This window comes from Oncorhynchus tshawytscha, linkage group LG31, assembly GCF_018296145.1.
Source record: "Oncorhynchus tshawytscha isolate Ot180627B linkage group LG31, Otsh_v2.0, whole genome shotgun sequence".
Classification (NCBI taxonomy): domain Eukaryota; kingdom Metazoa; phylum Chordata; class Actinopteri; order Salmoniformes; family Salmonidae; genus Oncorhynchus; species Oncorhynchus tshawytscha.
Window position 1 is genome coordinate 13,353,237 of NC_056459.1, and position 116,449 is coordinate 13,469,685.

The 116,449-nt window shown below is 43.2% G+C and overlaps 8 protein-coding genes across 18 annotated transcripts; 7 read left to right on the forward strand and 1 right to left on the reverse strand.

The window, feature by feature from the left end:
• The first annotated feature begins 2,834 nt into the window (after nucleotides 1–2,834).
• LOC112229677 (partitioning defective 6 homolog gamma) lies at nucleotides 2,835–39,554 on the forward strand. The gene is made up of 3 exons (XM_024395633.2): nucleotides 2,835–3,257; nucleotides 7,364–7,586; nucleotides 36,598–39,554. Exons 1-3 carry the CDS (start codon nucleotides 3,183–3,185, stop codon nucleotides 37,623–37,625), a joined length of 1,326 nt encoding a protein of 441 aa, XP_024251401.1. The 5' UTR covers nucleotides 2,835–3,182; the 3' UTR covers nucleotides 37,626–39,554.
• Nucleotides 39,555–39,752: 198 nt separating this feature from the next.
• LOC112229678 (biogenesis of lysosome-related organelles complex 1 subunit 4) lies at nucleotides 39,753–49,315 on the forward strand. Its single transcript, XM_024395634.2, has 5 exons — nucleotides 39,753–40,131; nucleotides 40,287–40,358; nucleotides 41,187–41,288; nucleotides 41,441–41,575; nucleotides 48,399–49,315. Exons 1-5 carry the CDS (start codon nucleotides 39,838–39,840, stop codon nucleotides 48,492–48,494), a joined length of 699 nt encoding a protein of 232 aa, XP_024251402.1. The 5' UTR covers nucleotides 39,753–39,837; the 3' UTR covers nucleotides 48,495–49,315.
• Nucleotides 49,316–49,709: 394 nt separating this feature from the next.
• Nucleotides 49,710–52,883, forward strand: LOC112229675 (nuclear transport factor 2). Its single transcript, XM_024395631.2, has 5 exons — nucleotides 49,710–49,820; nucleotides 50,382–50,502; nucleotides 51,536–51,607; nucleotides 51,717–51,815; nucleotides 52,541–52,883. The coding sequence occupies exons 2-5, from the start codon at nucleotides 50,404–50,406 to the stop codon at nucleotides 52,655–52,657; spliced, it is 387 nt and encodes a 128-aa protein (XP_024251399.1). The 5' UTR covers nucleotides 49,710–49,820; nucleotides 50,382–50,403; the 3' UTR covers nucleotides 52,658–52,883.
• Nucleotides 52,884–55,238: 2,355 nt separating this feature from the next.
• On the forward strand, nucleotides 55,239–69,423 carry LOC112229670 (activity-dependent neuroprotector homeobox protein 2). Of its 3 annotated transcripts, none has more exons than XM_042310440.1 (4): nucleotides 55,239–55,546; nucleotides 64,769–64,890; nucleotides 65,219–65,332; nucleotides 65,628–69,423. In XM_042310440.1, exons 2-4 carry the CDS (start codon nucleotides 64,783–64,785, stop codon nucleotides 68,298–68,300), a joined length of 2,895 nt encoding a protein of 964 aa, XP_042166374.1. In that variant the 5' UTR covers nucleotides 55,239–55,546; nucleotides 64,769–64,782; the 3' UTR covers nucleotides 68,301–69,423. The 3 variants fall into 3 exon arrangements, with proteins under 3 accessions (XP_042166374.1, XP_042166376.1, XP_024251393.1); XM_042310442.1 differs by having other exon boundaries at nucleotides 55,239–55,472; XM_024395625.2 differs by lacking the exon at nucleotides 55,239–55,546 and adding an exon at nucleotides 61,794–61,855.
• A 171-nt stretch (nucleotides 69,424–69,594) lies between these two features.
• Nucleotides 69,595–75,879, forward strand: LOC112229671 (thioredoxin-like protein 4A). The gene is made up of 4 exons (XM_024395626.2): nucleotides 69,595–69,743; nucleotides 69,951–70,129; nucleotides 72,346–72,449; nucleotides 75,211–75,879. Exons 2-4 carry the CDS (start codon nucleotides 69,977–69,979, stop codon nucleotides 75,380–75,382), a joined length of 429 nt encoding a protein of 142 aa, XP_024251394.1. The 5' UTR covers nucleotides 69,595–69,743; nucleotides 69,951–69,976; the 3' UTR covers nucleotides 75,383–75,879.
• Nucleotides 75,880–79,145: 3,266 nt separating this feature from the next.
• LOC112229672 (thioredoxin-like protein 4A) lies at nucleotides 79,146–81,981 on the forward strand. Of its 8 annotated transcripts, none has more exons than XM_042310444.1 (3): nucleotides 79,146–79,345; nucleotides 81,218–81,390; nucleotides 81,716–81,981. In XM_042310444.1, exons 2-3 carry the CDS (start codon nucleotides 81,245–81,247, stop codon nucleotides 81,885–81,887), a joined length of 318 nt encoding a protein of 105 aa, XP_042166378.1. In that variant the 5' UTR covers nucleotides 79,146–79,345; nucleotides 81,218–81,244; the 3' UTR covers nucleotides 81,888–81,981. The 8 variants fall into 8 exon arrangements, with proteins under 8 accessions (XP_042166378.1, XP_042166382.1, XP_042166377.1 ...); XM_042310448.1 differs by having other exon boundaries at nucleotides 79,157–79,345; nucleotides 81,218–81,330; XM_042310443.1 differs by lacking the exon at nucleotides 79,146–79,345 and adding an exon at nucleotides 80,257–80,587.
• A 368-nt stretch (nucleotides 81,982–82,349) lies between these two features.
• On the reverse strand, nucleotides 82,350–83,719 carry LOC112229674 (heat shock factor-binding protein 1). Its single transcript, XM_024395630.1, has 4 exons — nucleotides 83,589–83,719; nucleotides 83,176–83,311; nucleotides 83,021–83,087; nucleotides 82,350–82,706 (listed from the first exon to the last, which is right to left on the reverse strand). The coding sequence occupies exons 2-4, from the start codon at nucleotides 83,218–83,220 to the stop codon at nucleotides 82,612–82,614; spliced, it is 207 nt and encodes a 68-aa protein (XP_024251398.1). The 5' UTR covers nucleotides 83,221–83,311; nucleotides 83,589–83,719; the 3' UTR covers nucleotides 82,350–82,611.
• Nucleotides 83,720–84,097: 378 nt separating this feature from the next.
• slc66a2 (solute carrier family 66 member 2) lies at nucleotides 84,098–107,123 on the forward strand. Of its 2 annotated transcripts, XM_024395623.2 has the most exons (5): nucleotides 84,098–85,140; nucleotides 85,431–85,564; nucleotides 87,491–87,541; nucleotides 93,080–93,296; nucleotides 104,378–107,123. In XM_024395623.2, exons 1-5 carry the CDS (start codon nucleotides 84,938–84,940, stop codon nucleotides 104,586–104,588), a joined length of 816 nt encoding a protein of 271 aa, XP_024251391.1. In that variant the 5' UTR covers nucleotides 84,098–84,937; the 3' UTR covers nucleotides 104,589–107,123. The 2 variants fall into 2 exon arrangements, with proteins under 2 accessions (XP_024251391.1, XP_024251392.1); XM_024395624.2 differs by lacking the exon at nucleotides 87,491–87,541 and having other exon boundaries at nucleotides 84,102–85,140.
• The last annotated feature ends 9,326 nt before the right edge of the window (nucleotides 107,124–116,449 follow it).

A 116,449-nucleotide genomic window follows, 5' to 3' on the forward strand; every position in this document is an offset into this window, starting at 1 on the left:
GAGAGAGGCTGGACTGAGGGCTTGTAGGCCTGTTGTAAAGGCAGGTCCTCACCAGACATCACAGACAACAACGTCACCTATGGACTGTCGCTGGACCAGACAGGACTGGCAAAAAGTGCTCTTCACTAACGAGTCGCGGTTTTTCTCACCGGGGGTGATGGTCGGATTTGCATTTATCGTCGAAGGAATGAGTGTTACACCGAGGCCTGTACTCTGGAGCGGGATCGATTTGGAGGTGGAGGGTCCGTCATGGTCTGGGGTGGTGTGTCACAGCATCACAGACTGAGCTTGTTGTCATTGCAGGCAATCTCAACGCTGTGCGTTACAGGGAAGACATCCTCCTCCCTCATGTGGTACCCTTCCTGCAGGCTCATCCTGACATGACCCTCCAGCATGACAATGCCACCAGCCATACTGCTCGTTCTGTGTGTGATTTCCTGCAAAACAGGAATGTCAGTGTTCTGCCATGGCCAGCGAAGAGCCTGGATCTCAACCCCATTGAGCACATCTGGGACCTGTTGGATTGGAGGGAGAGGGCTAGGGCCATTCCCCCCAGAAATGTCCAGGAACTTGCAGGTGCCTTGGTGGAAGAGTGGGGTAACATCTCATATCAAGAACTGGCTAATCTGGTGCAGTCCACGAGGAGGAGATGCACTGCAGTACTTAATGCAGCTGGTGGCCACACCAGATACTGACTGTCATTTTTGATTTTGACCCCTCCTTTGTTCAGGGACACATTATTCAATTTCTGTTAGTCACATGTCTGTGGAACTTGTTCAGTTTATGTCTCAGTTGTTGAATCTTGTTATGTTCATACAAATATTTACACATGTTAGGTTTGCTGAAAATAAATGCAGTTGACAGTGAGAGGACGTTTCTTTTTTTGCTGAGTTTATATAGAATATCATACTGATACCGTCTGTAGTGTATAGGTTATTTTATCAATATCTATGTGCGTCCTCATGCCAACAGTGCCAACGTAAAAAAAACTCTATGGGCACATGTGCAATGACATCCACAGGCCACTGGAGGACAGTCTAAGCTGGGTACACGTAGTTCTTGATTACATCGTCGAGTAGTAATGTAAATTGGTTCAATACGAGACAGATATGAACTACATTACATAATATCTGATTTATTTATTTCTGATCAGTCCATAATACTGCATTTATTTATTTTTAAAACAGTTATGATCTCAAATAATAAAATAGTATAGATTCTACATAACATAGCAATATAAAAGTTATGTTTTCAGATGTAACTTCAGGCCTAACTTTCACATTCTGTTGAGGCCTCAATCAAATAAGTGATATTCACTTTTGGTCTAGAGTAGGCCTAGAGTAGGTCTAGAGTAGGCCTAGAGTAGGTCTATAGTAGGCCTAGAATAGATCTAGAGTAGGCCTAGAGTAGGTCTATAGTAGGCCTAGAATAGATCTAGAGTAGGCCTAGAGTAGGTCTATAGTAGGCCTAGAATAGATCTAGAGTAGGCCTAGAGTAGACAAATATTGTGTTTAGAGTAATGTTAACAGTGTGAGGGGAGGAGGTAGTGTCATACGCAGAGAGTCAACAGAGACCCAGCAGGTCAAGAGATGCACCCGTTGCCTCGCAGCTTGGACCAGAGGGCTGGGCTGCAGCTGTTTTGTTCTGCAGGCGCCTCCATGCCGCTAGAATGCAGACAGTAAACCTGCAGACACAACTACACACACACACACACACACACACACACAGCTACACACACACGCACACACACACACACACATACACACACCAGTGTGGCGCAGTGATCTAGGGCACAGCATCTTAGTGCTAGAGATGTCACTACAGACCCTGATTCGATTCCAGGCTGTATCACAACCGCCTGTGTTTGGGAGTCCCATAGGGTGGTGCACAATTGTCCCAGTGTCGTTAGGGTTTGACCGGGGTAGGCCATCATTTTAAATAAGAATTTGTTTTTAACGGACTTGCCTAGTTAAATAAATAAAATAAAATGAACCCACAAACCCCATGACCATATTGCTTCTCAATCCTCATGGCCCTGAACAACTTGGTGTCTTTCTTGGCTTATTGTATGGATCTCTACTAACTTTACATCTATAAATAATTTCTACTGAGGAAACGGAACAAAGGGATGTAAACCAGCTTGTATTATTCAGTGAGTGAATGCTGCATGATTTATAAACTAGGTTATTGTCAGAGATTGCTCTCAGTCAAATTGAATCGTTTCAAAATACTAGGCCTGACGCAAAAGTGCCTCTACACAGCCCTTAGTCATGATATATTGTCCATATACCACAAACCCACAATGCGCCTTATTGCTATTATAAACTGATTACCAACATAAATGGAACAGTAAAACTAGCATTTTTACATTATAGCCCTGGTATATTTAAGCTATAAGGCCTGGGGGGTATATGGCCATTGTATGAAGGCTGAGAGGTGTTCTTAGGGATGATGCAACTCGTCCCTGAATGCTGATTGGCTGAAAGCCATGGAATATCAGTCCATGTACCATGGGTATGACAAACCATTACTTTTTACTGTTCTTGCTGTTCTAATTACGTTGGTAACCAGTTTATATTAGCAATATGGTACCTCAAGGGTTTGCGGTATATGGCCAATATTCCACTGCTAATGGCGCACTCCACATTGCATCCTGCTAAGAACAGCCCTTAGCTAAGCTATATTGGCCATTTACCACAAACACCTGAGGTGCCTTATTGCTATTATAAAGTGGTTTCTAACGTTTGCCACACCTCCTCGGGCATTATTGCATTATAATAATGAGATGTTTTTTTTCCTCATTGACAGTATTTTTATGGATTTCTATACACTGTGATGGCCTCGCGTCCCTGGCGTCTCGGAGGGTTGGTGTTTTGGGAGGGTTGAACGCTGAAAACATTCACGGAGGAGCTCGATGATGTCATCTGAAAACTCACTCCCCCAAGTCAAAGGCGCCGATTTGTTCTCTTCTTTTTTATTTTCACCCTAGAGTTTCTCCAATGCGTCGCGGACCACAGCACAAAAGGTAGTCAAATAACGAGGTAGTCAAGTAACTCAAGTAAACTGTAGATAAGCTTTGCTGTCTAAACGACGCGGGACTAAGGGGGTTTGGCGACTGGACATAGAACCAAACAGCCCCTTTTCTGTGGGCGAGCGGGTCAACTTTTATTCGAACCCCAAAAATGAATCGGAGTTTCATTAAATCCCAATCTTCCCTGCAATACTTGGACTGCATCGCGGTTGAAGTGAAAAGCAAGGTAAGCAGACTACCCTATCGATGGCACCCATTTAGGCATTACATATATTTTTTTAGGCTAAATCAGCCTAAACTACCTCACATACTCTGGGGTGGTGGAGACTGCAGACCATACAACTACTGGTCTAGATTTGACCTGGCACATGCTATGGGAAAACTTGCACTCTCAACAATTAAGCCAGTTGTCTAAATGAAGTATTGGTTGTAAACTGTTTTCACAAGGCAACTTCTAGGGAAAACCCGCTGAAGACTAATCATGTAAATCCTTATGCCATGGCAGCATGTTTTTTCACTACTGGCACGATTTTCTAGAAAAACTGGTTTTGCAATGAGGAAAGTCATTTTTAAACGTGTTAATTATTAGAACGAAAGACTTGTTAATTTGCAAGAGAGTAAGTAGAGTCAAGACATGGATACTTTTTGAAACTACACTTTTTGTTGTTGTTGCTGCTACTAAGTAACCTAGTTGACACTGACAGCGTGTGGATTTCAATAGCACCACGGCAATACACAGACCGACCTTACAATATATATCATAGCTGTGCTTTCTCAAACAAATAACATTCCAATACAAGTCCTAACATCAATTAATTCAGTTATTTTAACAAATCTGTTCTCATTGTTACAAAACAACAATCTAGTCATCTATCGATTTGGGCCAGAAACACGTATGTGAAGAATTCACAAAGGTAGTGTAATGGGCTTTAATAGTCTTGTATTAGTGGACCGACTATAGCCATCTGCAGCTCCAGCCCCAAACTACTTCCTTCAGCAATGTCAGAAATCCCAGACATTGAGTGTTTTTAGTTATTAGGACAAGCATCTCTTGACCTGCTGGGGATCTGACTCTGTGTGAAGCTACCTCTACCCCACACACTGTAAACATCACTCTAAGTCTAGAGTATGTGCCAGCTGCCTGCCTGCCTGCCTACCTACCTACCTACCTACCTACCTACCTACCTACCTACCTACCAACCAACCAACCAACCAACCAACCAACCAACCAACAGACAGACAGACAGACTGGTGATAAGATGAAAAGGTGCTGTTGAAAATGTTTGAGTATAATAGATAAGTTCAGATACCTGATCTCTAAACTACTGGCCCATGTCTTGCCTTTCCTCCATCCTGACATGTCAAGATATTCTACTGATAGTGTGTTCTTTTAACATACTATGGTATGTTGCTCCGGTTCCGCCATCATTCCTCTCTGTCCTCCTCTCGTATAAAGCAAGGTTTAAAATGGAACTGGAGTCTAGTGCATTTGCAGGTGTCTTTCACAGCTTGTCCACTTAGACAGGTTGTATCATTTTTGTTGTGCGGTATTGGAATTTGTGGCTGGCTGTGTTTTGATGAAGGCTCAAGGCTCTTGTTGGTGAAGTGCATCATGGCACCATGCCCGCTGCAGAGCCAAGCCCCTCCATTGTCTCAGAGGGCTGAGTGAGTATTCAGCCTAATTCAGAGTTAGTATTCAGCCTCACTCTAATTCATACCAGGGCTGGAATGCTGCTGACCCACTGTCTCTCTGTCTGTGGTGAAAGGAGGCCCTGTTTCAGGAGCCCTGGGAGAGACTTATCCCCCCCCCTCCCCTCCCCTCCCTTCTGGGCTCTCTCTCCTGGGAACCCCTTCAGGATCAAGCAGTTTAAAGTTTTGTTTTTGGGTGTTGTGTGTTTTAAAACACAACCTCGGACAGGTTGAGGGGGAAACTTTAGGAGAAATGTGTCATCGAGAGCCATAGTGGGATGGGCTAGGTTGGGCAGGACTAAACGTGTCATCACAGAACTGTCTGTCGTAGTGATAGTGAGTCAACCAGTGTCCTATAGTGACACAACATCCATGCTCACCGTCACCACTCTATTCAGGCCTGTTGGAGTGTTACATCAGCCAGGCACCATCTCTCACCACTATCTGATGGAGTGAGTCTGTATCAGTCTCCTGGTGATGTCACAAAGGGTTTTAGTTCCTGCTTCTCACTGACCCAGGATGAGAACCTGTTCTCAGGGGAATTGTTCTGTGTCTGATAAACCCGGACTACAACAGAACAGACTAGAACAACAGGGCTTCTCAAAGGCGAGCTGTGTTGCAGCGGGCTGGTTTGTCTCTGCAGCAGGTGTTATCTGTAGAGGTGTAAGATGATACTGTTAGCATGTCTTTTCTCACCTGACAGTATCTACCTCACCCTCTTCCCTCCCTCACCCATCATGGTTCATCTCTCAACCACTGGCGTTTTCATCTCCATGCAAAACTGTCCATAGGTCAGCCGAGCAGTTTAGACTGACTGTCACACGGGAGAAACGTGATAAGACCGAAGCCATTTGGCGAGCTTAGTCTAGCCTCCATGTCAGTCAGTTTGCCTAATGGCTGAGCAGTCTGTACCTGTCTGTACTGGCTGAGCAGTCTGTACCTGTCTGAACCCGTTGACATTCTCCTGTGTGTGTGGGAGGGGGGGGTGCTTTGTCAGTGTGTTGTATTACTTTCAGGTTTTGATTCAAATTTAGCTCATGGCCTTGTCTAGACTTGTCTAGGCTGATACCCTTTAGGGCCTGTTCTGCTTTAATACACATGCTGTTCCAACAGCTCAGTTACCTGGATGACACAGTAACCTACAACAATACCGTTGACCACCTACTTTTCAACGACTAACACATTCTAACACTTCTAGATTTCTGATTTACATTTTTCATAACCGTTGAGTCATGTGAGTCCCCCCCCCCCCCCACAAGACCTCCATTCGCCCAGAAGCTGAGAGAGAACAGTCACAAACTCATCACTTATTACTTAATGGAAAGATCCATTTCTGATTTATTGTAGTGTGTGCTCATGTGTGTGTGTTTATCTGCGTTTGGCATCGGGTATGAGTTGGATGGCACGCCTGGCATTGCACTGCCTCACCAACATGCTCCGATATTTCACATAGTAATGGCAGCCTTCATGACAGGCCCAGTCTAACAAAGGTCTCCCAGCAGTCTAACCCAGGCCTCCCTCTAGGACAAATTGCCATTCAGACCTTCGTCTCTGAGCAAATAATTACCGGGCCACAGCAGAGTGCAGCACATCGCGCCACCATTCACAAATGACTGAGGTTGTAATGGGACAGTGCTATGTTGTAACGTGACAGTGCTATTGTCAGAGACAAAGCCTAGCTTGTGTTATGCAGGCCCAGTGCCCACGCATACAGTGCTAGAGTTTCTACTGGCCGTGTCAGTCACATGACCACAGCTGTGACCCCTAGGTCAACCCAGCTGCTCTTCGGGGTGGTCCAGTCACACACACACAATGACAGGCCAGTGTAGACAATCACGCCTCTAGGCATCCTGTCTGAGCAAACATTGTGTGTGTGTGTGTGTGTGTGTGTGCAGTCAGTTTGTCCATATAATATTGCCCAGACAGAAGACGGTGTAAACGTCAGAACAAAATTGAACTGTGTTTGCGTCTTCTCATCCAGATTGAGTCAGCAGTAAACCGGCCTTTCACCTGCATTGTTCCTTTGTCGAAGTCTGTTCCCTGCTCCCCTATATAGTGCAAGTGCACTACATTTGACCTGGGACCTTGGTCAACAGTAGTGGACTATATAGGGGAAAGGGTGCATTTGGGACAAGCCTAAACCTCCACTTCCCTCTGATTCAGTGGGATAAATCAAAGACCTGGGCGTCGCAGTCACATTGTAACAATCTGGCTCTGGTTTTTACCCGTGTCATCACTTGTGTTACAATGTGTAGACAGTTTTATATTGGTTAGATTGTCTGTGAAGGTCAGAATCATCATGTTGTTTAGACGTCCTGAATGAATATTGTGTCTGTCTGACAAAACAGAATTGGCAGTCTGCCAGTTCAATTCTGAACGTCATAACCTTGGTGGTAGTAGATTGTTCTCCAACGTGAATCTGTTGTAAATCACTTCTCTTCATATCCGCAGTATGTTGTGTGCCCCGAAAATCTTTTCCACCCAGGTTTATTTATGTCTTACTGTAAGTTTATAGGCCAGATCGATGAGATTGAGCCGACCTTATACTTGAGTCTCAAACGGGGTTCAGTGCTGTGCTCTGTCACCCATAGCAACTCTTGCTAAGTCATCCCTATGTGTTGTCCCTGTGTGTTGTCCCTGCAGTATGGAGCAGAGTTCCGGCGGTTCTCCGTGGACCGTTTCAAACCGGGGAAGTTCGAGGACTTCTATAAGCTCATCATGCATGTTCACCGCATCTCCAACATGGAGGTCATGATTGGCTACGCTGACATCCACGGAGACCTGCTGCCAATCAACAATGACGACAACTTCTGCAAGGCGGTGTCTACGGCCCACCCACTGCTCCGGGTCTTCATACAGAGACAAGGTGAGGAGCAGCTCCACTAGACCTGTATGGTGTTGCACTTTTCTCTATCAGCAACAATCCTTTTACGTCGTCAGTGGTTATGTAATGAATTGGGTCTGTTTTCTCACCACTAGCTGTCGGAATCCTTTTGTTTGCCTCACACTGGAGGGGTGGCTGTCCTGTACTGCTGGCCCTCTGTGTGTGTGGGGTGGTTTAGTCCTGTGTGTGTGTGTGTGTGTGGGGTGGGGGTTCAGTCCTGTGTGCTATCTTAAAGGGAAATTCTTGCAGGCGAATGCAGCCAATAGAAAGAAGTCGATGGGAGCCAGTGTGCTGACATACCAGACATTACTGAGAACAAAAGCCCCGCTTGAATGAGAGGTTTCTCACTGTGTAGGGCTGAGCGGAGCCAAATGCAACACTCCTAAACACTGAATGGGAGCCCACCCCCCGTATACACAAGGCATGTGGAGGCCGCTTCCCCCTGTATACCAGGCATGGGGAGCCCACTGCAGCGGGCCCCAGCATACAAGTGACTCCATCATTCATGTTTCATGTGAAATCCTCAGTGGAATGTTCACGTCATTGGCTGTGTTGTGTTTCCTGGTGTGCTGTCTCACGACATACTGCTACAGTCCGTGTTATGACAATACTCCCACCGATTGTAATACAAGAGGCTGAACAAAGCGGGGTGTTCTCATAGCACATTGCTGACACAAAGGATTTGTCTGTTGAAATGATGCCTCTCCAGTAGTCTATCATTTTATACAGAATGAAGAGACTACAGGAAGGTTATACACAGCCTCTCCTAATAAAGAATGAAGGTTAAATCAGGTGGTTTGAAGAGTTAAGGAAAGCTGGTAAAGTGTTCGTAATGTGTGCGGCAGGGTAAGGTGAACTTATTGCATTAGAACTCATGGTGTAAGCATGAGTAGTATTTAGGGGATTTTGCTCTGTAGTTTCTTCGGGGATGAGTTAACATTCAGGAACTATGTATTGAGGCCATTGTTCTACTAACTTCTAGTCATACTGAGGTGTATTCCTGCCTGTGTATCTGTGAGTAAATGGTCCCTGTGGTGACTAGCGCTGGGTCGTACCAGCAGTGCAACAGGGGGCACCGTGTTAACCAGCACCACAGGTTTCCCGTCAGTCACGCTGTCCAAGCGTCTCCGGACCACCGGAGAACAATCCAGGCCTCTGTCAGAGACTGTCAGTAGTTAGAACAGGCCTCTCTCAGGGCCTCTCACAGAGACATGACTCCGTCACTCTGATCCTATTCTAATGCAGTATGGGTCATCTGGACCCGCACACTGACTGAACAAACATTTAACTTTACCGTAACCTCTGAGACAACAATGCTGCTCGCAACAGTCTTAAGCATTCTTCTTCACTCGGTTTTGCGTGACCTCACACTTGGAGAAAGCTGGAAAGGAAATTATTTATGCAAAACACCCCTCCTGAGTGGAACTCTGGAATCGGTTTATAAGACTGAACAGAGCAGGTTAATGTCCCTGACAATGGAGTTCCACAGCCCAGAACCCTTCACTGCCTGTCAGTTTATAGAGACTTCTCTCTCACCACATGAAATCTGACCCAGCCAATCAGAGTAGACAAAGTCAGACAAGGCCCCAAGGGCCAGGTTAGGGGGATGGGGGGGGGATCGCCTCCATGGTCCACTGCCATGAGAAGGACCCATTGATGTGCTACAGGTGCACATCACCCCTCCTCCTGGGATCCACGAAGACCCCCAGATCTCTGGGTAGTGACTAGAGGGGAACTGAACCTGGAAGAGTCCACTTCCACTTCCTCTTGGTTGACATTAGATTTAAAAAATAAAAAAACTTTTACCCCTTTTTCTCCCCAATTTCGTGGTATTTAATTGGTAGTTAGTCTTGTCCCATCGCTGAAACTCCCGTGCGGACTCGGAAGAGGCGAAGGTCGAGAGCCTTGCATCCTCCGAAACACAACCCTCCCAAGCCGCACTGCTTCTTGACACACTGCTCGCTTAACCCGGAAGCCGGCCCCACTAATGTGTCGGATGAAACAGTGCAACTTGCGACCGGCCCGCCGCTAGAGTGCGATGGGACAAGGACATCCCGGTCGGCAAAACCCTCACCTTACCCGGACGACGCTGGACCAATTGTGCGCCACCTCATGGGTTTTTCAGTCCCAGCCGGCTGTGTGAGAGCCTGGGATCAAACCCGGGTCTGTAGTGATGCTGCACCACTCGGGAGGCCCCTCCTGGTTTAATTTGAACTCTCCCCCAACTACCTTTCCCAACCCCCCTCCCTGTGTGAGTGTGGGGAACTTGCTGCTTTTACAAGGGTGTCTCTCTCTCTGACCGGTAACAAGGCCTGTTGTTGGTGTAGAGGGATCAGTCAGTAGCCACATGCATCGGTGCAGCTGGCTTTCACCCATCCTGCCTGTGCTGTCCATTGTTCAGTGAGTTATGAGGCTGTAGGATGATCAACTCAGACTGAGGGGGAGAGGCTTAAGGATCTTTCTGCACCTGCTGTTATACAATATTTTCCTGTAAAATGGGGAGATCCAGGAAGTTGGAATAATTCCCTAATGTCATTTCCTAGCTCATGTTGTTACTGGAGCCACGTCTGTTTTGCAAACTAATGATCAATAAACTGCCGAGATGCTGAAGCTGTGGCCCCGACTGGTCACGGAGCTGGTCAAGGAGGAACAACCGTATTAGGACTGTCCTGTAGACGTATAGAGCAGAGACCGTGGGGAACTCTGGAACACTCTATTCTAGTGTATGACTGTTACAGTTCGGGAGCTGGGAAAGATACAAGCAGAGTATAAGGACAGAGGAAAAAGAGTTTGTGCAAAAGAGTAGTTGAAAGCAGGCCTGTATTCAGGCTCCCTGCCTGAGACAATGTGTAGCTGTCCAGTCATGGGGCCCTGCTGGTCACTCACATTAGCTGTGGGTCAAAGAGCTGTAGTGGGTGAGCTTTGTGTGGCCTCCATGGCACTGCAGTGGTGGAGCTTTAGTTTGGGTCTGAAATGTCACCCTTTTCACTATATAGTGCACTGCTTTTGAAGAGGGTCATATAGAGTCACAGGCTTTAGTCTTTGGACCAGCTCTGGCCTGACAACTTCTAATGTAAACCAAACTGATGGTAATGGCTGCATAGGGTTAAGGTTCAACTTGTGAATTGTAACTTTTCATTGAAATTGATTCTAATTGCATTATAAATAAAGAATGAAATAGCTGGCACACATGGTTTTCGTCAGGGGTAGGCAATAGATTCAGCCGCAGGCCGATTTTTATTTATTTATTATTTTTTAAACATTTATTTATTTAATTTTTTCAGGGGGAGTTGTCTGGGGGCCAGAACATAATTAGAATAATTTGTACACTGCGAATTGACCAGATCTAAGGCCAAAATCAAATGTTACTTGAAAATAACAATTTCATACAGTTCCTTCAGAAAATATTCACACTCCTTGACCTTTTCCACATTTTGTCGTGTTGGAAAGTGGGATTAAAATGGATTTAATTGTCACTTTTTGTCAATGATCTACACAAAATACTCTTAATGTCCAAGTGGAAGAGACATTGAAACAGAACACTAGCTTCATTAGATAAGTATTCAACCTCCTCAGTCAATACATGTTAGAATATTTTTTGACGGTGATTACAGCTGTGAGTCTTTCTGGGTAAGTCTAAGAACGTTTAACACCTACATTGTGCAACATTTGCCCATTTTATTCTTTTCAAAATTTGTCAAGTGTTGTCAATTTGGTTGATCATTGCTAGATAACCATTTTCAGGTTTTGCCATAGATTTTCAAGCAGATTCTCAAACGGATTTGTAACTCGGCCACTCAAGAACATTCACTGTCTTCTTGGTAAGCTCCAGTGTAGATTTAGCCTTGTGTTTTAGATACTTGTCCTGCTGAAAATTGAATTCATCTCCCGGTGTCTGGTGGAAAGCAGACTGAACCAGGTTTTCCTCTAGGATTTTGCCTGTGCTTAGCTCCATTCTGTTTTATCCTGAAAAACTCCCCAGTCATTAACGATTACAAGCATACCCATAACATGAAGTCACCACAGTTGATGAAAATATGGAGAGTGGTACTCAGTAATGTGTTGTATTGAATTTGACCCAAACATAACATGATGTATGCAGGACACAACCTTAATTGCTTTGCCATATTTTTTTGCAGCATTACTTTTTGGTGCCTTGTTGCAAACAGAATGCATGTTTCGTAGTATTTATATTCAGTACAGGCTTCCTTTTCAATGCCATTTAGTATTGTGAAGTAACTACAATGTTGTTGATCCATCCTCTTATCACAGCCATTAAACTATGTAACTGTTTTAAAGTCACCATTGGCCTCATGAGTTAGGATGGACGCCTGTATCTTTAATGACGGGGTGTATTGATACACCATCCAAAGTGTAATTAATAACTTCACCTTGCTCAAAGGGATATTCAATGTCTGTTTTTACATTTTTACCCATCTACCAATAGATGCCCTTCTTTCTTTGCGAGCCATTGGAAAAGCTCCCTAGTCTTTGTGGTTGAATCTCTGTTTGAAGTTCACTACTCAACTGAGGGACCTTACACTTCTCTGTGAAGTACAGAGATGAGTCATACAAAATTCATGTTAAATCACTATTGTTGCACACTGTCCATGCAACTTATGTGGCTTGTTATGGAAATGTTTAATCCTGAACTTATTTCAGCTTGCCATAACAAAGGGTTTAGTACAGTTATATTCAAGATATTTCAGATTTTCATTTTCTATTCATTAGTAAAATTTTGGATAAACATAATTCCTCTTTGACATTATGGGGTATTGTGTGTGTGTGTGTGTGTGTGTGTGTGTGTGTATAGGCCAGTGACATGATCTCAATCCATTTTTATATTCAAACAAAATGATGAAAAAGACCAGGGATATGAATACTTTCTGAAGGCACTTTACCTTGATTACATATAGACACGATCACGTCTAGTTTTTTTTAATTTATGTGAATACTTGAACAGATTTCCTGAATTTAAACTGTTGATATTTTTGGGGGACCAAAATAAAAATAACTTGTGGGGGCCGTTTTTGGCACATGGGCCACCTGTTGCCAACCACTGGTATACAAACAAAGCATAGATTGGTTTTTATTGTTTTGTGTTGGGACAATTCCACGGTGACGGAATTAAACATGGACTCAGTTCTTTCACTTAAATGTATGCCAAACAAAAACCCTTGATTTCAAGGTTTAACAAACCATACAACTCTATGCACAAGGACCACTTGTTACAATCATTTATACACAATCATTTATACACAATCATTTATACAAACACATTTATACAAACACATTTTAATGGAAGAACTGTGCAGATAACTTTGGTCACAGATTTACGGTAAAGTCTCCCTCAGGTTTTTGTTTGGCATAGTCTCGGCCCAAGTCTGTAACCGTGGAATTACCTTTTTACAAGACTTTATTTTTTCTGGTATATGTTTTCTAAGAGCCCTTGTGCATCTGATCCAGGAATCAAAGCCTTTACTAATGCCACATTTTTTTAAGATGGAAAATGCTTGAAAAGTGTATTTGTGCCTTAATTTCCCCAAACTATAGACTTTGCTTCTATGAACTTCTCATGTTGGTGCTCATGGGTCCTTTCCGATGGAAATGCCCATAGGCAGAAATTGGGAACACATTTCACGTAAGATGTTACTGGGGTGCCACACAGTCAACATAAGTTTACCTTAGGGGACTCGTTAACCTCAATTTTCAGGTACAGCCAAATGTTTTTTTTCTGGTTGAAAGCACTGCTTGTTTGTTTTACCTGAATCCCCCCCCCCAGTGCACATAATTAATTAAAACAGTCATATAGAGTTAAAAAATGTTGAATGTGCCCCATCAGAATCCTTCCTTCAACTACACTGTAGCAGACTTCCTGCCTTTTAACCAAGCAAAATACATTACTTATTCTTTTTTCACGTTTTGGGAGGAAATTTTGTTTTTGAAGACAATGCCAGCGCCGAACACCGACTAAACTTTAAACAGACGACAGCCCCTCTTTCGCAAAACCCCCAGTTGAAGTAAATACTGGGAAGTTGGGAACGAGGAGGTGGGTGATTTAGGCCAAGGTCGTCGCAGTGTGGCCCGTTTTTAACGTGGTGTTGTGTACATAACCTCAATAACCTTCTGTACACTCACCTGTGACAACTAGAGACAGGTAACGGCGTCAGCCAAAACAGTGGCTCTGATACTTAGTACAAACCCACAGGACCGGCTGTCAGAAGGAAACGGCTTTGTCCAAGTTTGTCTCTTAGTTTATCACTTAATTTGGCAAGGACCATAGTGAACAAATTGGTATTATTGTTTTTACTCCTTTGACTTGGAATCGAGTTTTCACAACAGACGTTCAGGGGAAGTGTTATTGTAATTGTAGACTCTATTTGAAGTATACATCTGTTGAGGAATAAAACTTGGCATGGTCTGAATAGAGGAATGTCATTCACACTGTAACAGAACCCTGCTGTGGGGCACTGTCTGGACTGGACTGATTATATAGTGAACCGGCTGCTTTGTTATATTTCTGTCGTTACTAAACAAAGTGGGGTGGTGCTTTTACTAAGCATTGAAACAAACAACCCTCTCCAGTAAGTATAAGTTAATTCCCCAGAGAGGATGTGACTCCAGACCAGAGTATTGAAGAGAGCCAGTCAGTCAATTCTGAAGTCCCTACAGAAAGCTGAGCCCAGACTGTGGACTGTGTAGAGACGTAGAGAAGGCCCAGGCTGACTCGGTTAGATCTCATCTGAAAGACTGAGTCGAAGTCATAACGAGCTGGAACTTTCATCAGTATTGCCATTTTAGATTGGAGTTGTATCCAAAGTTAATCTTCTGCGAAATGTTTCTTAGATCCATAACGTTCTCCCTCTCATCATGCTGATGGGTTGTTGGAGGAGAGACCATTTAGCATGTCTGTTAACAAGCGTCTCTTTTGGCAACATGCACCTCCTCCCCCCCCACCCCCAAGTATGTGACTAATGGTCATTGGCTGCAACTTATAAAACATCCCAACCAACTCCTTAAGACTTGCCTGTAGCTTCTCTGCACTATTAGTCGATCATTGCATCCCTCCTGTGTATGCTGGGTGTTTGTGTTTGTCTACCACAGCAGCATGAGGTACTGAGCCACAGGGTACTGTCTGAACCTCTGGTCCACCCAGACCCCTCATTACCACAGGGCTTCTGAGAACTCCCCCCTGGAACAGGAACACGTTGTGTTACCACTCATTGCACCGCAGACTCCTCCTGAAGAGAGGCCCACATGACAGATGTTTCACCTCTCCACCAGTGTTGTGTAAAAAGCTGTGTCCCCTGAGCATTTTAAACCGGGGTGTAGAGTAATTTTAGCGTCAGCCCTTTATCCCCCCCAGTCAGAACAGTGACAGCAGAGCAGGCTTAGGGATGTCACTCTCGTGCTGAGATCGGATTAGATGTCTGATTTTTAGTTTAATGTAATATTTATTCATGCGACAATTTGGCCTTTCTCCTCCTGGCCTTATGTAAGTATACAAACCTTGCTTGGTCAGAGGAGAGGACTGCAGCATCCCTTGTATTATCGGCCATGGGAATGCATTAACTGTGCATTTGACTTGTCTTATTGTCCATCTCTTGCTCAGATTTCGGGGGTAAACGCCTGGTTCTGTTTGGGATAGTGGTTATGAAACGGGAGATGTATTTGCTGGTCCACATGTTGCTCTGGACAAACAGACAGGCTCTTGAAATGGGAGGAAGAGAACCAGCTGTCAGTAACCCCTCTGCCCCTCTACTTCCACCCAGTCCAACGGAAGGTTGCAAGTTCAAACCCCCGAGCTGACAAGGTACAAATTTGTCGTTCTTCCCCTGAACAGGCAGTTAACCCACTGTTCCTAGGCCGTCATTGAAAATAGGAATTTGTTATTAACTGACTTGCCTAGTTAAAGGTAAAATTTAAAAAATGATGAAGTCTGAAAGAGGGAGAACCGAAAGGGAGAGAAAGGCGTCTGCAGGTTTAGGCTAGTCCAGTCTGCTGTGGTTCTGTTATTCAGACATCAGACAGCCCTGTCTGGGTCATTGGTAATCCCAGTCATATCAAGAGGGGAGACAGTGCTGTGCTGCTCAGGCTATGCTGGACCATTACCTCCCAGAGAGGGGGGACACTGGCGGGCTGTTCATAGAAATAGCTTCTGCCTTCCTGTAAGTTGTTATAGCAGTTGTTTTGAAGGGCCTGGCTGGCTGGCTGGTCTGTGTTTGGCTTCCCTCTGCAGTTTATTTGGTTATCCTGCCTGCTTCCCGTAGTAGGCTGTCCTGTGTGTGTTCTTGGACCATGCCAAGTGTATCTACACTACGGTGGTATGCTGGCCTGACCAGAGCAGTTAAAAGTGGTGTGTGTGTGTGGTCATTTCCTCCTTTGGTCCTCAGAGTGCAGTAGTTGGAGTGTGATGGAGCTGTGGCTGCCTGCTAGGAGCAGCATGAAAGGTTAGCACCATGCCTGATTGAGGCTGGCCCTCTGTCTGCCTCAGGCTGCCTGTTCTCTTAAAGCAGGACTATTATGAACAGTTTTTAGATGGGCCCTAAATGAAGCCACTTGTTTGGGTGTCAGTAATGCCACACCACCCCCTCCTCCACCCACGCTCTTCCCATTAACAGGGCCAGATACAGTAGTTTAGTTTACCCAAGCAAGCTTTTTCCATGACTTCCCCTGTTTGTGTCTTGGTGTTTGGTGGTGCTTTTAATTTCGTGGTTGTTTGTGGAGTCAGTATACGGTCATGGCAATAACACAGCAGCTTGTTGTTTAGGAGCTTCACAGGAGCAGAGGATGGTTGGGAGGAGAGCAGAGCATGGTTGGAGGAGAGTAATCTGCACTCTTTCCTTTTATTAATCTCCCCCTCCTTGGATCCCTCCTTCCTGGTCTCCTCTGTCTGCTCTAGAGATCACACACACCTCTTTCCATCCTCTCTCTAAACTAGAGTGGAGGAGTCGTCTGTTCCCTTTAATTAAACTCTAAACGTCAGTTGTTTTTTTTCTCCCTCGCCTTGCTTCATTTTGCTTTACGACCTGCTTTGAAAAGGCCTCGGCTGAGTCGGCCCCCACAACCAAAGTTTCCAGACACACTGCCATGATTCCTGTGTGAGTTTCTCTCCGACATGATCTGAGACTGTGTCTGTACCACTGCATGTTAGCTTACATGACCTGTTGTGATTCTGATAGCTGTAGTTCTCCAGAGACTTAACCAGCTCCTCACAAAAACAACTTGCAAGTACATCTGTTTGCCCAGCCCATTCCTGCAGCAGCCTGAACCTTGAGTGTGTTTTTAGACCAGGTAAAGGAGGGGAGGTTTAGCCTAGTGCAAGGCTATCGTTATTTATAGTCCCAGCCAGGCAGTGTTTTAGTGAATTTTGGACCCAACCCAGTCACATGTGGTTTTGGAGAGAACTATCCCTGTGCTGGGCGGGAGCCTGGAAGAGGTTAATTGTGGGTGCTGGTCGGGGAGGGAAGCATTTAGCCTACTTTATGTCCGCAGGCTGTTTGAGGAGAGGTTAGGGTTGGGAGCAGGCAATGTCTCTATGCAAACCAGAAACCATCTCTCTCCAGTTCCTCTAAATACTGATCCAATGTAGGACAAGGCCAGACATGTGGGGTGTGTGTGTGTCACAGCGGTGAACACCAGTGCATGTTTGTGTTGGGAATTATGATGCCCTTTGAGAAGGAAATAGGTTACCTTGTTTTAAAGCCTCGCTGCTTGCTACATTCACTGTAAATTGGGCGGGACATGCCTCGTCTCCTGTCGAGTGCTGAAACGGCATCCTTTATTCTACACTGAACAAAAATATAAATGCAACATTTTACTGAGTTACAGTTCATATAAGGAAATCAGTCAATTGAAATAAATAAATTAGGCCCTAATCTGGATTTCACATGACTGGGACTACAGATATGCATCTGTTGGTCAGAGGCCTTTAAAAAATTAGGGATGTGGATCAGAAAACCAGTCAGTATCTGGTGTGACCACCATTTGCCTCATGCAGCGCAAGACATCTCCTTTAGAGTTGATCAGGGTGTTGATTGGCCTATGGAATGTTGTCCCACTCCTCTTCAATGGCTGTGTGAAGTTGCTGGATATTGGCGTGAACTGGAACATGTTGTCGTACACATCCATCCAGACTAGAGGTCTACCGATTAATCGGAATGGCCAATTAATTAGGGCCGATTTCAAATTTTCATAACAATCGGAAATCTGTATTTTTGGACACCAATTTTTTTTTTACACCTTTATTTAACTAGGCAAGTCAGTTAAGAACACATTCTTATTTTCAATGACGGCCTAGGAACAGTGGGTTGCCTTGTTCAGGGGCAGAAAGACAGATCTTTACCTTGTCAGCTCGGGGACTCAATCTTGCAACCTTACGGTTAACTAGTTCAATGCTCTAACCACCTGCTTTACATTGCACTCCAAGAGGAGCCTGCCTGTTACACGAATGCAGTAAGAAGCCAAGGTAAGTTGCTAGCTTGCATTAAACTTATCTTATAAAAAAAACAATCAATCAATCATAATCACTAGTTAACTACACATGGTTGATGATATTACTAGTTTATCTAGCGTGTCCTGTGTTGCATATAATCGATGCGGTGCGGATTTGTGAAAAAGGACTGTCGTTGCTCCAACGTGTACCTAACCATAAACATCAATGCCTTTCCTAAAATCAGTACACAGAAGTATATATTTTTAAACCTGCATATTTAGCTAAAAGAAATCCAGGTTAGAAGGCAATATTAACCAAGTGAAATTGTGTCACTTCTCTTGCGTTCATTGCACGCAGAGTCAGGATATATGCAACAGTTTGGGCCGCCTGGCTCGTTGCGAACTAATTTGCCAGACATATGTAATTATGACATAACATTGAAGGTTGTGCAATGTAACAGGAATATTTAGACTTATGGATGTCACCCGTTAAAATACGGAACGGTTCTGTATTTCACTGAAAGAATAAACGTTTTGTTTTTGAGATGATAGTTTCCGGATTCGACCATATTAATGACCTAAGGCTCGTATTTCTGTGTATTATTATGTTATAATTAAGTCTATGATTTGATAGAGCAGTCTGACTGAGTGATGATAGGCACCAGCAGGCTCGTAAGCATTAATTCAAACAGCACTTTCGTGCGTTTTGCCAGCAACTCTTCGCTGTATATAACTTCAAGCCTATCAACTCCCGAGATTAAGCTGGTGTAACCTATGTGAAATGGCTAGCTAGTTAGCGGGGTGCGCTCTGAGACTTGGAGTAGTTGTTCCCCGTGGATTTTGTGGAGCGATGGGTAACTTCGAGGGTGGCTGTTGTCGATGTGTTCCTGGTTCGAGCCCAGGTAGGAGCAAGGAGAGGGACGGAAGCTATACTGTTACACTGGCAATACTAAAGTGCCTATAAGAACATCCAATAGTCAAAGGTATATGAAATACAAATCGTATAGAGAGAAATAGTCCAATAATTCCTATAATATCTACAACTTAAAACTTCTTACCTGGGAATATTGAAGACTCATGTTAAAAGGAACCACCGGCTTTCTCATGTTCTGAGCAAGGAACTTAAACGTTAGCTTTTTTACATGGCACATATTGCACTTTTACTTTCTTCTCCAACACTTTGTTTTTGCATTATTTAAACCAAATTGAACATGTTTCATTATCTATTTGAGGCTAAATTGATTTTATTGATGTATTATATTAAGTGAAAATAAGTGTTCATTCACTATTGTTGCAATTGTCATTATTACAAATAAATGTAAAAAATCGTCCAATTAATCGGTATCTGCTTTTTTTTTGGTCCTCCAATAATCGGTATCGGCGTTGAAAAATCATAATCGCTCGACCTCCAATCCAGAGCATCCCAAACGTGCTCAACGGGTGAGTATGTAGGCCGTAGAAGAACATTTTCAGCTTCCAGGAATTGTGTACAGATCCTTGCTACATGGGGCCGTGCATTATCATGCTGAAACATGAGGTGATGGCGGCGGGGATATGGCACAACAATGGACCTCAGGATCTTGTCACAGTATCTGTGTATTCAAATTGCCATCGATAAAATGCAGGTGTGTTCGTTGTCTGTAGCCTATGCCTACCCATACCATAACCCCACTGCCACCATGGGGCACTCTGTTCACAACGTTGACATCAGCAAAACGCTCGCCCACACTAGGGCATATATCTTAGTCTGCAGTTGTTAGGCCGGGGGACGTACTGACAAATTCTCTAAAAAGACGGAGGCGGCTTATGGTAGAGAAATGAACAGTCAATTCTCTGGTAACAGCTCTGGTGGACATTCCTGCAGTCAGAATGCCAATTGCATGAGCCCTGAACTTAAGACATGTGGCATTGTGTTGTGGGACAACTGCACATTTTAATGGCCTTTTTATTGTCCCCAGCATAAGGTGCGTGCACCTGTGTAATGAGCATGCTCTTTAATCAGCTTCTTGATATGTCACATCTGCCAGGTATATGGATTGTCGTGGCAAAGGAGAATTGCTCACTAACAGGGATGTAAACAAATTTGTGCACAACATTTGAGAGAAATAAGCTTTGTGTGTATGGAACATTTTCTAGAGTCTTATTTCAGCTCATGAAACATGGGATCAACCAACACATGTTGTGTGTTTATTTTTTGATCTATTTTTGCTCTGTGTAGTTCACTCACATAAAAATAATTGTTTATTTATTTGAGAGTTTTACTCTCATACATTGTGGTAAGGTTAACTTTTTACTTTTAGCAGTTTCTTGTCTTTCACACAATTTTTTTGTATCTCTAAACAATTCTGGAACGCCATAAACATTCAAAACTCTGTCCCCTGTAGAATCCTGTAGAGTTGTGGTGGTTGATGACCAGGGATCAGAGAATAGAGTTTCTGTAGCAGTCATAATCAGCCCCATCTCTCCCTCTCAGGCAACGCGGCTACATGTGCCACACTATCTGGGCCCTTTAATAGTCCCGGCCGCTTGTGAGCACATGGGGTTGAGCCGCGAGGAAAGAGCAGTGAGAGAGTGAATGGAGCGGTGCAGGGAACGATGTGTTCTGAACATCTCCACTGCCGCCTCTGCCAGCGTTTTATTTCTGGACTCCATAATTACTGAGGAGGGCCTCTCCTCCTCAGCTACTCACCACCTTTACACACTGGTCTATCTGGGAAGCCATGTTACAAACAGGTCCAAAGCATAAATGTCTTTGTCCACGTAGTCCTAACTGTAAACACCCCCGATGAAGTACGGACCGTGACGCAAGTATTTAGAAGAACCATAATTGCTCTAGGAACGTTTTTGTTTTTGTTTTTTTTGTACTTGGTTCTCTCCTATTTAGGGATATCCACATGTATTGGTTGCAGTATTGCCCACTACCTAGCATGTAGGGATCCACAAATCCTGTCGCCTGAAGGCCATCAGATCTTAATCCACGAGATCAGCCACCCTGCAGAAATGTTGGCGGCAGTCATTATCTAGTCCATGACCTTTTGACCTCTGTCATAAGTTCATCATCATTGAAGCAAAAAACTCTCTCTGCATGGTCCCAAATTCACTTTGCCTGATAAAGCCCTGCCAGCTGGTGTGTCTGTCTGTCTCTTGTGGAAGCCAACCAAGAGACAGGCTCTCTGCTCTGGCCAAACTCTCGCTACCCCCCTCAGTGAACTAACACAATTAGCCCCGATGCAGCGGTTCGGTGGGCACACAAGGGCATCACTCAATGTCTGTGTTTTTATACTTGCACATCATGTAAACGTTGACATGTTTTTCCTAGAAAGGCTCAGTTGTGACTCGTGTTCTGCAGGGTGTTTCACTATTGTTTAAGTACTCTGTCAATCCCCCTGTGAAAGAACAGCACTGAATGTGACATTATTTTGTGGCTTTTATGTTTAGGGTGGGAATGTTCATCTGCTTTATTCACATCACCATGGCGACAGCATGTTAAATTCTGATTCTCTGATCTCCAAATGGTTCTTTGTGTAGATAAAATATGAACAGACTAAAACACAACACTCTTCTGACTGTAGTAGGACTTCCAGTCCACAGTTGGTGTTTGGGGGTGGTGGTTGGGGTGTGCTGAATCTGCTGAAGGGGATTAAAGGAACAATTCATCTGAGTTGAGAATGTGTTCAGAGAAGAGGCAGATATAGGTCATCATGTAAAACAGTGAGGCAGCCTGCTGTGCCCCACCTCTTAAATCTAACATCCTCTACCCCACTAGGACCAGGGAAGCGCTTGGTCAATGTTAACTGACAGTGGAGTGTTTGATTGGCTGCAGAGGATCAGGAGAGCTGTCAATCACAAAATTATATTGGCTGAGCTGGGACATGCAGGCAGGCTACAGACCTGAGCATGAACTTATTATTTTAACTATGATGCCCCACCTCATTGCAGAAAATGTTTTATTTTTTATTTTTAGGAAAGCAATTTCAATAGGTTAGGCCTAATCCCGTCTCTTGTTTACCTAATATAAGCATCCCCCATGCCTCTCTGTGGTCCTTTGCTCGTAGAGGGTATGTGGTCTGATTTTAGTTTTCTCTTATTGGCTTTGTAACTGCAGTGCAATAACTGACAGCAGACAGACACAGGGAGGGAGAAAGAGATGATGGAGGAGACAGGCCCCTCAACAAACATGTGGGCTGTCAGCCAATCAGGCCAGCTCAGCAGTTCAACAGTTCAGGGCGGTGGGATGGGAGGAGGAGCAAAGGAGTTCCAACTCTTCTCAGATGACTAGTGGAGACTAGACTATAAATAGTTTAGTTTTGTAGACTATAGATACGGACAGCTAGAGTGGAAGCACTTCAGTTCACCAGACACAAGTTTGGCTCAGCGGTCAATCTATAGTATAATACTGCAATTTATTGAAAACGGTTTGTGTTCCTACCTTATCACTGTTGTAAGCAGTCCTGACTTTAAAGTATTTGTGCATTATCTCAGGGGGCCCATTGTAATGAAGTAGTTTTATTTGACTTTGATTTTTTGCTTTGTTTGAGAAATTGAGTTGTGGGCAGGGTATGAGCTACTCGTTATGTGTCACCGTCTGAAAACGGAGTCCGTGGAGAACCTGACACGCATGTCAGCAACACACAGGAAGCAGTTTGGTTGTGTGGATGGTTCAGGTGTAGCAGCAGAGCTTCAGACCAGGCCTTTTATTGTTTCAGGTGTAGTTCCAGCCCGGGCCTGTCCCAGCCTGCCTAACAGTTACCCAACAACACCAAAGGACAGAGGTTCTACTTGGGGAGGAGAGGGGCTGACACTGCCCCGTGTGGACAGAACCAGCCTCTCGCTGGCTCTTACACAATGTGAAAAAAGAATTTCACAATGTGAAATAATATTATGGCTAAGGCACATTATAAAATATGTGCCCTGCACATTGATGTAACATGTGCAGGATATTATCAAATTATCTCACATTGTTATGTAGATCTGCTTTATGTACAGTAAGCAAAAATTCACATTATTCTTGCCAACCACAAAATAAGATATGTCTCTCTCTGAGAGGGAACCACAGTGAAGACAGTTTTTACTGTGGTTGAGTGAAACCCTCCAAAGCATTAGCTTACTGTGAGACTCTCTCGGCCTCTCTCTCTGTTTTGTCTTTCTCTAATGGTGGATGAAACCATGACGCTTTGTCCCCATTAGTCTGCAGTTACCTGTCCTAATCCCTTCTTTCCCATTCCACCTCCCCAACCATCATTTAATGATGTGTAGCTTGCACACTTCTCCCTGTGCCTGACAGGAAAACCTCAAGGCTGCAATCCCAACTCCACTTGGCCACTGGTGTAATTCTCACTAGTACGGGAGTTTGTGTGTGTGTGTGTGTGTGTGTGTGTGTGTAAGTTGTGAGGGCTGGTGTGTGAATGTCAACCTGGACTGTTGTGATTGGACAGGCTGGGTATTAGGGGTAACTGGGCTCCTGGGACAAGACCTGAGAAATTAGAAACATTTTCCCCAATGTCGCACTAATGAAATTCCACACAAATAAACAACATGTGTAGCAGCAGACTTGCAAAAAATAAAATGGCACATTATCCAAACAGGTTGTAGCATAGAAGCCACAACGTAGCATATTTGCCATAAATTCAAAGCACAATGGACACTGCCGTAGGACACACGTATACAGTTAATAAACCCTACCGGAAACCCCTACAGTATAGCCTATAAAATAACACGTGTCTCTTCAAGCGCTCACAATTTTGATGCCCATGTAGTGAATTGTGCATATGGCTATCTGTCAGACCATGAAGTCTGTTAACAATTCAGAGGCATGATAGAATTGTCCATCTTCTCCTATCTTAGAGCCTAGGCTATTTTCATATCCAGTCCCAATCCCACTGACACCCAAAATTCTGACTCCTGTCTCGCATGAAAGTTCCTACCTTTTATTCTGTACTCCATAGGTAGCATTATCAAAGTACGTCTCTCGTTTATGCATGTCAAAATACCGCTACAAACAATAGTACGCAAGTATAAACACCATGGGACGATGCACCACGCGCCCGATATGGATATACAGCTTGTCACCGTTAAGATGCCTTGAGATTTGTACTAATTCCACTCATCTCCCCGTTATTCATGAGCTGATCTGCTATCTGTATAATCATCAACTCAATTTTGCCAAATTATAGGAGATATTCTGTCATTCATTGAAGGAGGTTATCTAGCAAGCTTAACAACTTAGGTCACTTGAATTTTGTTTGGCTGCTATTACAAAGTGTGTGTGTGATTTAAAAATAAATTCAAATAAAGAATTGTGGAGAACTCTGGCATAGTGACCATATCTTGGTTTTAAATGCTTTAAATGAGCACTTCTGATTTTTGTGGTATTTCCTGGGACTCTCGGGATAAATATGAATTATTTGCGGTATTAAACCCCCACTGGGTATAGAGCGCCATGTGATCTGGTTGTCAGACTCCCCGGATCCTCTCTAATGAGAAGAAGTGAGGTCAGGAGATGTGGGATGGGGATAAAGAGATATGGAGTGTCTGTCGGTGAAGGTACAGTCCTTATCCTTCTCTCAGGGCCTGTTAGTTGTCACCCAGAACCTGGGGAGATTAGAGCGAGGGTTAGGAGGAGGAGGTTATGTTTAGGAGGTCTGGCTCTGCTCACTGACAGGCAGGCTGGTGAGGGGGTGGAGAGATACCCGGCTAGACCAGACCAGGCCAGGGAGAGGCTGTATCTAGTGTCCAGGCAGGGATGGGTACACTCTCATTCACCACGACACAGTTTATCAGCAAACCCCCCTCTGCTGCCAATGTAGATGTCTTGTCTATATTGGTCTCACTGGGACAGTGGTGGATAGTCCTCTCTCTGGAGTTCAGAAACTCTTGGGCTTTAATCAAATGTCACCCTCTCACCACCACCACCACCCCCCTGCACTAATAAAGCCTTCTGATATTTCACCATTACTGGAACATCCAATGATGCACTTGGTTTACAGCCTGAGACTGTCTATGACTCATATAGCTCTGACTCGTCCAGTCTTTGTGAGTGTAATGTATTAGGCCAGGGGTTCCCAAACATTTTCACTCGGGGACCCCCCGTCCAGCGCACGTCACGTCTATTTCTATGTGCACAAGAACTGCTCATGAGACAAACTGTTCACCTCTTGGTGGTGGAGAGAATTTCAGGTTTAAAGCATATTTCCTGCAATTCTACACATTTTGTCATATCTAAATCGAATCTAATTTTATTGGTCTCACACACACACTACCGGTCAAAAGTTTTAGAACACCTACTCATTCAAGGATTTTTCTTTATTTTGACTATTTTCTACATTGTAGAATAATAGTTAAGACATCTAAACTATGAAATGGCACACATGGAATTATGGAGTAACCTAAAAGTGTTAAACAAAACAAAATCTACTTGAGATTCTTCAAATACCCACCATTTGTCTTTATGACAGCTTTGCACAATCTTGGCAAAAATAAAGAAAAACCCTTGAATGAGTAGGTGCTCTAAAACTTTTGACCCGGGAGTGTACATATGTTTAGCAAATATTATTGCTAGTGTAGCGAAATGCTTGTGCTTCTTGTTCCGACAGTGCAGCAATATCTAACAAGTAATATCTAAAAATGTCACACCTAATACACACACATCTAAGTAAAGGAATTGAATAAGAATATAAAAATATATGGATGAGCAATTTCAGAGCGGTATAGGCTAAGATGCAATGTATGAAATACGATTTGTATTTCATATACCTTTTGACTATTAGTTCTTATAGGCACTTTAGTATTGCCAGTGTAACGGTATAGCTTCCGTCCCTCTCCTCGCCCCTAACTGGGCTCGAACCAGGAACACGTCGACAACAGCCTCCCTCGAAGCAGCAGAGCAAGAGCAAGGGGAACAACTACTCCAAGTCTCCGAGCGAGTGACGTTTAAAACGCTATTAGCGCGCACCCCGCTAGCCATTTCACATCGGTTACACCAGGCTAATCTCAGGAGTTGATAGGCTTGAAGTCATAAACAGCTCAATGCTTGAAGCATTGAGAAGAGCTGCTATCAAAATGCACAAAAGTGCTGTTTGAATTAATGCTTACGAGCCTGCTGGTGCCTATCATCACTCAGTCAGACTGCTCTATCAAATCATAGACTTAATTATAACATAATAATACACAGAAATACGAGCCTTAGGTCATTAATATGGTCGAATCCGGAAACCATCATCTCAAAAACAAAATGTTTATTCTTTCAGTGGAATACGGAACCGTTCCGTATTTTACCTAACGGGTGACATCCATAAGTCTAAATATTCCTGTTACAATGCACAACCATCAATGTTATGTCATAATTACATAAAATTCTGTCATATTTGTTCGCAAAGAGCCAGGCGGCCCAAACTGTGTATTGATTTTAAGAAAGGCATTGGTGTTTATGGTTAGGTGCACGTTGGAGCAACGACAGGCCTTTTTCGCGAATGCGCACCGCATGGATTATATGCAACGCAGGACACGCTAGATAAACTAGTAATATCATCAACCATGTGTAGTTAACTAGTGATTATGATTGATTGTTTTTTTATAAGATAAGTTTAATGCTAGCTAGCAACTTGACTTCTAACATTCGCGTAACAGGCAGGTTCCTCGTGAAGGCAGGTGGTTAGAGCATTGGACTAGTTAACCGTAAGGTTGCAAGATTGAATCCCCGAGCTGACAAGGTAAAAATCTGTCTTTCTGCCCCTGAACAAGGCAGTTAACCCACAGTTCCTAGGCCGTCATTGAAAATAAGAATGTGTTCTTAACTGACTTGCCTAGTTAAATAAAGGTGTAAAAAAAAATTGGTGTCCAAAAATACCAATTTCCGATTGTTATGAAAACTTGAAATCGGCCCTAATTAATCGGCCATTCCGATGAATCGGTCGACCTCTAGTCTCCACACATCAGATAGTGCCCGTGACATTTTCCTGTAAAGATTTGGGGGACGAAATCGACTCCTTTTTGTAAGATAAATGTTTTAAAATGAAACGTGTATGGAAACCGGTGCAAGAAGCAAAAACTAACCAGCAGAAATTAACAAGTTAGAAATTATTTATTTAAACACAAAAAAATCTGTATATCATATATATATATATTCACCCCACCAAGTATTGTCATCAAAACTTACCAGAAAGTATGTAGTCCTTGGCTCAGACAGTCTAGTAGTGTGGGCTCAATAGGATCTCATTACTGTGCAAGATCTTGAGAATCAGCTGTACATGTGATGGAAGAATGCACTGTGCATGCAGAGGGTTGCAATTCCATTGAATTGGGGATAGTTTAACCAGAATATGCCACAAGAATTGCCTTGTGTATCCCCCAAAAAAGGTTCACTGTTAAAAGCTAACTTTTTAAAAATGAATTTAAGCAAAATTCCCGGGCTTAACTTCCCATGGAAAATTTCCCGGAAAAATTCCAGTAATTTCCCGGAAAGTTCCCGACCCTTTGCAACCCTAATGACAAGAGAAACTGATGATGCACTACCCGATTTCGAAATTGCACCTTGTGCATTCTACTAACACAACATTCAAGAGTAAGTTGAAAGCTGGACTGAACCACTTGTATTCAGCTACTCCTCCTGTAAATGAATTCTAATGTATCCACTAAGGACTCCTACTGTACATTTTCTCTCCAAATGAACAGTGTACCAGATCCAGTCTTTCAACCTGGAGCTGGTTAAACGTTCTTTGAAAAACTAAAGAGTCTGAAGCTCTTTCACCTCTAACTGTCCTCTGTCATTGTGCTATGTCTGTGTCCTCCTACTCTGTAGTGCAGTCTTGTCTCTTCCTAAAGCTAAAAGCTGTATTGTCGCAGGCGGTATCAGGCTAAAAACGGCAGCAGTCTCCTGCTGTTGTGGTTGAAATAACATCTGTCCCTAATCCACCATGTCTCCCCTAACTCCTACTCTCTAGTGGACTACAATGGCAATGGGCTCTAAATAAGGCTGCTTTTTTTTCAGACTATTTGGGCCACGCTTTTTGGACGCTATTAAAAATCACTTTTCTCCCATTTTGGAAAGTAGGGGGTCTGTTGAGTGAGCCATTTGACATGAAGTGGCCTTCAGATAAATTCCCTCCCTGGAGAGGTTCAGATTCTGAGGGATGTCTATTAGGAGAGATGTATTCCTGTGTTTTCTCTGTGTCCCCCTCTCTTCTCTCTCTCCTTCTAGTCTCTCACTCCCTATCCCTCTTTCCTATTTCTCTTTCTCTCTCTCTCTCTCTCTCTCCATCCTCTTCCTCTTGTTTGTTAAGACAGGTGGCCTGTGGCCCTGACTCCCCAGCATACCGCTGTGATTTACGCCACTCAGCTCCGATACGCTGCCACAATCCCCTCTGTTTCTAAAAATCTGCTGTGTCTGGCTGCTGCTGTAAATGTGAGGTGGACAAAACAGGAAAGCTCTGGCCTCTATTCACGGAGCGCCTCAGATCTAGGATCCGCCCCCCCAAATTGAGAACCTTTATGAATATGGGGCCCTGAACCTCCAATTTACTGCTGAAAGACTTTCCTTCCGTACTTTTGGGACATATGGATGTCGGTGTTCTGAGGGTGACCATTTATCAGAGCGGTTGGAAGATGGCTGAATTACAAACAGTAGTAGTATGTAGTACTCAGTCTACTCATCTCTCTCTCTTGTGATGTGTCTGAAGAGGAGGAGAAAAGGCTAATCCTCTGTCGTAGTGTTCCTGTTCTCCACCCCGATCTCTTCAGCAGCAGCCCCCTAACTGGTCCCAGATGTCTGGTGGTAACAGGCAGGGGGGAGGAGGTCCGTGCTGCTGAGTGTGCACTCTCAGGGAGCTAGAGCTCCTCCTCTCTTCCTTGCCCCGTCTCAGTTTTATGAGAGTATTTGAATATAGTCACCTCTCCAGAGGCTTTCCTCTGTCTTCCCCTGCCTCTAGCTCTGCTCCCTGTTATAGAGGAGCAGTGGTTGTAAGGGCTCAGACTAATAGTTCTCGGGCACTTTTTTTGTGTGAGGAGACGGGATATTTGTGTGTGTTTATTGGGGTTGGGGGGGGTGAAACTTAAAGGGTTTCTTTCCCCCACCAGCCCTTGACTATGTATGTTCTTAGGCCCCTAAACATTCCTCCCTGACCCTGCTACCCTGGCAAGAATGACAACTGTTTTAAAAAAACAACTTAAATGCTCCTTTTATTCTAGGTGTCTCCCTTTTTCCATGTTGGTGTTAGAGGAATCAAACATGTCCTCTGCTGCAACTCAGACCTTCCTGATGTGGTACGGGACAGATGTGATCACACAGGTTTTAAAACCTCTAACTGGCCCTCTCACTGCAGGTGATGCACAACCTATGGTGGCTGGTGTTGAGCTTTCTGGAGATGTGGATGGGGGATTTCTCCAGTAATCTCTGACCAGGGCCAGGCTAACCACAGCAGCCAGGGCCAGGCTAACCACAGCAGCCAGGGCCAGGCTGACCACAGCAGCCAGGGCCAGGCTGACCACAGCAGCCAGGGCCAGGCTGACCACAGCAGCCAGGGCCAGGCTGACCACAGCAGCCAGGGCCAGGCTGACCACAGCAGCCAGGGCCAGGCTGACCACAGCAGCCAGGGCCAGGCTGACCACAGCAGCCAGGGCCAGGCTGACCACAGCAGCCAGGGCCAGGCTGACCACAGCAGCCAGGGCCAGGCTGACCACAGCAGCCAGGGCCAGGCTGACCACAGCAGCCAGGGCCAGGCTGACCACAGCAGCCAGGGCCAGGCTGACCACAGCAGCCAGGGCCAGGCTGACCACAGCAGCCAGGGCCAGGCTGACCACAGCAGCCAGGGCCAGGCTGACCACAGCAGCCAGGGCCAGGCTGACCACAGCAGCCAGGGCCAGGCTGACCACAGCAGCCAGGGCCAGGCTGACCACAGCAGCCAGGGCCAGGCTGACCACAGCAGCCAGGGCCAGGCTGACCACAGCAGCCAGGGCCAGGCTGACCACAGCAGCCAGGGCCAGGCTGACCACAGCAGCCAGGGCCAGGCTGACCACAGCAGCCAGGGCCAGGCTGACCACAGCAGCCAGGGCCAGGGACATAACGGGAAAGGCAGCTGTGTGCCGTGCCCTCTATACCCTCTATACATGCTCTGTGGTGTTTCTGGTCTGTACTGGCAGTAAGTGCAGTTAGTCACTGTGTAGTCACTTTGTTCCTGTGGTGTTGGAAGAAAGACCCCTTGTATTGTCTCTCTGGCGGATCGATAGCCTAGCTGTGTTTTGCGTGAGCAGTCTTTGCAGTAGCCGGAGTACAGCCGGAGTAGTGGTTACCCATGCTGTTTTTAGAGGAGGCTCTTGATCTTTGGGGTCATATGTTCCTCAGTGAGCTGGCTGTTCAGGCCTAGCAGGGGTCTGTAGCAAGGTCTCATCTAAATACTAACATTTCTTCCAGGGATCACACCCAGTTGCCAACCCTAACCCAAGCCTGGCCTGGAGGAAGGATGTTCTCACCCTCTCTCCGTGAACTCTAACCTCCGATCTCCCACACCAGCCTGACAGAAACCTGATGTTCTGTTCTTGTGTGGCTGCTGCTGGCTGACCAACATGGTTCTGACAAGTCTCTGTTAAGTATTTAACTCAAACTGAAGGAACATTCAGGTTCTGGATCCCGTAGGCTACACATGGTGAACAGAAGAGATCCTAGAAGACTGCATTACACATGGCGAACAGAAGAGATCCTAGAGGACTACAGTATACCTGGGGAACAGAGGACATCCTAGAGGACTACAGTATACCTGGGGAACAGAGGAGATCCTAGAGGACTACAGTATACCTGGGGAACAGAGGAGATCCTAGAGGACTACAGTATACCTGGGGAACAGAGGAGATCCTAGAGGACTACAGTATACCTGGGGAACAGAGGAGATCCTAGAGGACTACAGTATACCTGGGGAACAGAGGAGATCCTAGAAGACTACAGTATACCTGGGGAACAGAGGAGATCCTAGAGGACTACAGTATACCTGGGGAACAGAGGAGATCCTAGAGGACTACAGTATACCTGGGGAACAGAGGAGATCCTAGAGGACTACAGTATACCTGGCGAACAGAAGAGATCCTAGAAGACTACAGTATACCTGGGGAACAGAGGAGATCCTAGAGGACTACAGTATACCTGGTGAGCAGAGGACATCCTAGAGGACTACAGTATACCTGGTGAACAGAGGAGATCCTAGAGGACTACAGTATACCTGGTGAACAGAGGAGATCCTAGAGGACTACAGTATACCTGGTGAGCAGAGGAGATCCTAGAGGACTACAGTATACCTGGTGAGCAGAGGACATCCTAGAGGACTACAGTATACCTGGTGAGCAGAGGACATCCTAGAGGACTACAGTATACCTGGTGAGCAGAGGACATCCTAGAGGACTACAGTATACCTGGTGAGCAGAGGACATCCTAGAGGACTACAGTATACCTGGTGAGCAGAGGACATCCTAGAGGACTACAGTATACCTGGTGAGCAGAGGACATCCTAGAGGACTACAGTATACCTGGTGAGCAGAGGACATCCTAGAGGACTACAGTATACCTGGTGAACCGAGGTGCTGAATCCCAAAAATCTCTGCATCATAACTTTTGCATAATGTAGGTGTGACATGCCACATGTTGTTGTCTATCACAAATACCAACTAACCCCCAGCTCAGATCATTAGTCTTACGTCAGACTAATTACTAAACAGATTACGCAACAGAACTAGTCAACATGTGATTTATGTTGCAGCAAAGGTGTTTCTTATTAAGGTTCTATAAAGCAAGTATTTGGTGTTTATTAATTTTCTGTAAAGCTAGTGTTTGGTGTTTATTAATGCTCTGTAAAGCTAGTGTTTGGTGTTAATGCTCTGTAAAGCTAGTGTTTGGTGTTTATTAATGCTCTGTAAAGCCAGGCTAATGATTGGTTTGTCAGAGGTGTAGAATGTTCCCATTTATAAACCAGTCTTTGTGTCATCTGTACTAGTCTGTACCAGTCTTTGTTATCACATGTCAACAACACTGCATCACACAGTAAGCACTGTTCCTAGATTCAAACTGAGAAAAAAAAATAGTGGCTCAAATGGAGACTGTTTTCTACTTTGTGTTTTTAATTGTGCTCTGTGCTGCCCAGTAGGCTACATTCACCTTGCTGGTGAAAACATACATTTAGTACTAAACTTACTACAAGATGTTTGAGATCAAAGCACATGGGGAGGCCTAATGACTGATCATAAAACTCTTTAGATTCCTGCTTTTATTGGACTTAGTAAAAACCCAGTAGGACTTGAAAGGAGGCTCTTTTTCACAGGTCCAGTTAACAAGAGAGAAATGTAGGGAATAGGGTGCCATTTGGGATTCAGCCCACCCTATAGAGAGGATGGAGGATTAGGACTAGCTGACAGACAGTCAAGGCTAAAGTAGCTAGAGTAGCTACAGACACTGAGTTAAGTTAAACCTGTCCAGAGATATCTCCATATCCATCAGGCGCCACATTCCTGACTGGTGAAACTCCACAGAGCCAGCCTGCAGTCTGACCGGACCGTGGGTGGAGGGCCTTCTCGGCCCTCTTACACACGGAAGAATGTAGGCACTTTACTTTTCACCCCTAACCCCTGACCTGTACTGGGATGGGAGAGCCACGTCAGGTGACTGGCCAGCATCGCACGGCTTCGTTGAGGCTGTTATTTGTTTTGTACCTTAGCACTTCATTCACTGTGACTCCATCTGAAATGGCACCCTATTCCCTACATAGTTCACTACTTTTGACCAGAGCCTATGGGGATGCCAATTCAGATGCCTCCCAGTTTGGTTTCAGACTAGTTCTCATGAGGAAGATGTTCAAGTTTATTGGGTTCATGTCATTGTTTTCAGTTCCATGCCCAACTATTCAGCTGTGTTCTCTTCACTCAGCATTAATACCATTATTACATGTTTTGTGGTGCATCAGTCAACATCGAGCTGAAGTTAATTGACTCTAGAAGCATTCAGACTTTTTCTAAATTCCTTTTACCCCGACGCTCTAGAAGCCACATCATCATGCTCTGATCATTCGATTTCATCCAACAGGGCTGCAGCTCTCACATTACTGGGCTAATTCTCCTTCCATCTTACCCTCCCAAGTATTTGGGTTTGAATGAATTGTCTTTCCATTCTAGTCAGCAGTCTGTTCATCCGTCCTGGAACTTGGTGAGACGCCACCCTTTTCTTTTCTCGCTCTCTCTTGTGTGTTTCTTAGAATGTTCATAAACTCTTTCTTGACCCTCAACGTTCTGTTAGTTGGGAAAGGACATTGGGAGTCAGTTAGTTCTGATGTCTGGTAACGACCGGCGAGCCTTTGATCAATGAGTTCACATTTGCTTTCCCATCATGCCTCGGTGCAGCGGGATTATTCTTGTCAGGAGTTGTTACGGCAGCCTGCGTGACTGGGCATGTTGGGCAGATGAAACACCGACTGAGACCACAAGCCCAGCATCCTCCGCCTGTCTCTCTCCATGCCAGTCAGACAGTACTGGGCCTAGTCAAGGGGAAAGAATTCTGTTTTGATCCACTCTTGGCACAACAGGCAGTCCCTGGTCTGGTCAGGTGTTGTCTGGTCCAAACTGGCCTCTACCACGGCATGCAGTCCTGGGATTGAAACTCCAGCCGGCTGGTTGTGGGGCCAGCCAGCCAACCAGGAGGCAAGCTGACAGAATAACGTCCTCCGATAAATCCTGGTTCTAGTGCCAGGACTCGGATCCCAATAGATCTGCTGCCAACTTCTCTTGTTATTAGGAATAGGTCTCTCTTTTTAGGAATATTGGATCCTGGGGCGGTCTGGGTCAAGGGGTTTCCTTACCGGGGGAATGTAGTTCCATCAGAGCGTGTCGCATGAGGTATGCCTGGGACACAGGCCTGCCCAGGGGCGAGGTGTGCCAATAATTTTGGGACGGAAGGGACATGTTGGTAGACCAGTCCACCATGGTAATGAGATGGCTCAGTGCAGCCTCAATGTGTTTCCCATCAGCAGACTTGCACTTGTGGCATACATTCCTCCCCATAATAAAATCCTGTCTGGCTTCAATCTAAATGATCAAGCTCCCTGCTACCTCCATCCACAACTAAGAATAACCTCTGCCCCATACTTGGATATTCAGAAGCTTTGGGAAGCATTCATAAATACAACCGTTGAAAGCAGCAGTGAAACAGGAACCGGTGTCTACAGGTATTTGTCAGCCTCTCTCTGACTGGTTGTGCAGGGCTGGGGCTGGCAGTGTGGGTTCTATGTGAAAATCAACATTAGAGCTGGCCAGACTAGCTTCTGTGGTTCCGTACCTTCGATAGCTGTGGCCATCTGTATCTGTAGCAAGGAGTGCAGCAGTTTGCTTTCAGAACAGCCTTATTAAAACGGTGTGTTGTGTCCTGTCATTAGATTCCTTCATTAGTGGGGAAAGTCATTAGTCAACAGTCTGCATGGGAGTTATGGTTCAGTACAGTAGTGCATAAAACACTCTCACTGCGGTGCTGCTACACATTCCCACTGAAACTATTAGCACAGAGAGAATTGGCCCCCAAAAAATACTTTAGCAAAGGAAGTGGCACACTTTTCCAGCAGATGGAACACATCCATACCATGTGACTATATGGTTATCCCACATCCATATGCTATATTGTTACACGCACACGCTCACACACCCATACACCGAGTTCCCAGGCAGGTGTCCACCCCAGTAGGAACTATGACTCGTGGCCCATTGTGCCATGGAAGTGGCAAGTGTGTGTGTTGTCCCATTCCCCCTAGTAGGACCTCTTGTTCCTGTAGCATGGTGCTTCTCACTGTACAGACAAACTTCATCCCTGGCTGTGGCTCAACACACAACAGACATGTCCTGAGAGGAAGGTCGCAGGATGAGTTTATTATGCCTGAGCAGTCCTCTCACTATCATACTGTATCCATCTCTCTCTCTTTGTCTCTTCCTGTCTTTGTGAATGCATGGTCTGAGAAAGTGGTGACCTATTTCGGCTTGGGCGGTATCCAGATTTTCATACAGTCATACAGTTTTTCTGCCATACTGGGATTTCTGGTATTACCGTTTAACCCACAAGGGGCGCTAAAACGCAACAGCAAACATTGGCCCTATATTACCAGAATGCTAACAAAATGTAGTGCAAGTAAATAGCGAAATTACATTATTAGCTATATGCTAACGAGCGAAAACGAACAAACTAAATGGAAATCCAGCTCGTTAAGTTATTGAAGCATAGCTTCTAACTAACCAAATGTAATTTTCGGTGGGTGTGGACATTTTAAAAGCTAAAGTGAATGAGAGATTGTGCAAATGAACAAAGTTGTGATGCATGCTTTTCTGAAGGAAGGAGCAGAGGGGAGAACGGAGGAAGGGGAAAAAATGCTAGTAGGAAGTACAAGGAAAATATGGCAGCTGTACAGAACTCATCCAGAGCTCTTTGACTGCTCCAACATGTCAGAAGGTCATTTATAAGATGTCTCATACCAAACCTTAAGTAGTGAATTGCTTACAAGTGTAAATTCATCACCTGGTGCGCTGCGCAAACAGCGCACACTTTCTCCCGTTGTGCTATTTACAAACAAACACGTGACTGGCGCAACTGTTCTTGAACTACTGTAAACTTCCTAATGTAAGACAATGTGACGGGTGAAATGAGCTCTGAATGTATTGCACAAGTTGACTGCAGGTATTAACTTAAAAAGCATCTATAAATATTCACATGTATTGAAAAACTTCAAATAGTTTCGACGGTATTGAAAAACCAAATACCCCGGTATACAGCCTTGACATATTGGGTTGGTTTAAATACAGGTTTATTTAAAAATTAATTTTGCATTATCACACTTGCTTGCAGACTGTGTTGTGTACAACTGAAGCTCAGAATGATTTGGTATTCCAGCTGTAATCACATCCTGGTGTTTGGTTTGTTTACAATTGTTCCTCCTATGGCTCTGTGTTCCACCCCACTGACTACAGAGCCACACCAGACCAGCACCAATCAGGCTTTCTCTATTGCGCAGAGTGCAACAGGTTCAGCTACAAGTTCAGCCTAGTTAAATCTTTGTTCAGGAGTGGTAGGAAAGGATTTCACCTTAAACAAACTGAAGGGTTTTAATGAGAAACTTCCCATTGTACTCAACTCCTTGTGTGGGTGTTTCTTTAGAGTGGGACTGGTAAACTTGTTTTACCCAGGGGTAGAGTTAGAGTTTGAACTAAGGCCTGTTTATGTGTATGGTAATGAGAGCTGCATAAATGTCTTGCTGCAAATAAAATCTTATGTATGATGTGTTCTTTCAAAGGCAACATCTGCTCACCATTTGAGGCTCATATGCTTCCAGTTAAATGTAGTGTTCCTGAGAGCTAAGCAGTTCTGTTCAGTGTTCCAGACAAGGTTCTGAGCAGTTTTCTCCTGTCTTCCAGGGGAGGTCTTAATGGGTTCTATATTTTCTGTGTTTTTAGAGGAGATTCTAAGCAGTTCTGTTTCTCCTGTTCTGTGTTTCAGTTTTTAGCAGTTCTGTGTTTCAGAAAAGGTTCTAACCAGTTCTATTTCTCATGTTATGTGTTCCAGAGGAGGTCGACTACAGCAGCTATGGGACCCACTCTCTGACCCGGAAGAAGAAGGCTGTGGTGGCGCTGAGGAACGACGTCAACAGGAAGCGACCTCACATCCGCATCGGAATGCCGCAGGACTTCCGGCCAGTCTCCTCCATCATCGATGTGGACATCTTGCCGGAGTCCCACCGCCGCGTTCGTCTCTACCGTCACGGCTCCGACAAACCCCTGGGGTTCTACATCCGGGACGGGACCAGCGTACGGGTGACGCCCCATGGCCTGGAGAAGGTTCCTGGGATCTTCATCTCCCGCATGGTGCCTGGCGGCCTGGCTGAGAGCACAGGCCTGCTAGCTGTTAACGACGAGGTCCTGGAGGTCAACGGCATCGAGGTTACTGGGAAGACACTGGACCAGGTGACTGACATGATGATTGCCAACAGCCACAACCTGATTGTCACAGTGAAGCCGTTGAACCAGCGGAACAACGTGGTGCGAGCCAGCCGGATCTCCGGCAGCTCCGGTCAGTCATCAGACAGCAGCGGTTCCACTGGCTACCCCAGCCTGTCCACCACAGCCATGGTGACCGGTGCCCATGGCTATGCCGACGAGCTGGAGAGCGACGAGGAGTCAGACATCGTCATCGAGAGCAGCCTGAAGCGGCCGTCGCGGCGCTCCAACACATCAGTGGTGTCTGTGGCATCAACATCACGCTCCCACACCCAAGCCCCTCCCCCGGCACCCGTGGAACACCCCAGCCCCCCTACCCGACCTCTCTCTGTGGTTTCCACCGCCTCCTTCCACTCCCAGCCCAGCCTCAATGGCCTCTCCCACCAGCTGCACAGGGACCTGAACCTCCAGCACTCCCAGTACCAGCCCCACACCCTCCAGCACCACCATTCCCAGCACCACAGCAGCAACCCAGCCCTCCGGGAGAGCAACGGCAGCCTGCACAAAATCCTCAGCACCATGAGGACGGACCCTCGACACAGCCTGGCCCTGCCCCGGGGAGGGGTGGAAGAGGACGGCACCGTCATCACCCTATAATACACACACCTTCACTTTTATAACGCAGACACACACACTTGGATGTGAGCTGGAGCATCCCCTGTCCAGTATATCCACCATGAGAATGAACGTTGTTCCTCAAACCTTCTACTAATTTTGTTAGTTTTTTTAAGACAAATAATCCAGGAAACAAGGAGAGTTTATTCTGTATTGTTTGTTTGAACGTTTTCTATGTCTTGTAAATGTCTCGATGGGATTCACCTGCTATTCTTTAGTGACCACTTTTAATCTGAACCGCCATCATTTTGGGACCAACCCTGAACTTTTATTTTTAAGAACAATTATATGTCTGTAAAATGCTGCCTGTCTGTACTGATTCTCTCTCTGTATTTTAACTGGAGATTCTCATCAATCATCTGTATCTATTCCAATAAATTATTCTAAGCTTTAATGAGAAGTGTTGGATCATCACATGTACTAAAACTCTTACTTCCATTACCAGCAGTCATTTATACCTGGTACGTTTTTAAACCGCTATCAATGAATACTTCCTACACTGAATATGGGCCTAGTCTATATCCTGTTTCCTCTTCTCCACCAGTTCTGTTTGTGAAGCTCCTAAAATGGACTCCAGGAATGCAACATGCTCTTTGGAAAAAATACTCTTATCTTTACTGTTTACTCAAAACACCTCTGCTCAGCTGTGAGCCATGTTAGTTACAGCAGGCAGGGGGATGTGAACCCTGTTACAACAGGGGGGGGATGTGAACCCTGTTACACCAGGCAGGACTGCTGGAGTGTGAAGATGATAACACCTGAATTTGCGTCTGCTTAACCTCACTCATTCACTTTCCTACACTATTGGGCACACACATTGAGATCCATATTAGGATCCTGTGGTACTTTTGTTTACAAGCACAATCTATCCATCCATCCATGATATGGTACATTTTGAAGTATATGGATTATGTGGGACACTAAACCATCCATCTGTGGTTTGATATTTGTATGGGAATCTTCTCACCATTATTCACATTGTAGTTCAAAGCTTTTAAGCTGTCAAGGTTTGCACATTTTTTGTTGTTAAACAGTCTTGTTGTTTCAACTCTTTAAATCGCCATGTTAGTACTCCCAGGTTTAACATAGGATTATAACCCTATTTTGGTTCACAAACATGTCATTTTTGTTGCTCTTTCCTTTTCCTCTCACCAAAGGCTGCTCCGGTTACCTTGACAATGTGGTGTTCTTACCATATTAAGGTTATTCCCTGCATTTCTTCACTGTGGACAGTCAGTTTAACCCTGTTGAGTAGTGCTATAATGTATTGGTCACTGCCCCCTCTTGGTAGTACCATCGACTCAGTGTGGGCCCACATATTCACACCTAAGAAATATTACAGGTTTTTATATTTATTACAGAAACGTCTAGATTTTTTCTGGAATAATGTCTATCTTTTTAATGTACATAAGGATTTTATAATAGATTTTTACAAGGGAAAACAATGACCTATGAACAAATGATTCCATTAGGTATAATGGTACGAGGATAATTATGATTGGGAATATTTCTGCATATCATGTCAACTGGACTGTTTTTATTCTATGTGATGATGTACAGATAATTGAATACATTCTCCACACATACATTGGAGAAAAGGTTTGTAGAACACTCTGTGCCTTTTTTAAAATTCATTTTAGCCCAGATATGTACTGAGCACTCAAATGTAAACAATAGTTGAATGGATGTTAGGGCTTGATCTGTAATTGCTCAATCATTATTTAGTAGGACCTAGTTGCTCTTTCAATGTAGTAAACTGTAAGTATAACTTCAACTAATTCCCACAATTGAAATTCAAACCCTTTATGCAATTAATTTGAAATGTATTGTGAATATTGTGTTCATATTATTTTCTTACTGTTTTTACATTTTTTTGGGAGAGAATTTTTGGAAATAAAGGTTTTAACTGCACTTGCTTTCCTGTTATTCATATTGTAGAACAGAGCAGTTGACTGATATAGAAAGAAAATGAATGTTTCCTGTGTGATTAAATGTTTCTAATGGAGATTTTGAGTTATCAGACTGAGTTCAGCGTTCAATTTGAGGGAGAAACGGCCCTGATTTTAAAATTGCGCCTTTTCGCGTAGTTCTACTTGACCCTTGTAAGCCGCCATCCACAGTTTCAACTACGTGATTTAATCATCTGACTATCATAACACTGTAGCAGAAAGCGGCATCAGGAAACTGGGCAGAGATGGAGCCTAGGATGGAAAATAGGGTAGGTTTTCTCTCCCCGCTGGAGGAGTCCAGTGCCGAGGTGAGTCGGGACAGTGGCTTCGTGTCGCAGAGTGCGAGCAGTTTATCCATGTTGAGCGAGGCCCTAAGCAGTGGCACCGTGTCGCAAAGCCCCAGCTTCGGCGCAGCAGTCTCGCAGAGTGCGAGCTTCAACTCCGCGGAGCCCGACCCAGACCACAACCAGGAGGATGAGATCCTGAGACACACTGCACACAGTTACTCCTCTTACATCAGAGCTACTGCTGGAGATGAGGTTAGAATTGATCAACCTTTCCGATCGCGGTGAAATACAGCATCCTATCTATGCTGAGGTGCAATATAGCAACATGCTAGCTATAACTGGATACGCGTGAACCAAGTTAAATGTCACTTGACTGTGGTTATAACCATGTCCTTTCCATACCCCAGATCCTGTGTTTGGAGAAAAGTCTGGAGGAAATGCTGACTAGGGTGGATGAATTTGTAGGAATGCTTGACATGGTACGTGTTAAGAGATGTGCAGTATTTCTGTTAAATGTATTTGAAATATGCATTTCAATTAATTCTGTGCATTTTGTAATTTGTATTACACTGGGCTGAACTACATGCCAATGGATTTTTTTAAGAAGATACTTTCGAGAGCTGTAATTTGTATTTTCAAAATACAATAATACTTTTCTAGGTATCCATTTTTTTTTATAGCGGTTCACAATTGTGTGGCTCCTTCTCACCCTGCATTGGTGTCTGACGGCACTATGGTGTGATAAGAGCATCTGCTAAATTAACGAAATATAATTGTAAAAATGTACAATTGCAAAGCATGCTGATTATTATTCTAATGAGCCGATAGTATCCGGTGTGCTTTGCAGTTCATTTTGGTATGTTCATTTTCATATTTACATTTATAATTTAGCAGACACTCTTATCCAGAGTGACTTAGTCAGTGCGTTCAACTAAGGGAGATAAATAACATCATATCACAGTTATAGCAAGTAAAAAGTTACAGGCATTTCGCTACACTTGCAATAACATCTAACCATGTGTATGTGACCAATTAAAATTGATTGAATGTTTCTGTAACCATTACTGGGAATGTTGTTGCTGTTCGGGCCAGCTACTTGCAAATGTATTTCTGTATTTTAAAATACAAAATATATGCATTTGAATTAAATACATTTCAAATTACAAGTATTTTGTCGTTTATTTTGACACATTGATCTTTATGTTATTTCGTAATTGTATTTGGTCATTTTTGCCTAACCCTGTATGTGCTGTTCATGTCTGTGAAAGTGGGTGAGAAATTAATAACTTTTCTTCCTCTGGTTATAGATCCGCAACGACACATCACAGATTGTCAACGAGAACTTACCTCAAATACATCGAAAATCAGAAGAGATGAGACAAATATACAGAAAGATTGACAAGTTGGATGTAAGTGTGATTTAATTCATGTAATTGATAATGACCAGGATGTTTTCATTAACATGACATGATCTGTGTGCCAAATGGCACCCTATGTACTATGTTTGGGACACTGATATGGTAGTACTGTATCTGACCCTATTCCCTGGTGTTGTGTCTAGGCATTTGTGAAGATTGTAGGTGCCAACGTGAATGTCATGGAGGAACAGGTCACTCAGGCAGAGAGGGAACAAGGAACCCTGCCGGGCGCCTTCAGAAAGATGTTCCGCACCATGAATGTCCCAGGCTTTCTAAATGTGAGGATTTAATCAACCAACCAATCAATCTGCATCTCAGTCAACAATTAAGGCATTTTCTATTTGAAGTGTGAAATCTGTATTCCTATACTTAATCACCATCTCTCCTGAACACAGGAGGCTGCTGAGGGGAGGGCGGCTCATAATAATGTCTGAAACTGAGTGAATGGAAATGGCATCAAACACATGGAAACCATGTATTTGATACCATTCCACTATTCCGTTCCAGCCATTATCACGAACCCGTCCTCCCAAATTAATGTGCTACCAACCTCCTTTGCCCTGAACCAGTATCTGTGCGTTAGAGACCTCTCTAACGCCCAGAAAGCTCAGATTCAAACTCCCATTTACCAGCTCTGCCAGTGTTATGTCAAAATACATTTGTTGATCACCAAAAATTGAGTTTCGCTGAGCAACTACTATCTTAATTTGCTCCATACGGCAGGTATGTACGTCCAAAAAAAGGTCTAAATAAAAATGTACAAGCAACTGAAAAAATGCCTATTCGGCACATCCAACCACTCATTACTGCCACACACAGGTCGGAAATATACAACAGCTCAACCGGCTGTAACTTGAGTAAATTAAGATTTTCTTCAACAAGCAGGACGCACAGGATGTACTTCAGATACCCGACAAGGCCAAAATCCCCGTCATTGGCAAGAGAAGGAGACGCAGGTACAGAGGACACAGAGCGGGGTGCCTTGTAAGGATCCGCCGACTGCCTTTACCGTCAGTATTACTTTCCAACGTACAATCATTGGACAATAAATTAGACGAGGTACGATCACGAATATCCTACCAACGGGACATCAAAAACTCATGTTTCACCGAATCGTGGCTGAATGGACATTCAGCTTGCGGGATATACGCTGCACCAGCTAGATAGAACAGCACACTAAGACGAGAGGGGGAAGTCTGCGTATATTTGTAAACACCAGCTGGTGCACGATATCTAAGGAAGTCTCTAGATTTTGCTCGCCTGAAGAAGAGTATCTCATGATAAGCTGTAGACCACACTATTTGCCAAGAGAGTTTTCATCTATTTTTGTCGTGGCTGTTTATTTACCACCACAGATGGATGCTGGCACTAAGACTGCACTCAGTCAGATATATATATAAGCAAACAGGAAACCACTCACCCAGAGGCGGTGCGCCTAGTGGCCCGGGGACTTCAATGCAGGGAAACATAAATCAGCTTTACCTAATTTCTATCAGCATGTTAAATGCGCAACCAGAAGGGAAACAAATCTAGATCACCTGTACTCCACACACAGAGACGCATACAAAGCTCTCCTTCACCCTCAATTTGGCAAATCTAACCACAATTATATCCTCCTGATTCCTGCTTACAAGCACAAAATAAAACAGGAAGCACCAGTGACTCGGTCTATAAAAAAGTGGTCAGATGAAGCAGATGCTAAACTGCAGGACTGTTTTGCTAGCACAGACTGGATTATGTTCCGGGATCCTGCCGATGGCATTGAGGAGTACACCACATCAGTCACTGGATTTATCAATAAGTACATCAAGGACGTTGTCCCCAAAGTGACTGTACGTACATACCCCAACCAGAAACCATGTATTACAGGCAACATTCGCACTGAGCTAAAGGGTAGAGCCGCCGCTTTCAGGGTGCGGGACTCTAACCCGGAAGCTTATAAGAAATCCTGACAAACCATCAAACAGGCAAAGCGCCAATACAGGACTAAGATTGAATCGTACTACACCGGCTCCGACACTCGTCTTGTGTGGCAGGGCCTGCAAACTATTCCAGACTACAAAGGGAAGCACAGCCGCGAGCTGCCCAGTGACACGAGCTTACCAGACGAGCTAAATCACTTCTATGCTCACTTCGAGGCAAGCAACACTGAGGCATGCATGAGCTGTTCCGGACGACTGTGTGATCACGCTCTCCGTAGCCGATGTGAGTAAAACCTTTACACAGGTAAACATTCACAAGGCCGGGGGGGCAGATGGATTACCAGGACGTGTGCTCTGTGCAGGTGCTGACCAACTGGCAGGTGTCTTCACTGACATTTTCAACATGTTCCTGATTGAGTCTGTAATACCAACATGTTTCAAGCAGACCACCATAGTCCCTGTGCCCAAAAACACTAAGGTAATCTGCCTTCACGTCCGTAGTCATGAAGTGCTTTGAAAGGCTGGTAATGGCTCACATTAACACCATTATCCCAGAAACCCTAGACCCACTCCAATTTGCCTACCACCCAATCAGATCCACAGATGATACAATCTCTATTGCACTCCACACTGCCCTTTCCCACCTGAACAAAAGAAACACCTACGTGAGAATGCTATTCATTGACTACAGCTCAGCGTTCAACACCATAGTGCCCTTAAAGCTCATCACTAAGCTAAGGATCCTGGGACTAAACACCTCCCTCTGCAACTGGATCCTGGACTTCCTGACGGGCCTTTCCCAGGTGGTGAGGGTAGGTAGCAACACATCAGCCACGCTGATCCTCAACACTGGAGCCCTTCAGGGGTGCGTGCTCAGTCCCCTCCTGTACTCCCTGTTCACCCACGACTGCGTGGCCAGGCACAACTCCAACACCGTCACCGTCATTAAGTTGACACAACAATTGACACAACAGATGACACAACCGTGGTAGGCCTGATCACCGACAACGACGAGACAACCTACAGTGCCTTGCGAAAGTATTCGGCCCCCTTGAACTTTGCGACCTTTTGCCACATTTCAGGCTTCAAACATAAAGATATAAAACTGTATTTTTTTGTGAAGAATCAACAACAAGTGGGACACAATCATGAAGTGGAACGACATTTATTGGATATTTCAAACCTTTTTAACGAATCAAAAACTGAAAAATTGGGCGTGCAAAATTATTCAGCCCCCTTAAGTTAATACTTTGTAGCGCCACCTTTTGCTGCGAATACAGCTGTAAGTCGCTTGGGGTATGTCTCTATCAGTTTTGCACATCGAGAGACTGAAATGTTTTCCCATTCCTCCTTGCAAAACAGCTCGAGCTCAGTGAGGTTGGATGGAGAGCATTTGTGAACAGCAGTTTTCAGTTCTTTCCACAGATTCTCGATTGGATTCAGGTCTGGACTTTGACTTGGCCATTCTAACACCTGGATATGTTTATTTTTGAACCATTCCATTGTAGATTTTGCTTTATGTTTTGGATCATTGTCTTGTTGGAAGACAAATCTCCGTCCCAGTCTCAGGTCTTTTGCAGACTCCATCAGGTTTTCTTCCAGAATGGTCCTGTATTCGGCTCCATCCATCTTCCCATCAATTTTAACCATCTTCCCTGTCCCTGCTGAAGAAAAGCAGGCCCAAACCATGATGCCGCCACCACCATGTTTGACAGTGGGGATGGTGTGTTCAGGGTGATGAGCTGTGTTGCTTTTACGCCAAACATAACGTTTTGCATTGTTGCCAAAAAGTTCAATTTTGGTTTCATCTGACCAGAGCACCTTCTTCCACATGTTTGGTGTGTCTCCCAGGTGGCTTGTGGCAAACTTTAAACAACACTTTTTATGGATATCTTTAAGAAATGGCTTTCTTCTTGCCACTCTTCCATAAAGGCCAGATTTGTGCAATATACGACTGATTGTTGTCCTATGGACAGAGTCTCCCACCTCAGCTGTAGATCTCTGCAGTTCATCCAGAGTGATCATGGGCCTCTTGGCTGCATCTCTGATCAGTCTTCTCCTTGTATGAGCTGAAAGTTTAGAGGGATGGCCAGGTCTTGGTAGATTTGCAGTGGTCTGATACTCCTTTTATTTCAATATTATCGCTTGCACAGTGCTCCTTGGGATGTTTAAAGCTTGGGAAATCTTTTTGTATCCAAATCCGGCTTTAAACTTCTTCACAACAGTATCTCGGACCTGCCTGGTGTGTTCCTTGTTCTTCATGATGCTCTCTGCACTTTTAACGGACCTCTGAGACTATCACAGTGCAGGTGCATTTATACGGAGACTTGATTACACACAGGTGGATTGTATTTATCATCATTAGTCATTTAGGTCAACATTGGATCATTCAGAGATCCTCACTGAACTTCTGGAGAGAGTTTGCTGCACTGAAAGTAAAGGGGCTGAATAATTTTGCACGCCCAATTTATCAGTTTTTGATTTGTTAAAAAAGTTTGAAATATCCAATAAATGTCGTTCCACTTCATGATTGTGTCCCACTTGTTGTTGATTCTTCACAAAAAAATACAGTTTTATATCTTTATGTTTGAAGCCTGAAATGTGGCAAAAGGTCGCAAAGTTCAAGGGGGCCGAATACTTTCGCAAGGCACTGTATATGGAAGAGGTCAGAGACCTGGCCGTGTGGTGCCAGAATAATGTCCCTCAACGTAATCAAGACAAAGGAGATGATTGTGGACTAAAGGAAAAGGAGGACCGAGCACGCCCCCATTCTCATCGACGGGGCTGTAGTAGAGCAGGTTGAGAGCTTCAAGTTCCTTGGTGTCCACATCACCAACAAACTAGAATGGTCCAAACACACCAAGACAGTCGTGATGAGGGCACGACAAGGCCTATTCCACCTCAGGACACAAACATTTTTTTGGCAAGGGTCCTCAGATCCTCAAAAGGTTCTACAGCTGCAACATCGAGAGCATCCTGATTGGTTGCATCAGTGCCTGGTACGGCCACAAGGCACTACAGAGGGTAGTGCGTACGGCCCAGTACATCACTGGGGCTAAGCTGCCTGCCATCCAGGACCTCTACACCAGGTGGTGTCAGAGGAAGGCCCTAAATATTGTCAAAGACCCCAGCCACCCCAGTCATAGACTGTTCTCTCTGCTACCACATGGCAAGTGGTACCGGAGCGCCAAGTTTAGGACCAAAAGGCTTCTCAACAGCTTTTACCCCCAAGCCATAAGACTCCTGAACTGGTAATGAAATGGCTACCTGGACTATTTGCATTGTCCACCCCCCCACCCCCTTTTTACGCTGCTGCTACTCTCTGTTTATCATCTATGCATAGTCACTTTAACTATACACTCATATACATAAACTCAGCAAAAAAAGAAACGTCCTCTCACTGTCAACTGTGTTTATTTTCATCAAACTTAATGTGTAAATATTTGTATGAACATAACAAGATTCAACAACTGAGACATAAACTGAACAAGTTCCACAGACATGTGACTAACATAAATTGAATAATGTGTCCCTGAACAAAGGGGGGGTTCAAATCAAAAGTAACAGTCAGTATCTAGTGTGGCCACCAACTGCAGTGCATCTCCTCCTCATGGACTGCACCAGATTTGCCAGTTCTTGCTGTGAGATGTTACCCCACTCTTCCACCAAGGCACCTGCAAGTTCACTGACATTTCTGGGGGGAATGGCCCTAGCCCTCACCCTCCAATCTAACAGGTCCCAGACGTGCTCAATGAGATTGAGATCCGGGCTCTTCGCTGACCATGGCAGAACACTGACATTCCTGTCCTGCAGGAAATCATTCACAGAACGAGCAGTATGGCTGGTGGCATTGTCATGCTGGAGAGTCATGTCAGGATGTGCCTGCAGGAAGGGTACCACATGAGAGAGGAGGATGTCTGCCCTGTAACGCACAGCATTGAGATGATGGTGTGACACACCGCCCCAGACCATGACGGACCCTCCACCTCCAAATCGATCCTGCTCCAGAGTACAGGCCTCGGTGTAACGCTCATTCCTTTAACAATAAACGCGAATCCGACCATTACACCTGGTGAGACAAAACCGCGACTCGTCAGTGAAGAGCTTTTTTTACAGTCATGTCTGGTCCACCTACGGTGGGTTTGTGCCCATAGGCGTCGTTGTTGCCGGTGATGTCTGGGCAAGACCTGCCTGACAACAGGCCTACAAGCCCTCAGTCCAGCCTCTCTCAGCCTATTGCGGACAGTCTGAGCACTGATGGAGGGATTGTGTGTTCCTGGTGTAACTCGGGTAGTTGTTGTTGCCATCCTGTACCTGTCCCGCAAGTGTGATGTTCGGATGTACCGATCCTGTGCAGGTGTTGTTACATGTGGCCTGCCACTGTGAGGACGATCAGCTGTCTGTCTTGTCTCCCTGTAGAGCTGTCTTAGGCGTCTCACAGTACAGACATTGCAATTTATTGCCCTGGCCACATCTGCAGTCCTCGTGACTCCTTGCAGCATGCCTAAGGCACACTGTTGCTACTCTGTTTTTCATATATGCATAGTCACTTTAACTATACCTATATGAACGTTTTGCCTCTATTAGCCCGACTAACCGGTGCCTGTATATAGCCCCCCAACTGTATATAGCCTCACTACTGTACATAGCCTAGCTACTGTTATTTTGTCTTTTTATGTTTTTTATTTCTTTACTTATCTATTGTTCACCTAATACTTATTTTTTTACTTAAAAATTGCACTATTGGTTAGGGCCTGTAAGTAAGGTCTACACCTGTTGTTATCGTCGCACGTGACAAATCAAATTTGATTTGAAGGTGCCGAAGAGGCATTTTTTCCGATTGCTTGTCATTTAAAAAAATACCGGCCGTAACTTTTAGTACATGGAATTGGTTGCTCAGCTAATCTCCATATATGGTGATCAACGAACGTATTTTGACATTATAATGCTTGCAGAGCTTGTGAATGTGAGTTTGTAATGCCCAGAAGACTCTGGTTCAGAGGTCTCTAACACACAGATACTGGTTCATATCTCCCTATTATCATCTGCCATTCATGATTTATTTTATAACTTTTTAATTGCTTTAGTAATGTTTTTTTTGTATTAAATGGTAGGTCTCCTGGCCTATACATTGCTCTCAGTGGATATAAATTATGAACCATATTATTTATCTCTGCAGAAACCAGCCAGCCCCAGAAGGCATCAGCAGCATGATCAGGAGCTTCCCCCAGTGTTCAAAACAGATGATTATTTCACCCAACACCCAGGACACTGAAAGTTTGTCTAAAATTACACCCTATTCCTTTATAGTATTGACCAGGTCCCACAGGGCTCTTGTCAACAAGGGTGCCATTTAGAAGGTAACTTGAAACAGGCCTGCAGCTCCCACACATCACACATGCAATGGTCAGCCTAACTCCTTCTCTAGGCCAGGGGACTTCAGTCTTCATGGCTGTCTGAACTGGACCAGAGCCATAGATTGAGATGGATATGGCTCTGGACCTGACTATCGGGACAATAATTCTAATGTGCTCTGGACTGGAGGATCTGAGGTGCAACAATTTCAACTAGCAATATAGTGTTGGCTCTGTCTCTTTCTCTCTCACAAGTGGCTGTGAAGATGCTGAAGAAATCAGACTCTTATTGGACACGTGAAATAGGAAAATTATGTTATTGATCTAAAGACTTATTTTTTAAGAAAGTTTTTCAAGTTCCTCCAAGTGTTTCCCCTTTTCTGATCTTGTGGTCACATGTTGAATTGAATTGCTGTCAGAAAAATTATATTAATCATCACACTTGTACTCTCACCAACAGTATGATTTGGAGTATATGATGTTCAAGCTTGGCTAAACATTAACATGATATTGTAGTTTTAGTGACATTCTGTCTGTAGACATCTTTTAGAATGCTATTTTTTCCTGTTTGTATGGCCTAATGCTGGAGTGGAATTGGCTATTTGTAATTCTCCACACTGCACCAAGCAACATTTATTTGTTTAACATACTCTTTTGTGATAATTGTATATTATTTTTTACATTTGTCACTAATGATCATCATACCAAATAATTACAAATAAAGTGGTTTCTTTCTTCTTGATTGACTTTCAGTAAACCCTCATCTGGAAAGATGTTATTGAGTGTCACTACAGATATCAAAATATATAAGAGGTAATAGTTATACACCGCTAGATGTACCATAAAGCACAATTTTGTCACTTTACCTTTCTTGGCTCCAAAAATCTTTGAAAAATAACTTCAAATTATTGTTTTTCAAAAGTATACATTGTACATTAACTCAACAATTGTCCACAATTGTCCACATCATTAACAATTGTCCACATTCACTGACATAATATTGAACACAACTAATTTAATATACAATTTTATTATCAATGGGCTGAAAATAATTGACAACCAAGGTTGGTTGCACTGAAGTAAAACGCCCTTTCGGGGGGCATTCACGCTCTTAGGTACCCGTCAATCGAACCAAGGCGCAAACACTATTGGTCGTTTAGTCCAGTATATGACAACACAACCTGTATTCCGGATGAAGCGGGAAAGGCGTGCATCCACACTGGATTGCTAGCTAGTTGCATATTAAGGTAAGTTTCATATTAAGTTTTAAACAACCATTAAGGAATAATCGCGTTTACCTTATAAAGGGAAATTATTCATTGCAAAGCAAAGTGAAAGTTTATCTGTCATTTTCTGAGTGGAATGATGTACTGACTTTAAATGAGTTTAGCGAGCTAGCTATTTAGCTACGTTAACTTGCTAGCTAAGTAGCTAGCGTTTCCATTTTAGTAATTTAGCAGACGCTCTTATCCAGAGATACGTATATGTGCCATTAGGGTTAAGTGCCTTGCTCAAGGGGTACATCGACAGATTATTCACCTAGTCGGCTCGGGGATTTGAACCAGCAACCTTTTGGTTCCTGGTCCAATGCGCTTTTCCTATATATTTTCGAGATATAGGAAGCCATTCTCGTGCTGATGTTCTCTTGATAAGTGCCTAACTTCCATTGATTGATTCTAATTCCAATAATTCAGAGTGATTCTGAAACACGTGGGGTGTGCTCATCACCAGGTATATCAGGGATAAAAAAAATAAATAAAGGATGTGCTGCTGGCTACCTCATATTCATGGCGCGTTTTCCTCTCCAGATTCCAACCTGCACTTTGAACCATGGCAAGCAAACCGGTGTGGGAGCAGATAGGTGCAGGCTTTGTGCAACATTATTACCAACAGTTTGATTCTGATAGAACCAAACTTGCTGACCTCTATGTGAGTATTTTAATTTCAACACATTTAGAGATGTTCAATGGTTTTTCATGGACCAACTTTGTCATCTGGAAACCTTTGGGTGAATCTCAAGTCTCTATTCCTTGGCTCCTCCCCTTGGACTCTTCTCCAAATAGCTCTTAAACTCTAGAAGGCATTCTGCTTTCTCCCTACAGTTTTCAGCCTTTAGCTTCGCCCACGACTGGCTCATGTGAACTACTATCCGACGTCGTTTTAACGTCTAGAAATGTCAATCATCGCCTGCGATAAGTTTTTTAAAACATATGAACATAGGGCCCTTTAATCAAGAGAGCATCCTTCAAATAAAAAAGATACACTTACTGTAGCATTTTTTTTTTTTTGCAGATCCATACAGCTATGGGTGCTTCCATCTGGCCAAACTACAGTTCTGCTACACTTACACACAGGTGTTTGTGGCATGCTAGGTAGCACAGGTGGTCACCTCTTGTCATCTGTCTATTTTCTGTAAACAAGCACAGTAACATGGAGATAACCCTATCAAGGTGTACATTTTTGTTTTTTGAAAATTATACGGTGCTTATGCTTGCGAAACTGTACTGCAAGCGATGCGTTTTAATGTTCAGATTAAGCGTCTGGACTCTTAACAAAATTCCCCCGTATAGAAGACTACTTTGTCCAATGACTCTTGTGTAATGTAATGGAACTGAGAGATGATCAAGGTCTATCCTTCAAACGGCTTTGATAAAGTGGCATGGATGAAGAGGACACAAGGACTCAAGAAAATACTTTTGAGGTGGTCGCCTGGGGTGTATTCATTAGTCAGATTCCGTTGTAAACGTTTTCCAATAGTAACTATTTCTTCCAAACAGAAAATGTTTTGCAACGAAAACAAGAGTTTCTATTGGACAAATTTAGGTAGGTTCGGTTCCTAGAGTAAATGCTAAATGGTTTCTGTTACAAAACTAATGGATACACCCCTGTTCATGTTGTTCAGTGTGTAACTGATGAGTTCAGTGAGAGCTCACTGTCTTAATAAATGACTGCGTGTTTCCAGACTGATGCGTCATGTTTAACATGGGAAGGAGTTGGTTTCCAGGGGCACAAAGCCATTATGGAGAAGATCACTGTAAGTGACATCTTCATTTAAGCTTCACTTCATCAAACTAATTATAATGCATAACTTAATTATTTCACATGGTACAGACATATAGACCTTATTGTCTCCCTTACTGCAGAGTTTACCGTTCCAGTCGATCCAGCACAGCATCACCGCACAGGACCACCAGCCCACACCAGACAGCTGTGTGATGAGCATGGTGATGGGACAGCTCAAGGTAGGTTGTTTCAAAAGTAGTGGACGCACGTCCAGTGACTTGCTGGCGTAACAGAGTTCATACCAGAATCTCACCCACAGCTTGAGATGGGCCCCAGTGATTTTTGCATCCTTTTCAGTGACACAACTGGGGTATACGTTTTAGAGTTGGCGGTCACGTGTGTTAACTGTTTTTGTGAGGCAGAGGACTGTAGTTCAAACGAAGTCGTTGGCAAGTTGAGGGAAGTAATGAAGCTGCTAAGCTAGCACAGTGACACCTGTTCCACTGGGTATTGCTATCTGCATGCTGGGGCTGAAACGGTGCACGTTGAATTGCGGGAGCTTTTCATGGAAGGAGCTGCTCCTGTTTTAATTTCAATAGCACCTGAAGACGCTTGAGTTTAAAGGGATACTTTGGGATTTTGGCAATGAGGCTATTTACTTCCGTAGTGTCAGATGAATTCGTGGATACCATTTTTGTCTGTGCACTATGAAGTTGCTAACTAGCGTTAGTAAAATGACTGGAAGTCTGGTATCTGCTAGCAGAAAGATAAAAATGGTATCCACAAGTTAATCTGACTCTGGGGAAGTAAAGGGCCTATTCCCGAAATATCCCTTTTAACTATAATAAACTTGAAAGTAATCAAATCGATGGGGCCTATTATGGCTAATTTCTACTGTATGTAATGTAGTTGAGTAAACTATTTATAGAGGATGATGATCATCTGTTCTCTTTTCTTTTAAAAGGCTGACACGGACCAGGTGATGGGATTTCAACAAACTTTCCTGCTGAAGAACGTGGACAACAAATGGATCTGCACCAACGACATGTTCAGATTGGCACTACATAACTTTGGAGCGTAGGAGGAAATGGAAGGATCACGTACATTCCACAGAGAGAGTTAGCTTTTTATATTACATTTCAACTTTACATGTATGTGTTTTGTTAGAGAATGCTTGTCAGATTCTTTTGTCTTCAATAAACTCATGTTAAGCAATTTTAAGACTGTTCTGGACAGTTCACTGCAAACTGTTACAGCGGTGGTGAATGATGCACAGGAACACATCAGAATAAATTCATTCCCAAATACATTTGGTACAATTTGCCTTATTGTTATTCAAACTATCCTTATTAGTTCCCAATATTGGCCAACATTTCATCCATACTTGCCTTGTTATTAGGACCATAATGTTGATGTTTCTAAAGGGAATGGATGATCCTCTTAGTGATGCTTTTGGCATAATGCTACCATTCTGTGAACAATAAATTGCATATCTGAAATGGCACCTTATTCCCTGTATACTTTGTGTATAGTGTACATTTGACCAGAGCTAATGCATCCAAAATGGCACCCTATTCCCTATAAAAGAGTGCCATTTCAGACGCAGGCTAAACTAGGGACTTGCTCAATTGCATACTCCTTGTGTCCTTGTCAACTCAAAACCCATTGGATGAGAAAGCCAGAGGTCCTTCTGACCTCTAATGGGAAGACGAGGAAAGCGGACGTGAGGCTTGTGCAATTGAGATTTTCCCGTAGGGAAGTATCCAGCCAGGTAGAGACTTAAAAATGGCTGCTTTCTCATAGCGGTTTAATGCTGATCCAGGAGGCACATGTTCAAATGAAGGCAAGCCTGCTTCATCCTTGCTGTTTTCAGTTTACTTTTTGTATTATGAAGAGCCCTTGACCCTTATACACTAGTATAGTAAGATATGTCATTCATCATGTAAACTCCTATATTTACCAGGCTCTGTGTCTTGTCCTGCAACACAAAATGTCTGCTTATGAAATGGCAGCCTATATACCTCTATATAGTGCATGACTTTGACTAGGGCTAGTGCACCATAATAGGGAATAGGGTGTCACATGCAGACAAGCAAATGACAGCAGGCCCTCTAGCTTGAGACCAAGTCTAAAAACCCAGATGACCTATTGACCCTGATCGAAAATGCAACCCAAACACCAAATCCTCTCAGAAAGATGTGCAAAGCTTTGTGATTGCATTCTGCTACAGTACTTAGTTTCTCTTCTGAAACAATGTACACCGTATTCTCGCTATCTTCACTGGCACCTCGTTCACATAAGGTGCATACCGAGTAATTTCACGCTCAAGGCCATTGTTCTGTGTGTTGCTCTTGAAAATATATTTCCATCATGGGGAATATAATGAGTAAAGAATACTGACAGTTTTTATATGAGAGGATAACAAGCCTGTAACAGTTTTAGGATAGGTCTTCAATATTACTGTTGGCCTCCAGGGGGCGATCACAGTTTGGCGACAATTCGTCAGAAGTTATTTATTTTCACCTGAAGGTGGTGATTTGAAGAGACAATGTCTTTGTCCGAATACTCATACTAGCGTACTAGATAGTACGTGAAAAAAAAGTTTTATAGCATGTGAAAATAGTACTCCGAATGCGTTATCTAATGCGCGATTGCGTTGACTCCCACCATTCATATTTTGGTACAGTGTGACAATTTATCTGATTATCAGCTGTTGTCAAATGTTATTCATTAAAGACGAGTGAATTGTAAATAGATCAAACGCCGAAATGAGTATGCAATTTAAGTATGTAGTATGCTAGTATGGGTATTCGGACACGGCTACTGTCACATGCAACTGTTGACAATGCAAACCTGACTATAGGAGTGAAAGTTGAGGAAAGTTCAGCTTTAATAAGAAATGTATCGGCAATGGGCTTTCAAGAGATGGTCACTAGCCAGCCACTAGTAGACCATGGCGTTAGGGCACCAATCAATACATTGACAATCATATATGATAACCCAATTAACAATGTGTAAATCTGTGTTCATGTCTCATTCCTGAAGATAGTTTATAGTTTTACAGAATGGAGTTGATTGAATAGCTTTAGCTGGCGAGCCAAATTTCGCTGTGGCTACACCTTTGGCCACAATTAGTAGATGTATTTGTTTTTGCGTAACATATAAAATATAACAATAATAAGAAATATTGTTATTCTTGATTTGTACCTTTCAAATTCCATTGCAATTTTATTTTAGACATTTCTAACACACTAATGTATTGTAATAAAAGGTAGCATGTACTAAAATTCTTGTGTTTTTTTTCATCAAATAATGGACTGGAAGGGTAGTCTACCATTGGCTGATGAACAGTGGCATGATATGAGGTCACCATAAAATCTTTTTGGCCCTCCCCTTTGCCTCAATTTCCTGACAGCCTATTGGTTGTTTTGAATTGTACCATGTGACTAGCTAGCTTTTTCCAGAGCCTTTATTCTGTCTGCAGCCACACCCACACCTCATTTGTGCTCTTATATAATGTTTATTCGCCCAATTAACTCATCAATTAAGATTGAAATGGAAGGAAATCACTACGAAACTTCAATTATGTTTGGAAAGTTCCCCAATTTAGTCCACAGCTAACTTCAATCTCATTGGTCATCCTCCATATATGCTAATTAGGACCCAAACGTCATGTCCTGGACACAAGCGCCATTTTTTACTTCAGGAGGAGGGTGAAACAGCACAATACATCAATTATTTCACTTTAATGTGAATCATTATTTCCTGAATTAACTTTGGCGGTTGCATCTTGTCCGGGGAGGTGAGTGTCAGAGTATCGTCCAGGTGGATTGATTGCACACTTCCGTGACACCGAGACTGAAGCGCTGGCGGATTGGTGAAACTATCCATACACGGTAAAAAAAAAAAAAAAAGAAAAAAAAAAAAAAAAGACGCGACAGCCATCCTTTTATAACCGGAGAAGCAAAAGGTAATTGTATGTAGCCCGGTCAGTCAACATCTTCAACAGTTCATCACAAATCTACACCTATTGTAGCCATTGTCGACATTTGCGCAGATCCACTTTCATAAATCAGCCAACCAGACATGTTTGTATGCAGTTCAACCAATGATTGATCATTGAGTTCAACACAGCTAGCTAGCTAGCATTTTAGCTTATATTTTTTTTATTCCCGCCAATGCATACAATTAGATGGTTTTAGCTATATTTTTGCTCTCGGGTCCACCGGCCGCTTTTGGTGACCCTTCGTGGCATAGGCGTCCCATTCAAATGACTGCCCTTTCAACTTCGATTGTAATTGCTGTGCCTACCATGGGGCATTGTGACCACGGGTGAGGGGGGGATTCAGGATTTGTTTCCGGAGAGAGAATCTGTGAAACGGCTGCCACATCCAAGGAAGGCACGCAAATGTTCAACTCCTGTGTCGGGGATCTACTTAGCTAGCCAGCTAACGTTAGCTAGCTCGTGACGAAAAAGAACAATACAGGACTCTTTCGAGTGCCTGTAATTTGAACGAGTACACTCCGGGCTGGCAACTTTTTAAGAAAGTTTAGAGTGAGATTTGCTATGTGAATTTCATTTTTCCCTGGCACAACCTCTAGACATTAAAACAGTAAAATGTCCCGAAAGTGAATTTCCTGCCATTCTACGTATTTTGACATGGTTTGGGCCTATGACCAGGGTGGAAAATGAAACAATAAAAACCACAGGTCCGGTGTATTAAGGATACATTGAACATGAAATGAACTCAATTTGTCGACTTTAACATTTCACCCCTCAATCTCAAAGTATGCCTATTTTTGTGAAACCTTATTTAGGTGGATTGACACTTTATTCAGACAGTAAATCAATAAGATGGTGGAAAAACAGTATAAAGGTTGGAAACGGGGATTGATCCCTATTCTCAGATGGAAAGTATGGGACACATGCAAGGTAGTGTTACCACTACAACAAGGCTCTGCACAGGAAATACTAACACTTTAGTGGTTGATAGCAGTGGGTCACCAAATCATTGATTGCAGTCTCCTTGTCTATAGACTGCTTTTAAGGTAAATACAAACATTTTGTAATTCGGGTGAACTCTTTAAAATAAGGCTTGAAAAAATCCTGCTTGCTCTACCGGAGGGTTCACCACCCCTAATCTATGTTTCCCAAGTGCTGGGTGTTTTGAAAATGTTCTTGTTATAACAATTCATTTCCCAATCGCCCACAATTGACTGAATATCAATATTCAGGTGGTTTATGTCTACTAGTTGAAGATCCTTGCTATAATCTTACTCTACCAAGATGAAATATGATGCGTTTGAGTTGTGAGTCCCCCTACCATCTGCCTAGCATGTGCACAATACAATATTTAAAAAATAAATAAAAAATGTTTAGGCTTTCAATGTTTAATATCCAATGCTTATTTGTATGGTTTATGCAAAACTGTCCATGGAATGGCTGCAAAAATACATAGCCTCATAATTCATTTTCAAAGACACGTAGGCATATCGGATTTCAAATATGTGATTACACTGGCAAAATTGGGAAGAAGTGGAATAATAAAATACGTTTGGGGAATAAGTGTTCTTGCACACAAATTACCCTATATTTTAGCACATTCTCTCTTTCTCTATTCAGCTCCACCTTAATCTTGAGGGACGCTTTAAAAAAATGTTTACACCTGCATCCAATCCTGTTGATCCCTTACATTAGTGGTTCCCAAACTGTGTTGTGTCTCCTAGGGAGGGGGGCAGGTTTATAAATATTTAAAAAGCACACTTAAGGAGCTCAGTCTGGTTTTAAACTTACTCTTGAAAGTTGTAATAATAGAATGCACAAGGTGCAATTTCGAAAGTGGGTAGTGCACCATCAGTTCCTCTTGTCATGTTAGTCATTGTATACCTTAGAGCTATTTATAACTTGTCAGAAATGTCCTGATCAACTAGCCCATGTCAGCTGTTTTTTTTGCCCATAGATGTTGTAATATGGCACTCAAATCACATGAATATACATTAGATGTGGCAAAATGTATACAATTGCAAGAAAATTAGCTTTAAAACTGTAAAATGTTCTTCGCACCACATGACAAAATGTGTAGAATTGCAGGTAATAAGCTTTAAACCTGGGGTGTGAACAGTTCTTGTGCCCATAGAAATAGATGTGTGCGTGCAGGGGTGGCGTGGAATGTTCCAAAGCTTGGAGGGGGGACCCAGAGTGGAAAAAGTTTGGGAACCCCTGCCTTACATAACTAGACCAATCATATGCTTCAATGTGCCTCGGTTCACAGTGCTGTTGCAAGACCGGTCAATGATAGAGGTTCTGCTCGTGATAAGTTGCAGGCGCAGATGGTCTGATTTTCAAAAACGATTTGGAGCACGGTTTAAAAGTTAACACACTTACTATACAATGGACTAATTCTACAAATAACAGCAGTACTTTTCAATGCGTGAGATATAAGATCTGGTGTGAGGGTCAAATGTGTGAGTTGGCAGCTCCTGTACACTTCAAATAGTTTAATGAGGATCCATTACTGATGTTTAGAAGCGTTTTTCCAGTGGTCAGAAACTTGTGAAAGTGCTATTAATGATGTTTTAGCGGTCAAATTTGACTGCCAGTTGTATATTGTCAATCGCTGTGACGTAATGTCCCGCCTCATGCTTAACAAATAATTGTTAAGCATGAGGCAGGTAAACATTCAATCAATACACAAGTAAGAATTGCTTTTTTACATATTTTTTTTGAGGTTTATTGAGATCACTGAATCTTACCCAAAATGTAATAGCGAGACACTTGGTTATCATCGTTACACATGCAAATTGTTTTTTAATTGAAATGCCAGAATATGATTACTGATTTTAAAGACATAAGTAACGAAATAGTCAATTATTTTATCATTCAACATTTGTTAACATATATTGTAATGTCACACCAGAGGACACGTTCAAGGCACTAATGCATGAAATGGTTCCTTAAATTGGATAAACTTAAAAATAAAAGGTGGCCCTATAACATTGAGTTGTTTATTACAGCTATATGTTTAGCTTTAAATCTTTACATTTTTTTTACTTTTGTTTTGGCCGTATGGCAACTACCCAAATGTTCTTGTTATCTGTGTGGCGCATGGTGCTAGATTTGGAAATAGTATCAGTATTGGGTGAGGGTAACATGACAATGGCATTTCTATATCTTGTCACTAAATCACATTTTAGTGGTCGCACGCATATATATTGCGGATATAGAAAAATGCTTGTGTTCCTAGCTCCAAAAGTAATATCTAACAATACACACATCTAAAAGTAATATACTTAGGTTATTGGTTTACATTTATGGCCTATGAGCCATAAACACATTAATCCATAGGCTACATTCATGGTTCTCAAAGCATGATCTTTAACCAGAGATCACTATGTATACTGTGAAACAATTTTGTGGAATGGGCTTTGTGGCTGCCGGAACGGACAAGTGAAATTGTCCCGTAAAAAATGAAGACCACGTTCATTTGCTTTGACTCTAGTGCTCCATTTGTACATGTGCATTTACAGGCCACAACAAAAAAGAAACCAAACCAAGCATCACACAGTTCTTCTCCTTAAATTCCCTTTTCCCTCTGTGTATCACTCACTCAATTGCGTTCCGACTGCCTCCTCTACACACACTAAGGGGGCACACAAACTCCTGTTAGGCCTACAGAAATAAATGCCTTTAAAAAAAAATGTATCTAAATGATGGGATACACAAGCCACATTCTTGGCAAAATGACAATTTTGTCACATTTCAAAATGGACTGGTTGATTAAAGTAGGAAATGTGTTCCAACAGAGAGCTGCAGTTTTGGAATAATAATATTCCAGTCTATTTTCCATTTAGGCTACTTTGTGGACTGCTAGTGCCCCCCTTAAACATAGACAGGTTCCACACTGAAAATACACAAAAACATTAGCTTGATAAAGACAGAGCGTATTTTCATCAGAATAAATCCTAGGCCTCACCAAACAGATGTTGTGGCCGTAATTATTTTGTAATCCTGAAAAATTTCCAAATAGAGTCAAGTTTGAAACAATCACTCTAAATAATAGTTCCATATGCAAAATGCGCTTCACTTCGCAGTGACTTTTTATTTTTCTTCATTTGGAAAAATATTCTGTTTTATTACATGAAATGTGTTTTGTTTGTTTTTTACTAGGAAATGGGTGTCTTGAATGCCCTTAAGGGCTCGGGAAATAAGACCGTCATGTCGGCTAAATTAACAAAGCAAGGCTATACCATTGCACAGCCATAGGCTTCTACAAGCAAGTGCCGTTGGTGCAGTTACTGCCTTTTATTTCTAGAGATTGTATTCCACCATACATTTATTGAAACTGTAATAAACTGGATATTTTGTATCTTAAATGGCACAAAAAGTAGACTGAATATACACTACATGACCAAATGTATGTGGACACCTGCTCATCGAACATCTCATTCCAAAATCATGGGCATTAATATGAAATTGGTACCCCCACTTGCTGCTATAACAGCCTCCACTCTTCTGGGGAAGGCTTTCCGCTAGATGTTGGAACATTACTGTGGGACTTGCTTCCATTCAGCTACGAGCATTACTGAGGTCAGGCACTGATTTTGGGCGATTCGGCCTGGCTCGCAGTCAGCTTTCTAATTAATCCCAAAGGTGTTCAATGGGGTTGAGGTCAGGGCTCTTGTCCAGGCCAGTCAAGTTCTTCCACACTGATCTCGACAAACCAGTTCTGTATGGACCTCGCTTTGTGCATGGGGACATTGTCATGCTGAAACAGGAAAGGGCCTTCCACAAAGTTGGAAGCACAGGATCGCCTAGAATGTCATAGCGTTAAAATTGGAACTAAGGGGCCTATCCCAAACCATGAAACTGCCCCACACCATTATTTCTCCTCCACCAAACTTTACAGTTGGCACTCTGTATTGGGGCAGGTAGCGTTCTCCTGGCATCCACCAAACCCAGATTCGTCCGTCGGACTGCCAGATGGTGAAGCATGATTCATCACTCCAGAGGTCAATGACGGTGAGCTTTACACTGCTCCAGGCGACACTTGGCATTGCACATGGTGAGATTAGGCATCTGTGCAGCTGCTTGGCCATGGAAACCCATTACATGAAGCTCCTGACAAACCGTTATTGTGCTGACGTTGCTTCCGGAGGCAGTTTGGAACTCTGTAGTGAGTGTTGCAACCGTTCTGTGAGCTTGTGTGGCCTACCACTTTGCGGCTGAGCCGTTGTTTCCACTTCACAATAACAGCACTTACAGATGACCAAGGGCAGCTCTAGCATGGCAGACATTTGACTGACATGTTGGAAAGATGGCATCCTATGACGGTGCCACGTTGAAAGTCACTGAGCTCTTCAGTAAAGCCATTCTACTGCCAATGTTTGTCTATGGAGATTGCCTGGCTGCTTGATTTTATACACGTGTCCGCAACGGGTGTGGCTGAAATGGACAAATCCACTAATTTGAAGGGGTATCCACATACACTTTATGTACACACAAGTATCTTGTGCAAACTCTTGTATATTTTAAGTTTACATTTCACTCCTTGTCAAGAGTCACTAGAGACTCAAAGCTATGAGGGTAGAACACATTTCAAATGTTGCTTGTTAGGGGTAGCTAGTTGCAGAACAATGGAAGGGTTTAGTCGACAGTGCATTTGGGAAGTATTTAGACTAGAGGTCGACCGACTATGATTTTAAACGCCAATACCGATTATTGGAGGACCAAAAAGGCCGATACCAATTAATCGGACAATTTTATTTCTAATAATGACAATTACAACAATACTGAATGAACACTTATTTTAACTTAATATAATACACTAACAAAAATAAATTCAGCCTCAAATAAATAATGAAACATGTTCAATTCGGTTAAAAAAATGCTGGAGAAGTAAAAGTGCAATATGTGCCATGTAAAAAAGCTAACGTTTAAGTTCCTTGCTCAGAACATGAGAACATATGAAAGTTGGTGGTTCCTTTTAACATGAGACTTCAATATTCCAAGATAAGAGGTTTTAGGTTGTAGTTAATAGTTTTTATAGGACTATTTTTCTCTCTACCATTTGTATTTCATATAACTTTGACTATTGGATATTCTTTTAGGCACTATAGTATTGCCAGTGTAACAGTATAGCTTCTGTCCCTCTCCTCACCCCTACATGGGCTCGAACCAGGAACACATCGACAACAGCCACACTCGAAGCAGCGTTACCCATCGCTCCACAAAAGCCGCGGCCCTTGCAGGGCAAGGGGAACAACTACTCCAAGTATCAGAGTGAGTGACGTTTGAAACGCTATTAGCGCACACCCAGCTACCTAGCTAGCCATTTCACATCGGTTACACCAGCCATTAGGCTGATAGGCTTGAAGTCATAAACGGCGCTGTGCTTGCGAAGAGCTGCTGGCAAAATGCACAAAAGTGCTGTTTGAATGAATGCTTACGAGCCTGCTGCTGCCTACCATCGCTCAGACTGCTCTATCAAATCATAGACTTAATAACATAACACAGAAATACAAGCCTTTGGTCATTAATATGACTCCGACTCCGGAAACTATCATTTCGAAAACAAAATGTATTTCAGTGAAATACAGAACCGTTAGCTAAAATACCGAACGGGTGGCATCCCTAAGTCTAAATATTCTTGTTACATTGCACAACCTTCAAAGTTATGTCATAATTACGTAAAATTCTGTCATATTAGTTCGCAAAGAGCCAGGCGGCCCAAACTGTTGCATATTCCCTGACTCTGTGTGCAATGAACTTAAGAGAAGTGACACAATTTCACCTGGTTAATATTGCCTGCTAACCTGAATTTCTTTTAGCTAAATATGCAGGTTTAAAAATATGTACTTCTGTGTATTGATTTTAAGAAAGGCATTGGTGTCTGTGGTTAGGTACAGTCGTCCAACGATTGTGCTTTTTTCGCAAATGCGCTTTTGTTAAATCATCCCCCAGCGTTGCATTGATTATATGCAACGCAGGACACGCTAGATAAACTAGTAATATCATCAACCATGTGTAGTTATAACTAGTGGTTATGATTGATTGTTTTTTATAAGATAAGTTTAATGCTAGCTAGCAACTTACCTTGGCTTCTACTGCATTTGCGTAACAGGCAGGCTCCTCATGGAGTGCAATGAGAGGCAGGTGGTTAGAGCGTTGGACTAGTTAACTGTAAGGTTGCAAGATTGGATCCCCCCGAGCCAACAAGGTAAAGATCTGTCGTTCTGCCCCTGAACAAGGCAGTTAACCCACTGTTCCTAGGCCGTCATTGAAAATAAGAATGTGTTCTTAACTGACTTGCCTAGTTAAATAAAGGTGTAAAAAAAATATGCGCCCAAAAATACCGATTTCCGATTGTTATGAAAACTTGAAATTGGCCCTAATTAATCGCCCATTCCGATTAATCGGTCGACCTCAAATTTAGACCCCTTTCTCCACATTTTGTTACATTACAGCCTTAATCTAAAAAAAATCTACACACTACCCCATAATGACAAAGCAAAAACAGATTTGAATACCTATGTATTCAGACCCTTTGCTATGAGACTTGAGCTCAGGTGCATCCTGTTTTCATTGATCATTCTTCAGATGTTTCTACAACTTGATTGGAGTGAATATTTCAATTGATTGGACCTTATTTGGAAAAGCACACACCTGGTTATGTAAGGTCCCACAGTTGACAGTGCTGGCATACTTTTTAAATTTTTTTACTCAGTACTTTGTTGAATGTTTATCATCTTCATATTTGCCTCGATCCTGACTAGTCTCCCAGTCCCTGCCGGTGAAGAACATCCCCACTGCATGATTCTTCCACCACCATGCTTCATTATAGGGATCGTGCCAGGTTTCCACCAGATGTGACGCTTGGCATTCAGGCTAAAGAGTTCAATCTTGGTTTCATCAGACCAGAGAGTCTTGTTTTTCATGGTCAGAGTCCTTTAAGTGGCTTTTCGCAAACTCCAAGCGGGCTGTCATGTGCCGTTTACTGAGGAGTGGCTTCCGTCTGGCCACTCTACCATAAAGGCCTGATTGGTGGAGTGCTGCAGAGATGTTTGTCCTTCTGGGAGGTTCTCCCATCTGCACAAAGGAACTCTTGTGCTCTGCCAGAATGATCATCGGGTTCTTGGTCACCTCCCTGACCAAGGCCCATCACCCCCAATTGCTCTGCTTGGCAGGGTGGCCAGCTCTAGGAAGAGTCTTGGTGGTTCCAAACTTCTTCCATTTAAGAATAATGGAGGCCAACTGTTCTTGGGAACCTTCAATGCTGCAGACATTTTTTGGTACCCTTCCCCAGATCTGTGCCTCGACACAGACCTGTCTCAGAGCTCTACAGACAATTCCTTCATCCTCTTGGCCTGGTTTTTGCCTGACTTGCACCGTCAACTGTGGGACCTTATATATTGACAGGTGTGTGCCTTTCCAAATCATGTCCAATGAATTGAATTTACCCCAGGTGGACTCCAATCAAGTTGTAGAAACATCTTAAGGATGATCAATGAAAACAGGATGCACCTGAGCTCAATTTCAAGTCTCGTAGCAAAGAGTATGAATACTTGTATAAATTAGGAGTGGCAGGTCGCCTAGTGGTTAGAGCGTTGGGCCAGTAACCGAAAGGTTGCTGGATTGAATCACCGAGCTGACTAGGTAAAAACCTGTCGTTCAGCCCCTGAGCTAGTTATAACCCACTGTTCCCTGGGCGCCAAAGACATGGGATGTCGATTATGGCAGCCCTCCACACCTCTGATTCAGAGGGGTTGGGTTAAATGAGGAAGGCGCATTCAGTTGTTCAACTGACAGTTGTACCCCCCCCCCAAACAAAAATCCAAAATGTACGACCAGTTTTCGCTTTGTCATTATTATGTCAAGTGCGTAGATTGCTTAGGAATGGTTTATATTTAGTCCATTTTAGAATAACGTAACAAAATGTGGAAAAGGTCAAGGGGTCTCAATACTTTCTGAAGGCACGATATGTTTATTCGGTCAAATTAGGATTTGTTATATGTAATGGATATGATAAATTGGTCATCGTTCCTCTTGGCATAGACATATGTGCACATAGGCCTATTTCTTTGTTTTTTAAATTTTGAGTACTAGGAAAAATAATCATGCAAGTACTCAGTCAAATCCCATCCCTAGTTTGGATGTGTATAATATTACCTGGCCTAACATGGCTCTCTCTTTCAGGAAGCTGAGAAACAATGTATCAGGTCCCGGTTGGAAACTTGGAGAACATCCGAAAAACAAGGAGAAGAGTGAAACACATTTTGAGTGATTTTGGACTGGAGGATTGCAAAAACCTTCTGGAAGTATGTTTTTGTTGTGCAATTTTTGTTTAAAACTATCTGTTTTATAGGTATCAGAGCATTGTAGGAACTTTTGTTTGGGGGGCTAGATGAGGCCTAAGTGTTGCCATATTACCCGTGGTTTATAGGCATGGATAGTACTTTTCCCATAACTCTGTACCAAATGGCACCCTATTCCCGATGGTCAAAGGTAGTGCACTGTAAAGGGAATAGGTTCCATTTGGTACACAGATGGTGAATGTTCAGAGATCATTGATCAGTGTTTTTTTCCCATGATACTTAGCTGTTTGTTGTCCTTAACTGTATGTTGTTGTCTGTCACCAACTTCCAGGAGCTGCAAAAGAAGGAGAAGACCTCTGATGAAGAGTCTGATTCTGATGAGGCATTCCAGGAGACTGAGTGGGTGGACCTCAGTGAGCCCTTCCCAGGCAAGAGGAAGAAAAAGGTAAAATGGCACCTGGAAAGATGCGCTAGTCTGATAGGGATGTCAACAAACCAACAGTGTTTGAAATCAAGTGATTGCTTAAATGTGCCAATATTTCTGGGCTCTGTGGAAATGCATAGCCACTGATGAATATGCATCAGTTAATTCAGTTCACACTTAATCAGCATCTGAAATGGCTATGTAGGGACACTGTACAAAAAAATATAACATGCATTCCTTAGTGAAGTGACAGATCAATTTAAAATGGTCTTATTTTGCTAATCACGCTTGTTATCGATGTGTCTCCTTCCCCCAGTGGCCATACCGCACGCGGCTGTTGTGCTGCTCCCTCTGTAAGTACTCCACCCGGAACTGGTACTCCTACAAGAGTCATCTACAGCGGAGCCATGAGTATGAGAGGAAACTGTGTGTCCTGGCTCCCTGCCAGATCTGCTCCTTCGTCGCCCACCCCCGACTCCTCAAGAAGCACCTTCTCCTCTTTCATGGCTCTCCGAACGTGGACCAAGATGCAGCATCTCTGCATTCAACTACCAAGAAAGGAGACAGGTTTAAGTGTCGTAAGTGCCGATATGTGGACTCAAACCTGTTCTCAATGAAGAAGCACGTCCTGCTGAACCACCTGGAGAAACTGTGGCACCACTTCTCAGGACGGATACCAGACACTAAGTTCCCCCATACAGCCTCCAGGCAGTTCTGTAAGGTGTGTAAGATGGCTATTGAAAGCACGGAGCACATGCTGCACCACATCCTGGCCTCTCCCACTCACCAGTGGGCCTGCGCTCAGATCAGGACCTGGATCTTAGAGAACACTCAGTACGCCAAGCCCACAAATTACCAAACACTGGCCCCTAAAAAACAGATGCCACAGGTGTCCAGTCCTGAGCAGCTGGCAGGGCCCAACCAGAGCTTCCTCCCCCCTCAGGCCCTGGTTCAGCTGGCCGGTGCTGAGGCAAAGGGCCTCGTCCAGCCTGGTGCTACTGTCAAGCTGCAGAGTGCTCTGCCACAGGGGGCCATCTCAGCCACCATGCCCATCGGCCAGACCATGGTCAGACTGCCCTCTGGCGCCTCACTACCTGGTGCTCCTCACAACCAGGTGCCTTTCACCATAGGGGTCCAAGGTCAGCAGCAGCAGCCCCAGCAGGTCTTCCTGCCCCCGAGGGTGCAGATCAGCATTCCAGGGATGTCCCAGGCCCTCATGGTGACTCAGCGCCTCCCCTTGAACCAGGGGACCCCCCAGGGTACAATGCTCCAGAGCAACCCCCAGGGCACCATGCTGACCTCCCAGTCCCTCCTCAGCCACCTCTTCCCCACTGGCAACAAGGTCAACGGCATGCCCACCTACACCTTCGCCACACCGGTAGGCATGCCCAGCCAGACGAGTAACATCCAGCTGATCAGCAAGGCTCCTCAACCAATCAAACCAGCAGGTAATCCTGCTCTCAACTCCAAAGCCAAGAAGTGGATCACCTGTCCCATCTGTAATGAACTGCTCCCTTCCAATGTCTATGAGGCTCATCAACAGGCTGCACACAAGGCCCAGCCCAGAACAGCTAAGCAGCAGGGCCTGGCGGCCCGTGCTCCCTTCCTCAGGAAGATGCCTGACAAGACAGTCAAGTGTTTGAAGTGCAAGATCCTGCTGTCTGAAAAGGGCCTCTTTGAACACCTACTGCACGGGCTTAACTGCCTCTACTGTCCTGGGATGTTCTACTCCATCCAACAACTGGTTGAACACACAAACACACAACACAACCCCACACAGAAGGCCAACTGTGACTTCATGAGGCGAGAGTATAGACTGTACACAGACGACAGCGGTAACCTTCTGTTCCCCTACTTTGACATCAACACCATGGCCCCCAAAGAGATCCTGGGAGATGCAGAGCTGAAACTGGCTCTGGTCACCAACTCCCTAGACCTGATCTTCCTCAAGATGCAGCCTGGTGGAAAACAGGAAGTGTGTCGGAACCCCAGTAAAACGATGCGGACCGACTGCCCCTTCTGTGAAGAGAAGTGTGTCACAGTGGAGAACTACCAAGCCCATCTGAGTGGGAAGCACTGCATCGCACCCACCGTCCACGCCATCCTCAAGACCGCAGCTTTCAAATGCATCTACTGCAACGGCGTCTACACAGGCAAGACCACGCAGAGAGCTATAGTAATACATCTACAGCGCTGCCGCCGTGCCCCCAAGACCCCTAAAGATGCAGACAGACTCCAGCCCGCCCCCACCAACGGACGCCAACAGCAAGTCATGGCCTTTAAGCAGATGGTCCAGGTGCCAGGTCTGTACTCTGCCCAGCTCCCTCCAGTCCCCATGGCAGCGCAGGCCTCCGTCCCTGTCCCCCAGCCCTCTGAGTCCCCTGCTGAGTTACAGAGCAAGCTGAGGCTGGAGGCGGCCTTCAGGGAGGCCATGGAGGCCAACAAGAAAGAGAGGGATGCGCGGGCAGCTTTCCGTAAGCAACGAGAGAAGGAAAAACGAGAGCAGGTACCCAAGATGGACCCCTATATTCAGCTGGCCCTGGACCCCAGTGGGATGGAGAAACGACCCTCTGAGGAGCGGAAAGACTTCCTCACCAGATACTTCCACACCAAGCCGTACCCCACCAAGAAGGAGTCTGAAGAGCTCTCCAAGAGACTGTGGCTGACCCGGACTGAGGTGTCCACCCTGTTTGGAATGAAGCGCACCAAGTGCATGAAGGCCATTCAGAAGAACAGCCCTACCATCTTCATGGGCTTCAACATGACAGAGCTGAAAAAACTTAAGCACGACCTCCTCATCCCAGAGGTGGAACCTGCAGAACCAGAAAAGATGGCTGACCAGGAAGTGGAACCCGATGAACCAGAACAGACGGATTCACCAGAAGGAGAGAAACCAGAAATTTCTGTTCCAAAAGAAGATCCTTTAGAACCACATCAGATGGATGTTCCAGAGATGGATCCTTTAGAACCACAGGCAATGGCTGTCTAAGTTGTCACTTCAGAGTGCATGTACAGTCTGTATAGATACTTTTACCTGGATGACTGCAACAGACTGCAGTGCCCTGAAATGTATACTTTTATATTGATGTTAGTCTCCCTGCTAGTAATTGTCAACGACATTTTAGATGTTGACTTATTATTCTCCTTTTCATAGAACTGTAAATCAAATGTTGACATTCTCATAGGCTACATGTTAAAACAAACCTCTGTATTCATGTGTAAAAAAAATATTAAAAAATGTAAAGCCAAGTGAGGACTGTATTAGTATTAGACACTGTTTTCAGGGGTTTGTTTCATACAACCACAGCACGGTTAAATCCACCATTTCCACCTAGGCGGCACCTTTAAGATGTGTTTTCAGCCTAATGACCATGATTCAGTTTGAATAATATTTTGAAATGCTGTCAAATGTTAAAGCTATATAAAGACACCTGTATTTGGTATTGTGTAAGTATTCAAACTGGGATCATTGACTGACTTTAAAACAACTACAGCATTTAACTCTCATGTTCAGAATGTTAATGAACAGTATTTGTCAATTTTGTGTTTCTGTATCATAAGACTTATTTTCTGTGTCTGTATAATAGTTATTGTCCTTTGTTCTCAATAGTAACTCAAATCTATTATGTGATTATATGAATCCATTGACCAGATGAGACTGAATATATTCAGAACTGTAAGACATTGTCCATCTTTTTCTTTTCAGAATGTGTATCGAGTGCTATTCTTCCCTTATTGGAACTATGTAGTGGATTGTTCAGAGTTCGCTAAAAAATACTGATTTTTGCTGTAGCCTACATCACTTTCACCCTTGTTGTTTTTTTATGTTGGTCCACTAATTTTGTTGTAAGTTATTTGGTGAAAACAGACAACCTCTCCTGGTGGTTTTACCATTATTTTCATATGCTAATTCCCCTGTGGGTTTTTCTTCCTTGTTTCAACTTCTTCCTGTGTCACTTGCAATTGATTGTCAGGTTTTTATGTACTATATACCTATTGGGTTTTAGATGGGTTCGGTCCTTCAGAAGCTAAAATGTGTATAGACTCGGAAGGTTTGAGCCTTCTGATGCATTGTGGCAGAACTGTGCAGAATAAACTTTTTCCAATAAATATTTCACTGCTGGAACTTGCTCATTAATGGGTGCCTGTCTGAGAAAGCTTGTCTAACCAAAGTGGGCTACTGTAAAAGAAAGCCATTCCCTGTATTTCTATCTATAAAGATCATAATTATGTTTTTGTGTAACCAGTGCATTGAGCCAGTGGCAGACATATTGACGCAATTGGTATGCGCCGTCCGTTTTTATTGTCGCTTTATAAGTGACAGTGCGCGACCGTAAACAGACGACGTTTTCCTGGTCTTCGTCTTTTCACTACAGACCCAGGCTTCCCGTTTGCTTCAGTTTAAGGCTTTGGAGTTTGAGAATTTCATACGGTAAGTGTGTTTTGAAACCAAATCACATTTTCTATTCTTTAATATTAGTTGAGGTCTTTCAACTTTCTGTAAATGTCCAAACCAGCCATGCTAGCTTAGCTAGCTAGTTAGCAGCAGGTAGTAACAACATGTAGCTCAGAAAAACAGTTGTAACAAGTCGTAAACAAACATGACTCCCAACATTTCATCTTACTATACTTTCCCAAGATACGTGTTAACACTGCAGCGTCAAGATGTCGTACATGCTGCCGCATCTCCACAACGGCTGGCAGGTCGACCAAGCCATTCTATCCGAGGAGGACAGAGCCCTGGTCATTAGGTTTGGCCACGATTGGGACCCGACATGTATGAAAATGGACGAAGTATTGTACAGTATAGCTGAAAAGGTAAGATGTATGTTTATTATACCATTATTGCTGTTTGTATTTCAGATTTGTGAATAGGGCTGTTGCGTGACCGTATTATCGCGACACAGGCAATCAAATTTCACGTGACCATTTAGTCACGGTAATCCGGTTTTTCCAAGATCTGATGCTGCTGATGGTCATTAGTAGCCTTCCAAACGTGCTAACTGCTTGCTATTCAGTACTCTTGTCCCTCTAATCACTCTGACAATGTAATTGAAAATCTAATCAAACAAGTAATGAGAGCCATGATGCATGCACAACATTTCTATAGGCTATGCAATTGCAGGAGAACGTCTGATGACCTTTTAAAAAGAGGCGCACATCAGCTTTCTATAGGCTAGGTCCTATATTTATTTCTCAACTGTCCTAATATTAAGTACATTGCTTATATTTACAACAGGGGTATAGCCTACCTGGCTGGCATGAAAATGAACCACGGGAAAAGCGTCCTCCATTTGCTATTTAAGTGCATGGATGTTTTGAGACAGGTGCATGATAATGGTCCATTCTAAAACAAATTTCACACATGATTTAGTATATGTAAAGACCAGATTAAATCACGACTAGTTCGATTTTTGACTATTAGCCTATCACTTGTGAATTATATATTTTCACTTGTGAATGATGCCCAGCGTAAGGCAACAAACAATGCCTTTTTTTGGTTCACTTTTTCGAATCAGTCGCATACCTCATGTAGCCTAGCCCATAGGGCTATATGTTTTGATAAGGTTTGTACAAAACTAAAGTGGCCAAATCACTTCTTAAAATTAAGCACATTAACCCGCTTTACAAGGGGTGTAGAGCCTAACTGGCATAAATAAGCGCCGCATGAGGTTCCAGTTTGGGGAAGATCATTTTCACCATAGATATGCACCTTTTTATAATAAAATAATTACATACATAATCACGTTTGCGGTCACTTATTTTTTTTCCCCGCTAATGGAACATTTGTGCTTATAGCCTTATAGTCGTGTGTGCATTGCTGAGCTTATAATGTGAAGAAATAGCCTATTAGCATTTTAGGCTAAACGTTCTGATCTGTTGCATCAGCCACATTTGCGTAAAAAATATTTTATGCTAGTGGTTGTATTAATTTGGGATCTATCGCATCCCACAACTGTCCCAGACTATGTTTGGAATATTTATTTTTAGCATAGAATAGGTCTATTTATGTACTCTTGGGGTTAGTAGATTGACATAGGCTTGTGCTTTTGGTGTTTGTTAGGCCTCATCTTGTTGGCTGACAAACTAAATGTGAACAGTTCATCCAATATTTTCAATATGCACTTCAGAACTGGATAAGGAGACGCACAGTTGCGTTACCGATGTGTTACTGTTATCACTTATAGCCTGTGAGAAATACCCATGTGATGGAGAGTCATGAGTGAGGGGTGCGTTGGAAATGTCAGGCATTATCAAGTACTTGTCAAATTGTGAATGAGACTGAAGCGTGTACAGCCTACGCAAAAAAACAAAGCGGAGCTCATGCCTTTTCAAGTGACCTTTTTTTCCAAATCATCATTAGTCACATCATGCAGCCTTACAATGTATTAAAAATAAAAACATATACCCCAACATTTGTAGAACAACTAAAGTTAAATTAATAACTAAATTAAGCATATAGGAGTACCTATTTTGTTAACCGCTCAACACAGAATAGCTGCTTGTGACACTCCCTCAAATCATTTGGTGAAAATATCCTTTCTATTTTATTCAGCTTTGTTCAATAGTATTCTTCATACTATAAAATAATGGTACCGTATTTTAAGCAAATCTTGTCTGTTAAATTAACTAGTGTAGCCCACAGCCATTTGGCATAGCCAGATCAGGACTTAACATAAAGACAACTCAGAGTATGCTATTCTGTTCTTCTGAAATAGACTACATTTTCTTCATATCATGCCTCTTTAGACCTGGTTAAAATAAATTATGGATTTATTGTGAAGGTGTAGGCTATATTACACATGTATTATACATTTTCAATTGTAGATGTTCCAAAGGTCTGCATCAGTTGCTTGTGGAAACCAGGAGATGCTAAATGTTTGTTCATTAATGGTCAATTACCGTGAGACTGACAGGTAGTTGCTTGACAATCACCAGCTGACAATTTCGTGACTGCCACAGTTCTATTTGTGGAGACATTTCATTGAAAGTTGTGATTTTTACAGTACAAATATCACTATCCCATCCTACAGGTGAAGAACTTTGCAGTCATCTATTTGGTGGACATCACAGAGGTGCCGGACTTCAACAAGATGTACGAGTTGTATGATCCTTGCACCGTCATGTTCTTCTTCAGGTGAGTTTCAAGTTGTCATCATGTCTGACCTAGCCCTGTAAACCAATCTATTTTTGACTTGCTAAATTGTTGCAAATGTTCAACAAAAATGGGTGTAGCAAATGCAGGCTCTCATACCATATAGGCTAGCTGTGAAAACGGATGCTTAGCCCTACGAAGCTTGGCGTCATGTATACAGGAAGTACAGTTTAACAGCACAGTAACGTGTTCTGCCTTATGGCGTACCATAGGAGAAGCATGTGAGATTAGTATTCGGCCAATGACTACTTGTTTTAGCAGTATGTGTCCTGTGTTGGACGGTATTTTTAATCAGTAGACATTTCTGATGGAAAGCTTATTGTTTGCATCGCCAAGCAGTGCCCAAGAGGGTATTAAATCCAATCTATTTTCAGAAGTATTCCACAACTGTGCCAATTTTTTTTTGAACTAACCCAAGATAGACCACAGCCTGTCATTTTCAATGGGAACAAATGAGTCATAGTGGTCAGAAGAGGGGCAGAGCCAAGCACCAGCTAGCGAGATCCTGTTGGCACGTTCTAGCATGTATTTGCACATTTCCGGTAGGGAACACCTACCCTGAAGTACACGTGTGCAATAACTCAATTTGCCCTTGCACTCCTAAACAAAAAATTAAACTTTGGCAATTGGTAAAGTTTACCAAATGTGGTCCACTCTGTTTCTAACATTCTAGTTTTGGGAACCAAAAACTGTTTGAGCTCAAATGTTTCATCAATTAAAGAATTTGCAGAATGTCTGCCAAAATCCATCTCATTCCATATTTTCCTATTGCCAGTCAGTGCTTCCTCTCATTACCGTATTTGGTAGTGAATGGAAATGCCAAGCAGATGCTTCTCCATGAGGGTGGTATGAGGGCCCCAACGTCCACAGGTGGGGATTGTGCTTACAGCCCAACACCGTGCAGGTCGTTGGGCATTTGCCAGAGAACACCACGATTGTCAAATTCGCCACTGGCGCCATGTGCTCTTCAGATGAAAGCAGGTTCACACTGAGCACATGTGACAGATGTGACAGAGTCTGGAGACGTCGTAGAGAACGTTCTGCTGCCTGCAACATCCTCCAGCATGACCGGTTTGGCGGTGGGTCAGTCATGGTGTGGGGTGGCATTTCTTTGGGGGGGCCGCACATCCCTCCATGTGCTCGCCAGAGGTAACCTGACTGCCATTAGGTACCGAGATGAGATCCTCAGACCCCTTGTGAGACCATATGCTGGTGCGGTTGGCCCTGGGTTCCTCCTAATGCAAGACAATGCTAGGCCTCATGTGGCTGGAGTGTGTCAGCAGTTCCTGCAAGAGGAAGGCATTGATGCTATGGACTGGCCTGCCCGTTCCCCAGACCTGAATCCAATTGAGCACATCTGGGACATCGTGTCTCGCTCCATCCACCAACGCCACGTTGCACCATGTGCTCAGTGTGAACCTGCTTTCATCTGAAGAGCACAGGGCGCCAGTGGCGAATTTACCAATCTTGGTGTTCTCTGGCAAATGCCCAACGTCCTGCACGGTGTTGGGCTGTAAGCACAACCCCCACCTGTGGACGTCGGGCCCTCATACCACCCTCATGGAGTCTGTTTCTGACCATTTGAGCAGACACATGCACATTTGTGGCTTGATGGAGGTCATTTTGCAGGGCTCTGGTAGTGCTCCTCCTGCTCCTCCTTGCACAAAGGCGGAAGTAGCGGTCCTGCTGCTGGGTTGTTGCCCTTCTACGGCCTCCTCCACGTCTCCTGATGTCCTGTCTCCTGGTAGCGCCTCCATGCTCTGGACACTACGCTGACAGACACAGCAAACCTTCTTGCCACAGCTCGCATTGATGTCCCATCCTGGATGAGCTGCACTACTTGAGCCACTTGTGTGGATTGTAGACTCCGTCTCATGCTACCACTAGAGTGAAAGCACCGCCAGCATTCAAAAGTGACCAAAACATCAGCCAGGAAGCATAGGAACTGAGAAGGGGTCTGTGGTCACCACCTGCAGAACCACTGTTTTATTGGGGGTGTCTTGCTAATTGCCTATAATGTCCACCTGTTGTCTATTCCATTTGCACAACAGCATGTGAAATTTGTCAATCAGTGTTGCTTCCTAAATGGACAGTGTGATTGACTTGGAGTTACATTGTGTTTAAGTGTTCCCTTTATTTTTTTGAGCTGTGTGTATGTATATATATATATATATATCTATATATACATACACATACACATACACATACATACCTGGCTCATTGTTCCATCTGTGACTGCACACGGATGGCATGCTTTCGCCTTTAGACAAGTAAACAGACTGTTCGCAGTCATGCCACTTCCTGTCTGTGGTTCACATGCAGTAGCCACACAAAATGGGCACAGTGCTGCCACATACTGGTCAACAAAATAACATCAATGTATATTGCAGCTAGATTTGAGTGGGTGGTGGTAGCATCAAACAATTGGATTTAATACTTTCTTGGGCACTGCTTGGCAATACAAACAATTACGTTTCCATCAAAACCATCTACCAATTATGAATACCATCCAACACGGGACACATGCTGCTCAACAGGTACAGCAAAGGGTCGGGCGAAATCTCGCAAGCTGTTGCTATGGATTGCCCTTAGACCCGGCTTATTAATAAATTAAATGATTAATGAAGTTGTCTAAGGGATGCGAAAACAACTGCCCCATGCTACTTCAGTTGACTGAGAACTCTCCTCTTTTAGTCCTGCATGACTCTGTGAAACATATCCCTTTTCCTCTGCACTGTTCAAGGAACAAGCACATCATGATAGATCTGGGGACTGGTAACAACAACAAGATCAACTGGACCATGGAGGACAAGCAGGAGATGATTGACATTGTTGAGACCGTTTACCGAGGGGCGAGAAAAGGACGAGGTCTGGTCGTATCTCCTAAGGACTACTCCACAAAATACAGATACTGATTGGTTCTTCCCTTTCCATTGCTTTGTGTGAAGCCCAATGGGAGCAAATCTGTCCTTTCATTATGAGACTTTCTAGACAGCTGGACTACAAAAAAGGCTCAGATTGAGGTGTCCTCTTCTTTTTTTTATCATGTTACAGCCATGTCATATTTTTTCAACAGCAGTTATGAAAACCACCATTTAGTTCTTTGTGATTTAATAAATGTCATGTTCATATTTGATGTTATCACTTCATAGGCCAGTTTCCTAGAATAAGGCTAGTCCTTTATTAAAAATAATTATCAATGAAAAATCTCCATTGAATGTGTTTTTTTTTCTTTCAAGACAGGGCATCACCCACCACCCCTCTGAGCTGCAGGCAGTTTGCATGTTTAAAACATATCCTTAATTTTAGTAAAACTGGATGTTTTACCTGATATTATGAGGCATTGCTTAAAAGTAGCCTGCCAAAATCTGACCATTGGAATTATTTTATAAAGACTTACTCATTGAAACCAGCACTTCTCTCCTGTTTTGTTTTTCATACTAACTTTATTTCGTTGTCCACAAACTAAAACCACAATCCTAGTCATATTAGCAACCCCCTAGTTGTTGCATCTTCATATTTCCCCTCTTTCTAAATTTCTAACAGGGATTGTCATCTGTCACATAAACCGCTTGCATCAGGTTCGCTTTTAGAACGGTGTTTTCCCTCAAATTGCGTTTTGGCAAATGTGAAATGATTGTGCTGCGTAATTACAGTAGCTGTATGTTCATTAATATAGCCTATTGGCTGTGAGACGATAGGCTTCCTATTGTTGCTAGGCCTGTGACAGTCATAGAATTTTGGATAATGGTAATTGGCCAGCCAAATGACCACGGTCACCGTAATAACCGTTTGAATAACAAAACAATATATTGATGTACATTTTCTCCTCCCCGCCGCTCCTGACTGCATGTGCTGCCAATAAAATATAATGAATTTAACTGCTGTCCGCATTCATGTCTATAGGCAGGTTTCCATTGACTCGGGTTTATTCAACAAAAGCAATGCTGCAGAAACAAAAATTGTTACGTGTAATGGGAACAGCCGATAAAGGATACCATTTCGAAAGATCGACAACAACAAAATGATCAGTACGACAGGTGGATTCTTCTGTCGCATTTTCCTTATTGTGACAAATTATAATGGAAACCAGTGTTTTTTTCTTTCTTTCTTTAGAATAAATGATTGCAGGATAATGTTGAAGGTACGCGAGGCACTTAATGTCATGGCCCCAGTTGCATTTGCAAACACTTTCTCTGTACGAAATCCATAACCTATATGTTAACAGGGTGACTGTGAGCTAAATAACCAGATGGAAGTAAAAACATGACTTGGGCATAAATAAATCAAATGTATGGTTGCTGTCCTCATAGATTGTATTGAATCGGATCCAATGATTTACCTCCCGTGGGGTGCCGCCATGTCCATTCTAAATGCCTACTGCGTGTGAAGTTTTTTTTTTCAATATAAAAATGTTTATTTGCAGTTCAAGAATGCCTGAATTGCGTCACCTTGCTTTTCTGCTTGAGTGGATGCAATTTTCAACATCCAATTATTTCAGATCTACAGGAGTGCAGATTTCACCGTGGCGATTTGTTCGCACATGATAATTATGGCAAATTGGCATATGAATTGATTCTGGCTTTCACTGGACACCGGAGACATGAAACAGATACTGTATGTGGGAGGGCATACAGACTGTAGCTAATTTATTAATGCAGAATTTGCCTAAAAGGGTATAAAAAAAATGAACACTTAGGTTTTTGCAACGTTTTATTTGTTGGTGTGATGTCATTGAGTCCAGCTGTTTTTATCGACAAGATTTGTTCAATGGAAACTCACCGCAGTAGGCAATTGTATCTATTTTCTATGCTAACTTTTAAAATGTCGACAAATCACTGGAAAAATGCATTGAAACGTAGCTAGTGATGGCATAATGGTTGGACTAGCAGCCATTGCACGAAGTAAAAGCAGGAAGTGTATCCATCTGATTTATTTAAAAAAATACATTCCATTCCATGAGGCACATCAGTTAACATAATTTGAATCAACATTTTACACTACAATGGAAATTATTGCATCAACAAAACCAAGTAGCCATTGCGAGGGTACCCAAGAGTTTACCAGTCGAATTGCCACACGACTGTCCTGCTGTCCCGTCTTAAATCAGCTGTTTGTTCCAACCAAAAAACAAAACATTTTTACGGTTACAATGATTTGATTTTGATTGTCTTTATTCATAACCGTTGGTTACACAGTTATACGGTAATTGTGTCAGCCCTCATTGTTGTACTCAATTAAGCTCTAAATGAAATGTTGCATGAATAGTATTTACAGAGTTCATACGGTCAAGAAAATCATTGTTTTCCAGACCTGGAAAAGTAATGGAGGATGCTCAATCATAGTGTCGAGGTGCAACCTAAAAATGTTTATAAGTCATTGGAAAGGAAAAGGCGCAACTCTCTCTACATTTAAAAATGTGTTTTATTAAGCCAGTTTAAAAGATTGATGTTTCGGCCTTCAATACCCTTCTTCAGAATAATTTCATTAAATGACACCTGTGCTTCACTATGGAACTTGATGAGGGAGGACTAGACTTCCTGGATGTATGCATCACCAAAACATGTACCTTCCTCTTATCTGATCTATTCAGAAAGAACACTGACAGAAACAATTTCCTCCACACTCAGAACTGATGTTCCTAGAGCACAACTACTGAGTAAGCCCACAAGCCCTAGAGATACACATTTAATCCAACTGGTCACTACCTACACTCTATAAAGTCCAGAATTACTAGGCATCACAAAAAAACATTGCCATATTTTACACTCAAATTCAGCACTAGCTAGTTCATTTCAACAGCCTCCTGCGGCCGCTTACCATAGAGCTAAAGACAAAGCTGGCTGATCCGCCGCCAGCCAAAGCGCAAACAAGACCAGTCTCCTCATTATTCCCCCTGGCAACTACATGTGGCAATTGTATGCAATGCCAGTACACCAAACATATAAAAGTTTCTCGTACCCCAGATTGGGCCGAGACATAAAAATCAAAAGTACCATCAATTTCAATTCTCGCAATGTGATCTATGCGATTCGTTGCCCGTGTGAGCAATCGAAGTGTCGGCCATTCGATGTGCTGACCCCAGCAGCCCTCCATTTCAAAGACCGAGGACACTTGCTTTGTGAGTTATTTTATTTTGGAAAGTCACAGAGACGTTCTGGATCCATTTCTTAGATATTTTAGTTTCCAGAGGTTTTAACCTAGAGAAGGACTATAGTATGCTTTTGTGAAGGGCCCCATCTGTTTGTTGTTCCAGTGCCACACATGGAGGAAGCTTACTCGTGCACTAACTAAACCAGTTAGACCTATTTGCCTAATCTTTTGATATTTGTTGCTATCTCTAGTTTTGCTTAGCACTGTTTATTTTTTCAATACCCAACATATTCAATATGTATTATATAGTAATGGTTGTATATCAATTACACCTTCTGTATTTGAAAAAAGCTTGCCCAGTTTTCAAATGGCTTTTTACTGGTTCCACTTCTGTATTTCATCACTAGGTGGAGACATTGACCATAGTACACCACACCCTGAGTACCAACGTGTATGGTCTACCACACCGTCTCTCAACACCACCAGCGGAAGAGTTTTCTCGCTAATTGTCTTCCGCATGCCCATTCCCTCTGATTATTCTGAAGGCCCGAAACGTCAATGTTTTTAAACTTGCTTAAGAATGTTAAATGGTCAGCGAACATTGTGCCTTTTCCAATGATAATTTCTGTTAATGCAATTTATTGAGACATTTATTTTGATCAAATAATCAGCATATCATCCAGGATCGGTATGACACTTAGTGTTTGCAAGCATCACCTGCGTGTGTGCGAGATGAGTGGGCCGTCGCTCAAGGAGAGAGAGACAGTCGGACATTGCAGTGGCAGGTAGGCCTAGTTTATACAATATGAAAGAGAATAGACTAACTAGGTAGCCATTTCAAAACATATATTGTACCCTCTAGTTTGTTTAGCGATTGATAGCATGAATTCATGTTTTCGCCATGTCCCAAAAAACGTTCCACCGACACTCGCGATTAAGGCCATACAAATTTGATTAAATGAATCATATGAATCCTTCAAAAAAAGTTCAACGATTCTTTTGACGAAACGAATGATTCACTTTGCCATTATTTTAGTTGTGCTCCAGATCAATCGTGGTGAATCGAATCATGTGAATCATTAACATTTTAATTTTAGGAAAAACGATTAGATGTAGCCTTTTGGATAATGTGGCTTCAGCACTTGATTTGTAGATCCCTCCAATTTATTTGGGCATTCAATGTATGGGACATTGCTACTCAATAGATGTTAGTCAGGCTCCAAAGTAACCACTTCTAAGGTAGCTAAAATAAATAATTGAAAAAGGAGAGCCGCACACTAGGAGCTCAGATGCAATTTAACGTTTTGACAGCCAAACTGTCTTCATCAGGGTACATCAGGATAAATATGACTAAACTAGAAAAGGTACATTTCCCGAAGAAATAGTAACATTCACCTTTGCTTTCCTCATCCTTGTTATGTTGCGTTTTGTTTCTTTTGTCGAGTCATTTTGTGAAATATTATTTTTGGGGAAAAAACAACCTCCCCTGGTGTTTTTAACTTGATTTTAATATGCTAATTTCTCTCTGGATTTGTTTATTTCTGTTCTTTTTTCACCTTCGACCTGTGTCACTTGAGTGTCAGTTTTCGTATGTACTATACCTGTTGGGTTTTATTTGGGTTCAGTCCTTGCGAAACATTTATTTAGACTTGAAGGTTTGAGCCTACTAATGCGTTGTTGCTGAATTGTGCAGAATAATTTATTTCTTATGAATGAATATTTCCCTGCTGTAACTTAAATTTAAGAAAATTATCTGTGAGTTAGGTGGCCTCTAACCAAAGTGTGCTATTGTAAAAAAGACTGATGCATACTTATTTGTATCTGTTTAGCCAGCTAGCGGTATGTTATGCACCGTCTATTCGTTTTGTCGCTTTTTAGTGACGTAATGCGCAAGCTCAAACAACAGAAGTGGTTTTTATTTCGTTAATCTTTTCACACACAGCGGGTCAAAGAGAGTACAGTCTGAATAGACCCAAGCTAACAGTTTGGTTTAGTTAAGGCTTTGGCGCTTAATATAATTTTGTACGGTAAGCGTTTAAAAATATATTATATATATATTAGTGTAACGACCCTGGGTTAATAAGCGCGGAAATCGACTCTGCCGCACGAGCATGCTTTTACGGCACTTTCGATAGCGCGCTGGACTTCGGGCTAGAAGGTCGAGGGTTCGAGACCTGCTCCCTGCTGTTTCATTACAAAATATAATGAGTCCATTCATCCAGGATGTATCACAACCGGCCGCGATTGGGAGTCCCATAGGCGGCGCACAATTGGCCCAGCGTCGTCCGGGTTTGGCCGGCGTAAGCTGTCATTGTAAATAAGAATGTGTTATTTATTAACTTGCCTAGTTAAATAAAAAATGTAACTCTCACTTTTTAGCAAATACCAAGACAGGCATGCTAGCTAGTTAAGCCATGTTTCTAGCTAGCCAGGCTTCTAATAATTTTTAATTATCAATATCTTTGTTAATATCTAAAGAAAGTGGTCTTCTGTTAGCGGCATTTGTTACTTTTTGTTGAGAACAACGTTGTACACAGTATATGTAGCTTACGTTAGTAAACATTGTTGACAAGATCCAGCCCAGATATCAAGTATTTCGCTATAACGTTAGCTAGCTAGCTAACCAAACGTGTTACTTCCCAACATTACTCTCCCAGGATACATGTTAACACTGCAGCATCAAGATGTCGTACATGCTGCCGCATCTCCACAACGGCTGGCAGGTCGACCAAGCCATTCTATCCGAGGAGGACAGAGCCCTGGTCATTAGGTTTGAAGCTCATTGGCTAGAACTCAAATTGCTGGGGGGCTGGCTCACGTGGGGTAAAATGTAGGTGGAAATGGCACAGCACAACGTTGCTTTCAAACTAGGGATTCTAGTCATTCTGCTCCTAGATTATACAGTATGGAAAAAGTACAAAAAACTCACTACTGTAAGTCACTCAGGATGAGAGTGTCTGCTAAATTATTAAAATGTAAAAATCTATTGCATGTATGAGCTACACATTGACACATTTAAAAAAAATACTAGTCGCCCAGGTTCCTGATCATGTCTTTAATACAACCAGCTCCAAGCTGCTTCAGTGGACAGCCTGCTCCCATCTTTGCTGCCCTCTTTTTATGAAAACTGAAATATTCTTTCTGTACTCTTCCAGGAACAAGCACATCATGATAGATCTGGGGACTGGTAACAACAACAAGATCAACTGGACCATGGAGGACAAGCAGGAGATGATTGACATTGTTGAGACCGTTTACCGAGGGGCGAGAAAAGGACGAGGTCTGGTCGTATCTCCTAAGGACTACTCCACAAAATACAGATACTGATTGGTTCTTCCCTTTCCATTGCTTTGTGTGAAGCCCAATGGGAGCAAATCTGTCCTTTCATTATGAGACTTTCTAGACAGCTGGACTACAAAAAGGCTCAGATCGAGGTGTCCTGCTCTCTTTTATGTTATAGCCAAGTCATCTTTTTTCAACAGCAGTTATAAAAAACATAATTTGGTGTCTTTGATTTAATAAATGTCATGCTCATATTCTTTATTGCCATTTAGTTATCACTTCACAGCCTGTATTCTTGGACCCAGATTGATTATTAAGTCAAGGACTAGCTTCTCAATAAGGAATCTCCATTGAAAGTGTGTTTTTAATGTAGGACTAGGCTTAATCTGGGTCTGGAAAATTGGCCCATGTGTTTAATCTGTATGTATATGTGACTTGTTTCTTCTGAAATGCTATGGGTAGTGCTGCGATGACAGGAAGGTCGAGGAAAGACATGGAATTCTTCAACCCGATCGTATTGTTTATGAACAGTTGAATAAACATTGTGTTGTATTATAGAAAAAAACTATGTATTGTGTTTACATGGTAAAATCCCCCACAAATGACATTCCGTTAAATGAGAAAGCAAATGCCATAGGCTGTTACATAACAATAGATCAGTAATAACCTGCCTATGTGTGGCCTTTTGTCATGCCACATCTGTCTTTAGTGGAACCTCAGAAATCAAGTGAAGTTAGCTGATCTGATATGTGTTAACCTGATGGCTTGGTCACTTAGGAGTCTGCTGCTCATCCATACCAGCCTGGGTCATGAGGTCGGCAACATTCTTCTCCAGGTCATCAATTCGAGTCCCCATGTCATCCAGTGGGTTGGTTAAGGGCAGTCTTGCAATATATGTAGTTATTATACAGTGTGTCTAGGTTGTACATTAAACATTTATTTATAGAGAAAATAAATTAAATTCATATTTTATTCTCAAATCCACTAGAGATTAGGACTTTCATATAAAGCCTTTTTTTAAATCTGATTAAAAAAATAGCTGCAATTTTGAGATTTGGTCTTGCTTGAATACGTGATTTCTGTTTATAATCTCAACTGGTAGCTATTAGATACCGTTCTTCAATAGCAGCTTCAATTCAATAAGACTGTTGCTAGTAGTAGGGTGTGATAAAGGATATTTTTTGAAACAATCTGGTCAGACATGCTTTGAAATTTACTGTGAAGATTCTGCATAGTCGCTTCCATCTGTGGGAGAGACAACACAAACGATTATTTCTCAGATACCAATGTTACCATCAGCGTAAGAAAAAAGCTTTACAGAAAATAAACGTACAATTTCTGTCAATTCTTTTGCAGCTTTTGAGTTGGATTCCGTCATCCTGACTCAGCTGTCGTTTCTAAATCAATGGGATTTGTCTTTGAAGCTGTGCGTCCCTGACGCTGCGGGTCGTTCTTGGCAACAGTTTCAACTGAAATGCACAAGTGGGTGTGAAACAATACTTTCGGGAAACTTTACTAAAGAGTGTGTGTAGCCTCCATAAAAACTATAGTGTATACCTTTTTCATAAATCATTAAGTAGGCTAACAATCAGATCAATCAGATGTTTTTAGACGAAAGACATGTATAATTTAGAAACTTTAAGGCATTGTGTAATCCTAATAGGCGTGGTTAAATAGCACAGAATGGTAGTCAAACTTAAACTAAGTTTTATGAGAATGGACTACAGAACGGTAGGCTGAACTTACTGTTTCACGACATGCCTGCTACTGTTTGTATAGTTTAAAACTCCAATTAGTTTCTGTTGCTGAATTTTCTGACTTTTCCCGAGATGTTCTAGCTTTGAGCTGTAGGCGTTTCCCTCATTGACACCTAGTTAACCCATGATGCACCTTTCTGTGTTGAACTGAGCTCAATGGGTATCAGATCCTTTGGGACTCTCCATGCCATTTCTTTATGTAAGAGACCATCCATTTGGAACGTTGTTTTCTGACAAACAGATTACAGTCATCACAATTATGTAACCTCGGCAAAATGTTTTAATCCGGACTCACTGCAATCATCCCTTATTCTCAGAATGTCAACTGTACATCATGATAATGATGGAAGAAAATAAAAATACAAAAACACATATATAGGCCTATGTTCAATGTCTCAAAATAGAACAAGTACAATAGGATATACATAGATACACTAAGTGGTTGATGCCCCTTTAAACCTGATTCTGTCTAGGACCATGCAGCCAAACTCAGATGTTGCCAAAGCAGGGAGCGACGATTTTGACGTAGAAGGAAGTGCTGCTCTAGCTTTCTGTTTGTGTGGCGGGGAGAGAGCAGTGGACGTAGGCTTTTTTTGCACTTTCCGGTAAATTCACGCTCTTTCGATTTTTGCTGGAATTATATTTTTCAGACAAACGGGATTTGTTTTGTAAATGACAATCATGTGACGCACAGATTTATGCTGCTGTCCAGTTGTAACTACAAACCCATCCGGAAGACTGGGGATTTGAGTCGCTTCGATTAGACTGGGGACAACTGGAAAGCAAATGTCGAGGGTTGACTATTTTAGTTTTCTTTACAAATCGCGAAAAATTGAGTCAATTGAAACTGTTATTGAATAATATTGCATTAATTTGATTGGTCGACCGACGAGCTAGATTTATCTGGCGGACTGTTGATGTTCTCAATTGTAGCCTAACATTCAACTTGTTACATTGTACATCTCATATAGTTACAGTAGTATGAAACAGAGGCGCCGCAACTCTGGATTTCTGCTAAGGTAGAACCTCTGGAGTCTACTGTAAACAGTTCAATAGAACATCATTGATGGACATAGTTATTTCTGCTTTACATCCGGTTTGAAAGAAGGAACTTTTTTTCTATGGCAGGAACACATAATTCTGCCCCCCTTCATTGGTTATTGATCCAATAGTTGACTGTCAATAAGCATACGAAGGCACTGGTCTATTCACATTCTCTGACTAGGCTGCACCACATTATTGAAAGGCAAGTGCAGCTCACTAGAACTTTGCGCAGCCCCTTTGGGACTTCCCATGATTTGCTGTGTGCCCTGGTAGACTAGATAACCGATAGAGAACATGGAAGATGAGATGTTTGAGCAGCTCATGTATGTCCTGAACCAACTGGTGACATGGATCGCTGCGGGGGCTATGGTGTTTGGTGGAGTGGTGCCTTACATCCCCCAGTACAGGGACATCAGACGGACACAGAATGCAGAGGGATTCTCCACCTATGTCTGCCTCGTCCTACTGGTGGCTAACATTCTACGTATACTGTTCAGGTAAGTTTTGCCATAGGTGCAGTAATCTTGAGGTTTCAGGTTATTCAAATGTGCATTGATGCATGTGAAGGCTGTAGCCTAAGTGCATTTGAAGAACAGACAGACTTAAACTATTTGGCCCTTCAGATTTGACAGTGTTTGAAAATGATACTGCCTCTCACGGGAATCCTTGTATTGGTTTCCATAGCACAGTTTTTGTTTGGTTCCAACAGAAGCCTATTGTCTCCATGCAGAATAGTATTGCCACCCTGGAGCCTGTGCCCTGACTACTCGCTGTCTCCTCTTTCCAGGTTTGGGCGCTACTTTGAGACGCCACTCCTGTGGCAGAGCATTGTCATGATAGCCACCATGTTGATCATGCTCAACCTGTGTACCAACGTCCGCGTAGCCACCGAACTCCAGACTAAGCGACGTTCATTCACAGGTCGGTATCCTCCTCCCTGGCCTGTCCCTACTCTTTCTAGCGTTATAATCACTTTATAACCTCTTGTTCACATCATGGTGTGAACTACTGATAGTGCTTGGTTGTATCACCAACCTCTGGAGTGTGTGTGTGTGTTACACATTCCTTAGTTGCCCAATTGTCCTTCCTCACAAAGGAACTCCTTCATCTTCATGATCTACTTTACAGCTTAAACACACAACTCAAATCTGACTGCACACCCACTCACAGAGATACACACCCAGCTAACCTCAAGGTGGTGCACAAATCTCCAAAGCATTGTATGACAATCTAAACCAACCCAGTGCTATGGGGTTCATTCAGCAGGGCATAATGTTGTGGAACGGTCAGATAAAAATGGGTTATGTCGATCAAACATGCCTCTCTGACATGTAGAATAATGAATCATGTTGGCTCTTCATGACATTTATGAGCTTCTGAGTGGCACAGCGGTCTAAGGCACTGCATCTCAGTGTCAGAGGCCTCACTACAGACCCTGGTTCGATTCCAGGCTCTATCACAACCGGCCGTGATTGGGTGACCCATAGGGCGGCGCTAAATTGTCCCAGCGTCGTCCGGGTTTGGGTTTGGCCGGGGTAGGCTGTCATTGTAAATAAGAATTTGTTATTAACTTGCCTAGTTAAATAAAGGTTAAATAAGTAAAACATTTGTATCTGCAACATTTGCCTACTGAATGTGGCCCTGTACTGTACAACTCTAGTTTGTCTTTGTAATTTCCATGCGAATAAAAGAGTCTGCAAAAAGGAGAACAATATCCCACACAGGAGCAGAGAGAATGGCTAACTGCCCTTATTAATATACTTATCAGACAGCACTGACCACATGTTCTGTAATCACCAGCCCGAGAGGCTTGTAGGAAAACATAGAGCCAGTGACTTTGTCAGCGCCTACATAATCACACCGTGTCACAGAATACAGTAATAATCAGTGTGTCCTCGGTCCTTGCGCCTCCAGTCTGGCATCAAACACGATCAACAGATATGAGAACAATCCATAATATTCACACTGATGGGAAATTTAAGTGTTTTGACCACTAGTTGCACCACACTTTCCCAAAAAATCTTGCTGTTCAATGTGTAAATGTATGTATATAAACTCTAGTGCTTTGTGTTTTAAGTTGTCAATGTGTCCGCAACTTTGTGTGCTGCTATTTTGGCCAGGTCTCTTGTAAAAGAGATTATTAATCTCTAATTCAACCCACACCTTGCACAAACAGAACACTGGCAGAATCACGTGTATTAAACAAAGTGAAACATGTAGCATGCTAAACATTAACTTTATTCATCCTAAATATTCCCATTGCAGTCATAACAGGATGTTGATAATCTGTTTACGGAACTAGAGTGGGCTGGCTGCTGAATCTGGTTCATAACTCCCTTCCTCAGCCTGTGGATTGACTGACCGACACCAGTTTCCTTGCCAACGGAATACTAGAACATTGAATGCTCAGTGCTGCCATCATGTGGCCTCAATTTAGAGTTTGGTAGCCAATCAAATTGACAGGATCAAGGTAGGCGGGTCAGATGATTTGAGAAAACAGGCTGTTTATGATTAGTCAAGCGTTGAGATTTCAACTCTGTCTGACGTAAAGCAAACGTTGAAGTTTCAACTCTGGCCAAACGTTGAGGTCTCTACTCTGTACAACAGTTTAGGTTTCAACTCTGTCCGACCCAAACGTTGATCTTTCAACTCTAACTTAAAACAAACGTTGAGGTTTCAACTATGTTAATTCCCACAGGGTCGTTGTTGGGTTGTCCATTTGAAATCACTAACCTTATGTCAAAAATAAACTTCTCTTGACTTCAAACTGTGGGTCAGTTCTGGTCTGTAGCACAAGAGAAACCAAGCTCTCTTTCTCTGTTCCCTCTTCTTATTTTGTGTCTGTAGCAACAGACAGTAAGGACGAGGAGATCAAAGTCCCTAAGAAGTTCTTTCTGGGTAGGTACTGTCTCTCTCGCTCTCTGCCTTCCTCCCTTCATCTCTCTCTCTTTCCTTACCGCATGGTCTTGTGTGGCTCTCCCTCTCGTATTGCTCCATTCACAGTGCTAACTGCCACTAACTCATCAGCATCATCATGCCTTAACCTGGCATGGATCCTCCTGCATCGCATGTGATCCTTCCTCGTTATATTTCCATTTGTGATTCCTAAAGAACCAATATAGTTGTTATAGTGTTCGCATGGAAGTGCACAATGCGTGTTAGCTATAGTCAATAGCTTGAATTGTTTCAGTTTGTAAAAGGCGTTTTTTTTCTTAATATCTACTGATATTAGTTTACTATAGCATGCATCTACTGTATTGCAGTGATTGTGCATGGACATTTAATTTTGCTTCAGTTCTTTGAGTTGTCTGATTGTGATGACTATCAGATTCTTACTCAGAAAATGAAAGTGCATGTATTCTAGACTCCTATATATTGATTAACCTTTGCATTAAGACTTTTGATTTGTTGCGATTTACTTGCTATGTTATTGACCTTGATAGACTTATTGCTCGGTTATGTTTTTTTTTGGTTTGAAATGAACTATGCTCAGTGTTATTTTGTTAGCGCTACAGCAACAATTCTATTAAATGCTGCACGTGAAAGCTAATGTGCACTGCTCTGTGGTCCTAACTGGTAAAACAACGATGATGGCTTGGATTCACACCAGCTTGCTAAAGATGCACAGACACCTCACAGATGTGACAGTAGTCTTCCTAACTCTGTCCTGGCTTTTCAACCTCTATCTTTTCCCTTTTGTTTCAACTCCCTCTTCTTGTTACTGTACGGAGCCCCTCACCCAGCCAGTTGACAGAGGCTGATGACCAGCAATCAATTGTACCTGTTTCATTGTGCTGAGAACTTTGTTTTTGTGAATCGCGTGTGATGCCCATCATAAGTATGCATTTACTAACAATGGATCTCAATGCTGTGGTTAGTTCTGGTTAACACTGCTGCTTTGTAGATGGGAAGGAGTTGCTATCCTCCGTGTGGACAGTAGGTGGTGCTGGGAAATAACAAAGGCCTACAGTACCTCTAATGCTCTGTGTTGTATATTGTCCAGAGTCCTCACTGACAGTGATGTAGTTTACCTTCTCAGAACTGCCGTCCATCACACACTTTATTGGGTTCAATCGTCTTCTCTCTTAAAAATCCATGCTTCATTCTGAGTAACATAATTCCAAAATCTCCATCAAAATCTGTTTGTTTAATTTGATTGTGCATTGTAGAATCCAATTCTAGTTGTAGAGAAAGGCACAGACTGTTGAAGATATTCATTTCAGCAATCAAAGTGATTTTTTTGCCACCCTTTTATTCAGCCGCTGTGTTTGGAATTGAGTGTTGTGTGTTTGTCATTGGGAACTGGGAGTTGACTGGTGGAGTTGCTGCCAACTTCTTACAACTTATCAAATTGTTTCCACCCAGCGTGATGTTCTACAGCACAACTCCAGTGGTATGGTAAGCTGGCTTTCTTCTCATCACAGTAGAAAAAGCTTAATTCTGTCTTCAACTTACCTCATCAAAAGCTGGCATTTTGTGTCCCACATGTACGTTCACTGTTCTGGCCTGTACATGAAACAGTTGGTACTTGGCAGCGGAACCAGAGTTCAGTTGTTATGTTTCTTGGCATTCGAGCTGGAACCAGAGCCAGGGTATGTTCTCCTTAGCCTCTTCCTAGCTTTGGGCAGCACAGGTCTGTATCTGGAGCTCTGCCTCCCAGGCTCTCTGGTTCTTTGTCTCCCAGACCCTATTCCTCTCCTCCCTGGCTCTCTGGTTCTTTGTCTCCCAGACCCTATTCCTCTCCTCCCTGGCTCTCTGGTTCTTTGTCTCCCAGACCCTATTCCTCTCCTCCCTGGCTCTCTGGTTCTTTGTCTCCCAGACCCTATTCCTCTCCTCCCAGGCTCTCTGGTTCTTTGTCTCCCAGACCCTATTCCTCTCCTCCCTGGCTCTCTGGTTCTTTGTCTCCCAGACCCTATTCCTCTCCTCCCTGGCTCCGTCTCCCTCAGCCTCACTATTTGCCCCTGCCGGTTCCATAGCCATACTTTTGTATATATAGTGTATGTGGACACCCCTTCAAATGAGTTGATTCGGCTATTTCAGCCACACCCGTTGCTGACAGGTGTATAAAGTCAAGCACACAGCCATGCAGTCTACATAGACAAACATTGGCAGTAGAATGACCTTACTGAAGAGCTCAGTAACTTTTTCCATGTCGCACCGTCATAGGATGCCATCTTTCCATCAAGTCAGTCAGAAGTCTGCCGTACTAGAGCTGCCCTTGGTCATCTGTAAGTGCTGTTATGGTGAAGTGGAAACATCTAGGAGCAACAACGACTCAGCAGAGAAGTGGTAGGCCACACAAGCGCACAGAACGGGAACCTCTAATGCAACAGTTTGGAGAAGGCCCTTCCCTGTTTCAGCATGACAATATATCCCTGTGCGCAAAGCGAGGTCCATACAGAAATGGTTTGTTGAGATCGGTGTGAAAGAACTTGACTGGCCTGCACAGAACCCCGACCTCAACCCCGTTGAACACCTTTGGGATGAATTGGAACGCCGACTGCGAGCCAGGCCTAATCGCCCAGCATCAGTACCCGGCCTCACTAATGCTCTTGTGGCTCAATGGAAGCAAGTCCCCGCAGCAATGTTCCAACATCTAGTGGGAAGCTTTCCCAGAAGAGTGAAGGCTGTTATAGCAGCAAAGGGGGGACCAGCTCCATATTAATGCCCATGATTTTGGAATGAGATGTTCAACAAACAATTTTGGCCATGTAGTGTATGTGTCTGTTGCTCGTCTGTCTGTTGCATAGACATGGGTCTGTTCCTCTATTGATTCATCCAGGAGGAGATCAGAAGGAGAGGCATGTTGTAATCCACTATTGTTGGAAGGATGAAAGAGTACAGCTGGAGGTAAAGAAATAAAACAGGGAAGGAAAGTGTATGTATGGGATGTAAAAGAAGGAATTCATCAACAAACGACTCTTTGGCGAACTCCCTAAAGGGCGGTTTGTCTAAATGTAGTTTGGGAGTAACAAATAGTTCTGATGTCTCCTTATCTTTGTTGGGGTTTCAGGCTTTGATGAGGTTGGCTACAATGGAATATTTCAAAAATAATTTCACCTGCTTTCACTGAAGTTGTAAACATGAGTGTGAAAGTGAGACAGACGAAACAACAGTATTCTGACACGTTATCATCGGACTGTCACACGGACCTGTTGAACCAGTAGATTTCTGTATATTCCTGAGACTGTTGTGTGTGTGTGTGTCCTGTGCTTGTACCGAACAGTTTAATGTTCTGTGATGTTCAGAGCTGGCTTCCCTCCCTGGCTTCCTTCTCTCTATGGCACCTCATCCTGGATCCATTATGACAGCAGGTTCCCAATCACTCTGGAGAAATAACCACGGAGTACAGGTGCGTTAAGCTCCCTCCCTGTGAGTTCAAACAAAGAACGTTGAGCAGTATTTAGCAGTACCAGATATGTGAGGGGGGTTGGTTGTTAGGCCTGTACTGTTAAAGGGACAATCAGGGAGGACAGGGGAACTGGGCATTGGGAATAGTCTATATTCTTCTTTCGATGCTTATTAGTCATCAGTCTCTCCTGTATGGTGTGAATCTGACCGGTTCCAATGAATCACCTCCTACTCTCCTCACATTTCTAGCTTTGAATTTAGCCCCAAAAAGCAGGTCATTTTTTCTGGACCATTTTTATTTTAGGTGGCTTTTGTTTTCCCTGCATGATTATGGACTATGAATGACAACATGTAACTGTCAGACCTGACAGGCTAAATGACAGCTTCTAAACTAATGTTCTGAGGAGACCAACACATGCAAAGCAATATGACATGATTCCAGCTCTCTCTCTCTCTCTCTCTCTCTCTCTCTCTCACACACACACACACACACACAGTGGCCTCATGTCAGATTTAACAGAGAGATGAACTAGGAGAGGGGACGAGGGAAGCGATGGAACGAGAGCGCCCCAGAGTAGATGAATGGCACAGAGGTGGCGAGGCACAGTGTGGTGTAGCATGTAAAGGTGCTGCTGTAAACACCCTGTAACAACACTCTTCTACCATTACAATAAGCCATGTGTGTGTTGTGTGTGTGTGTGCGCCTCTTTGAGATATCCTCACCCCCCTCAAGGCATTGCTGTTATCAGTGAGGGCAAGACGGACTCACCCCACTCCGTGATTTAGCTGCAGACCGTAGACATGATAATCCATCATGCACACTCTGACTTCCACACATACTCTCACATACACACATACACCCGTCTGCCATGCGTATTAGAAATGCCATCTAAATCTCAGATCCGGTGAACATCAATATTTCAGTAAAATACATTCCATTGTAATTTAGAATGCACTTCAGAATTCAATCTCAGTAAGTCAGCTGGACACGTCAGGTAATGTGTCATACCTCTTCTTGTGGTTTCTCAAAAGGAAATGTGATTATGGAGAATGCTAGGAAACCAAACCAACCATGTTATTCTAGATGAGATGTATGAGTTTGCTCCCTCTTTTTATTTGATTCAGTTTAAGTGTGTTTGAGTCGCGAGGTTCACCAGTAGCTCCTGAAACTGTTTTTCTCCATAATCCTTCTGACGCTCTCGTCCCATACTCTGTTCCACAGGCCTCCTCAGAGGAGCTTGATGTTCCAATGTGTCTTTTTAGATGAGTAGAATCTCATTTCAATGTGACCCTGTACAACGTAGAGGTTTGTGGAAAATCCTATTGAAGATGCTGCACAGCGTGTTTCGCCTCCACCTCTTCTCCCCCTCCTTTCAGTGGTGATTTAATTTCCTCCATTTCTTCTTCTCTCCCCTAACGTAATTTAGAGCGGGGTCAGGCTCTGTGTATTGTTGTCTCAGTGAAGTTTTAAAACGCATTACGTGCAGCTCAGTGGTGACTTCATTGATTTACCGCAGGGAAAGGGAATGAATCAATAAGACTAACATTTTGACAGTTTAACGTAACATAATCGTCAACATGCCAAAGAAGGAGGCATCCTCATCACTAACCTTCTTATTCATACACTGATCGCGTTACGGTTGTCTTAGCTACTCCTATAGGTTAGAGATGACAGGGAGTAGCAGCACAATGTATTGTGGAGGTGCCAGTCTCCTAGCTGAGATGTTGTCAGATCACTAGAGATTGTATTGCAGGCCTGTAGTTGTCATACTTCATATGGATCCTTCTTCAGTAAACTTGAACTGCACTTGTTTTTGTTTATTTCCCTGATGAAAAAACCATTCAACCTTTTAGGAAACATTTGGGAAGTCAGTGAGGCAGGAACATTAGAGTAAATCATTCTGCATTTTCCAAATGAATTTTCCATGCAGCTATACCTCCTTGTTTCACGTCACATGCAATGCTTTTTATTGCAGCCTTCTCGAGCCAACGTATCATGATGGAGAAAGATCGACCTTGAAAAGGTAAGAACTGTCAGTGTTAGTATTGTGTCTTACTTTCTCTCCGCATGTCTGTCTGCCTCAGACTTTGACTGGAGCCACTTCTGGTCGTGGAGTCGTTTCGTGGACTACCTGCAGTGTGTGGTGGCGTTCACCCTGCTGGCGGCATACGTCACCTACCTGCTGCTGGACTCGTCTGTGTTCGTAGAGAGCCTGGGCTTCCTGGCTGTCTTCACGGAGGCCATGCTGGGTACGCCGCAGCTCTACTGTAACTACCAGAACAAGAGTACTGAGGGGATGAGGTGAGGGAGTCACACATACACACTGAAATCACCACAGTAGCCATTCAATTGTCTCCCCTTTCTCTCACTTGACATTCGCTGTCGTTCATCCCATCTCTTGCTTCCATACTACTCATAGCCCAGCTGCTGACCTTCAGTGGTTTATTATGAGACCTATGACTTCAAACAGTTTTTTTTCATTTGCACACCTGTGTATAAATTCATTCTAATTTATGGAACACTTAAATACTTGGATATGTAATTCAGAGGCCTAACTGGTACTGACTTTAGTTCATTCAGTGAAAGGATTTTCTACTAGAAGTGAACATGTTCTTTAGTTTATACACTACATGACCAAAAGTATGTGGACAGATGTTCGTCGATCATCTCATTCCAAAATCATGGGCATTAATATGGAGTTGGTCCCCCCTTTGGTTGCTATAACAGCCTCTACTCTTCTGGGAAGGCTTTCCACTAGATGTTAGAACATTGCTACTATAACAGCCTCCACTCTTCTGGGAAGGCTTTCCACTAGATGTTAGAACATTGCTGCTATAACAGCCTCCACTCTTCTGGGAAGGCTTTCCACTAGATGTTGGAACATTGCTGCTATAACAGCCTCCACTCTTCTGGGAAGGCTTTCCACTAGATGTTGGAACATTGCTGCTATAACAGCCTCTACTCGTCTGGGAAGGCTTTCCACTAGATGTTGGAACATTGCTGCTATAACAGCCTCCACTCGTCTGGGAAGGCTTTCCACTAGATGTTGGAACATTGCTGCTATAACAGCCTCCACTCGTCTGGGAAGGCTTTCCACTAGATGTTGGAACATTGCTGCGGCGCTTGATTCCATTCATCCACGAACATTAGTGAGGTCCGGCACTGGTGTTGGGCGATTAGGCCTGGCTCGCAGTCGGTGTTCCCTTTTCATCCCAAAGGCGTTCAGTGGGGTTGAGGTCAGGGCTCTGTGCAGGCCAGTCAAGTTCTTCCACAAAGATCTCAACAAACCATTTCTGTATGGACCTCGCTTTGTGCACAGGGACATATTGTCATGCTGAAACAGGAAAAGGCCTTCCCCAAACGGTTGCCACAAAGTTGGAAGCACAGAATCGTCTAGGATGTCATTGTATGCAGTAGCGTTACAATTTCCCTTCACTGGAACTAAGAGGCCTAGCCCGGACCATGAAAAACATCCCCAGACCATTATTCCTCCTCTGCCTAACTTTACAGTTGGCACTATGCATTCGGTCAGGTAGCTTTCTCCTGGCATCCGCCAAACCCAGATTCGTCTGTCGGACTACCAGATGGTGAAGCGTGATTCATCACTCCGGAGAACCCGTTTCCACTGCTCCAGAGTCCAATAGCAGCGAGCTTTACACCACTTCAGTCGACGCTTGGCATTGAGCATGGTGATCTTAGGCTTGTGTGTGGCTGCTCAGCCATGGAAAACCATTTCATGAAGCTCCCAACGAACAGTTGTTGTGCTGCCGTTGCTTCCAGAGGCAGTTTGGAGCTCGGTAGTGAGTGTTGCAAACAAGGACAGAAGATTTTTACATGCTTCAGCACTCGGCGGTCCCATTCTGTGAGCTTGTGTGGCCTACCACTTCACGGCTGAGCCCTTGTTGCTCCTAGACATTTCCAGTTCGCGATAAAAGCACTTACAGTTGACCAGGGCAGCTCTAGCAGGGCAGAAATTTGACTAACTGACTTGTTGGAAAAGTGGCATCCTATGACGGTGCCACGTTGAAAGTCACTGAGCTCTTCAGTAAGGCCATTCTACTCACAATGTTTGTCTGTAGAGATTGCATGGCTGTGTGCTCGATTTTATACACCTGTCAGCAACGGGTGGGGCTGAAATTGACAAATCAACTCATTTGAAGGGGAGCCCACATACCTTTGAATGTATCGTGTATTATTTAAACTGAGACCTTATTTTGAACAGGATGCCTCCCTAGATTCTTTTAATTTAACTTATTGGCTTTTTACTGCATTCTCCCTAGCGATTAAATCCTTAGGCAGGATTCGCACAGACAATTAAATGTATATAGAACATGACGCTTCATTGTTAACGCTCCATTCTAATGCTGTTATTATGATGATGATTATATTATACCCATTTAGTGCCCTTGCTGTCATCGTCATGGAGTTTTAATTGAGGATCTTCAGTAGTGTTCCGAGTTCCTACTATTAGTCACGCAGTTGTGACCGAGTCATGAGCAACGCACACACGCGTGTACACACACACACACACACACACACACACACACACAGTGCCTTCAGAAACGGTTCACTTCCCTTTACTTGTTCCAAATTTTGTGTTACAGCCTGAATTGAAAATGTGTTACATATATTTTCTTTCTCACCCTTCTACACACAACCCCCATAATGACAAACTGAAAACATGTGTTTTGACATTTTTCCAAATGTATTGAAAATGAAGTCACATTTGCATTAGAGCTCACGCCCCTGAGCCAATACATGTTAGAATCACCTTTGGTAGGGATTACAGCTGTGTCTTTTTGGGTATGTCTCTAAGAGCTTTACACACCTGAATATAAATAGTCAAGTAAAGTACAGATACCCCCAAAAAAACACTTAACCTGTTGCGATGAGCAATCCCGTATCCGGGATCCTATTCATAGCCTCAAGCTCATTAGCATAACGCAATGTTAACTATTCATGAAAATCGCAAATGAAATAAATATATTAGCTCTCAAGCTTAGCCTTTTGTTAACAACACTGTCATCTCAGATTTTCAAAATATGCTTTTCAACCATAGCTAAACAAGCATTTGTGTAAGAGTATTGAAAGCTAGCATAGCATTAAGCCTAGCATTCAGCATGCAACATTTTCACAAAAACAAGAAAAGCATTCAAATAAAATAATTTTCGTCTTTGTGGCGACTGAGTTTATTAATACACCATCCAAAGTGTAATTAATAACTTCACCATGCTCAAAAGGATATTTTTTAACCATCTACCAGTAGGTGCCCTTCTTTGCGAGACATTGGAAAACCTCCCTGGTATTTGGTTGAGTCTGTTTTGAAATTCACTTCGAATGAGGGACCTTACAGATTATTGTATGTGTGGGGTACAGAGATAAAGTAGTAGTAAAAATGATGTTAAACACTTATTGGGGACAGTCCATGCAACTTATTATGTAACTTGTTAAAAACTTATTAGGGCTGCAATCCCGTTACCGGGATCGATATGGCAACAGCCAGTGAAAGTGCAACGCGCCAAATTTAAACAACAGAAATCTCATAATTAAAATTCCTCAAACATACATGTATCTCATACCATTTTAAAGGTAATCTTGTTGTTAATCCCACCAAAGTGTCCGATTTCAAATAGGCTTTACAGCGAAAGCACAACAAACGATTGTTAGGTCACCACCAAGTCACAGAAAAATTCAGCCATTTTTCCAGCCAAAGATAGGAGTCACAAAAAGCACAAATAGAGATCAAATGAATCACTAACCTTTGATCTTCATCAGATGACACTCATAGGACTTCATGTTACACAATACATATATCTTTTGTTCAATAAAGTGCATATTTCTATAAAAAAATATCAGTATACATTGGCTCATTACGTTCACTAGTTCCAAAAACATGAGGTGATATTGCAGAGAGCCACATCATTTTACAGAAATACTCATTATAAATGTCGATGAAAATACAATTGTTAGACATGGAAATATAGATACACTTCTCCTTAATGCAACCGCTGTGTCAGATTTCAAAAAAACTTTACGGAAAAGTAAACCATGCAATAATCTGAGTACATCTTTCAGACAACAAAGCAGCCAAAAAGATATCCGCCATATTGGGTAGTCAACATTATTCATAAATAGCATTATCAATATTCCCTTACCTTTGATGATCTTCATCAGAATGCACTCCCAGGAATCCCAGTTCCACATTAAATGTTTGATTTAGTTCGATAATGTCCATCATCTATGTCCAAAGAGCTACTTTTGTTAGCACGTTTGGTAAACAAATCTAAAGTCATGAAGCGCGTTCCCTAGTTGCAGACAAAATATCAAAAAGTTCCGTTCCTGTCCATAGGAACATGTCAAACGATGTATGGAATCAATTTTTAGGATGTTTTTAACATAAAACATCAATAATGTTCCAACCTGAGAATTCCATTGTCTTCAGAAGTGCGATGGAACAGAGCTCCCTCTCATGTGAACGCGCATGGTCAGAGCATGATCAGCTCATGGCAGACCTTACTCATTCCCTTCTCATTCGGTCCCACTTCACAGTAGAATCGTCAACCATCTTTAGAAACTTGTTTGGGATCTAGTGGAAGCCTTAGGAAGTGCAACATAACCAATATCCCACTGTGTATTATATAGGGGCTGGGTTGAAAATCGACCAACTTCAGATTTCCCACTTCCTGTTTGGATTTCTTCTCGGGTGTTTACCTGCCATATGAGTTCTGTTATACTCAGACATCATTCAAACAGTTTTAGAAACTTCAGAGTGTTAATAATATGCATATAATAATATGCGCATATTGGCAACTGGGACTGAGGAGCAGGCCGTTTACTCTGGGCACATATGGGCACCTTTCACCTAAGCTACTCAATACTGCCCCTGCAGCCATAAGAAGTTAAGGACATTTTTACTTCTGAACTTATTTAGGCTTGCCATAACAAAGGGGTTAAATACTTATTGACTAAAGACATTTCATCTTTTCTTTTTTTAATGAATTAGTTAAAGTTTCCAAAAACATAATTCCACTTATTGCACTTTCCACTTGACACTATGGGGTATTGTGTGTAGGCCCGTAACACAACAACTCAATTTAATTCATTTTAAATTCAGGCTGTAATAAAACAAAATATGGAAAATGTCAAGGGGTGTGAATACTTTCTGTACACACACACACACACACAACACAACACAAGTAGTCTCTGAATGATCATGCAACAGACTAAAAATAGAAGGATTGAGAAGCTCATTATCATATTGATTATCAAAGACTCATAATTAAAAAATATGCCTTCATAAAATAATGAATGTGTTGAGCCAAACTCCAGAACATGCCATTGCCATGCCAGTCAGGTCCAGAGATGGTTAATGGCAACAGATCTGCATCCCAAATTGCACCCTATTCCCTATATTCAGTGCATTCGGAAAGTATTCAGACCCTTTGACTTTGTCCACATTTTGTTACGTTACAGACTTATTCTAAAATGGATTAAATAAAATATAAAATCCATCAATCTATGCATACTACCCCATGATGACAAAGCGAAAACAGGTTTTTAGAAAAACAGAGATACCTTATTTACATAAGTATTCAGACCCTTTGCTATGAAACTCGAATTTGAGCTCAGGTGCCTCCTGTTTCCATTGATCATTGAGATGTTTCTACAACTTGATTGGAGTCCACCTGTGAGAGGATTGTGTTGAGGCACAGATCTAGGGAAGGGTACCAAAAAATGTCTGTAGCATTGAAGGTCCCCAAGAACACAGTAGCCTCCATTCTTAAATGGAAGAAGTTTGAAACCACCAAGACTCTTCCTAGAGCTGGCTGCCTAGCCAAACTCAGCAATCGGGGGAGAAGGGCCTTGGCCAGGGAGGTCACCAAGAACCCGGTGGTCGCTCTGACAGAGTTCCTCTGTGGAGATGGGAGAACCTTCCAGAAGGACAACCATCTCTGCAGCACTCCACCAATCAGGCCTTTATGGTAGAGTGGCTAGACTGAAGCCATTGCTCAGTAAAAGACACATGACAGCCCACTTGGAGTTTGCCAAAAGGCACCTAAAGGACTCTTAGACCATGAGAAACAAGATTATCTGGTCTGATGAAGCCAAGATTGAACTCTTTGGCATGAATGCCAAGCATCACATCTGGAGGAAACCTGGCACCATCCCTACGGTGAAGCATGGTGGTGGCAGCATCATGCTGTGGGGATGTTTTGCAGTGGCAGGGACTGGGAGACTAGTCAGGATCAAGGGAAATATGAATGTAGCAAAGTACAGAGAGAGATCCTTGATGAAAACCTGCTCTAGAGTCCTTCCAACAGGACAACGACCCTAAGCACAGCCAAGACAATGCAGGAGTGGCTTCGGGACAAGTCTCTGAATACCCTTGAGTGGCCCAGCCAGAGCCCGGACTTGAACCCCATCTTACATCTCTGGAGAGAACTGAAAATAGCTGTGCAGCAACGCTCCCCATCCAACATGACAGAGCTTGAAAGAATCTGCAGAGAAAAATGGGAGACACTCCCCAAATACAGGTGTGCCAAGCTTGTAGCGTCATACCCAAGAAGACTCAAGGCTGTAATCACTGCCAAATGTGCTTCAACAAAGTAATGAGTAAAGGGTCTGAATACTTATGTAAATGTAATATTTCCTTTTATTTTTAACACATTTGCTAAAATTCCTAAAAACCTGTTTTTGCTTTGTGTGTGTAGATTATTAAATTTTTTGACGTTTTTGAATAAGGCTGTAATGTAACAAAATGTGGAACAAGTCAAGGGGTCTGAATACTTTCCGAATGCACTATAGTGCATTACTTTTGATCAGGGCCTATTAGGGAAAGGGTGCCATTTGGGACACTTGATGCTAATTTTTGATTTGATTTATTTCACCTTTATTTAACCAGGTATGGCCAGTTGAGAACAAGTTCTCATTTACCACTGCGACCTGGCCAAGACAAAGCAAAGCAGTGCAACCAAAAACAACACAGAGTTACACATGTGATAAACAAAAGTACAGTCAATAACACACAGAAAAATCTATATACAGTGTGTGCAAATGGAGTAAGGAGGTAAGGCAATAAATTGGCCATAGTACCGAAGTAATTACAATTTAGCATTAACACTGGAGGGATGGATGTGCAGATGATGATGTAGAAGTACTGGTGTGCAAAAAAGCAAATCATAACAATATGGGGATGAGGCATGTAGTTGGATGGGCTATTTACAGATGGACTATGTACAGCTGCAGCGATCGGTAAGCTGCTCAGATAGCTGATGCTTAAATTTAGTGAGGGAGATATAAGTCTCCAACCAGCGATTTTTGCAATTCATTCCAGTCATTGGCAGCAGAGAACTGGAAGGAAAGGCGGCCAAATGGGGTGTTGGCTTTGGGAATGACCAGTGAGAGATACCTGCTGGAGTGCGTGCTACGGGTGGGTGCTGAGATAAGTAGGAGCTTTACCTAGCAAAGACTTATAGATGACCTGGAGCCAGTGGGTCTGGCGACGAATATGTTGCGAGGGCCAGCCGACTAGAGCAGACAGGTCACAGTGGTGGGTGGTATATGGGGCTTTGGTGACAAAACAGATGGCACTGTGATAGTTTGCTGTGTAGAGTGTTGGAGGCTATTTTGTAAATGACATCACCGAAGTCAAGGATCGGTAAGATACCCTTGTAAAACTGACTATGTCATCAGCCTGCTAATGACAGGCTGAAGGCATGCGTTTGCTTTTCCATCACTTCCTGTTTATATTGACCTGTCAGAGCCAGGCACAAGTTGAAAGCTTACGAAACACACATTATGTAATCCTGCTGAATTTAACCCCTGTGGTCACCTTGGATGAGATGTATTATATTGTGAATATTTCCTGGTGTGGTGATTTTGCGTGGGGTTGGTTTGCCCAGTGGTTTTGGAGATGGATGTACTTAGTTATTGTGGTCTTCCCTCCTATCCTTTCTGTGTGTGGCTTCCCCCCCTATCAGCCTCTCTGTGTGCAGAATTAATGGCACTTTGGTCTAGGTGTGCTGGCATGATGTCGGGTCTCCAGCCGTGTGTGGGCGTGCGTCTGTGTGTGTAGCAGGGCAGCAATGAACATAAACCGACAGGAGAAGTCAAACTAATGACTGGGGTGGGAGGCGGGGGAGGGTAGCTAGGCGGGGGATACCTGGGCTGCTGGCGTTGATGTCTGGGCCCCTGGCCTGAGATAAAGGTAATGGAACATGGAGAGACAGGCTCTGCAGACCGCCTACTGACTGACTGTCCTTATAAGTCCTCTCTGTGTGAGCTGTTTCCCATGGACAGATAACACGCTCAGAGGGAGTGCCTTATTTAGCCTGCCATCTAACTGCTGTTTGACCATTACATTCAGTCAGTATACAAGTCTGGCTCTGCATTCACAACACTGCATCACTACCTTGTCAGACAAGTCTATGACAACTTGCCCACCCACCTGGGCTGTGGAGCTGCTGATTACCTGATGAAATGCAGAGGGTCTTCCATCCTCCACCACCACCGATGCATACAGGGTTTTTTTACCTCTTTGTGAAAAACTGAGTTTAAATGTATTTGGCTAAGGTGTATGTAAACTTCCGACTTCAACTGGACCTAGCAGACAGCCTGAGATGGGGTGAACCTGTACCCTGTAATCAGCCTGAAGACAATTACCTCTGCTAAGTGGCTTCAGCTAGACGATAGTCTTCGTACTTTGAAGCCACCATTTGTAGCCTCAATTCAGCAAATCTTCATCAGTTCACTTGTATGGATCATTGAACATGTTGCCTTGCCAATAACATTGATACAGGATCAGATAAATGACATAGGGAGAGTGGTACCATATTAGAGGTATTGGCAGTGTAGTCAATACTTGACAGTACTGTGTGGTTATGACCCAGTCGTAACGTCACGGATGCGGTATAATATTCATAGGATATGTGTTGTATTTATTATGGATTTGTTTATTGGGCCTACTACTGCATACCATATGACATCAGTGTATTTGCTTAGTGCAAAAACCCATTCCCTGAAACGCCTAGAAAATGTTGTCTGAATAATTATTTGGAATTTTCAACGTACACCGCAACCATACAAAGCCCTATACAGGGACTACATAGGGAAAGTCAGCCACGAGCTGCCCAGTGACATGAGCCTAGCAGGCGAGTTATATGCCTTTTTATGCCTGCTTCGAGGCAAGCAACATTGAAGCATGCGTGAGAGCACCAGCTGTTCAGGACGACTGTGTGTTCACGCTCTCCGTAACCGATGTGAGCAAGACCTTTTTAAACAGGTCAACATTCACAAAGATTACCAGGATGTGAACTCCGAGCATGCGTGGACCAACTGGTGTCTTCACTGACATTTTCAACCTCTCCCTGACCGAGTCTGTAATACATGTACAAATTACCACGACTAACCTGTACCCCCGCACATTCGCTAGGTACTGGTACCCCCTGTATATAGCCTCGTTATTGTTATTTTATAGTGATACTTTTTATTTTAAACTTTTATTTTATTTAGTAAATATTTTCTTTATTTCTTGAACCACATTGTCGGTTAAGGGCTTGTAAGTAAGCATTTCACTGTAAGGTCTGCATCTGTTGTATTCGGCGCATGTGACAAATAAAATGTGAATGATTTGACAGGTCTTCCCTTGACACCAATTAGATGAGGCATCTCCCCCACCCTCACCCTTTAAATGTGTTTATATTCAGATTAGCATTCTGTCCTTTGACTAACCTGTGTTGTTTACACGTGAATGGAAAGTGCTGACATGTCAGGATTGGCTTTGGCACTCAGAGCAGGGGTCCCTACTCCAAAATGTCACGACACGAGGCAGGTAGTGTGAAGAACAGCAGATAGAGGATGCCTCTTCGTTCAGAAGGGAGTGTTGTTGTGGGAATGTTGTTGTGGTAGGCGGTTTATTGCAAACACTTCTGAATGCTGTTAGCTAACTGTGTTTGTGCCTCAGTCCTTCCTTTGTCAGCGTTTACCTTCCGTCCTTGGCTTCAGTACAAAGCCTGGGGAGAAAAACAAAGAGTCCCAAAGACGAGAGGGAGGTTGGAGGAGAGGGATAGCAGTAGCTGGGGAGACTGTTTGTTTGTCTGTTGTGATTTATCCATAATCACCAACACTGTCAAGACTTTTCTCATTATAAAAACTAACTTGGATGTTTTAGAAACATGGAGCGGAGATCCTGGGAGCCCAGCATGCCAAGAAACCTTGCATATACCCGTTTATAATAAGCAATGCTGTTTTCTCCATCTAAAAAGTAGAGGGCTTTCAAAGCTTGGTCTTTGTACAGTAGACAACATACCTAGAGACCTCCTGCTGTACTGCCCTTTTACTGTTAGTGGGTTACTTCCCTATTGGCTCATTATAGTTCACAATGCTGCAGAGTAACACAGAGAGGGGCCACAGCCTAAAGTAGGGCTCTCCAGCACTGTTCCTAGAGAGCTACTGTCCTGTAGGTTTTCGCTACAACCCTAATCTAGCACACCGGATTCTAACCACAGAGTTGTTCTAAAAGCTACTGCTGAACAACAGAACTATAGTTGTTTATTTACTCTGACTTCCTGAGAAGTCGGCCTAAGCACCTCCCTGAGAGAGGAGAAAGGAGGGAGAAGATCTGCTGCAGAGAGCAGACGGGTGAACTCACCGCACCGTGCGTCTGAATTTTATTAACCTCCCTGAGAGGAGTTCTAAACTCCAGAAGAGTTGTGGCAAATTAACTTGAATTAATTCAATTTCTTTCCTTTTAATAGTTTGTTTTGGAAATAGTGGGTCAGTATCCCCACCTCTGACGATGTATTTGGTCTGTTATTGTGTTTCATGATTTCCTAATGTCTCTTTTCTGTCATGACTTAAGGTAGTGTTCAGGTGTGTCACCGGCCTAAATACCTGTACTTACGTTCTAAATAGTAGGCTTTTTGGCAATGCAAAAATATAACTTTTTATAGTGTGAAATTTGTTGTATCCTTTAAATGCCAGAATATCATACTTGTTTAGACTTTTCATCTAGTATTTACTGCACTCTATGGAGGAAGAGAAACATATTTTCAGACCCACGTGTGTTTTGACAACAGCTGATAATAGGCTGATAAGAGGACAGGCTGTAACAAAAGGAACAGATGGTGGGAAACGACGCAATTGTGCATTAGGTGACGCATTCTTAGTATGGGTGAGCCTAGTATATTGATTTGTTGCTTACTGCATGCATTTATACTAAACAGTACAGAATACATAGTACGTAGTATCATTTAGTACACACTATGTCATTTTAGTAAGTAGTAGGCAAGACAGATTTTGGACATAACCACTGTATCTAGCTCTGCTAACATTGAAATGTTTATCTTCCCCCCCTCTTCTTTCTACTCCCTTTCTCCCTGCAGTATAAAAATGGTGATGATGTGGACGAGTGGGGACACCTTTAAGACGGGTTACTTCCTGCTGACTGAGGCGCCTGTCCAGTTCTGGACCTGTGGTCTGCTGCAGGTGGGAGTGGACATTGCCATTCTATTCCAGGTCTACTACTATAGCCGCTACCCGCAGAAACCCGTCTCACACACCGTGTCACACACAACCAGCACCAAGGCACTCTGAGACCCCCTAACACACCCACACACACACATCGTTACCATTCGGTCATGAGCACACAAACTAGTTAGTTACTTTGCCTGAAGAATTTTGCTGAATGACACTTGTTACATTTCTTTTCAAAACAGATAGGACCTCCAGTCATATGTATGTATTTGTATGTTGTGCAAATGGTTATACAAGTATATTCCTAAGAATATATCCCTATATATATATATATATATATGAATATACCTGAGCATACACACAGAATCTTATGCACATGCATCAATCTACATTACCAGTCATATGCACTGTGTATGGACGGACTCTCGAGGAAGTGTGGACCAGCTTTCCTGTCCATAGATCTGATGATTGTTGCATGGAAAACCCCTAAAAGACTTTCACAAAGGGCTGGTTACTCAGCCAGTGATCACAATGTACAACCGATCATCAGAGTAACTAACAGAAACCTTACTGAATGTACAATGGAATTATTATTTTTTGGGGGAAATTAGATTCTACATTTAATTTAGACGGCTCTTTGTTCTAAGTTCTCCACGGGTCTGGTCTGTCTGATCACTTAGGCCTCTTCTGGTCTGGTTGAAAGACCTCCGACTGCTGCTGCTGCTTGTTGGAAAATTCACAAGATTAATTCAACTGGAAGCAACAGCAGTTTTACCAAAAATGAAAAAGGCTATCTGGGCCAGAGGCCTGGTTCCTGGGAGCCCAACACGTTTCCTTCAGATGACTCTGAGGTAAAGCTTAAGGACTCAGTGGTTCAGTGGACCACTGTGTTGCTGGTATTACGGACAGTAAGGGAGTCAGTGGAGAGAGGGAGGTAGGACATTGTGTGAAACAAATATTATGTTACTGTTTTCATTTAAAGGAGTAGCAGCCATGTTTGTAGGCCAGGGAACTGGAAGGACTTTCTATGTTCTGTGTTTTTTATGGTTAATGAAAACTACAACAACGCATCGGGAAGTACAGCGCTCCTGTCTTTAGCACTGTTTATACCTGATTCTAACATCCTTTCTCCTGTCCACATTCTGATGGTGCCCGCATTTTCAGACAGGTGTAGACAATTTAAAGACACATATGTACCATGTGTAGACACATTTCTGGAAATATGGGCACAATCAGAATGTGGACAAGATCAGGACAAAGGTCGCATGTTAGCGCCAGGTATAAACAAGGCTTCTGAGGACCTAGTGACCGTCTGTTTGCTGGTCTATGAACAACTCAACTCATCTCCCTGCTCCTCTCAGCCTCAAGCACCCCTAGAAACCTTTTATTTGTTTAAATAGGACCTTTAGAGTTTTATATGAATATTTCTTTCTTCAGCTTTCTTCAAATGTTTTAGATGTGTGCTTTTGGTGGAGACAAATCTTATCCTGCCGAGGGCTGGTGTGGGTGCAGGGTTTTGTTCTAGCCAAGTAGTAGGCATGTCCAGACTCAACCTCTTGGAGTGTTTGACCACATGGTAAGTTGAATCTCTCTGGGTGTAACCAAGACGATACCAGCACTACAGCTGTTATATTCACTTCTGAACTGCTTGCTAAGACGTAGTTGGTTGCGTCCAAAATGGCGTCCTATTCCCTGTTTATTCCACTACTTTTGACCAAGTAGTGCACTCTATAGGGAATAGGGTGCCATTTCAGACGCAGGTATATTTTTTTACGCTGGATACTCTGGGAAACGTTATTTTAATCACTGGCGATGCGGAATATTTGTTTTGTTATCCATCTTTTTCTAATCCTGAAACGCTTGTATAATCACAAACCTTGTTCACTTGCCCTTTATCAAGCTCTTTTTTTACAATGATGAGGAGGACGGTGACGCATGTCAAATGGTGACCGTTGTTGTCATTGTAGGAAGAAGTTGTGCACCTAGTAAACTGGTTGTGTAGCATCAACCGGGCCAAAATTACTCACTGTTTCTGATGTGAAGTTGTATTCTTTTGGTGGTGGTTCAGTTTTAGTTGTTCATGGGTAAAACTGCAAAACTATTCCTCTGTTCATGTAGATGCTGATCAAACAATGCCAATCCTTGTGATTTTTTTTAAATATTTTATTTTACATAGATTGAATCCTGACCTAAAACTAAGTTGCGTTATCGAACACTGAACTGGACTGCCGACAATTTACACCTAAACTGACTTTCGCAGTGTCCATACCATGAATTCTGTCTCCGCGAACTCGGGGGAAATTGACTTTAAAAAGTGCATTGTCGGCTGTCCAGTGCACTGCTCTGTAAGGCGCCTTGGACTGAATCACAGCCTGTTTATGTACCCCCAATTTTCTTTTATAGTTATCATTTGTGTTATACATTTTTTGGCCATTTTTATATTTGATGACCTTTTTATTACCACATTGTGTCTTTTGTTGTGTTTCTACACAGTACATCACCACATTCCTTTCCATGGAATGGCCAGTTCTTGCTATAGAATTGCCAGTTCATCGTCAATAGACAATTTAAATCAACCTCTGTCTGATATGCTGTTACTTGTTGCCAGTATTCATGAAAGCTCTGTGGCGCTGTCATTAAAGGCCAAAATGAGAACTTGTATTCTACTGTGCTTTGTGTAAATTCATTATGCTAGTGATGTTTGTGTGAAGGGTGTAAGTTACACCAGAACACCCAGGGTGCATCTGAAATAGCACCCTATTCCCTAAATGGTACACTCATTTGGACTAGAGCCCTGGAGAAAGGTAGTGTGCAATATAGGGTAGCATTTCTGACGCAGGCCTGTTAGCACCTGTCCTGATAATACTATTCCATCAGCAGTGGAGACCTGGTTAGCATCATCTGTCAGAGGAACCACTGGATCACCAACCACAGTCCATGTTTGGGCTCCAGGCATGTGGCCTCAACAGCTATCAACAACACTTACATGGTAATGCACCTTCGCTGTGTCTTCACAACAAGCACTGTGACCACGCAATACCAACATTAGTCAAAAGGGTTTATGTAAAGCGTATTCTAAACAAAGAGGAATGTGGCGGCCAGCCTCAGCAGAACTAGTCCAGGGGAAATGATACTGGGTTCTGTTCCAAATGGTACCCTATTCCCTACATGGTGCACTTTTCACCAAATTCCTATGGGCCCTGGTCAAACGTAGTGCACCGTATAGGATATAGTGTTCCCTTTTGGAAAACAACTGGGAGGAACAAAATAACTGCTTCTTCCTCCTATGATGTGATCGCAGCATTAGTCCAATCTCATCTCGTAATTTTGTAAATACCCGCATACTACTGGGAAAAATCCACTTGAACGCCCCTCCAACTGGTAATTACTAGTGGGTAACTCCTCTATCATCCATGTGCTCAAAGTTTCCCACTTGTAGAGGGGAAGCATGGCAGCATCTTTCCTACTTGCAGAACAAACATAACAGCATCTTCAGCAGCTGTTTATGGTAAGAACAAAATACAAATTGTTGATACAGAAAGTATTCTGTTCATCTGCCTTTTTAATTTAGGAAGTGAACAGTTCTGGATATACTTTTTATGGGCAAAAAAAAGAGCAACACAATCACAAGCCTTCTAATGACCTCCTATGTATGATGGAATTTCCCAGTACAAAATGTGAATGCACCCAACTCGTATTTACGACTTCACAACTGTCAATTACCACCTACCCACTTGGTTCTGAATACAGCATCATACTGCACAGTCCTAATAAGTTATATTGAACGTGCAAATTAAATTACATTTATTTTGGGAGATGGATGATTTCAATTAGTGTACAGAACCCACTGGGCACACTATGTCATTTCAACGTGGATAATTGGGTAATATTTGATTGCGTTGTTGATAAATGAGATTACGACCTATATTCACCCACTCAAAGAGAGCCAAAAGTTAGTTGAATTTCCCATTTTTTATCACGATGCTTTCCAGCATCTGAAAGGACAACTAAATTCCAATGGAAAAACAATGTCTGATTTTTGGTTTAGTTGTCACCCAAATGTATAGGACTGCACTTTCAACCATTTAAAAGGTTGAAAGCAGCTAAATTAACATGGGAATACGTAGTATATATTTATACAACATATTAATGTGATTTCACTGTGCTTCATCTAATAGCAGAAACAAATGACCTGGATTGCATTTTGAGATTACATTAAAAGTACTTGGTGCAAGTGATCAGTGCCAAGATTCTGTGCAGATTATTACAGAAATTGTGAAGATCTCCACAGATGTGAAGACATACCGATGTCTGATCCTAATTTGATCACCCTGTTTCAGGAGAACTTTCAATGCAGGACATTTTTTAACTTTGAGGTTATAAAAATCCTTCTGAATTTAGTAATTTTCACTTGCGTCTCTATTCAATCAGATCCGCTTTAGCCGACATCCGCATAGCAGTGTCAAGAGGTGGAACTGAGAGCTGTAAAATCCACGAGCGCCTCCTGGCATTCTACCTGAAGCGACATTACCATTGGCTGCATGGAGTCACATTAACAGAAATCCCATGCAGTCTTGTTTCCAAATTGGAACACTGGAATGTGAGATGTAATCTACATGATAGAAACCTTCATTATTTTGTTTATTTTTTTCATTTGAGCAACATTAGGGGCGGCAGGTAGCCTCGTGGTTAGAGCGTTGGGACAGTAACCGAAAGGAATCCCCGAGCTGCCAAGGTAAAAATCTGTCGTTCTGTCGCTGAACAAGGCAGTTAACCCACTGTTCCTAGGTCGTCATTGTAAATAAGAATGTGTTCTGTCATATATATATATATATGTAAACATTCATACACATAGCTCATATATTATACAGCGCCAAGCCAAACCGCCTGACTCAAGTCATCTTACGTACCCCTGCTAAAACAGGAACCAGCTCACACACCCAGCAATAAAACTACCCCCCTAAAACTACACCCCTCAGCTCTGTTGTCTCACGACCCCAGGAAACACAGATATTCCATCGCACGAACACATACACCCAGCCATAAAACTGACCCCTCTCTGTTGTCCTGCATCACGATCCACTGACACACAAATACCATTGCATAAACACACACACCTCACCCCCTCTACTGGTCTACTCTACTACTGGTACTGGTGCTCAGAACAGAAGACTCTGCTTTGCACCAATGGGGCTCCTGCTCTGGCTAGAGCAGGTCCGCCTCCAACCCTTCTGGACCATTCAGAAGGTGATACGACAAGACTCTACCTACTTTATTCTATGTATAAAAATGATTGTAACCTTTGTATAGGTCCCTTTTTCACCTAACTCCCTACTGAGTTATGCGAATAGGTCCGTGCACGTTAAACTGCAGGACAAGATACTTTTGACTCATTAAAACTGCCTTTTGTTACAACTGAAATCCACTCTGTCCAGCGTCCGTGATTTGGTCTCGACTCTCCAGTATTTGAACACTAACAAACTTGGTAGCAAGAGGATGGTTATTCCTGAATTTGATCTATGATAAGTTTGGTGTGAGAGGACGAAACAAATCAACGGCTCAAAATCAGACGGAAGAGTGATCTGTACAGGAGAAAATCAGCCATTCATCTTGCCTCAGGAAACTGATCAGAGCGCTCTACTTATAAGGTAAGCAGAGCCTGTTAACTCGAAATCTGCATATTGTATTATAGTCTAAACCAAATTTTGATCAGGAAGTACTGAGCGTGAGTATGAATCGTTGCCAAATTATTTTTACATAAGAACCTAAGGCATTGATCAAAGAGATCTTGTTTTGCTTGTTTTTATTTTTTTATTTTTTTATTAATTGGCCTATACTGAGTTATTTTAATAGGAATGTGTGAATTGTGATTGACCAATGTGTTAAATTCCTTCGGGACCCTATTTGTTCTGAAATCTGCATAGAAAACTGTCCCAATTATATATATATTGGGTTGTGTATAGAGGTGACGTTAAATAGTGGCTGTGTTTTAACACGTAAAGGACACAATTATGGATGTTGGAAATTCAATGTGAATTTCGTACGAATGAATGTAGTAAAACATGTGTGAGTTATTTTAATAGGAATGTGTGAATTGTGATTGACCAATGTGTTAAATTCCTTCGGGACCCTATTTGTTCTGAAATCTGCATAGAAAACTGTCCCAATTATATATATATTGGGTTGTGTATAGAGGTGACGTTAAATAGTGGCTGTGTTTTAACATGTAAAGGACACAATTATGGATGTTGGAAATTCAATGTGAATTTCGTACGAATGAATGTAGTATTGAGAAAATATATGAACCAGGTTTGATGTTCCACGATCTTGAGACGGGGAAATTAAATTGAAAGAAACGTATGTTGCGGAGTAACCGCCGTGGCTGTGTTACGTAACTGGGTTATTATGTACTCGTACTGATAGTCTAGCCACCTAGTAGTCGAATCACCGTGCCGCTTTGATTGACAGCCGGCGGGCTAAACACTGATTTTCAGTTTCCCAATTCTGTGGGTATTGCCTAAAGTGTTAGAATTATTCTGACAATTGTTATAGAATCACCTGAATTTTCTGATATATTGTCCCAAGAGGTGATGGCTGAATTATTTTTAGAAAGTATTTAAATAATTCGTTGAACAATTTTTTAGTTTTCTATTTTTAATTGGTATTTCCTAAAGAGATAGAATTACTCTGACATTTGTACTAGAACTGCCTAAATTCACTAATAGACTAATCCAAAAGGAAATTGCCGAATCATTTCTAGAGAATACCTAAATAAATCGCTGAACAAATTCAAATTACATGCCGGAGAGGAACACACGTAACTGCCACCACATTACTGATAAAATCTTTCTGTGCGAGGGTGGGGGCGCATAAGATAAGCCTGAGCCAGCACCACAGTACATCCCTGGTCTCGATCAAGGACGGGCTGAGTATACAAAGATAGAAATAAACACCACACAAAGGACTGACTAATACCTAGATAACGCATTATACACATTATCAGACGAATTAGATAAAATATCTGCAGCCACCACCCCAATATCCTCCCCACAGTAGTATATCCTGCAACAGCAACAGCCACAGCCACAATGGCATCAACGGGGCACCTATACCGGTCCACCCAGAGGGGTGTGCTACAACTGTGGAACTCCTGGCCATTATTCACGGGATTGTCAACAGCCACTCTCCACTCAGCAACGCCTATGGAGAGGTAGGGGATGTGGAAGAGGAAGTGGGGGAAACCCACCTCTGCAACACCATCAACCAGGACCCAGTTACCCGCAGCAGTCAGCACCTGCATACAACCACCCCGGACCTACTCACATGCAACAGCAGCAGGGAGGATACAACCAACCGCAGTTCCAGGGAATGGCAGGGAACACCATGCCCTGGCCATAAAGATGCCCACCACCCACGGCAGGAGAAGGGAGACAACACTTTCAACAGCACACTGAACCAACAATGATATGCGAAGTTGAGGGTGTCCCCCATCAGTTCCTGGTAGACACAGGATGCACCTATTCTACTATCAAGTTCCCTCAAATGCTGTCATCTGATTCCATATCGGTGGTAGGGGTCACGGGATCACCTGAGGCTCAAAGCCGCACAATCCCTTTAACATTCTCCTGGGAAAACTCTCAGTTGAAACACCAGTTCCTGTACTGTCCAAAACGCCCGATCAACCTACTAGGACGGGACCTCTTATGCAAAATGGGGTGCACCATATATCTTACTGAAAGTGGAGTGGAAGTATCCACCAACCCTCCCTCTTCAACACCTGATCGCCCAGTAAGAATTATAATGATGCCACTCCTGCCGACGCCCACGCTGTCTGAAACCCAAGAAGTGTACTGGCTAAAAATGCCTACCCACAGGGCCTGCCACCCCTCACATCCAGTTTAAGTTCAACCAACTGAAAGCTCAAATCTACACTCTGCACCCGTATAAGACTCCCCAAGCTGAGACACTGATGACTGCCCCTACACTGAAGACTGGGACGAAGACATGATGCACCTGATCCCACCTATCAGGTGTTGTACCATTGTGTGTGGCCCAGAGGGGGTGGCAGCACCGGTCATCCTACGACCAAGGAACCTCCATGCACCCCTGGCCTGGACGGCTGAAGCATCAACAGCCATTGCACTCCTGAAAACAGATCTATCACCAGCAGCAGCTCAGACTGCACCTGACTACAAGAACAAGTTCCATTTGGATGTTTCTGAAAAGGAAGGATTCACCTCATCCGTCCTATTCCAGAAACAAGAGGGGGAGAGAAGGGTCTTGATGTACCACTCTTCCAAACTTCACCACATTGAGGTAGGACAGACAACATGCTCCAGATACGTTGCTGCAGTAGCAAAAGCTATTGGAAAAAACAGCTCACCTCGTGATGTGTGACCTGAAGAATGAACCACTGACTAATCCCGACCACTGGCTGTACACTGATGGCTGCTGCTACAAAGGAGAAGAAGGAAACATAGCAGCCTATGCGGTGGTACAGAAACTCCCAGACGGCTCACATGTCACCCTTGAATCAGCCATCATCCCTCAACCAGCACCTGCCCAATTAGCTGAAATCATCGGATTGACGCAGGCCCTCATCAGAGGAAAAGGAAAGACTGTGAATAACTATACAGACTCAGCCTATGCCCATGGAGCAGTCCACACTGATGGACCCAGAACTTTTACGAGAAGCACATGGCCACACACACACGAAGGCAAACTAAAGACCCTTCAAAAGGTCTCGCACATCTGGTGGCACCCTCACATGAAAGAAATGACTGGCTTATTTTGTGACGAATGCAACATATGTGGCATCCACAACCCAAAGAAACCATATCAAGCACCAATGGGCTCATACCCAGTACCTAATGCATGTTTTCAGGATATTAGTATAGACTACACCGACATGGGCCCCGAAAATGTATCTAAAGGCAAACGCTATCTACTAGTTATGGTAGATAGGTTCTCCAAATGGGTAGAAGCAATACCAACAGCGAAGGGGGATGCTAGGTCAGTCGTTAAGTGGCTACAAACCAAACTAATACCCAGGTATGGCATCTAAAGACAAATCAGATCTGAAAATGGCTCACGTTTCAGAAATAAACACCTAAGACAGGTGGAAGAAAGATTTGGCATAACACACAGATTCGGTTCTGTGTACCACCCCCCGGTCTGATGGAACGCCAAATCAGACTTTGAAAGCTAAGATAGCAAAAGTGTCTGGAAGAGTCATGCCTGGTCCACCAAGGGAGGGAGGTCATATGCCCGCTCTTGATGTACAACAAATTGTAATGTCTAATTATGTGAAAAAACTGACGGTTCTCTCTGCAGCACTCTCTACCCAGGTTCACAAGGTCCAGGAGGGGGAGCTGCCGGGGGACACGCCACCACTGAAGGTAAAGGTTGGTGACTGGGTGAGGGTTAAAGTCCACAAGAGAAAGTGGCTGGAACCCAGGTGGACTGGACCGTACGAAGTGAAGGAGGTTATTTCACACTCAGTCCAGGTCAAAGGTAAATCAGGCGCACCTTGGCACCACCTTACACATTGCACCCCAGCCCCAATTCCTTCAAGAACACTGACTGAAGTCAGAGCTGATTTGAACAGCCTAAATTTGATTCCAAATGAAGACACTCCTGACTCAGGTGATGCGGCATCAAACTCCGCCTCCCCTGAAAAAGGAACCTCGCCCAGTTAAAGGGATATTTCTCTCTCCCTGGGCAAGGCTAGGAATATCTGAACCACTGTTTGTGATATTCCTACTGATATTTGGAGTAACCCTAGGTGCTCTCACATGGTTAATAGAACAACAAACACATACTAAAGCATCAACCCCTCTCACCCCAACCCCTATCCCTGATAACATTCCTAGCACCACTCCCTTCAATCTCACACGCACCAAACGTAGCACTACACCTACAGACCCGCCATGCACACCAGACAAGGTTAGAAGCACCACCTTATGTATACCCACGAATGCAACCACCACCTTTGTACTACCTTGGGGGACATGGGGAGACAAGAGGACTAGGAAGGGACTGACGGCTCTTTCATACACCAGGTATGACTGGTATATGACAAAAGGGAGAACCTATGACGAATGGACCTGGCAAAATCTAGTGGCTGAGACTGGTTATGACTGGTCAAGCTGTTCCTCTGGTCGGACAGTTCTTGAATGGAGGAGCAGATTGTCTCTGACCAGGACCAGTACCAGTCTCCAATTAATTATCCGGGCCCAATCCAGTAAGGGCTGTCAGGATTTTTGGGTCGTTCCATATGTAGGCCCTACTGAGATAAAGGTATCTTGGGAAGTGCAAATCTGCTCTGCGGAAAGGGGTCAGCCCACAGCGATTACTGTGGGAGATGACATAAGCAAGGCTGTCCCTGTAACTTTGGGGACAGGAGTCTGGGGTCCTGTAACTATGATTTCCACTCCCACCTCCCCTGATGACACAATACACACTACTACTGGAATTTCTGGGCTTTCCAATAATTGGCTCTTATTGGCTGAACAAGCAGCCAACACAACCTTGCAAAGCTGTGTTGTGTGCATGGGAGCCAGGCCTCTGCTTCGCATAGTGCCGGCAGTACTGACTGATGACTGCCTACTGCCCCTTATGAATAAAGACAACCCACCCGCCATTTGCTCACGATGGGACACGGTTTATCCAGTAGTCTCCGATATTGCTAAGAAACCCACATTTTCCTCTAAGGTGGCTAAAGCTAATTTCACATGCATCAACATGACAGGTGGAGGACGGTCTCTGGGACAACTCCCTGCCAGTTGGTGTACTCACACACATGCCATTACAAGTTCTTTTTTAAACCGGTGTCCAGAGCTGACGTATGGTGGTGGTGTGGGGGACTTAGCGGTTTGACGGACTTCCCGGTACACCACTGGAGTTTGTACGCTTGTTAACCTTCTGCTGCCAATCTCTGTTTACCCCATAGGCGTCCAAGATCTGCTCACCCGTATTCAAACCCTGGGTCCTGAAATTTGGCCTACCAGAACCAAGCGCATGGTGGGCCCTTCAGCTGGGGACCCAACTTACATTGATGCAATTGGCGTCCCCAGAGGGGGTACCAGATGAGTATAAACTCATTGATCAAGTGACTGCAGGCTTTGAATCATCTATTTGTTGGTGGTGTACAGTTAACAAAAATGTAGATCGTATTAATTACCTTCATTTCAATGTCCAAAAACTAGGCAATTGGACTCAGCAAGGATTTGAGGCCGTACATGGACAACTGGCAGCAACATCATTGATGGCTTTTCAAAATAGAATTGCTGTTGACATGTTATTGGCGGAACGCGATGGAGTTTGTGCCATGTTTGGGGAACAATGTTGTACTTTCATTCCCAATAACACAGCAACTGATGGTAGTCTTACCATTGCCCTAGAGGGTCTTCGCACACTTAATAATGGTAAGATGAAGCACCACTCCGGGGTTGACACCTCTATGTGGGACTCCTGGATGGATGTGTTTGGTAACTATAAGACCCTGATCTCCTCTGTCCTAGTGTCCGTAGCTGTTTTTGTGGCTATCCTAACTCTGTGCGGTTGTTGCTGCATTCCATGCGCACGCACATTAGCCACTAGAGTGATCACCACTGCCATTACCCCATTGCCCAGCGATCAGACCCACATGTACCCGCTTTTGGCGGTTGATGACCCCGATGAGGCGTTTCCATCTTTTCAGGAACCCCCTCTTCCTGTCTATCCCTCTTGGCCACTCCAGGTGTAGCACTTGGAGTGGTCTCCTTTTTGTCCTTGCTTATTTACCTCGCTTCGCTCCATACTTGAGGGGGCTTCTTGTTTTCGTTATATCCTCCTTCTCCTTTCTGCTATAGTTTACACGTCTTAAAAGACGTAAAGAGGGGGACTCAATTTTGGTTCCTACCAAATTGTTTTGGTTGCTTCATATTTTTGGTTCTATGGTTCACGTCTAGTAGACGTGAAGAGGGGGATTTGGTCTCGAC

What these genes read in the sequence shown, in the direction of transcription:
- LOC112229674 (XM_024395630.1), bottom strand. Translation starts at nt 83,220, where the DNA reads ATGACGGAATCCAACTCAAAAGCTGCAAAAGAATTGACAGAAATT. An exon ending in CAAAAGAATTGACAGAAATT is followed by an intron (nt 83,088 to 83,175) that starts GTACGTTTATTT and finishes TCTCTCCCACAG; the next exon opens with ATGGAAGCGACTATGCAGAA. An exon ending in TGACCAGATTGTTTCAAAAA is followed by an intron (nt 82,707 to 83,020) that starts ATATCCTTTATC and finishes TAACCAACCCAC; the next exon opens with TGGATGACATGGGGACTCGA.
- LOC112229671 (XM_024395626.2), top strand. Translation starts at nt 69,977, where the DNA reads ATGTCGTACATGCTGCCGCATCTCCACAACGGCTGGCAGGTCGACCAA. An exon ending in TGTACAGTATAGCTGAAAAG is followed by an intron (nt 70,130 to 72,345) that starts GTAAGATGTATG and finishes CCCATCCTACAG; the next exon opens with GTGAAGAACTTTGCAGTCAT. An exon ending in ACCGTCATGTTCTTCTTCAG is followed by an intron (nt 72,450 to 75,210) that starts GTGAGTTTCAAG and finishes GCACTGTTCAAG; the next exon opens with GAACAAGCACATCATGATAG.
- LOC112229670 (XM_042310440.1), top strand. Translation starts at nt 64,783, where the DNA reads ATGTATCAGGTCCCGGTTGGAAACTTGGAGAACATCCGAAAAACAAGG. An exon ending in ATTGCAAAAACCTTCTGGAA is followed by an intron (nt 64,891 to 65,218) that starts GTATGTTTTTGT and finishes ACCAACTTCCAG; the next exon opens with GAGCTGCAAAAGAAGGAGAA. An exon ending in CAGGCAAGAGGAAGAAAAAG is followed by an intron (nt 65,333 to 65,627) that starts GTAAAATGGCAC and finishes TCCTTCCCCCAG; the next exon opens with TGGCCATACCGCACGCGGCT.
- LOC112229672 (XM_042310444.1), top strand. Translation starts at nt 81,245, where the DNA reads ATGTCGTACATGCTGCCGCATCTCCACAACGGCTGGCAGGTCGACCAA. An exon ending in TGGCTCACGTGGGGTAAAAT is followed by an intron (nt 81,391 to 81,715) that starts GTAGGTGGAAAT and finishes GTACTCTTCCAG; the next exon opens with GAACAAGCACATCATGATAG.
- slc66a2 (XM_024395623.2), top strand. Translation starts at nt 84,938, where the DNA reads ATGGAAGATGAGATGTTTGAGCAGCTCATGTATGTCCTGAACCAACTG. An exon ending in ATTCTACGTATACTGTTCAG is followed by an intron (nt 85,141 to 85,430) that starts GTAAGTTTTGCC and finishes TCCTCTTTCCAG; the next exon opens with GTTTGGGCGCTACTTTGAGA. An exon ending in AAGAGTACTGAGGGGATGAG is followed by an intron (nt 93,297 to 104,377) that starts GTGAGGGAGTCA and finishes TTCTCCCTGCAG; the next exon opens with TATAAAAATGGTGATGATGT.
- LOC112229677 (XM_024395633.2), top strand. Translation starts at nt 3,183, where the DNA reads ATGAATCGGAGTTTCATTAAATCCCAATCTTCCCTGCAATACTTGGAC. An exon ending in CGGTTGAAGTGAAAAGCAAG is followed by an intron (nt 3,258 to 7,363) that starts GTAAGCAGACTA and finishes TTGTCCCTGCAG; the next exon opens with TATGGAGCAGAGTTCCGGCG. An exon ending in GGTCTTCATACAGAGACAAG is followed by an intron (nt 7,587 to 36,597) that starts GTGAGGAGCAGC and finishes TATGTGTTCCAG; the next exon opens with AGGAGGTCGACTACAGCAGC.
- LOC112229678 (XM_024395634.2), top strand. Translation starts at nt 39,838, where the DNA reads ATGGAGCCTAGGATGGAAAATAGGGTAGGTTTTCTCTCCCCGCTGGAG. An exon ending in TTGTAGGAATGCTTGACATG is followed by an intron (nt 40,359 to 41,186) that starts GTACGTGTTAAG and finishes CTCTGGTTATAG; the next exon opens with ATCCGCAACGACACATCACA. An exon ending in ATGTCCCAGGCTTTCTAAAT is followed by an intron (nt 41,576 to 48,398) that starts GTGAGGATTTAA and finishes TTATCTCTGCAG; the next exon opens with AAACCAGCCAGCCCCAGAAG.
- LOC112229675 (XM_024395631.2), top strand. Translation starts at nt 50,404, where the DNA reads ATGGCAAGCAAACCGGTGTGGGAGCAGATAGGTGCAGGCTTTGTGCAA. An exon ending in CCAAACTTGCTGACCTCTAT is followed by an intron (nt 50,503 to 51,535) that starts GTGAGTATTTTA and finishes GCGTGTTTCCAG; the next exon opens with ACTGATGCGTCATGTTTAAC. An exon ending in TGGTGATGGGACAGCTCAAG is followed by an intron (nt 51,816 to 52,540) that starts GTAGGTTGTTTC and finishes TTCTTTTAAAAG; the next exon opens with GCTGACACGGACCAGGTGAT.